At 43.3% G+C, this 120,000-nt stretch overlaps 1 protein-coding gene across 5 annotated transcripts; it reads right to left on the bottom strand.

Moving 5' to 3' along the window:
* Window positions 1–43,624: 43,624 nt before the first annotated feature.
* fgfr3 (fibroblast growth factor receptor 3) lies at window positions 43,625–117,326 on the bottom strand. Of its 5 annotated transcripts, none has more exons than XM_084043999.1 (18): window positions 116,836–117,326; window positions 109,903–110,131; window positions 91,674–91,937; window positions 86,547–86,600; window positions 77,722–77,891; window positions 67,408–67,531; window positions 66,740–66,930; window positions 61,877–62,021; window positions 60,416–60,591; window positions 57,017–57,165; window positions 56,750–56,871; window positions 56,040–56,150; window positions 55,055–55,245; window positions 54,333–54,455; window positions 53,667–53,737; window positions 49,542–49,679; window positions 49,224–49,329; window positions 43,625–48,823 (listed from the first exon to the last, which is right to left on the bottom strand). In XM_084043999.1, the coding sequence occupies exons 2-18, from the start codon at window positions 110,054–110,056 to the stop codon at window positions 48,659–48,661; spliced, it is 2,454 nt and encodes an 817-aa protein (XP_083900125.1). In that variant the 5' UTR covers window positions 110,057–110,131; window positions 116,836–117,326; the 3' UTR covers window positions 43,625–48,658. The 5 variants fall into 5 exon arrangements, with proteins under 5 accessions (XP_083900125.1, XP_083900126.1, XP_083900124.1 ...); XM_084044000.1 differs by lacking the exon at window positions 61,877–62,021 and adding an exon at window positions 63,900–64,044; XM_084043998.1 differs by having other exon boundaries at window positions 57,017–57,162; window positions 86,535–86,600.
* Window positions 117,327–120,000: the final 2,674 nt, after the last annotated feature.

Below are 120,000 nucleotides of genomic sequence, written 5' to 3' on the forward strand. Positions count from 1 at the left end.
TATGCCAGTCTGTAATAGGGCTGGTCAGAGTAACATCTGGCCAGAGGACATGATTTTATTGTTAGGATGTATATTATGGACACTGTAATTCTCTTTGGAATAAAGGCCCACCAAGTGGCATTTCATATATTTCCTGCCTCTGCCTCCTCACTTCGGGTCATGACCGCTCGGTCAATCTAACACTCACCAAAAACTATGCCTAAACCTAAACCTAACCATAAACCTAAACGTTGAAATGCAACATACCTAAAATGTAATTTTTTTGGGGGTCCAGAAACAATGTTAAATGCTTCTGCAACCCAACCCAAAGGCAATTGGGTTGGGTTGGTTTTAGAATAAGGGTTAAAAATCCTCCACGGTGTCTCAGGCTTGGCAGAGACTCCAACCTGAAGGAGTTGCTAATGCAGTGACAGAGACCACAGTCCCCACCTGGCTTCCCTCCCACGAACAAGGCTAATTGTGTTTGTTGTGACGACCAGCCAAGCCATGCACTGTGGAGGATTCAAACTCCTGTCTCAACGGTGGTGGGCAGGAGTAGCTCTACCCCTGCAACCCCTGGGCGCAAACCTATGGTTTTATCAAAACAGCAGCAACTGTGCAATAAATTCAGATTAATTTAAAAAAAGAAAACATTTGCTTAGGCTTTATTAAGGAGAGAAATGACAATTCATCTTGGCAAACTCCTTGCCAACATGAGACATTCAGTTTTCTTTAAGGAATAAGCAGATGTTTTGGTGTTGGTGGGTGGAGACGGAGAGCGGGCAGAGAGAGAGAGAGAGAGAGAGATAGAGAGAGAGAGAGAGAGAGAGAGAGAGAGAGACAGAGAGACAGAGAGACAGAGAGGTGGAGAAAAAAGAAGCGAGAGAGAGAGAGAGAGACAGGGAGAGGTGGAGAAAAAAGAGGCAAAGACAACAGGATGAGTTCAACATCTCATACCACAAAGCACCTGTCAGATAGGCCCACCGGTTGCTAAGCAACACTTTTTCTCTCATTCCCTCCCTCCTCTTCTCTACTTCTCCTTGCACGCTCCCCCTCTATTCTTTTTTTCCCTTTTTTTTCCACACATGCCCCTGAAAAACTAACCTGGTATTCTGCTTAGCAAAGAGGTTTTTATTACCTCTGGGACGATGGTATAGTCTTTCTCCCACGGAACGAGGAATGAGGAACATGGTTAGCGCTGTGTTAGCGCAAATACCTCTTTGGTCGGTACGATGGGGTGTGTGTGGGGTGGTGGGGGTGTAGACAGGTTTAGCACTTTGGATAACTGGGGCTGGGTATGGGAGTTCTCTCTCTGTCTCTCTCTCCATAGAGAAGAACAGCGAGGCGCTAATAGCCATGAGAAATCAGGCATGGAATTATTCAAAAAGCAATTCAGTCCAAACAGTGGGGAAGATAGGGGGACAGGGGTCTTTTCACGGAGTAAGCACCTATTGAAAATACCACAACCTCTGCCCACTATTTCACTCCGTAAAGTGAAATGTTGAAGCAACAGGCTTGAATGGATTGTGGCTGGTTAGCGAGTGATGGATATGATTTTGGGAGAGACATTGTGTGGCTGTGTGCTAACAAACTATTCACCAAAACCCCCCTGTGGGATTCACAGCGATCTATGTATTTATTACTTATCTGTCCGTCTATTCATCCATTAATACACCTACTTATCCATTCATCATACTTCAACAACTCCCCTTTGAACTGCTTCGACCCTACTTTTCCAAGATATTATACATACACTATTACACTATGGGTCCTTTTTATGGGTCACTCTCAGGGTTAAATTAGCACTCAGGATCTTTCCCTGTGCACTCTGTGAGTGTGAGTCAGTGGACCGTTGACAGATTCCAGATGCCAGAGCAACGTCTGTGAGGTGGCGTCTGCTCAGACTGAAGTTTGAGCAGGTGTTTGTGGATATGGGAGCAGTGGGGGGGGGGGGGGGGGGGGGGCGTTCCACATGTGCTAATTGTTCACAGTCAAAGACCTACAGTATGGGAGCCCAGGCCGGACACAGAGGAAAAAAAGACAGGGGGGGAAGAAGACGAAGATGAGGGGGTGAGCGATGGGAGGAAGAGAAGGCTTTGTGAGTGAATTACACAGTTGGCAAAGACAGAGCGTGTGTGTGTGTGTGTGTGTGTGTGTGTGTGTGTGTGTGTGTGTGTGTGTGTGTGTGTGTGTGTGTGTGTGTGTGTGTGTGTGTGTGTGTGTGTGTGTGTGTGTGTGTGTGTGTGTGTGTGTGTGTGGGGGGGGGGGGGGGGGGTATTCTACTGTTACATCTCTTCATTCACCCCAACATCCTCAACACTTTCCTCTTTCAGCCATACTCTCTCCTCTCCTTCCCTCCTTTCTTCTTCTCTCCCTTCTCCACCTTGACTGATGTCCTTTCCTGTGGATTCCAGGATTGAAGTACCAATACTGTGCGAGCAACTTTTTTAAAATTCATTCATTCTTATTTTTTCCTTCAATTTCCTTCAAAATATTAAGTCACACACACACACACACACACACACACACACACACACACACACACACACACACACACACACACACACACACACACACACACACACACACACACACACACACACACACACACACACACACAGACAGACCCAACAGCTAGTCACAAGTCACCTCTGTAATAATTCATGAATCCAGGACCATTATCCATTCTCTGTTGGACTGCTTCAGGACATCTGACAGTAGCCTATGCCTACCTATAGACTAACTACAGTACTTAACAGGCCACACAATGGACCATTAATATGCACGTGTCGGCAGCTTTTGGCTTTTGTAGCTTGGTAAAAGGTGCGAATGGGGCAGCCAATGTATCTATTGTTGTCGGAGGAGCAGTTTTTTTTTCTCGCCTCCGTCTTTCAGCAACTAGCCTGGGCAAGAGCTCGGAGTGGCCCTACGGCCGCTATGCTTCGGGTCCTTTCTCTTTCCTCCATACCTACTAGTTACTCTGTCCTCCTCTCTTCTCTTCTTCTTGTTTGCAGTGTCCATCTCTTCCTTGGTTTCTCCTCCTCATTTGCTTCCCTGCTCTTTTCTCCACCTTTATCCCTTCGCATCCGGCTTCCTTCTCTTCTCTTTTCCTCTTCTCCTTTACCCCTTTTCCTTCCCATCCTCATTGTCTTCTACTCTTCTGTTCTTATTGTGTACCGTCTCATCTTCCTCTTGTCCTCTCCCCCTCTCTTCTCTTCCTCTCCCCCATTGCCTCACTCTACTCCTTCTCTCCTCCTCCTTACCCCCCATGTCCCTTTGTGCTCAATGCCTTGCTCCCCCTACTTCCACCCTCTTGCTCTCCTCTCCTCTTCTCTCCTCTCCTCGCTTGTCCTCTCCTTCCCCCCTCTTCTTTCCTTTTCTCTCCTCTTCCTTTCTCTCTGTGCCGCTGGCCTCCAGGAAGTTCCCTCTGAATGGACACTATTGACCAGCGCCGGCTGAGGCCCTGTTGGGCCCCTCTGTCCCTGTCAAGCTGTTGTCTTGGAGAGGGACACCAGCCGCCAGAACCGGGCCCTCCTCCCGTGCCAGTCCTTTGACAAGGTCCCAGCAGAGGGCTGCTGGACCCTCTTGGGTTTGACCCAAACACAGCCAGACAGGCCAGTGGTGGTGCTTGTTTGGCCGGCCGAGAGGAGGTCAGTGCTGGCTGGCTGGGCGGCTAGCGCTCACTCACTGTGTGCTTCTTGATGAGCGAAAAACAGTGTTGTTTTGATTGGTTTTTAATATAATATGGAAAAACAAAAAGTGTGGGGGGTGGGGTGTTTACTTGCAAAATACTAAATTAACTGAAATCACCTCACAAAAAACATGTGTTTTTTTGTTCTTGTAACTGTTCATAGTTTTTCAACACAGCACCTTCTTAAAGCTGTTTCATGTAACTGTTTTTTAGTGAACAGTGTATTTTGTCTTATCTGTATGGTAGTATGTCGATACAATATGAGACATTTAGATCCTGTGTCTGGTTTAACACACAACCTTTGAAATGAAACGATCTTGTTTCTGGTTTGACATATTTCTTCCCTGAGCAAACAGGCAGGCTCTATTAGCCCAATGGTAAAAAGTGCAGGAGACCGGGGTAGAACAGGAAAGAGTGGCATCCTCTGCCCCTGCCCCCACCAGTCTTTTTTCTGTAAATGTATATTTTCCTACCATTGGTGTCGTTACCGATCTGTACTGTATGTATTGTATGTCTTGTTGATTATTGAGTGAGTACAATGGACCATAATGGAAACAAGGCCCCCATGGCTTTTTGTTATCTTTGTTGCTGAGCTTTTCTTTTTTTTTTTACTGTAATACCGTACTGTTAACAGACATGTCAATCAATCAATCAATCAATCAATCAATCAATCAATCAATCAATCAATCAATCAAAGTTACATAGTGCAGCTTTAAGATGTGTGTGTGACAAAGAGACTTGATTTTCATTCACTATAACAATCTATACATAATGCACTATATTTGATATACACAATGTAACACTAGCGGCCTTAGAGTATCTTTTTGACTAAAAACCAAGGGCAACCTAGAGGTGAGTTGCCCTTGGGCCATGTGGCTCAGCACCAGATGACTCAAGGCTTTCAAATGCAATCAGTCTCATCTTTCTATGATGAATTACATTAAAGATCTAATATATGAAGTTTCATGGCCATTGGCAGAGTTACACACGTAGGCAGCCTCATTACAATCACAAGCGCTTCACGGCTCAATTTAAAAGCAAGCGATTCTGTGACGTAGAATTCCTATCTTTCTATGATGTGATTTAAACAGAAAACTAAAATCAATGTACATTTCATATCAAAAGACTATCTTTTTTAAAGGAGCTATTCGCACATCAGTATAAATTGACCATTCAGGAAGAAAGAACCCGTACCGTACGGTACACTGCTCTTGTTCAGCAGCCTCAAGTTTATTAAACACTGATGTTTCAGTCCCACTGGACCTTCATCAAGAGTTGGTAACAAAAATGTTACCAACATGATCTTAAATATAATACCCCACCCCTTCTGTGTTCACAGGTGTGAGGCAATCAGACTATGGGAGTGTCTCTCACTGATTGACTGAGACCTGTGTATGACTGCATGTACAACACAAAACTGTCTGTCGTACATTGCTGATCCAACAGGCAGCTCTTTCTAAATCACATTTTTCATATTGATCCCACCAAGCAATGCAGACAGAATGGGGTCTTTGTAGTTCAGCAACTGTATGGAAACAGATAGAGAGAGAGAAATGAGGCCTGCGGCTCACAGACAGCCCCCTGGACACACCTGTCACGGCACGCTGAGTAGCGTTTAATCTCTCATACAGTCCATCCATCACACGGTGAGCTGCTCAGTGACAGAAATGGGAGACCCCGGTTTTAGTGAGGAGTGCGTGGAAAAACAGTGTAACGTTCAGGAGCAGAAGAGCTTTGTGATAAGCCCGCTGGCTCATGCATATAAGCCCATGTTTCTGGATGTTCATATTAGAGCTCAGTCCATATGCAACTACTAACCTCAGTTAAGGAAAGAGCAGGGTGAGTGCGCAAGGTGATGAGGAATGTACAGTATGCCAACCCCCACCCCCGGCCGATATCAAAACCACCTCTCTCCCTATTATATTTACACCTGAAAGCCCATTACCTTTTCTCACCGGTTCGTATTTCTTCGCATAGCCCTTCCCCAGTGTTACACAGACACAGGAATGTTTGTTCCATTTACTGTCTGGTCGCTGTGGCTTTGACCCTTCGCAGTTGGTTGTGTGCTGTGATGGTAATCTAGGAATTTAATCGTTTCTTTTCTGCTGTTGTTTACTCTAAAGTCATTCAGGATAAGAGGCTCACCTACATAGCTAGATATTTAAATGTAAGTGTAATACATCCCATATGATGACAAAACCTTGACCAGATAAGGCTCTGCTTTATGTGCGCTGCCTTTGCTTGGTGTGATACACAAAATAGAGGCCAGAGGTGCGCAGCTCCAGGTAAAAAACGCAGAGACAACTAGAAACGTGTGCTCCTCAGAGCACAGGTCTCCGCCAGGGCCCGCAAACTTTGGAAGGCAGTCATTGCCAATTGGATGGGATCTGAAAATTGTGACTGATACAGCATGATCAGATAACCCCAGAGATAATGTGTTAGTTTTGTGTGAGTTTGTGTGAGTTTTGGACAAAATCGGTTAGCAATTAGCATTTTGTGTTTTAAAGAAAGATTTGTGGCATGGTGTGCAAAACGGGCCACTTCCGCAAACCTTGGAAGCCAATCATAGCCAATCAGGATGGAATATGAGAAATGTGACAGATATGTCTTGATCACATGACTATAGAGATAATGTGTACCGATTTGCATGATAGCAAAATCTGTAAGAGCTGTATATTTAAAAAAAAAAGTGTACGTGCTCACAGACACACGGACGGACAAGCATATATAGTCTCGGGCTGTTGGTCAGTTAATAAATAAATAAAAAGGTAATGTACACAATCACATACTCTAAGGCAAAACTTGTCAAAGACATTTCAAGATTCTTAAAAATATAGATCAAGCATTTGTTGGATTTGAAATCAGGACCTTTGCATCATGTTGAGAGGCACGACACAGTGAGCTATTGAACTTGTTAATCATGTGAAGCCAAATGAATTCATGACAAAAAAGCCAGAGGCTTGTTTCCATTGTGCTCAAAACTGCTCCATAAACAATCCAGACAAGCAACAGCACAACAAACAACGATATATATAAAAACAAAAATAAATTCAACGGCATATCTTGATATATTTTGTTTGCATCATTGTTTGTTGTTAGTTAAAAAAGGAGGAAAATAGATTTGTAGCAGGCAGCATGGTAGGTCACTGTGTTAAGATCCAAAGACTGTTGGTTTAAATCCTCCTGCTTCTTTACTGTGAAGCATGTTTTGAAGACTAACGTCCAGAAATTACAGTTAAAAGCACTAAAAGAAACATGTATAAATGTGTGGAGGTGCCGTAGGGCAGCGGATAGTTGGTGGACACCTCTGTGGTCTTTGGCACTGAAAGTCACACGGCGACCAGGGCCACGGGTTCAATTCCCGTCTCTGCAAGCAGGGCGAACAGGGTTGTCCAGCCTCAAGGCACCGAAGCCAATACTCATCAATGTATTCATTACCGTGGTGGAGCAGTGTTGCTCCCTGCTGTTTCCAGACAGTAAACTTGGGCAGTTATGGCAAACAAAAAAACACCCACCTGAACTTTTATGTAGTCTAATCATTAGACTCTATGTGCTGACATTGAGACCATTAGACTCTAATGGTCTCAATGTCAGCACAGAGAGTCAATGTTCCCTGTCCTCCTATATTGTTCAATGTTGGAGTACTTTTGAAATTTCAAGGCTACAATACAAAAGAAAGAGTGAAATGCATTATAAGACATCTGCTGAGGGCCCAAAGCTGCCTTGGTGCAATGGAGTGATGTACTTGCCTCTGCCACAAACAGTTTGTGGGTTCAAGTGCCATGCCATCAAGGTACTGGTGGACCATCAGGGACCCTATGAAAACAACTGACTAATAGTGTAGTGGTCTTATTGTCAAACTCACAGCACAGAGATTCCATGTTCAAATCCCAGTTTTCCTATATAAATTAGTTCAATGCTGGAGTACTTTGACATTTTCAAAATATTTTATTTTGTGCATGTGTAACAGAGTGGTTCACTACCTCAGCCTGATGGCCTGAAAGTCTAATATCTCCCCTGCGTGATAGGGATATCCCTTTGGTTTAGCGGTTAAGATGTTGGCTTTCCACGTGGGAGACACAGGTTCGAATTCCGGGCGTTTGCTGTGACCCGGATCGGTCAAAAGGGGGGTGAGTGTAACAGAGTGGTTCACTATCTCAGCCTGATGGCCTGAAAGTCTAATATCTCCCCTGAGCAATAGGGATATCCCTTTGGTTTAGCGGTTAAGATGTTGGTTTTCCACGTGGGAGACCCGGGGCCTATTACAATTAAATAAGCCTGGATTTAGGTCAAATCCAGGTTTGACAAAGTCTGGTCCGTACAACCTGGTTTATTCCGTTCCATGAACACCAAGCCAGGCTGAAAAGGAGCGACTTTGTCGAGCTAGACCTTGTCAAGTCAGGCTGTGTCAAGCCAGGATGGTAAAGTCAGGCTTCACGTATTCCTATAAAAGACCATGAAAGTCGATAGGCCAAATGTATATCAATTTATGGGTCCTTGGCATGAAAACGTTTTAAAACCACTGTTCTAAATGGCAGTGGTTCACAAACTTTTTAGCTCAAGAGTCTTGAGGCTTGGGTCCTGGCTCCCGGGGAGACATCACTCTTTTGGGTCTTGAGTCAAGACCCCGGCTCCTGGGGAGACATCAAATTTCTCTTTTGACTCTTGAGTCTTGGGACTCAAGACCCAAAAGAGAAATTTTATGTCTCCCCGGGAGCCTGGGGAGACCAAACAAATAATTGGTCTATATGCCATTAGGCTATGACTCATGAGTACTCTGTCTTTGTTGTGTCTTATAGTCCATTTAAAATAATTATGCAATACTACTACTAATAAAATAAACAGTGAAGTACTGCATTCTTGACTCTCACGTGTCAGTTTGAAAACATGTAGGCTACTGTACTACATCATTACATATTTTGATGGGTTTACAATTATTTAATTAACTGAATGTCAGATGCGTGATAGTGATATGCAACTGACTTCTGTCAAGACCCGCCCAGACCCGGAAAAGTCGTGCTGTGATTGACCAGTGGTCACTTTGAGTGACAGTTGGGGCAAACGCAGTCCCCACAACATCATTTACTATTCTGTCCCTATCGGTACATAACTCGAACGGTGCTGAGTCGAATCAGCAGACCATCGGCTGGTCGTCGCGGGCACTCGCGCCTGGAGGCGCTCGGGCGCGACTTCCTCAGCCTCAAGGTCTGCTGATTCGGCGCGCCTCCGTCATGGTCCAAAACTATACTTTATTAGCCCAAAAAAAGTTGTCTGCGGTTGTCGGAACAAGGACTCCGCCCCCCTTTGGGGGCGGAGTCCTTGTTTTCTCGTTTTTGTATTCAGCCAATAGCAGGGCGGCAGGGTGGGGTTTGGTAGAAGTCAGTTGCATATCACTATTACGCATGTCAGATATATGTAGTTAGGTAGTAGCATGTTGTAAATAGTACCACTGTATTCCTCATCCTTGAAAATGTAGGATTAGTCACCAGAATCAAGATCCTAGGTGGTCTAGCACCTGAGTTATTGGTAAAATGACAGCAGGTGGCGGCCATTTTGGAAAATGGCTGCCATAGTTACCACAGGACAAAACTGCGATGGCCCTATAGCCAAAAATGTTCCTTATGGCATGCTCTAACGATGTGCCAAATGTCATGCTTTTATCGTAAAGTGTACGATTTTTGCCCGAAACGGCCGGACTAATATTGTGTTGAGTTTATGGACGGTTAGCTTGGTTTGTTATCGGTTCATGAAATACAGATTGAAAAGTATTACAAAAAAATTACAAACATCACTGAGTTGTTAATTAGGTGTGTAAGCCTATTCCTATTCCCCTTTTTTTTGTTTTGTTTAAAATACGCTTTCTTTTCTCTTTTTATCCCACGATTTTTGTAACCCATTTTTTTCACCCAGTGCCAATTGACTAAGCTGTAATCCTGGGCACTACTCTCCCCCTGCCAGCCTGGGGGAGAGCCCCGAACTGAGCTCAATGAGCTTGTAGAACTGCTATTAAAAAAATATGTATTGAATATGTATATTCTTTTAAAGCGAACATTTGTAACTCAAATCTTTGCTTCTAGGCGGGGGTCCCTGGAACAACATGGTCTCCCCTACGTCCGTGTTCAAATACATATCACTTTGGGGGTCCTTGACATGAAAAAGTTTGAGAACCACTGATATAGCATCATTTTTTAAAACAATTTGTAGACTCCCTCAGAAGCAAAGATTTGAGTTACAAATGTTCGCTTAAAAATATATAAATATATATTCAACGATTTTCACGACAAAAATAGCATATCTACAAGCGCATAGCCAGCCAAGGATATGAAGACTGACAGATGAATTCCCCCAATCACATGACACCCCTCTACTACTTGCCCCGCCCGTTCTCTGTCTCTGCCACATTCTCTGCTGTGAATCCCTATTCCCACAGAACCAACCTGGCAACCTGCACTGCAGGAGAGAGGGACAGAGTCACAGAGCCCAAACAAATTATACTAATCTAAATACATATGGAAGCCACACAAGACAGCACACACACCTTGCCCATCATCTCAGTCTTCCCAGAGGGCTAAGAGTTCCTTTCTGATAACATTGGTGAGTTGCTACAAACTTTTGTTAGCTACTTTAGCAGCTAAGCAGGTGTTTTGTAGTGATACAAGGACAGGACTATTGCTAAAAATGCATTGCTTGATTTGTTTACCTCTTGTTCAGCATAAGGTATATTGAAGGACTTTGAATGAAAGAAATGTATTTCTGCAACAAAGGAATGTGGTGCTATGGATAATAAGAACAAACTAAACCAGAGTTGAGTTTGCTACTCTTTCTGTAAAGTGTGTTGAAAATGAAATGTTTGAATTGTACATTGCAAAGGAAGGTATTTGATATTAGCCTGGTTCCAGACGAATCTGCCTTTGCAAAATTGCATCGCACTTTAGCCCTCGGCAGATTAGGTCTGGCCCCCCTCAATAGAGATTTCATTTCTCTTGGATCTTTTTGTAACCGCCCCTTGGAAAAAAATCTATCGTTGATAGGGACCAGACTAATATCCACGCAGTGTGTCGTGATATTGTCTGGCCACACAAGGCTAATTTGATATGACTGTATTTCATACATTATGGTTAAAAAACACGTCATTATTTCATGTCATTATAAGCACTTGAAAAAGGTTAAAAACAGTGTTTCATGAGTTAAAAAAGAAAAAAGACAAGTTAATTAGAATAAGGGATGATGTCGAAGTCATCTGCCTTAATTCATTGTAAAGTAATTACAGTAATGCTGACTGATCTCAAAGCCATGTTAAAAAGCACTTTCAGTACAGTTTGAATGTTCTATTATTTACATTTGGAGCTTAAGTGAGCTAGTGTTATGATAGCCACCTGTTGTTCTTGCACAAAGTATGGGAAACTAACAGAGTATTTTATTTGTTTTTGTACTGTCTTGCCAGTTCTTACGTTGATCTTTGGATCGTAATCAATTCATGATCATCAGTTCAAGTCTTATATCTTTCGGTGGGGACCGCTGCACACAACTTGATGAAATTGTCTGAAAATTCCAATGCACTGCATGATTCTTTGATGCCTCTTATTCCACATGATGAACAAGAAAGGCAAAATGATTGGTTCTCAAAGGTCAATAAATATAAAGATGGATTCATTAAAGATGTTGATGCCTGGTTCTCAGGAGCCAGAGGACCCCCAAGCCAACCTCAGCTAGAGGCTCATGACAGGCCTACTGAAAGGCCCCAGCAGCAGAAGTAAAAGTAAAGCAAGTAAAAGTCTGGAATTCAAAATGTACTCGAGTTAAAAGTACAGAAGTATTGGCATCAAAATGTACTTAAAGTACCAAAAGTAAAAGTACTCATTTTGCAGAAATGTCCCATTTCAAGTTTTCAAAATGTATAAAAATCTTTTGAAAATAGCAGATCTACAAGCTCACAATGTGTCGCATCGCGATGCATTATGAGCTTGTAGATCGGCTATAACTATTTTCAAAAGATTTTTATGCATTTGAAAACTTGAAAAGGGACATTCTGCATGAGTACTTTTACTTTTGGTACTTTAAGTACATATACTTTGGTACTTTATGCCATTACTTTTTTACTTTTACTCAAGTCAATTTAGAATTCTGGTTTCACTTACGTATTTCTATATTGCAGTATTGATTGTTTTACTTAAGTAAAACATTTGAGTACTTTTTCCACTACTGGTCTATCAGGGGCGTCAATTGGTATAGCAAGGTATGGCATTATTTTCAATCATACATGCAAGCATTAAAAGGATATGCTGCTTGCTATTTTCCAAATGGAATAGTTACAAGACATGTGCTTCATAAAATAAAATCATGAATGTGATCTATGTCTACAGCATTGATTATTATGTTATTAAATTACTGTAAAATAACTACAAATTCAAATTAGAACAAAATGATGGCTTTCACAAGGTATTATATTCTCCACAACACTTGTATTCCCTCTATCTTGACAAATGGTATATTCCCCGGTTCAGTAGGTCAGCACAGGTGCAATGCATTATTGTTAAGATTTTTTTCTAGTCAGTGGCAGACAGTTGTACCACTGTTTGACTAATCATGCCTGTTTCATTAAGTTCATCTTAAGGTAAGACAGCACTTGTCTTTCTTATTTGTTTTGCTTTCTTGTTGTGTGTGTGTCTGTGTGCCATGTACATGCTCATTTTTAAGGCATTATAGGCTTAGGTTACTGCTGGCTTATTCTCTTGAAACTGTTCTGGTCTGTTCATGTGATACTGTTGTGTTTTGTTGTTGCATAGTAGGCTAATGAATAGATTCAGTCAAATCTTTGGGAAAAACAAGAATGACCAAAGTCATAATAAAGCCGCATGCGGCAGGCTTTTTTGGGCCCAATCTTTTCATAGACCTGATTACTTGTTTTTTGGATTGCTTGTTTCTCTCGCCAAACCTGGCAACATTAGCGTCGCAGATTAACGCTGTAATGTTTTTCAACATTTTGTGACACCACACGGGTGTTCCCAACAATAGCTAAGATTGAAGTCAGTGTGAACATGGCCAAATAATAACTTAATAGCCAAACTAGGTCTAATGAAGCACGCTAGCATTTAGGCTAACCCTCCGGCCTGAAGCTCTCTTGTTGTGATTTGTGTTCGTCCATGCTGGCCCCTAATATGGTCTGCTTCCGGGTGGATCAACCTAACTAACAATGAGGATCGTTCTGATTGGTTCCCTTCCCAACTAGTCCCTCAAAAAGAGTAATTCTGATTGGATCTCTTCTCCATTCGTCCCGCCCTAACATTTTCGTCTCGTCTAATTCGTTGACTAACGTGTCCATTACATTTTCGTCTCCCCATTGGCTTAAAAGGGGGGCTTAAAAGGGGGGAAGTGTGATGGACAGCCAGGACAGCCAATGACACTTAGGTGTCACAAAATGTCACTCGGGTGTCGACACTTTTCACTCGGGTGTCGGACTAAGACTAGTGCTGATTATAGAGCCGCGCTAGCGCATGCGGCTAAAAATAAATATATATATATATATATATATATATATCAACATATTTTGACATGGGAGTCCGTGGCCACACACATCATTTTGGGGGTCTTTGACATGAAAAAGTTTGAAAACCACTGATATTATAGCAACAGAAGTTTTTTCTTAGGATTTTTGTTAGGATTTAGAAGACATGTGTAGAATCCCCCAGAAGCAAAGATTTGAGTTAAAAATGTTTGCTTTAAAAATGTATATATTCAAAGATTTACACAAATCTTTCACGATTAAAAAAAGAATAGCAGATCTACACGCTCAGAGCACGGCACTCTGTGCCGCACTATGAGCTTGTAGATCTACGTATATTCTCATGCTGTAGAATATACGTTTGAATATTAATTGATGTATTTATGTTTGTAGTAGAGGGATGAGATGCTGCATTTGAAAAGGCTTATGTTGTCTCAAGCCATTTGTGCACATTGACATGTTACAATGTAGCCTTTGTTTGACATACTATTAACCTATGAGTGTTTGTTGGCCTTTGATATTAATGCTGTCACGTGAGCCTGCCATACATACCTTAGCTTTTGCTGAATTAACACCACTGGTCTATATCAAGGGTTCCCAAACTTTTAAGGCCATAGCCCCCCAAAATAATCCTATTTGAACTGCGGACCTTCACCCTGACAAGCACTTGGAAATTTAGGAATTGAGGCATTACGTTTATTTTGACTCGGTTCCACAGATAAATATTGTGAAAATAGACGATCTATGAGCTTGTAGATCAGCTATTTTCAACATTTTTGCCTTGCCAATGTTTGACAGTTTTTTTTATTATAGTATAGTTGGTTACTTTTTACGCAATAATGGTCTTATTAGTTCATTTTTATTTCTCATTTTAGAGGTATTAAAAAGGTCTTAAAAGTCCTTAAATTGTAACTTTAGAAAATGTGCAGATACCCTGCATAGTACACTTATACTGTATGTTGGGTTGTTTACTGTTGAGTGAGAAAATAATGTTGCAACAATCGTCTGGAGGACCCCCAAAATGTGGGGTTCCTCCCTGGGGGAGACTAGGGTTGGATCTGGAACCGGAGGAACCCGACCCAACATTGAGGAACCAGAGTCGGTTCATCACATTAGGGAGCGTTTCACACTGTCAGAGCTGGTTTGTCTGTTATACAATTACAGTACGTAACCCAGAGAGTATGCAATACTGCATGTATGATTGCATGTTCTGTCCATTAGTCAATTGTAATCCCTTGGTGTGTTATTGGTCACCCCTACACTATTGCTGTGTAATGGTACAGCCCTTTATATTGTTGTAGTGTTTGGCACCCCCTAGTGTCCCTGTGTAATGGTTCAGTCCATGACACAACTTCCGCTCTAGACAGGAAGCAGGAAGGGAAACATGTTTTTTATCCACAAACATTGCTACTGAGAGTTAGATCCCAGTCTATTCAGCCAAAACCAAAGCATTTAAAACCCTTGCTGCCATTTCTGTTGTTGTGCCAGGCAAGCATTGTCTGTAAGTGTGACTCTATTGATTATTAACTCCATAGACCTGTATTAGTTAACTACTTTGTGTGAAGGTGATTTGGGATGTCTTCTTATGCTTAGATTTACACAACCATGTGGGTTAAGTTGTTGTTTGTGTTATTTTTCTTTTGAGAGATTATTGTTTAATGGGATTTGGTACAGTGCCGTGCTGTCTAATTGTGGTTATGACGGATATGTTGTAACTAATTAACTGCACCACAAATGATCTGTGTTTATTAGTATGGACTATAGTAATCTTCCAACTTTATTCTTCTTCTTCTTTCTTTCTAGATAAACTGTATTTTGCCGCGCTACTCCTCCCACAGTTTGTGCCTGAGAGACTGCACAGTATGCTTATTTAGTCTGCCGATCACATAATCACCTCTGTGCAGGGCCGTGTTAATGTCAAAATGCGCCCTAGGCAACGGACAGTTTCTCCCCCCCCCCCCCCCCCCCAGCGCACATGCACGCGCGTGCGCACGAAATTTCGCGGTTATTTCGCGGATTGTGGCCGTTTTTGGGCGTTTCTTTGTTACTTTATTTCGGTTTTAGGGTTAGGGTTAGGTTAGGCTTATGTTATTTAATAAAAAAAAAATAAAATAAAAAAAAACTTTTACTTTTTTTTTTTTTTTTTGGGGGGGCATTTTTTGCCGCCCCCCCCCCCCCCCCCCCCGACAACACATAGGCATGTGCCTACATTGCCTGTGCATAAACACGGCCCTGCCTCTGTGTCCTGTACAGACCACCATCGGAGGCCGGTCTCTTGATGTGGGACCTGAGACGAGGGCGTGGCTGCACGTCATTGAGCTGGACGTCTAACGATGACACACGAAAGAAGAGGACGCCTGAGTATCACTTCTGTTTGTAATCTATGTAATATCTGTTTGTTTATGTTTGTAATATATGTTTCATTTTGTTGATTTGCAGTGACCTTTGGAGTTACATCATGGCGAGGTAACTACACAATCCAAACCGCACACACACACAGGCACACCGGAAAAAGTGGAGTGGATTCCTGGAGCTATCCCCCCCCCCCTCCTCTCTCACACAAACACGGTATACAGCTGGTTGCCTCATTCATTCGTTCGCCACCACGGTAAAGGTCGTGGGGCATTTTTATTTTGTCTTTATTTCATTTTGGTTAACCAAGGTTTCAATACATTTGTGAATAACCTGTTTTGAAGGAACAGTGGGTTGTGAATAGTGACTCTCTGTGAACTGACACTAAACTGCGTGGTATTGGACAAACTGTGGACTGGATTGGGGATTATTTTACAATACAAAGTCAAACTGAGGTTTTTGTAGGTCTGTGTATTTCATTCATTCTGTTGTTTATTGAGTTGAAGGTATTCTTTTGTGGGTAATCAATCCCTGGTTTCAGGTTTTAAGGTTCATTTGGTTATACTAATTGTGCATTTAAATCCTGTGTAAGGTTGGCTTTTAAAAAAGTTTTTTTTTTGTCCAAACTGGACTAAATTCGTGTTAAGCTTTGGCCTAACTGGCACCCCAAACAGTAATATCAAAGCTAAACCGTTACATAAAAAGTGGCACCCCAGATGTTTAAAAGGACCTCAATCTCAAGCAAAAACAACTGAGTTCACAGGTGCAAAACCGGATCATTTTCAACAAACAAAGGAACAAACAAGCAACACTGTGCAAACAAGCTCAGTGGGAAATAACAATTTTATTTATTCAAACGCAATCAAAAAGGGAACATTTGCAATTTCAAAATGGCAAAGTTTGATGGAAACTTGTGGGACTTTGATGAAATAGAAACTCAGCACCCGTGTTGGTGTCAAACCCACCACCCTCAAACAAATCATCACCACCACCACCACCCTCAAACAATGTCAACTCAAGCTAACCAGCCTCAAATACATGAACCGGATGGAAATTCACCTGCAGTAAGTGAAATAAATCAGATCAATGAACCGGATGGAAATTCACCTGCAATAAGTGAAATAAATCAGATCAATGAACCGGATGGACATTCAACTGCAATGAGTGAGCATGAACTGGAAATTGAAACGCCATACTGAAGTTCTGAGGGTTGTAAATACTGCTCTGCCCCTATTGTACACAATTTGGAACACACTCAATCATCAGTAGCAACATGCTTGAAAAATCTGGAGACCATGAATACAGAAATATTAACAATATTAACACTACTTCAGTGGCTGGAACTGCTGTTCAAACCACACTACAAACCAGTTCTCCTGTCATACCACCTACTGCACCATCTGGTAAGGCGCATCAACATCTGCAGTCCACGCTACGCACTGGTGGAGGTACACGTCGGGAGAACGTACAAGGTGAACTGCGAGGAGGATTTATGGGCAAATCTCCCATTAAACTCCAATTAACCACCTTTGGACAGCGTGAGGACACCTCAGATCTATTGCGTTATTTGGAAAAGTGCCGTGACTTTCTCGCCATGCAGCCCCTGTTGGATGAGGAACTCATTGTGACACTCAGGAATGTGTTGCATGGCACTGCCAGAGACTAGTGGGATGTAGTAGGCCAGGAGACCAACACCTGGGCGTGTTGGTCTCTGAGGACTATGAGGACGAATTGGCTGAGAGTTCGAACCGAAAGCCTTAGACATTTTGCCTATATGTACAGGTCTCTGTGCCAACGTTGTCAGCCTCAGATCAGTGAGGAGGACGTCATTAAACTAATTTTAGAGAATGTGAATCCTAAACTCACAAGCCAGCTACAAAGCAGTGGAGTGAACACGGTGGATTGCGTTGGTTCGACTTGGACAACAGCTGGCAAAAGACAGGGAAAATCAGCGTGTTTATGACCAGAGAGTACAGACAACAACACTAAAAACAAGACAGGATAATGCTGTAAAAGTCACAGTCACTGTGAATACAACCACTTCTTCCAAAGCTCCAGCACCGTTCTGTTGGCGTTGCAAGGGCGCACATGCTCCTGCTACACGTCCCCTTGCGGATGATGGAAAGAAAAGTAAGGGATATCAGTCTTTTTCAGGACAAGGTCCCCAGGCTGGTGCCAACACGGTAACTTCTGTGCAATTATTTTCCCCAAAGCTTTCCGCATCTCACCCACTTAAACAAACCTCAAAGCAGCCATCACTCCAATTGATGGTGCCCGTAGCGATAGGACATTGGAAAGGGAGAGCGATTGTGGACACTGGCTCCTCCTTCACACTGCTGAATCGGGGCCTATGGACAGCAATGAAGGAAAGGGGAAAAGGTGACATGACTCCTTGGACTAAGGGTCCCATATACTTGGCCGATGGAGAGCAGAAAACACCAGTGGGTCAGAGTGAAGTGAAGTACAACTTACATGGCAACTTACAATGGACTCAAGCCACTGCTGTAGGTGTTAGCTTTCGCTAGCAGAAGCCTAAACAAAGCGGAGAGAAATTACTCAACCAGCGAACTGGAGTGCCTAGCTGTTGTGTGGTCCGGAAATAATAAAATCTTCCGACTTTATTATTATTTTCTAGATAAACTTTATTTTGACGCGCTACTCCTCCCACAGTTTGGGCCTGACAGACTGCAGTATGCTTATGCAGACTGACGATCACATAATCATCTCTGTGTCCTGTACAGACCACCATCGGAGGCCGGTCTCTTTGATGTGGGACCTAAGACGAGGGCGTGGCTGCACGTCATTGAGCTGGACGACTGATGATGACACACGAAAGAAGGAAGACGCCTGAGTATCACTTCAGTTTTTAATATATTGTAATATATGTATTATCTGTTTGTTTATGTTTTTAATATATGTTTCATTTTGTCTCTGTTGATTTTCAGTGACCTTTCGAGTTACATCATGGCAAGGTAACGACACAATCCAAACCCCTACCAAAGTGTGTATGTGTGCGCGATTTAGTGTTGACTATAGTAGACTATAGATCTTCCGGCTTTCTTCTTCTTTCTTTCAAGATAAAGTTTATTTTGCCGCGCTACTACTCCCACAGTTTTGGCCTGACAGACTGCACAGTATGCTTATGCAGACTGCCTATCACATAATCACCTCTGTGTCCTGTACAGACCACCATCGGAGGCCAGTCTCTTTGATGTGGGACCTGAGACGAGGGAGTGGCTGCACGTCATTAAGCTGGACATCTGATGATGACACACGAAAGAAGGAAGATGCCTGAGTATCACTTCTGTTTTTAATATATTGTAATATATGTATTATCTGTTTGTTTATGTTTTTATTCTTCTTCTTTCTTTCAAGATAAAGTTTATTTTTCCGCACGTCTACTCCCACAGTTTGGGCATGACAGACTGCACAGTATGCTTATGCAGACTGCCTATCACATAATCACCTCTGTGTCCTGTACAGACCACCATCGGAGGCCGGTCTCTTTGATATGGGACCTGAGACGAGGGCGTGGCTGCACGTCATTGGAGCTGGACATCTGATGATGACACATGAAAGAAGAAGACGCCTGAGTATCACTTCTGTTTGTAATGTATTGTAATATCTGTTTGTTTATGTTTGTAATATGTTTAATTTTGTCTCGCTGTTGATTTGCAGTGACCTTCAGATTAATTAAACTGTGTGATGAAGCAAGGGAAAGTCATTCATCATTGGTGGTTTTGCCATGGAGGAAATTGCAAGGCAAAATGCATGGTTTCAACCAAAAATGTATATTCTGGAAGGTTTTGTACAGGATGTACACCTGTGGCTATCAGAGGTGAAACAGCAAACGCATTTCATTGTTCAGAAGGAACTACCAATACATGTCACTGTTGAAAAGGAGCCACAAACACCGGTCACTGCTGAAAGTGAAATGTTGAGTGCTGTACATTCTGATGACATTGGACCCCCTGACAGTATATCAAATGAATCAAAATCCACACACAAATCCACTCCATCAAAATTATCTTCAACTTCATCTGCTCATCATAGCTCAGGCTGAAAAGGCTGCTCTCATGGAACAGGCTGCCTTACACAAAAAATATGAAATTGAAGCATAACAGGAACAACTCAGAATGCAAAAGGAGCAACTGGAAATGGAGACTCAGCTGGCAGCAGCAAATGCAAAGTCCCATGTACTGGAAACCATGGGCCAAGGAACTCATCAAGAGTGTCAAGTGGGACAAACTCAAAGAAAGGAGCTGCTGCTCCAAAGCAAACAACCCCATTCAACCCAAATGCAAATACATACCTACCTGATCAAACTCCACAAAAAGGAAACAATGGAAACCACAAAGCCTCCCTCCCAGCCACAGGTTGTGAGACCAAAACAACCACTTCATGAAAAATCTGCCAAAGCTCATTACATGACTCCTCTAATGCAATACTCTCTCCCCAGGCAAAATGTTCAAACCGAAAATATAATAAATCAAAATGTGCAAACTGAAAATGTACAGCTTCATGGGAAAAAGAATGTTCAAGGTCATGTCACTCACACTACACCCCCTGCAGGTGATATTTGTAATGTGCTACGAAGACAGAATGAAAAAACTGCTTTACTGGTTAAGCAAAATCTGTATTCCACTTTACCACCAAGAGACATTCCAGTTTATGATGGTGACCCATTGCAATATGAAATGTTTATCAGGGCATTTGAGAGAGGAGTGGAGAAAAAGACTGACGATTACAGTGACTGCTTACATTACTTTGAACAATATACAAAAGGCCATCCATACAAGCTCGGATAAACCTGGAGGAACAAGGCATGCAAGCTACAGGAGAGGCATGGACATTGTGCTAAGCTTTCTGACCTTGTACAATTCATAGAGACAGGTAAAAATACTGTCTGACCCACTGTTTGGAAACATCCAAGATGCTAAGCAAACTACAACTGTCAAAAAAACCTCAACCATCATCAAACCAAGAGACACAAGAGACATTCCAAGAAGCAGTTTTGCCACAACAGTAACACCCATAGAAGCAGCAGTGCAGTCAAATGGAGTGGAAAGAAGTGTATTAATCAGCTATCAGAATTATTGTCTTTTCTGCAATAAAAGTGGTCACATTGGAGCGGTGTCCACAGATGAAAGAGAGAAGACACAGAGAGAAGATGGACTACTTAAAGGAAAAGGGAGTCTGTTTTGGCTGTTTGAAAAGAGGACACTTAAGCAGAGACTGCACAAGTCATTTAACCTGTGATACGTGTGAACAAAACCATCCTGATATACTCCACATTGAAGAAACAGAAAAGAAATCAATAGGAAACAATGCTGTCGTCTCACCTCACACATGTGGTCATATTGGGGCCGGTGATGAAACCTCCATCTTCTCCATAGTACCCGTTCAAGTGAAGAGCCACAGGGAGACAGTGTTGCAAACATATGCATTTTTGGACCATGGAAGCACATCCACATTCTGCACTGAAAACTTAATGAGAAGGCTAAACATTACCGGACAAAAAACTAATATTCTTCTCCGCACAATGAACCAAGTGAAGCCTGAGACTAGTCACCATATCTCAGGTTTGGAAATAGCCAAGTTGGACCAAAATGATTTCATACAACTCCCTAATGTGTTCACTCATAAAACCATGCCTGTCTCACAACACAATATTCCAAAAACAACAGGGCTTGTCACCATGGCCTTATTTGAAACACATCAAACTGCAAGAAATAGACTCTGGTGTTGACCTACTGATCGGCAGAAATGCTTCAAAGTTATTGGAACCTTTGGAGGTGGTTAACAGCCAGGCAGATGGACCATATGCTGTGAGGACCCTATTGGGGTGGGTCATCTATGGTCCCTTGATAGGAGACAACAATGTCAGGGATGAGACTGGCTGCACTGCTGCGGCTGTCAATCATATCATATATCCAGAAAAACAATCAGGACTTCAGTGAGAGAACAAGCAAGGAAATGGAAGCCAAGTCAGGGTAGGATGAAAGATGGACTACTGCGTGAAACGGATCTGTTCCGCAAGGTGGCTTGCCTCCCACAAGAAACGTTGGTGGTTATGTCCTCATACCCTTTCGCCATGGTCTGGAACAGCAATATTAAAGGTTACATTTTATTTTTCTTTCAGCTAGTTCCCATCACGGCTGCACCTTCCTCGATCATCACCTGCTTGTCTCTCTTAGCACACCCTAAATTTGCTATTTGTCTTGCGTTTCAGCATCCTTCTCCCTCTGCCGCAGATAAACCATCTCTACCTCACCTCTCGCTTTATCCACCTCTCTTGCTTTATCGTCTAACCTTCTAACCTGGGCTTATACTCAAATGTAGTCATTTCTGTTCTCATCCCTCCATGTTGCTTCTAATGAGAATCGTAGTATTTTCAATCCGGCCGCCTCTAGTTCTTTGCCCTCTACTAACATGACCACTTGCCCGGTGATTTATTGACTATGGTTCACATAATTTATTTTCTGATATTGCACTAACATGTTTGTGGTGTCTTTTTCAGGTCATGTATGCCAGGGATGTGTGGTTGGAGGATGGAAAGGAGACAGAGGGTACAATTCCTAATAATTGGATCGACAGGGGTAAGGGAACCATTAGATGGCCAAATGCCAAACAAACACAACTTACAAGATGAGAAAGGACCCCCAGGAGGACTGGCTGACGTCCCAGTTAGTCAAGATAAAGATGACTTCAGGCAGGTTTTGTTTTTGGATCATTTACTCAATATTTCAAGTACAAATAGTTGAATCAATGTTTACAGTTGTGTTGAGGAGTTAGCCTCAGTAATCTAAAAGGACTGTATATTTCTAGGTGCTGGCGGATATATAACCGCTGTGGAGTGTTCCACAGGCCCGGGAGAATTCCCTTAATCACCTAAGTAGTTATGATGAATGGGCATAGTTTCTAAGTATATTATGAGTATTTGACTCTTTATATTATTATTATTGATTATTACTATTTATTACTATTGAAGCCGCCGAACCCCGACTGTCCGACCGCGTCCTAGTATTTATGGGCAGGATACGATGTCATGCGGTCGTAAGGCTACGTCACACTGGCGTTGTGTCCATATTCGGGACGACCGTCTCGTCGCCATCGTCGTCTTGGTAACAAGTTGAATTGTATAACTTCTAGTTAAAGCTTGTGAATGTGACAACTACAACCTGACCAGCCAAGCAGAGGAGGAAGAGGAGGATGTGGATGTGGTGATAAGAGGGAAGAGGAAACCTGTTAAAAGACAAGATGATGACTGATGTAGAGTTCATATGTTTCTCAAGTAACTTCTAAATATGAAATGTGTTAACAGAAACTGGGCCTCACATTGTAGACCATTCATGTTTTATTTGACGTTTTGGAGCATTATGGGTAACTTTCTTCTATAATCAATTTATAAGTCCAATGTCAAAAATGACAATCAAATGCTTTATTTAATAAGGCTGTCTATTTTAGATATGGATATGTTTATTTTTACTTTATATTGCAGCCGTATAGGTGCCCTCCTTTCCTATCGCACCAAGGAAGTTGCAGTCCAGCCAGGACAACAATGTGTTACTCAATGCTTGTTGAGTATTGATGTCAATTTATGAAATATGATAATGATGTATTGGGTACACACAACATGAAATCAGTTACAAGCTGATTGTTATGTTTCAGACTCTGAAAATCAAGCCCTGGATGGCCTGGTGGATGTCGTGGTGGAGCATGCTGAGGGGTCTTGGCACAGGGAAATGTCTACACACAGTGAGTATGAATCACATTTAAGCAGTCACCTTTTGTTTACAAATCAATATTTGGTATCTAAGAACATTCTTTGTCTTTTCCAGGCTCCCGACATGCAAGTGTAGCACCTCGACAGATGACAGATGACAGATCCAGGGACACGGTCAGGCATGGTGAGTTGTCCAAAAGGCCCCAAGTAATCAAAACCTTTACAATTCAGCAAGTAGTATCGTGCACCCCTAATTGTTACAATATGACATATTTATTATTTCTCATCTAATGTATAGTCATCTGTTTTGGAAAGTTTTAATGCAAAAATATCACTTTGTAATTTCTAAAATGTACTTTTGTTCTTATTACAGGTGCTATGCAGTGACTGAGAGGCCAACATGGGCATTCCCATTGCCAACACAAGGTAAGTTCTGAGCTATTTCAATGAAGACCCCCAAAAAACTGGGGGACACTTAATTTGCAACCCTTCTCTCTTCTGCCCATTCTCTCCTTTCTTCCTTTACTGTTCTCTCTGTCTCTCTGTCTCCTCTCCTATCGGGACACAAAAACTGCTCTTCAATTATATCAGTGTTTTGTATCATTGTAAGGTCGTGTCTATAACATTTCTCTGTGTTAATGTACACTTACTTATTTTTCATCAATCCATAAAAGCTCAAACTTTAAGTGCATCACTAGCCTGTAGCTTTTGCCATAACAGTTTTGTTCACACTGTTTGTATAGGAAGTTTAGATGGAGACTAGGGATGTTAACAATGAATCTATAATCTATAATCGATTGCCGTTAAGAATGTAATTGAGTTTGTCTGTCTGTTTTCTTTCCCCCTCCACAGGCGTGGAAGAGAAGAAACTCAAGTCAAAGAAGGAGAAGATGAAGGAGAGGAGAGTCCGCTGGCTCAATAGTGAGTGTCCATGACGAGGCCTCTTTTAGTCATTCATCACTGTGATGTGTTCAACATATCCATGATGAGGTCTTCATACTCACTCATTCACCACTGTGGTGTGTCCAACATACCCATGCTGTCAGGCAGACATGTTCTCCGTATTTTGTAGATTAATGCCCTACTTCATCACACAAGCACATCCATAAGGCTATTTTCACAACTCTAAAATGTTTTCAAAATAATAATAAAAAAGGAACGGTTTTGGACATTCAAGACAGCAACGATATACTATACCATCCACAAGCTCACACGCTTTGAGCTTGTGGATATTATTGTTTGCCGCATGACACACAGGGCGTATGGCAGAGTATAAATGACTGTAGCCATGAAGCAAAGTTCAGCAATTACCAGTGTTGCCATGTCCGCTTATTATAAGCGACCATGGGCTTCTTTTCCTGTTATGTTGCTCGTAAATATTGGTAGTTGCAGCTTGCGTTTTTTTTTTTGGGCTCGTTTCTTAACACCTGAATCCTCTGTTATGTCATGTCAATGACATAATGGTTGAACATTAAGTGAAAATTAGTAGTATAAAGGGTTTATACCATGTTTTACAATAAATCCTAATCCTACTACATTATTAAATGTAATTTGTTTTTCTTAAGGCTCTTCAGTAACAGTCTGATGGCACAGTTGAACATGAAGGGGGAAAAAGAGAAGACTGCGACTTTCAGCGCAATACAAGGTAAGCCCATATTTCATGACGTAATTGGGTAAAACATGTCCTTCCCTGTTGACATAAAAAAATACAATGCCAACTGTCTACCGTTACCGTTGCTATCATAACATTTTAAATAACTGGTGGTTAGGTGTAGAAGGGAGATGGCTTTGTATTAAACAAGTTGTGGATGTAGTATGTACAAGCATTTTTGCATGTCAATATGGAGACTCACAATCAGTTTTATTGTCACTTCCACAATACACACTAGGCAAACAGGGGAGCAAAATACCATTCTCCACAACTCATGGTGCACATTAAAAAGAGGCAAACATTAAAAAGTAAAGAGCAGACAACATTGGTAAAAAGTGCTGATGCATTCAAAGTGCAATCCATCTTTCAAGATGTTGGTTTTGGGGGCAATATATGGCGAGCATGGGTTCAGGGTTCTGATGGTTTGGGGCAGCTGTTGGATGACCTGCTGGTGCTTCCCCCTGAGCTCTTGAACCTCTTACCAGATGGCAGGAGTTCAATCGAGCTGTGTATTATGTCAGATAGGGACTAGGACAGCATGTTGCCGTTGCACATTTTTTATTGTCTTTTTCTACTATGCAGATGCAGTCATGAAATTCAACCCAGAAGCCACAGAGGACCTCATAAGGCAGCATGCCGCAGACCACCTCAAGCATGCTCCAGCGAGAAGGGGAGGCGGAGGACACACAGCAGGCACTCAGGACTGATTTAACTTGAACTTTCACTGTCCATTGTGGGGGATCTTAGTGTCACAGTATTGTACAGTATTGTGTAATTTGAACTTGTGTTCTGTTCAACGAAGTAGCTCTGGTTGGACCTTACCCTGGCTATTCAGTACAGCACTTGTTTAATATTTTTCAGTTGTTGTGGAACCGGCCCAAGCAAAAAGGGTGTCCCTGCAAAGTAGGCTGTGCTATTATGTTTTATTATTATTTTATTTTCATTCGACTAGTGACGTGGACTTGGACTTGACTTGGACTTAGCCCCCCTCGGACATACCTGTGGACTACACCAGGTACAAATGACTTTTTTGTTGCTCTCCCTCATGGAGCTACTTGCGGATTATACCAGGGTCAGTCCACCCTAGGTGGACACGCGCTGACCTTTTGCACCTTAATCCCATGTATAACGCACTGACTTTTTTGTCTTTTTTTATTGTGCTCTTTTTCTCTAAGCACCTTAACGTCCATAAGTATATCATGCACAGTATACATACATTGCTGCTATGCTCAGGCACCTTAGTTTTTATTATCTCAGGTACTTTATAAATATGTAGATAACTTGTTTGGCCTTCTGTTGTTCTCTTGTTTGTTTGTTTGTTGTTCTCCTTCCCACTTGCCCCCCACCCCTCTTCTTCTTCCCCCCCTCTTCTTTCTATGGAAATTAATGTTGCGATGGGAAGGATGTACAAAAACGAATTTCACCCACTTTTGTACCTTGTAAACCTGTGATGTGACAATAAACGTGATTCTGATTCTGACGTGTAAAAAAAAAAAAGAGAAGTTAACTGTTCTGTTCTGGATCAAGCTTAATCAGCCTTAGTGACTGCTGTGTGTGTTTGTGTGTGTGTGTCCTTCTGTATGACCTTCTGTATTCAGTCTTGAGCTAGACTGCATGGAACAACATTGTGGGAGTTAAGTGGCTGTCCCGCTTCTGTTTTGTCGAAAATAATTCAAAGCTGGCTTGATCTGCTGTTTGTTTGAATACTTAATTAGTCAGAAAGGTAAACGTCATGAGGTACGTTAAGGCTAAAAGGATAACACAAGTCCTGGGGACTTGTTTCCATTGTGGTCCTATGAACTAGATTCCATTTCAGGGGGTCTAGTTCCAGTCCACAAATATTCCACAATCATATGGAATATTTGTGGAATACTGTAATTGTGGAACATTTGTTTGCACAGCTGTGTATTCACAAGAAGAATAAAGAGATAATAAGGAAATAAGTGTGTATTGAATTGTGATTTGTTTGTAAACCTCTGTGTACTGTATTCCCAGTTTTCAGAAGGTGGCATAACCATTTGATCTTGTTCATTTTCCTGTAGCTTTGTTTGATTAGCTTAGCAGCATGTTAACTACTAACTATGTTAAAGCTACAGGAAAATGAACAGGAAATGGGGATTACAGTTATGCACCGAGCCTAGAAGAAGTGTATTGATTGATTGATTAGATGTGTATAATTAGTCTAAATTTTACGTAGAAAAGATGACCACATTTGGACTAGAATAAGCCCTTATGTAGAGGTTTGGACGTTCAGAAGACATCCGACAAAGACGCAATTAAAACTTTAATTCTGCACCCTCCAGGGACCAAAATGGGACGTTCAAAAATGACCTCATTGCACAGTGGGAATAAAATAATATACTGTATATGGGAAAACATCTGTTCCATTCCTGTTGTTCCCTGAAGATAAAGGTCGAGCTCGTTTGCCTGACCCCCAATTGTTATAATTGATCGTTCCTTCCGACCGACCGAGAGGCATACCGGACCGAGGTGGAAGGGCAACACTGCCCTCTAGTGGATACATCCAGTTTGTACATGCACATGTTAACCCAGAGTACAGAAGTCCTGACGTCACTCGTCCGTCCCCTGGGTCGTAAAGTAATTTCCATATGGAGAATAACATTGGGTCATCATAGAATCGTCTCATAAGAATTGTGGTCCAAAAATAAACAAACTGCCTCGGCGATATTGTCAGGGAGGAGCCTCGGCATTGTTTATGATAGTCAGTCACTCATATTTGAAACAGTCCGTTTCTGGCAAATTTAACTAATTCGGCAGAAGTAACATTAGCGTTTTCTCACCGTCAGTTGATGCTTCATATCCATAAGAGTAAAACCGCCGGGGTCATTTGTTTATGTTTGGAACACAGTTCTTATTTGACGCGATATTAAACACGTCTATGGGAATTCAGAACAGGGGGGAAAAGGTTTTAAAGGTTTACGGTTCTAGAGGCTTTACATCTTCTAAAGCTCTAAGGTATTCTCTAAAATTCAAATGGTAGCCGATATGTCCTAAGTAGGCCGAACATTGTAGAGTTGGAACGGAGTTTGTAGCTAAAAGTATGAAGGACTAGTTAGGGGTCAAAAAACAGGCCGAATACGTAGTGACAATAACGTCAGTGTGCTCGCTAAGTATATACTGTTAGGCACATACGTGAAATGTGGCCTCTGCACTTTAACAGCCTCCAATCACTCTAAGATTGCCACACTGTTGACCTGACCTGGAATCGTACCCAACACATCCAGGACTTCTGGTTCACCAGGCAGGCCCACTAACCACTCAGCTATAGCACTCTGATTAACATCATGTCAGAAAATGAAATGAAACAGAGGTCTGACTATACTGAGTCAGAGTCAAGCTTTACAAAATGTAAGTTGTGTAAAAAAAAGTCTCACTATACTAAGTTGTTATTTGTTTGTTTAAGTCAGGCTATACTCTACTCAGTGTCATAAGTTTCCAAAATGTACTAAAGTACAGTGAACGTCTGTGCGGTTTGTCTTCATCACTGAAAATAACGTACATGTAAACAGATATAAAACTGCTGTCATGTGCAGTTGGGGTGAAGAAACACAACCATTTCACTCCTAATAGTACCTATTTGATTTGACATCCTGACTTGCTGCTGTGGCTGAGGCTTGAACCTGTTACCTGCGGCTCACTAGTCAGTGACTCTATCCATTCACCTACAGCTGTTTCCTTGTAATCTGTGGTTCTAAAACTTTTTGTTGTCAACCCCCCAAATTGACATGTATTTGGGCAGTGGACCCCAATGTTAAAAGATGTAGTGTCAGGGCCCCCCATGAAAAAGATTTATATTTATGCTGTAACACATTTTAAAGTTATTTGTCTTGTTTGATGTTCAAGTCAAAGCACCAGGAAGGCTGTACTTGAGAGCCATCTGTTAGCTCAATGGGTTGAGACACAGTATTCATGATCCAGAGGCCATGAGTTCAAATCCCATTGATGTCTTTCCTATGAGTCTTTCCTTTGCAGACTGGCTTCCAGAAGATCAAGTGAAAACCATCAGGAAGGCTGTATTTGTCATCCAACTCTTAGCTCAATGGGTTGAGACGCAGTATACATGATCCAGAGGCCATGAGTTCAAATCCCACTGGTGTCTTTACTGTGATGCTTTCCTTTGCAGACTAACTTCTAGAAAAACAAGTTAAAAGCACCAGGAGACCTGTAACTCTCAGCCAACAGCATAGCTCAACTGGTAGAGCGTCTGTCCAATAACATGACTTGACTTCACTTGAGTGGGTTCGATTCCCACTCGAGTGAAGTTTCCCCGGTATCTTGGGGCAACGGATAAATTGACTGATATCCTTAGTGATGCTTCCCTTTGCAGACTAACTTCCAGAAAACAAGTTAAAAGCACCAAGAAACCTGTAACTCTCAGTCGACAGCATAGCTCAACTGGTAGAGCGTCTGTCCAATAACATGACACTTCACTTGAGTGGGTTCAATTCCCAGTCGAGTCAAGTGTCCCCGGTAACTTGGGGCAACGGATAAATTGACTGATATCCGTAGAATAACTTGTAGGAGTGTGCTGGTTCAAATCCAGTTCAACCCAGGACCGAGCGGTCCTGGGTTCGATTCCCACTAACGTCAAGTCCCCGGTAAATTGGGGCAGCGGATAAATTGACTGATATCCGTAGAATAACTTGTAGGAGTGTCCTGGTTCAAATCCAGTCACCACCTTAGTAACTGAGACCGAATCTGGCCAATTCGGTCTCAGTTACTGAGATAGATAGAGGGTGTGTAGAGTGGGCGGAGTAGAGTAGGGGTAGAGTAAAGAGGGAATGTAGTGGGAGGAGTAGGACTAGGGGGAGGAGTAGAACTAGGGGGAGGAGTAGGACTAGGAGTAGAACTAGAGTAGGGGGAGGAGTAGGGCCCAGAGTAGGGGGAGGAGTAGGGCCCAGAGTAGGGGGAGGAGTAGGGGGAGGAGTAGGGCCGGAGAAGGGGGAGGAGTAGGGGGAGGGCCCAGAATAGGGGGAGGAGTAGGGCCCGAGTAGGAGAAGGGGGAGGGCCCAGAATAGGGGGAGGAGTAGGGCCAGAGTAGGGGGAGGGCCCAGAATAGGGGGAGGAGTAGGGCTCAGAATAGGGGTCGGGGGAGGAGTAGGGCCCAGAGTAGGGGGAGGAGTAGGGCCGGAGTAGGAGAAGGGGGAGGGCCCAGAATAGGGGGAGGAGTAGGTGGGTGGAGTAGAGGCCAGAGTAGGGAGCCAGGCGAGGGATATGGTTTTGGTTTCTCTATGGAGGTGAAATTTTATTAGAGATTTGCAATAAGAGGACAACTAGAGGGAAATAGGAATGTTGGCCTTAACTACCTTCCCTCCCCTACTCCTACTCCGGGACAACTAGAGGGAAATAGGAATGTTGGCCTTAACTACCTTTCCTCCCCTACTCCTACTCCGGGCCCTACTCATCCCCCTACTCCTGGCCTCTATTCCTACTCTGGCCCCTACTCCTCCTACTCGGGCCCTACTCCTCCCCTCCTATTCTGGGCCCTCCCCCTTCTCCTACTCTGGCCCTACTCCTCCCCCTATTCTGGGCCCTCCCCCGGCCCTACTCCTCCCCCTATTCTGGGCCCTCCCCCTTCTCCTACTCGGGCCCTACTCCTCCCCCTATTCTGGGCCCTCCCCCTACTCCTCCCCCTTCTCCGGCCCTACTCCTCCCCCTACTCCTCCCCCTACTCTGGGCCCTACTCCTCCCCCTACTCTGGGCCCTACTCCTCCCCCTACTCTAGTTCTACTCCTAGTCCTACTCCTCCCCCTAGTTCTACTCCTCCCCCTAGTCCTACTCCTCCCACTACATTCCCTCTTTACTCTACCCCTACTCTACTCCGCCCACTCTACACACCCTCTATCTATCTCAGTAACTGAGACCGAATTGGCCAGATTCGGTCTCAGTTACTAAGGTGGTGACTGGATTTGAACCAGGACACTCCTACAAGTTATTCTACGGATATCAGTCAATTTATCCGCTGCCCCAATTTACCGGGGACTTGACGTTAGTGGGAATCGAACCCAGGACCGCTCGGTCCTGGGTTGAACTGGATTTGAACCAGCACACTCCTACAAGTTATTCTACGGATATCAGTCAATTTATCCGTTGCCCCAAGTTACCGGGGACACTTGACTCGACTGGGAATTGAACCCACTCAAGTGAAGTGTCATGTTATTGGACAGACGCTCTACCAGTTGAGCTATGCTGTCGACTGAGAGTTACAGGTTTCTTGGTGCTTTTAACTTGTTTTCTGGAAGTTAGTCTGCAAAGGGAAGCATCACTAAGGATATCAGTCAATTTATCCGTTGCCCCAAGATACCGGGGAAACTTCACTCGAGTGGGAATCGAACCCACTCAAGTGAAGTCAAGTCATGTTATTGGACAGACGCTCTACCAGTTGAGCTATGCTGTTGGTTGAGAGTTACAGGTCTCCTGGTGCTTTTAACTTGTTTTTCTAGAAGTTAGTCTGCAAAGGAAAGCATCACAGTAAAGACACCAGTGGGATTTGAACTCATGGCCTCTGGATCATGTATACTGCGTCTCAACCCATTGAGCTAAGAGTTGGATGACAAATACAGCCTTCCTGATGGTTTTCACTTGATCTTCTGGAAGCCAGTCTGCAAAGGAAAGACTCACAGGAAAGACATCAATGGGATTTGAACTCATGGCCTCTGGATCATGAATACTGTGTCTCAACCCATTGAGCTAACAGATGGCTCTCAAGTACAGCCTTCCTGGTGCTTTGACTTGAACAACAAACAAGACAAATAACTTTAAAATGTGTTACAGCATAAATATAAATCTTTTTCATGGGGGGCCCTGACACTACATCTTTTCACATTGGGGTCCACTGCCCAAATACATGTCAATTTGGGGGGTTGACAACAAAAAGTTTTAGAACCACAGATTACAAGGAAACAGCTGTAGGTGAATGGATAGAGTCACTGACTAGTGAGCCGCAGGTAACAGGTTCAAGCCTCAGCCACAGCAGCAAGTCAGGATGTCAAATCAAATAGGTACTATTAGGAGTGAAATGGTTGTGTTTCTTCACCCCAATTGCACATGACAGCAGTTTTATATCAGTTTACATGTACGTTATTTTCAGTGATGAAGACAAACCGCACAGACGTTCACTGTACTTTAGTACATTTTGTAAACTTATGACTCTGAGTAGAGTATAGCCTGACTTAAACAAACAAATAACAACTTAGTATAGTCAGATTATTTTTTACACAACTTACATTTTGTAATCAAACTACCGAAACGAAAGTTGGTCACCACCGAAACGAAAGTTAAAGTGTGGAGTCCAAAATCGTCCCCCCAAAAACCTGTTAGGAGTACGTTTCAGGCAATTTAGAGTTGATTGGTAGTACTTTGTAGTGACTTTTTTTGGTCCCTAACATTCATCGAGCTCTGGACTTAGTAAATTTATTTTTTCACCATTGTGTCACTACCGAAACGAAAGTTTGTCACTACCGAAACGAAAGTTAAATCCGAAAAAATCACTAAGTGTGGAGGCCAAAATACTCCCCCCAAAAACCTGTTAGGAGTACGTTTCAGGCAATTTAGAGTTGATTGGTTATTTTCGTTTCGGTAAAAGCCCCCGCGCCCACTCCCTGCACCCTCTCTTGAGTGAGTAACCTATCTGACCGACACAGGTCCTCTAGCCATTAGCCCTATTGTGTGGGACCGCGCCAACTAGTCCTGGCCACGCTAGTACCTGTGACCCTGACTTAGTCCACTGCGCCATCAGTAGCCCTGAAATTCAATGCTTTCTGTGTTGGTTTTAAGGGTTTCTGGGTGTGTGGGTTCAAGCCTCACTCACTCCTTACCCTGAACCTCTTCTGTAAAGGAAAGGTTCAGTGCACTTTCTCTTTTGGGCCTAGAGTCCCAAGACTCAAGGCCCAAAAGAGAAATTTTATGTCTCCGCGGGAGTAATTGGTTCGACTCAAGACCCAAAAGAGAAATTTGATGTCTCCCCGGAATCATACGAGGAAGTAAAATGTGTAATAAGCAAGAAAGGAAACATGGCCTTAATAAATGGATCCAGGGAGAAAGCGTGGCAAAGTATTGCCGACAAATTAAATGCACAAGTCGTCCAAAAATATAGACAATTTATATGCAAGTTCATAAATATATAATTCAGTTAGGCTTTAACATGAGGAATGTATAGTGAATATTGGAATTATCGCCTACTAATCTACAATGCGATATCCTATTATATGCGCCATGCATCCAACCAATATGTCTGAGTCTATGCTCAGGAATGTGTCAAAAACAAAAAAATTGAGTGTGTAATTGATAGAAAATAAGTATTTTTTGGGTGAACTATTCTTTTATGTGTCTTGTTCAGGGACATTTTGACACTTTGCTGAGGCCTGTAATCGAACTTGGGATTTATGGCTTGACAGGCAGGCTCTCTAACCATTCAGCTATGGCTACATCATCAGCAGTGATTCTAAGGCAGTTGTACTCTGTAACAGTAAAGGGGAAACCAGCAAAATGAGGAATAATATAATAAAAGACTGTCTTGCTAATAAAGCGTCATGTCTCTCATTTTCTACAATGTATTTGATATTACCTTTATATTATTTAATAAATTATGCATTTCATCCTCTATATATTGTCCAGCTTTTAGGGGTTTATAAACCCCTGACATTATGTCTTGTGCCACGCTGGCATGGAAGATGCAAGTGAAAACGAAATACTTAACTTTGTAGAATTTAGATGGATTGGAAAATGAAAGGTTTGCCTAATGATGGACTTGAACCCCAAACCTTGTGCTAATTAACCACTGACACAGCTCTCCTGCCAGAGAAGCATGAAAGATGTAAGTGAGAAGGAAATACTTAACCTTGTAGAATTGAGATGGATTGGAGAAAGACATTTTTGTCTAATGGGGGTCTTGAACCGCAAACCTTGTGCTTACAAACCACTGACACAGCTCTCCTGCCAGAGAACCATGGAAGATGCAAGTGAGAAGGAAATACTTAACCTTGTAGAATTGAGATGGACTGGAGAATGTCATTTTTGCTTAATGGTGGTCTTGAACCCCAAACCTGGTGTTTACAAACCACTGACAGCTTTCCTGCTACAGGAGCATGGAAGATGCAAGTGACACGTTTGTTTTGCGCGGTAAGCCCCGCCCCGTCCAAGCTGCGGCGTCGACTCGCACTGACGCGCTCCTTTCTCAATCATACTGATTTCTTACTTGTACTAGCATATACACCCAAACACGTCTCCTGACAATTGTCAAGTCTTGGCACAATCCTCCATCTTCTGCAGGGTACGGTGAACTTCCTGTTCACACATATCTGACCATTACGTAGTTAACCTGCTGGAGCAGCATGAGTCCCGTCTTGACGGAACCAGCTAAGGTTCACAGCTCTGTTTCAAATTCCACATCGGTAGCTCTCTCTGTCATTGGCATTCAGTTATGTGCCATTTCTAGTTGAAAAACTGGGTGGGTGGTCATCTTTGTGTGACTATCGCACAACTACTGTAGGGTACACGGTCAAGGAAACATGAAGGAAAGAGAGACTTATTTCACAAAAAAATAAACACAGAAAATTCGTATAAATTGTGGTGTAGATCAAAGGAAGACAGATTTGTTCAAAATATTTCATAAGTAGAATTGTCAGTATGAGAGGGATAGGGCAAGACACTTGGAAAAAGGGAAAGAGTCAGAAAGGCAGAAAGACAGAGGGAGGAATATAAGAGTGTGTAAGAGAGTTTGGAGAGAGCTGTCGTTCCATGTTGTTTACCTTGAACGTGAGATGGAGGACAGCTTTCACATGTGGAACCATTTTCTCTCCCCACCGTAATGACTCCTAATTTCATGGCAAATAAAGTCGACAATGATGCCTTTGAATCTAACCCCATTTGCAGAGCATTGCCAAAAAACTGAAATCACATTCTTTTCCAGTTAAAGTAGCACTCAAATCGAGCCTGTAACTTCCTTATCGCCCCAATTACAAGTGACCTGTGGATACACCCTTCGTCTTTTCTTTCTTGTCTGTGTTTTTGTTTTTCACCTTTTGAAGGCCCTGGCCTTTTACTGCAACATTGGTGCCCGATACCAGCTTTGTTTACATTGTGAATTATTGGATTCATTGTTGGATTTTCTTTTAATACCCTGCTATTGTGTTTGTTGTAATCCAGAGCCTGACTTGCAGGATGTATACAAAATAAGTTTTACATGAAACTGGCAAACAATACCTCAGCTCTATCTACAGCAGGCTACACGTCAAAACATTCACAGGCATACCGTATATGAATGAATACACCCACCATCTACTGTATATGACCAACATTCATCCAGACTGTATCTATGAGAATTCTGTTTATATCTGTGAAGAAAGGAAACATATTCCCCATGCCACTTAATTACCCATGTAGCCAGTGGGCAGCTGCACTTCAAAGATTGAAATGAGATAAGCAAAGGCTTTCTTTACTCCTTATAATCCGGCACAACCACACAGTGTGTATGTATTAATATATTAATATGCAGCTATTCATATACAGGTTCTCTTTTGCCTCCAGCCTGAGTGTGATTTCTGTGTGATAGTGAGTCTCACATTTCAAACAAGTCTTTTTTAAATATTTAGATAGTGATAATGCTGAAGTATGTACACAGTGGGGGTTGTTACTGACTATATTTGCGGTCTAATAGAAGGGTTGATATATACTGTAATTCATACAGAACACACAGTCTTATCATGTTTCTACCCTGGCCTTTCCTTTGCCTTAAGAAATGCATGGCTTATTCTACTGCAGCACTCAGTCTCAGTCTGTATAAAAGGTAATGTAAATGAAATGTTGCATACACAGTAGTATTAGATTGCTGTACATTAGTGGATGTTCTACCTGTAAATGCGCCTTAAGTGTAGGAAGATAAGCTATACGTCTGACTCACATCATAGTGATATTCAGCTGGGTGCCATAAACATGATACTAGGTTATTTAAATAATGATTTAATTATATCTTTCTGACTAAAATGTGCGAATCAGTGACAGCACCCGTTCTAGTGTTTGGCTGTAATGAACTTGAATCATCAGCTCAATATCTACATTGAGATGTAATGGTATGTAGACAGGACAGATACTGTACATTAACAGCTGATGTAACTTAACAATACTGTATTGGGTATTGATGTGTTGTGTGGCTGGAGGAAGGATCATGTAGGCTATTACAGTACTGTCACTGCCAATACCTTTTATCATGAAACAAATAAAACGTATATTTAAAGCACAGTTTGAAGATGTGTTGTAATTTCACAACACACGGTCATATGATCTTTTGTGGACTTCCCCTCAACATGCAGAAGGGAGGATGCCTCCATTGAACGGTCATTGTAAACTCGCCGTGCCCTCCACTCCTGTTTGAATCATCCAGTAGGAGGTTGCTATTAGCTGAAGCCATGACCTCCTAGAAAGACATTTTTTCCTGTATGATCACACATGATGGGGCAGGACGTGTCAGAACAGCTCAGAGATGACTCTCAACGACCCCGGCCTCCCTCGTCACCCCTTTAATCCAGCAATTAGGGAAAAGACTGGGGAGAACGGAACAGATGTTCCTTAAATGGGAATGGATGGAGGCAGGGAGCAGAGGCTGGTCTGACAGTATCCCTGAGCTCTCCACAAAGAAATAAGGAAAGAAAGAAAGACGGACGGACGGACGGACGGACGGACGGACGGACGGACGGACGGACGGACGGACGGACGGACGGACGGATAGTTGGCTAGCATTCAAAGAGTTTATTTGGATATATACTTGGCGTGCCTGAAGGGTGGGCTTTTCCCACATTAATCAATACACTGAATACCAGTAAGTGGGAGGGGTGATCCAAACTTCCCCGTATTCAAGATAAGCCCTTCAGTCCATGCTTAAATGAGATGTGAAAACATTTCTCAATATTTGTTTTGAGATGCCAGGAGTGCCCAGAGGGTGGAGTTTTGCCTCATTAGGCAAGAGAGTGCTGGAAAATGGAAGAACGATCGCAAACTACCCGGAAGACATGCTCTTACTTTAATGGGTCAAAACTGTACATACAAATACTTCCGAGCTATAGCAGATGGGTGTGGTTTGACACACGGGGAACACAGTGAGTTCTTGATGGTTCAGGAAAAGCTTGTTAATCCATCATAATAAGTATAACAATTATAATTTAGCCTACGGTTATACCACGCGACTCCTATCAAAAGTATTTCTGTTAAAGGCCAAATGTGTCTTTAAACTGAGAAACATTTAAGCGTTTAAATTGAATATTAAACGTTTATGATTCAAAGATGTCTATTGTCTACAGTAATCAACAGCCAACTGTTGTACATGAATAGCCACGCTGGGATGTTGAGAGTGTCTAAACGGAAGTATCATGTAAGTATCATGTACTGTAAGTATGATGTTCATTCATCAAGAGAAGGACAGACGGGTGCACACTCTCAGTGAACAGTCTATCTATACAAACAGTTTGCATGCAAGGTGAATTTTCTTAGATTTTTTTAATTTACAGCAACAGCAGTTATGACAAACAGACGCGTTTCGACTACTCAGACTATTCTTTTTAGAAAGTATCATGACAGTATCATGGTCAGTATCATGTCAGTATCATGGTCAGTATCATGGTCAGTATCATGTCAGTATCATGTCAGTATCATGGTCAGTATCATGTCAGTATCATGTCAGTACTTGATAGGATTCGGGATCACTCATTTTAGGTATTCTCTATTCCTTTCACCCCCCCCCACCCCCTCTCTCTCTCTCTCTCTCACACACACACACACACACACACTCAAAGCATTTTTCAATTGATTGCTATAGCGCCACCCTTTGGTCAATGGTTGTGAGTTTCGTGTCTTCGCAGTTTGGCATAGCACTCTACCATATTACCGAGTTTCGTAAAAAAAGAGGTGAAGCCAGAACTGCAAAAAGAGGCAGAAAAAAATAACAAAAACAATAATGGACCACAGCACTATGTGCTTGGCACACGTGTGGTTATAGGTTCCATTCCTACCGGGGCCACCCATTGCTAAAACCAATGTACTGTATGCACTAATGCTTCGCTTTGCATAAAAGCCTGCACTACAAGGCATCTGTTATTACCAGTAGGCGTACTTTACTGTCAGGGGCCCCTATTTTCAAAGCACTCTTGTAAAGCTGTCTACTACTACTAGTATAAAACTGATTTTAGGTTTGGTTTTGAGTAAAAAATACTTCACCTCTTTGAAGTTGTGTGCAGTGGTTTCAAAATGCTGCACCCTACAGTGGGACATCGGGGAACTGAATGTGCTTCTTCTTATCAATCAGATTTCCTGTGTTAAACTGTGGAGCAACAAAGAGCAGATAACGATGAGAGAAGGAACATAATGCAAGTTTAAACACTTAAACACTCTAGACCTGAGTAGGCTCTGTGCTTGGACCATTTTCTTCTCCATCTACACCAAATCTCAAGTAGCTGATCTACAAGCTCACAACACGTTGTTGTGAGCTTGTAGATGTAGATCTGCTATCACAGAAATGTGGATGCTGGGGTTCAAGTGGTTCCTGGAACCAGATCCCTCTGGTCCCATTCACACATCGTCTCTGTCAGGTGGAAACCTCATTAAGTCAAAACTGTTACTTTTCAGGATTCAAATTCAAAAATAGCAAAAGTAGCAGATCTACAAGCTCAAAACGCGTTGCTTCGTGCCACGTTTCGAGCTTGTGGATCTGCTGCTTTTGAAACTTTTGTGTGACGCTGTAGTATGATCAAGTACAGCATTAACTTACAAAAAAAAACACGAAATATGGAGAGAAGAGGGTTCTACCTGACAGCGACACCATTAGTTTAATAATGAAGGATTTCACAAAGACAAAAGAGAAAAACATCTTTCTGTTAGCATGAAATCAGGCAGAATACGACCGCAATGATGTACTGTAACTGAGGGAAAACAGTTTTCAGTTGTGTTGATGGTGTGAGGGTTCTAAGCCCAGCCTGAGGACCTATCTCTTGTGGTCTAAACCCAAAAGGTAAATACATGAAACTGAAAAAAGGGGTTCTAAAGCACAGTAGAGTGTTCTTTAATTCCAATAGAATTCCAAATAGAACCCATGTGGTTGTTTTCATAGAGACAACAAGATAGAAAAGTTAAAATCAAACTCAAGGCTTAATAGGTCTGAAGACAGGTATGAGAGGCCAGCATGATCCATAAACAACAAAATAGGCTTCCACACTGACAAACGACATTGAGGCCCTTTGAATGCAAAAATATAGAATCTTTTGATTAGAAAAAACGCAAAAAGTGACGAGGTTTAAAAAAAGTGATACAGAGAGTGGATGTTTCGGTCCTCAGACCGCCATCAACACTGAATGCAGCTTGCCCATGTTGGCTATAAGTAGGCAGTAGGCCTATCAGAGGTAATCAATGGTAATGAAGCTGATCAAAGGCACAGAGTGCCATCAATCAGCCCATTACCACTGTTGCAAGAAAATGAACACCAAATAGACATACAACCCGTACAATAAACAAACATGGAATAAATCCAATATTGTCACATCACTCTTAAAGAAGAGATACCAATCTTATATATACGTCATCTGTACAACTTTACAACATACAAGTAGAATACATTGCAATGATACAACTTCAGAAGTATTGAAAAGACCAGGTTTTGGTGAATATATGGACATTAGGGGCACAGCTAGTTCCATTAGCACTCAGGATTTTACTATGCAGAACCTAAGAGTGTTCTGATCCCTATAAAGAGGCTTGAATCCTTCTGTCCCGTTTTACTAAAAGTGGTATACAGTCAAATGGGTCCATTTGGCTCAATTTGTACACTCTCTCAGTGTTACATTAACACTGAGGATTTGACTGTGAACTTTGTTATTCCATTTGTCTTAAATTGAACAGCCTATTTAGCTGCCTCTTGTTTTCAAACAACAGCCTCATTCTGTGAATTCAGCTCTACCTAATACCACATACGCACTATACTACATCTCATCCAAATCAATAACCTCAGCCCCCCGTGTCACATGATAATATGGGCTTGCATAAACGGCCAAAAAAGAAAAAAGAAAACCATGGATCAGTAAACCAATCAGTAAACCATGGAGAGTTTCTATTCCTGCTCCAGCATTGCAGCAGCACAGTGGGACCCAGGCTCTCAGTAGAGCCCTGAACATGAGATTGTTTTACACGCACCTGTTCTCAAACTTCACTCCGTTACACGCCTGTCTCTGGGAGAGCGCAGTTAATCGCTGATTTGGCACACTTACAGTGACAACATTCCAAGGTCCAATTTCAGGAACTTATCCTGTGTGTGTGTGTGTGTGTGTGTGTGTGTGTGTGTGTGTGTGTGTGTGTGTGTGTGTGTGTGTGTGTGTGTGTGTGTGTGTGTGTGTGTGTGTGTGTGTGTGTGTGTGTGTGTGTGTGTGTGTGTGTACATATGAGAGAGTGCAAGAGAAATGAGTGAGACTGTGTGTGTGTTACTGTGCATGTATGTGCATTACTGTCCCAAGGCAAGTGTGCGTTCATATTTTCAAGCTTGCACGCAGAGATGCTCTCACGATGCTCATGCTTACACACACACATATAGATTCTCTCTCTTTCTCTCACACACACACACGCACACACACACACACACACACACACACACACACACACACACACACACACACACACACACACACACACACACACACACACACACACACACACACACACACACACACCAGTATCTCTGCCTACAACTGAAACAAGAAATTAACAGAGCAGAGAAAGCTTCCTAATAACAATCGACAGCTCTTTAACCTCAGGCAGCTCTTTTAAACTCAGGCAGCAACTCCTGTCTGGCGTGCCTCCGTGACCCCCCCATTTCCAAGGACCAACCCAAACACCAAAATAAGCTCTCCATCTGAAACCCGTGCAAATATTTGATTGCGACAAGGCTGCCCCATTTTGAAGGCAGTTTCGAAACTAGTAATTATTTTCAGCTCTCGAGAAAAGGCAGACAGTTTGTATATACTGGAACCCATGAAGCCTTGTGGCTTTTGAGTGAATGAGAAACAATTAAAGTGCTCCTTGGCAGTGCATGAATCCAGACGGCGATAAAAATGGCTGAGTTCGTCAGGCGCTCATGGGTTGAGTTTCAGTTTGGTCTGTCTAGATTCATGAGAATCTTCCAGAAAACCTCTGTCTCTCTCTGCTCGGCTTCCATTTTTTCCTGGTCTTCCCTCCTATTTGGAATTCACAAACAGAAACTTCGGTTAATCTATGCCATTTGGCGGATGCTTTTATTCAAATTGCCATTACCGTGCCAGGAGTGTGTATGTTTCTAGTATGGGTGGCCCCCATGAGAACTGAACTCCTAACCTTCAGAGCGTTAGTGCAGTGTTGTACTTATTAAAGCCATGCAGTGAATAGGACCTCTTACCCTGGCAGTGTTCGTGTTATGCTTTACCCACCGAGCAAGACGGAACCACATGTTACACAATATCACTAATAGTGCTCTAAAAGCACGGCTGTAATGATTAAAATGAACATGTTCAAGTGGCCGATTAAAAGCTACCAGTCTGAAAGAAGTGAGCCGCCAACTGCTTGGCATTTACTTACATTTTGCACTTTAGGCGTTCAGCTGAGGCTCTTACGGGTCATTTACGAGTGTTGCCATAAAATCAACTTTGCATTCTAATTCACCCAGTTTTACAGCCAACCAAGGAGTAGCAATATCACCATGATTCTCGAATAATTCCAGAATAATGTAATGATTTTCTTGAACACTGGCATCCCTATTCTGGGAATAGCTGATCTAGATGGTAGATTGGCTATTTTCAGTGAAGTGATTTGGTGTAGAGGTAAAAAACAAGGAGCGGACCTAGTATAGAGCCCTGGAGGATCCCGGTCAACTAAGTATGGTTTAAGTGGTTAAAAAGATCTCCAAAACAACCCAAGCATACAGCTGTTTGAAACTATGCTCTGTAGATAAATCCAATCTTTTGTAAGTCTTTAGTGGCTGGCAAAAAGGTTAAGGTGGGGAGGTGGGGAGGGGGGGGGGTTAAGTGTTGGGTTGGGAGTTTGTCACCACACACACACACACACACACACACACACACACACACACACACACACACACACACACACACACACACACACACACACACACACACACACACCAAGGGTTGATTTAAAGGTCAGAAGGCAGAGTAAGGATAGAGTGCTGGTGGGGGGGGGGGTTCAAGAACGAGGGCCCTGGGGTTAAGGGAGGAGAGAAGGAAAGGGGAGAGGGAGGAGTGCGAGGCATTTGGGGAGGGAAAGAGGAGAGGAGAGAGGGAACGGGTAATAGAGGAAGAGGGGAGGGAAGGCGTTTTTGGAGGAGGAGTGGAAAGCCTCCACCAGGGCAAACACCTCTGAAACAGAAACATCCATTTAGCAGCAAAAACAAGCCCCCCCTCACAAGGGCTCTGTGAATGGACCACTTCAGCCGAGCGAGGAAGTTCCACAGCGGCAGGATGTTCCCTTCAGGACGCACTCGAGACGGGGCCCGGGGCCAATGGCCTGAATACAGACCCCCATCACCCTCCGCCTCCCTCCCTCTCTCTCTCTATCAGCCTCTGTTTCTGTTGCTCTCTCTTTCACTTATTAGTTTGTCTCTGTAGCAATATCAATATCTCTTTCTCAATCTGTCTCCCCGTCTACCTCTTTGTCCATCACTGTCTACCCAAAACCATACCCCAAACTTAAACACACTGAGACTATTATTGCAATGTGAAATGTCAACATGCTGGCATAAAACTATTATATCATGAAACTAGAATAAAATTCAACATCATTCCATACCATCCTATTATATTCTTTATCAGTCTACATACAGAAATATTCTGCATGGTTCTACATACTGTACAGAAATGTTCTGTAACACTACTTGCAAATACATTCTGTATTGCTACATTCAGATAAATTCTGTATTGCTCTATACAGATACATTCTGTCACTCTACATGCAGATACATTCTATCACTCTACATGTAGATAAATTCTGTCACTCTACATGTATACATTGTGTCACTCTACATATAGATACATTCTGTCACTCTACATGTATACATTCTGTATCACTCTACATACAGATAGATTCTGTATACTGTAGCTCTACAGTATACAGATAGATTCTGTATACTGTAGCTCTACAGTAGATACAGATTAATTGTATATCTGTTTCTTTCAGAGTAGCTCTCCATCTCAAGAGCCCTCGCCCTTTCACTTGAATGTATGTGTGTGTGTGTGCATGTTGTGTGAGTGTAGTTGACAAACACACAACCCCAACCCACACCATCCCACTACCACTGGCTTCTATTAAACTTGCATCTTACAAGGAAGGGTTTATGAATCCACTACAGCAAACAAAGAAAAAGGTGAGAGAGAGAGAAATAATTTTCCATGAAAGGCCAATTTGTTTACTGTATGACAGGAATTAACAGGCAGTGGAAGCTGAGATGTATGCAGCCTGTGTTTCCCTGCTGTGATTTAAGAGGAGTAAGAAGGCCTGTGAGCCGCATGTGTACACACTGTGGTATTTGTCATTCATTAAATTAAAACCCCCTATTTGCATGACAGGAATACCAAATTATTCTGCTCTGGATTTTGTTTAACTTCTTTTTTTTCGCAACGGGAGACAAATACACATTTCCCCCCTCTCCAAGTTAGTAGGAATGACAGACATCCTTGACAGGAGATCACTTTTATAACATGTTTATTTGAAAACCTCTTTGACAGCATAGTTTGTCAGGCACAGAGAGAGAATGAGAGAGAGAGAAAGATAGAGATTCTTGTCCCTGTGTGGGATGTTTGCCCAAATGAGTTCTGTTGTGGTGGAATGTTCCAGAGAGACTGAATGAGATCATGAACAGGTACATTGCAACAAACAAGCTTTGAATTACAACAAAACAAATAAAACACTAGACCAAATGGTTAGTTCCACCTTTCTATGTTAAAAGACAAAAAAAAACAGAACAAGAAAACAAACATACAATACAGAGAGGAGAAAAATAAATTACGTGGGCTGTAGAAATGAAGTTGTTGGGGTGGGGAGGGTGACAAACCAAAACTGTTGACACAAACTGGTTTTGTCATTCTGAACTGGTGGTAAAAAGATGTGGAATGCCAAATAAAAACAACAAAAGGGGTCATGAAAATATATTTCTAAAAAATACAAAACAGCCCACACGGCTACAAAACTATTTGTATCACTCAGCAACATAAAAGCGAGAATTTTCAAACTATAAATTAATTTGTAACATCTCATCCGCAGTAGGTTAGAGCTGCATGACCATAATTAACTTAAAAACTTCACGAAGGAGGATTCTGTGATGATGAACCTGAAAAACCAACGATTCCAACCTGGGAAAAAGAGCTTTATCTTTGATATTTCGTTTGAGGCATAGATAATATGTATCTCACTGTTAGGGGCTAACAGACCCCCTTTGTTAAACAAAGACACCAATTCCCAATAATCTTTTCTTTTTCCATTAAATACATTAAAACAAAATAAATAAGTCAGTCAGAGTGGAGACAACAGAATAGGTGTTGATCTGTACTGTACATACAATAGAACACACCTCCTGCCTGGTTAAGGAAACAGGAGCAACTGAACGAGTTTTATTCCAAAAATCAGACATCCATCGTTTGAGGGAAATGAAAACGACAACTAGCTTTACGAAATGAGCATTGACGTGAAAGTGCAAGCAAAATTATGGGTTACTGTTACAACTATGAGTCATTTCTAAGACTTTACTTATGAAATGGTTATGTCTATGGGGTTGGAATCATTTTTTATTTGTAAAACTTAATGGTTTTCTGGTTGCCTTCCCCCCAAAAAAGAATGGATTTATACAGTGTCATTTTGGAAATCAAGCCTTCAGTTCATTCTACCCAAAGAAGGGGACTTAATCTTAACAGAGAAAGAGGCCATCTGTAGCGCTTACAGTATGCTTAATTTATGCTCCATCGTATGATAGATCCACACGACAAAAATAGCCAATCTAAGATAGAATAGCTATTTTTGGCACACAACTCCATCGTATGATTAAGTATAAATCAGGCTTTACACTGGACATAAAATACCAACAAGGGTAGAAAAGAAAAGAAAAGAAAAGAAAATCAAACCACCTCCCCCTGCCAAAAATATGAAGTAAAAGGAGTATTCTACATCTTCTGTCATCATCTGGCTCTTCATGAAGCATGAGGAAAGCAGATAGCTGTGAATAATAACACTCTCGCCATAGGGAAAGCTTTTACCCAGCATGGAAGAATAAATAGAGGAACATTATCAGTTTCATTGGCTCCACCCTGCTGTTATTAAACAAGTGCCTTTTGTCTGTCTGGTTCATAAAAAAAAAAAAACACAAATCTCACACCATATGACCTTCTTTTAGCATTTTAGACAGAACGGCTTGTTATCATCATCATAATTATTTTGTAATTATAAATTCAAAACAAGGTCAAAATTAACAGGCTAATCTCTTTTCTCCTTCCTTCTAAGTTATTCCAGGCACTTGATATGAATGGGGCCAAAACTGGGAGTGAATTATACTCAGAAGAAATATATGACGACTTCGGTGCTAGGCTTGTTGGTATAACTTTACAATGGCATTATTCCACCATCCTAACCAAGTCATAAACCCATAACAATGAAGTATCCAAAGTAATCGTTATTATAACTATAATAATAATTATTGTAAATAAGTCAACTGCCTTTAAAAGTAACGTTTCTACTAGGGTGGAACAAAGCGGTGTAAGAGGAAACATACATTTGAACATTTAGCTATGTACTTGCAGCACTGAACACACCAAGTTGTATACTACATTATATACAGCGTTGCTGCACCCTTGTAAGTACATTATGTATTGGACAGTGTTGTACTGACATTATTTTTGTGTCATTAAACACATTCAAATTACACAAACTGAGAAGAGAATGTAGCCATTGCAAAGTGCTCAGTATAATCCTCAGCGTTAATTTATCCATTTGTAACTCAGTGTACAAATGTAACAAAATGGACGCTCAAGAGTTAAATCAACTCTGAGGATTTTACTGTGTGGTTACCAACTGTTCTTTGTTTCCGTGGATTCCATGCATAGCATGATTCCGTGGAATTCCGTCGAAATCATGCTATGCATCAACGCAACTTGACCAAAACAGACAAACAAAACAGAAAACGTTCCCTTTTGAGACTTTCACTAAACAAAGGCTGTGTAAACATTTCAACCCTTCCACTATTTGGGGTTAGCTGGAGAGAACAGCATAAACTTTTGGGGGAACTGGGAGGTTATTATTTGGCAATCTCATAACCGTTCCCTGCACATATAGCCACCACGCACTTTCAACCAAACCCTCCACCTCTTACATTCTCGCTGGCAGTGCAGTGATTTTGGTTCAGAGATCTCAGAAGACAGGATGAAAGAAGACTATTAAGACTAAAGATTTGGCACTTTTTTTTCCTTCTCCTTGACAAACTAAGCTTAAAAAGAAGTGTTACGGTGGCACATCTCGTAACTTCACATGCACACACATACACGCGCACACACACACACACACACACACACACACACACACACACACACACACACTCACATACTTAATACGTTTCAGAGTCTGCTTTGACAAACTTGAGTTTTTCTTTTCTGCTGTGTGGTCTCTCTATGACACAACAGCATGCCTTCATTTCTTAATATTAACACTATGGAGCAGCGATAACTTCTCAAGCTTCTGGGCAGGTTCTTTAGTAGCACTAAAGTAACACAATGACATACTGTATACTGGTAAAACAGATGCACAATACATTTTTCACTTTAGGCAAAATTGCCAAAGTTGTTAATCAGAATGATTTCGAATATGGCCACAAGTAAAGAGTAAATGCAGTGCTCAAGGACACTTATGACAGGACACGTGACTCTTTTGGGGATTGAACCTACATCACTTAATTTAACTATGAATGCATGCAACACTTTTATAGTCTTAGATTAATTCAATCGGAAACCTTTACAGTAATATACAGTATGCTTATGAATGGGAACGCTAAATTACAGCAGATATTCTTTGATATATTTTCTTTTCAGTATGTCTTTGAGCACTTCAGGGATACTAAAAGGCCTCTCAGGTACATATTGCGAAGCACTGTCAATTTCTTGCCCAGCAAGAGTTACATCGTTGTTAGTTTTTCAAACAAATTGTATCAAATTCAACCAACTGTATACCATTTCACTCAACTGATTTGTTTACAGTTTCAGTTGGAGCTTCAATTCATGTGTAAGTCTCACTTCTGGCATTTGAATCTTGCAATTGCTTTCTGAAAACACTGTTAAGCTAAATTATCTTTGCGTCTGCCATACATTCTTATATTGTTTTCTTTGACTGTAAACAAACTAAAAAGAAAAAGAAAAGAAAAAGATGGATTGAAAACCAGAAAAGTAAGAATCAGCCAGTTGTGAAAAATAAACATTGCAGTTCTATCTTAAAATAAGTTACAAAAAAAGAAATAAAAATCTTTGCTTACAGTACTAAAATCCTAAAACTAGATCTTTCGAACTTAAGAACCACATGTTAAGTCTATAAATATCTTTACAAATATACATAAAACATAAAACCTTTTTTGTAATCACTTATTAAAATGACTAAATGTTTTCATGACAGTGTCTTCCCTAGATTGCAATGCTTTCGGTTCTAAAACAATACTTTAGAAAAATGAGTTTTTTTGTCTTTTAAGTACATAGCTGTGCACAGCAATATGATACATATTTGCATTTATATATTTACAATAAATCATTTTCGTGATACATAGAAAAAAAACGCCTACAAACCTTAATTATTATTACCAAATGGCCCTTAAACCTCACAAGGGATGAGAGCGTTGTTCCATGGTCCCCCCCAAGCTGCTCGCTTAGGAGGACGAAGCATTAAGTTGATTCACTTAAACTCAGGAATAAACACATACCATGTATGTAGCCATGTGTACTCATGTCCATTCTTGAATATTTCTTTATCATCTGTAGAAGGCGAAATGCGGGAACATCTGCCAGAATTGTGAGGAAGTACAGTATGTTTTGAGGAAGGACCAAAAATGTCATCGGAAGAACAAGTCACATTTTCGAACGGATTCTTTCTTTGCTGGTATTTAGTTCAAACAGACTTCCGGGTAGACCATGTACAGTATCTCAGTCTAAGAGGTCCATGCAGAAGAGAAATAAAAACAAAAACAAATGCCCCTGCGTCACGCGACCAGTCACTGACCAATGTCTTTCCTTCCACTCCTCTTACATCACTTCCTGTTTCAGTTCTGGGAGCTTCCCCCAAGTAGGCACGGAATGGTTTGACCCCCACGGATTGTCAATTAAAAAAAAGACTGGCCAAGTACAAAAATAGAATTTCATTTCATTGAAAGGAAGAGACAAACAAACAAACAAACAAAAAATAGACACGGTTCAACAGCAAAAGAAAAAAAAATCCTTCCTTCAATACTTAGGAGTCTCTCAAATAGAAAACGGACACCCTCAATCGTACAGCATTTTCTACCAAAAGTACAAGACCAATTGAAGAACTGAAGCGCTGTGGAAGTATTGCATGTGACAGTTTTTCGTTTGTTTTCCCAACCTCAACGAGGCTGTCAAGACATCACACTGAGAGGTGGTCACAAGTCTCATGGGGGGTGGAGTGGGGCAAGGGACTTAATTGCCCCCTCCCAGTGTGTGTGTGTGTGTGTGTATGTGGGGGCAATTATGTCCTTATCACCCCGTTACTGGGGAGCGGTTTGGGAAGACAGGGCTCGTCAGGCAAAGGGTCATGGGCGAACACAGAGTCGTCACCTGAGGAGCAGGTGCTGTTTGAGTCCTGACAGGTAGGAGAGTACTGCTCGAAGGGAACCGACAGATCCAGGTACTCCTGTCACAGGGAGAGGTCAAATGTTAACTCAGTTGGATTTTAACCACTTTGTAACTTTGTTAAGAAAACTGCTGTACGATAAATGAATAATATCATTTATGTAAGAATGAATTTTAACACACATCATGAAACGTCTTTCAGCATGGTTGAGTAAAAAAAAAACATTTGTGTACTTCTACATTCTGGTTTAGGGGGAACATTTCCAGCGAGGTTTGGCTGAAGATCAGTCATGAGTTGTGTAGCTTACAGCTCAATCAGAAAGTAGAAGCTTTGAGGTATGACTGAGGTATTTCTGAGGAGCAATACCTTTGCCAATATAAGCTTTAGGTTATCAAGTTCAAATCTAAGATCAGCTTAAGTGTCGGGGGATAGGATAGTCCGGCATTGTGGTGAGACTTACATCAGTGGAGGTCATGGACAGAACCCTATCATGGTCTTCTACCAGCTGTCTGAAGGTTGGTCGCTGAGAGGGCACAGCATGCCAACACTCTCTCATTATCATATACCTGGAAATGAAAGGTAAACCCATCAGTTAAAATGGTGGAACCGCTCTACTCGCTGTTCATTTAATGCACTGTGTAGTATGTTTCACAAACGTATTAAAAATGAATGACAATAAACAAACATTTTTATACTAGCTATTGTGCATTTGCTTCACTTGATCATAAAGCACAAAGTAGGACACATGTACGGTACATATAACATGTATGTGACATACAGCTCATGAGTGCAGTTGGCCGGTTTGTCCATCCGATGACCCTCCTTCAGCAGTTTAAAGAGCTCCTCTACAGGGATGCCTGGGTACGGAGAACCTCCCAGGGTGAAGATCTCCCATAGCAGCACTCCATAGGACCACCTACAAGCACACATATGGACAAAGGGTAAAGGTCAGGGGTCACAAAGCTGCATGGGTACAGCACAGTGTACTGTTGTGTGCAGTTGGAGAAACGCACATCAGATCCATGCTCTTACTGATAAAAGACTTTCTTTCTTAGACGAAGAGTAGGCGGTCCAACTCTCACTCTTTGAATCTTTGCTTTTTTTAGACAGGCAGATTAGAACGTTGAGAGGGTGACAGTGTAGTTAATCTGAGTTCCCAGAAGTTCTCGCCAGCTCTCGCGGGGCGAAGGAACTTCTGGGCCAGAGCCCTTGTATTCGTGGGCGGGATGTGACGTCCGCTCAGAATCTGAGCGGACACGCCTCTTACCGGTCTGAGAGCTGTGCAACTCGTCTAAAAAGTCCGACGAGAGGCAAACAGCAGTACACAACAATGGCGGCCGAAATTTCTCAAGGGGAAATTGCTTCCCGTCGATCCTATTTAGATGCAAGACCCACTGCATGTGGATCCCGCCCCCTTTTCTTCATTGGCTGTTGATTTGAATCACAACGCAGTGGCCGCGCCCCTGCTGTCCAAGCTCCGACGCTAACCCTCCCAGACTACAGTGTAGTAGACAGTGGTGGAAAAAGTACTCAAATGTTTTACTTAAGTAAAAGTATCAATACAGTAATGTAGAAGCACTCTGTTACAAGTAAAAGTCCGGAATTGAAAATGTACTTGAGTAAAAGTACAAAGGTATTGGTATCAAAATGTACTTAAAGTATCAAAAGTAAAAATACAACAATGTTTGAAAATAGCAGATCTACAAGCTCACAACGTGTCGCAACGCGTTGTGAGCTTGTAGATCGGCTATTTTCAAATAGCCTAGGTATAAAATAGGGCTAAAGTGGTTGAAGTATGTTTTATATTATAACGTAATCATTTATATCTGCAAAGTAACTAGTAACTAAAGTTTTCAAATAATTGTAGTAGAGTAAAAGTACAATATTTGTCTCTGAGTAGTGGAGTAGAAGTAAAATTGTAAATACTCCAGTAAAGTAAAAGTACCTCAAAATTGTACTTAAGTACAGTACTTGAGTAAATGTACTTAGTTACTTTACACCACTGCTAGTAGAGGAACAAGAGGCGGGACTCAGTCCCTGGCCAGCTGGCCATATCTGTAGCTCTAGAGGTATTAACCAACACAACACCACTGACCAGGCATATTTTGTAGATGCTTTCTTCTAAAGATTATTTTCATAAAACAATCTAAATCTATTAGAACGCCAGAGGTTAATCTCATAATGTACCTACCAGTGCCAAGCTCTTTTTGTTGTTTTTTTGTTTTTTTCATGTCGCCATAGCCCCCGCTAAATCCGTTTAAAATCTGCGTTCATTTGGTTCGACACAAACACGGGATCCGTGAAAAACAAACAGCGAAAACTGCGAATCGATCCGTGCCTCCATTTTGAAGTTACAGGCGAGAACGTTAGACAGGACGATGCGGTGAGGAAAACCACAAGGGAGATAAATCGATTCAAAGCTGATTCCTAGACAGGAAACGGATGCGAGCGAGAAAACCGGAACCGTTTCCGGTCGGCCCCCCGGAACCGGAAGGGCAGAAAAAAAATCCGGAATCTGCACTTGTTCGATTTAACATGGGATTTGCGAGTCGCGTAGATCTACGCGACTGGCACGCTGCGGCTTTAAATCGGTTCGCGTAGATCTACGCGATTGGCAGTCAATGTGTTAATTACACAAACTTATATGCCTGCATCTTTTATTTAACCAGGACAAGTGTAGAAGACAAGAAGCAGAGGACAAAGTGGGGGTGCCATCAAACCGGGGACATTGCGATTATGTGTACAACACGTCTGGTCAGCTACAGTGCACCCATTGTAGACGCTTTCTTAAAGGAGACCCTGAAATAAAGGACCAGTACACCCATAACCACCAAAGCTCAGTTGCCATACAATCTTTTATCCACACTCAAGTACAACCCAACTCCACACACATTTCAGCCCACCTTCCCTGACTGTGTCTGGCAGCAGGCTCACTCAGTAAATGGATAAAACATGAGGGGAGGTAATCACATAATGGGCTGGTCTATTAGCCCAGGCTCCCATTGTTTGGCCATTCGTCCAGTGGCTCTGAATCGGACCCCTCCTTCTCCCGCTGTAGTTCTCAGCAGGGCCCTAATCTAATTATCCACGCTCTGCTCAAACAGCAGCTACCGGGCTGGACAACCAGCCAGGGACAGAAGGTAAAATGAGAGTAAGACACCGAAGTGTAGAGGGAAAGAGTAGAACGAGAGCAAAGAGAGGAAGGCAGGGTAAGAAAGAGACACTGCCTCGTTCTTACCCTGTGCGCGAGAAAGAAGGAGGGGGAGAAACAAGGGAGCCAAAGAGGGAGAGAGAGAGAGATTAAGGGGTAGTGGAGGGGTAGATCTACAGGAAGAAAGATAATAGACAGCAGAAGCCAGGAATAATTGGGCTGACAGTGGACCACTGGACCAGTTACTAACTCATTATCATTACAGTGTGTTGGTCAGGGTCTTCTCCCGGCAAAATGCACCAGTAAACTAACAAGCTGTTAGTACATCCAACACTAGTTATCCCAGGTGAAAATTCACTGTTTATTTACTGTTGAACACGGTTTACTCTAACAGTGTACAAATAAGACCCTGTGTCTGTTTCTACATAGTCAGCTAATTCAAAACAAAAGTCTAATTCATACTTTCATTGCACTGTTTAAAATAGACTTCACTCTCTCTCTCTCATGCATGTGCACTTGCCCATACACTCACCAATTGCCATTTAATGGACAGTGTTCTTCTCACTGCCTGTCACTCACACTGAAACTGTGAGTGTGAGTGTGAGTGTGAGTGTGAGTGTGAGTGTGTGTGTGTGTGTGTGTGTGTGTGTGTGTGTGTGTGTGTGTGTGTATTCATCCAGATGTACGCATGCGTGTGTGAGTGAGAAAGAGTGGACTGGACTACTGTATAAAGACTGACTAAACTGTGTAGTAATCCAGACCTGCTGAAATAACACAACCAGAGAGGACTGATCTTCCTCTCCCGGCCCGTTCCCACTACTACTGTAATCACACAGAGACAGGCCAGTGTTGACAGGGGCCTGTGTTTGACTTGGATGGGGCTGCCAGGGACACAAAGTCTGGCTGCGACTGGGGGATGAGGGGCAAGGGGTAGTAGGGATGTGGGGGTGGAGGGTGAGAAAACCCTTCCGATAAACATTACTAAGGGCATAGATTTAGCCAATAGCTGACCGTTTCAGCGCGTCTTGGGAGTCACACCGTAGAACATTGAGGGAGCAATGTGAGGAGCAAATCATGAAGGAAGGCACAGAGGCTGACCATGCTATTCAGACTGACTGGAGTTGGAAGACTTTGAACCTCTCCTCCCGAGTTCTCCTTTATTCAGCTGATCGTGGCCAAAACACAGGAACAATCAGGGAAGAATCAAAGGTTATACAAAAGGCCAAGCACAAGCCTGTCTTTACCGTCTGGTTTCCTTTGTAAAATGCCAGGAAATCACCCTGAGGGGAATACCTCGTGATAACAGAGAATGGCCCTCCTTATCTCCCCCTACTCCAGGGATGGGTGGATTTACACTGATAAAATAATGCTAAGATGTTGGGGGCCCGCGTGCCGTTTCGGCTGCCCTCTGATGTCATAATGGGAGATTAAGGTACAAACATGGTGCGGAATGCAGTGGATGCTGATATACAATGGGCCCCTGGATTATCAAGCGCGCCCAGATGACAGCGAGCAGAGAACAGAGCTAGTGGCAAGATAATAAGAGAGGACCTGGGGGCCGAAGGGCCCGAGGGAACGCAACAAATCCATATTCACACGCTAGCTACATCTCTACCTTTTGATGCTAACACGCACCGTCGTGATATTTCAACAACCCAAATTCCTTGGGTGTACAGCACATCCAGATGGTTGAAGGGGTGGCATGTGAAAGTGGGGGGTGTGTTCATATGTGTTGGTTCGTGCAAAACTCACACGTCGCTCTGGTGCGTGTAGACCCGGTCGAACAGCGCCTCCGGAGCCATCCATTTCACGGGCAGACGACCCTGGAACAACAGCAGAGGATAACAGAGGCGCTTGGGTCAGCAGAACTATTCTGTACAGCCCAGACACTACTGTCCAACAAAACAAGTGAACGTCCATCCGACCCGGGCCCAGTTCAAAGCCCGGAGGCCCACGCCCTCCCTTTCATACATTTTTCAGGTCTTTAATCGATGCTCTTGCCCAGAGAGGATTACAGTAAGTGAGCATGTAGAGGGTTTGTGCCTTCAGCAAGAGCTTACCATGTGAAATGCAATGATTGCCATAACATTTTAAGTTAGATGATTCTGTATTCCATTTTACACAGGGTAAATGGCACTTGTGATTTCTTGCATTTTACGCACACACATCTTATTCAGAGAGGTCAGTACAGCACCCCTGGAGCTGTTTTGGGGGTTGATGGGCAGTGTAGTTATTATTAGGAAAACACATTAGGAAAAACATAGTAAATCAATATAGCATACTTTCCTAAACGTTTTTCAATATTATTGACTTAACATGATAAACTCCACCCCTCAGGGTAAAAAAAAAATACTGTTATTATTTTTGCTTCATTGCGTTTATGTCGGAAATGGAAATATGCTGCTGAAATAAACTCACATTTGTAGTCTTTTTGTAGTAGTCTATATTGTGCACGTCTCTGGCGAGACCAAAGTCGGCAATCTTCATAACGTTGTCCTCGGTGACCAACACGTTCCTGGCTGCCAGGTCTCTATGGATACACTGTAGAGAGACAAGACACACACGCACGCGCGTTAAAACATGCATCAAACACGGCCCGGGTCATACCATGGAGCTCAGGTGTGTGTATGTTTGCATTAAGAGAGAGAGAGATTGAGAGAGAGTGCGTCTGTGTTATGACCAAGTCCTAATGTGTGATTTGTGAAACATTACGAAAGGAGCCCCCCCCCCCCACATACTAGCACTGATTCCTAAACAATTAACTCACTGAGTGCTGTGCCAGAGATGTTTTCAAAGTAAAAAAAAGTGCTTAGGAAGCGAGATACAGCCCTTTTCAGTTATAAGTTAAACAAGGAGTGGGTGGTGCTGCAAATCTTCAGATAATGATATCTTGGGTTCTGAACATTTTTTTCATTATTATTGTTTTTTTCAAAAACACGTGAAACATGTGATTGGCACGTTGCACCATAGCGGTAAAACATGTGAAACATGTGAATAGCACTCAATGAGTTAACACAATTATTATGCTGGCTTCATATGGAATCCAAATGACTGATATCAGCCATGGTGACTGAGAACTTTAATGCATGTGTATAGTGTGCACTACTCCCTAACATCTCCCCTGTGTGTTCAGCCAGTACCTTCTGTGAGGCCAGGTATTCCATGCCGCGGGCCACCTGGTACGCACAGGACACCAGGTCTTTGAAGGTCAGCTGCTCGTCGGGGATCTTGCAGGTGTCGAAGGAGTAGTCCATGCCCGGTGGCCGCCGCGCCCGGAGGTACTCCCTCAGGTTCCCCTTGGAGGCGTACTCCACCAGCACGTACAGAGGACCTGGAACCATGTCAGTGAGTGGTTTTCATTATCGATTCCTTTTCCGGGGGAACGCATCCGTGTCATTTTATAGATTTCTTTGCACAAATTTTCCAAGATTTTCAAAAACAAAATCTGATCTACAAGCTCATAGTGCACTCCGTGCCTTGTAGAGCTTGTATATCTGCTATTTTCTTTTTATCTGAAAATGACACAGATGCGTTCCCGGTCTTAACGGGTTAACAGTGCAAGTGAGAAATTATTGTAATGCATTTGTCTGTGCATAATAATGTAATAATGTGTCACTCTGTCTGCAAATTTGTTCATCAGAGGATACTGAAAACGCCAAAAACTATTTTGGTCTGAAACACAGCCCTGCAGCTCATCTACACTGTACTGCATGCACACCTCATTATTATAGTGCCAGTAGTAGTAGTGGAATATTGCAGCATTGAATAGAAAAGGGATGTGACATGGAATCACTTAATTTACAGAGGAACCTGTGCACAGTTAGGGATATACTGTACACCGGCAACGTTAAGTGTTTAATATTACACTTTGACTTTCAGTAACTTTACCTTTCATTTTAAGTCATTCTATTCAAATTGTTGGGGGTGGCGAGAGCGCGTGCAGGTCACAGTTTACTTTCAGTGACTTCATCTTTAATTTTTCCCATTTTTCATTTATTCTAAACTGAATACATTAGCATCTCATTTACCCCCAGAACTTAATATTCCTATTTTCAACATGCAGGAGACATGGAAGCTGTCATGCTGCGTTCTGTAATAAATGGGATGTTCTCCAGGTGAGCTCACCATCCTGCGTGCATGCTCCCAGTAGGTTGATGATATTTTTATGTTTCCCTATCATCTTCATCATCTCCATCTCCGACACAAGGTCTGACAGATCTTTATCTGTGGCATCATCTAAGAGGGAGAGATAGAGAAAGATTGAGAGAGACTCAATGAGTTAAAAAATATTTATAAGCTGCTACAAACTATACATGTTTGTCACCAAGTGCTTGACAGGATGACAAAGGGGTATAGATACTAAACAGAAACAAATGAGAACTAACAGCACTTTTTTAGATTAGAGAAAGGGAAATAATGAGAGAGAGAGAGCAAGAGAGAGAGCGAGAGAGAGAGAGATCAGAGAAACAGAAATAGGAGAGAAACCATGCTGAAGGGGACAAAGGGATGGAAGGAGGGGAACAGAGAGAAAGTAGTCTCATGTGGCCAGCCCTCCAATCTAGCGGCCCTGCCCACTTCTATCCACTTTTCGCTTCAACATTCCCCAGGCTTTCTTTCTCAGAAAGCAAGCCTGGGAGCCGAGGTTAGAGAGAAAGAAAGAAAGAGAGAGAGAGAGCGAGAGCGAGAGATATCCACAACAACAATATCAATGCCACTGCCTCCATCAGGAAATCACCTGACTTTTGCAGTTGAAGTTGTCAAGATCATGTCGTATTATTTCCCAGAGCATGCTTACAATACCCAGAATACCCACTAAAATCAGTATAATCACAAACCTTTCAGCATTTTCACAGCAACATCCAGCGGCTTGTTGGGTTTCTCCTTGTCGATGCCGATGGCTTCGGCCATCACCACCTGACCAAAACAGCCTTCCCCCAGAGGCTTACCCAGGGTCAGTCTGAAACAAAAGGAATACAGGACATTCTGTATATTGTGTTTTGTGTAAAGGTTACATTAGGATCTGGTTAAGCATATAATAAAGCAGTTATTTCTTATTGTTAATGTTAACAAATGTCCATATTTATTTGAGATGTTTTTTTTACCTGCTTCTGGAGAACTCCCATTTGGGGTCAGAGGGCAGTTCCAGCTCAAGTACGTTGGCCAGCATTGGTCCGTCGCTGGATGACAGGCGGGCAATCCTGACCAATGGGGTGTTGGAGTTCATGGAGGAGTTGGAATCCAGAGACACCTGCTTGGGTACAAAAAGAGAAAGGTTGTTATAGTTTCTGAAAAGGGAGAGTTGGTAGTGTCTACAAGGAGATCACAGACAGAGACAGCGTGAGACAGAGAGAGACAGACAGAGACGGGGGGCACGCTATGAAAATGCCCTGTCTTAACAAACCATCCAGCCGTGACTTGAATCTTGAAAAAGTTTAAATAAAATGCTGAGGGTGATTTTCTCTTTAACCTGATCCAAGATCTGCGCTGGAATCAAGTGAAGGTCTCTCAGAACAATACTTCAACAAGTCATGATGTAAACATCATGTTCTCGCACATCATTGAAAATGTTTCTCTTCCCTTATGGAAACAAGAGGATTTTATTGCTGGACAAAAAGAAAGCAACAAGAAAGAAAAGAAAAGAAAAAATAAACCACTCGGCAGATGGCCGAGTTGTTAAGGGGCAGTATATATACAGTATACAGTATAGGCTCTGATGCAGCCTGACAGCAGGTTCGATTCCCGGGCCCAGTGAACCTTTGCTGTGTGTCAATCCCTGACTCTCTCTCTGTTTCCGGTCAGTCTCCACTGTACGAAATAAAGAAAGAAAAGCCCCAAAAATACCAAAAAGAAAAAAAGAAAGCAAAGCACCATAACGCACACATTTTAATAATCATTATGGGAGCAAGATACATCGGACATGACGCCAGCACTAAATAACCTGTCGCTGTCCCCGCAGGGTACTACAGACACTTTGAAAAAAACTGTCTGCCTGCCGACACCTTACAGATGGCTAGCCAGCCTTTGGTGGCTGGAGGGGGACAGGAAGAGAAGAGCAAGATGCAGGGCGGTAACAAAGACAAATGAAGGGTGAGGGGGTGATGCTGCAGTTGGTGGCAGACCACTAAACAGGTGGATGGACTTCTCTATCCATCAGCTGAACTCCCATTTCCTGAAAGCCAGAGCCGTGTTGCTGCCACTCCGCCTGCAGGCTCTGCAACTCCATCACCATTCATCTGACTCGTCCAGGGGCAGATGGGTCTTTTATTGATGAATGTGTTTATGTCATAGACCTGCCAAGGTGTGTGTATCTGTTTGTGTGTCCATCCACAGTGCTCATTTATCTCTGGAAGAGCATGTGTGTGAGGGGAGCTCGTCTCTCTCTTGGAAGAAACATGTCCACAGTCCACCTACCAAGACATCCCCCTTCGACACCTCCTCCTCATCAGCTCCTCAGCAGGAGAGAAAGTGAAAAAGAGGGAAGGGAGGGTGGGGGCGGAATGAAAACTCAACGAAGAAAAGGGTTGTGAAACAAAGCAAATCACCACGGCCGTCGAACCCGACTGACAATTTGAGAGGAATGAGAGTAATATCAGATGGGGCATACCACAAGATTTTCTAGGAGATTTACCCTGAGTTATGAAAAAGGACAAAGACAACCGGGAGATTAGTGTTGCGAAAAATGAAGGAAAGATCCCTCTCGCGCACGCTCGCACACACACTATAAGGTCCCTCTTGAACTGACTGCCATAAAAGCCCACAGCATAAAGATGGAAAAGATTCTCATGTTTGCAAGCAAAGAGTTTTGAGAGATGTGAGATGTCTTGAAAAAACAAGTTTCTTCTTTATACAAACACTCCCTGACACAAAAGAAAAACTCAGAAAAACATGAAAGAGGAACACATGGCAGGTTTTTTTAAGGCTCTATTATAAGACCTTTTCCTGCTGAGAGAATACAGACTCGCCTGTATTCTTGAACTACAGAGCGCTGGATTCCAAGTAACAATCTTTTCTAAAAATGGGGACGCATATATATCATTTCAGAGGGAAAGCCTTTAATTATGAAGCTGGAGCGGTGGAACATGTGCTCGTGCAAACACACACACACACACACAACACCCCCGCTCCCTCTCTCTCACACATATGTAAACACACACATACACACACACAGAGCGATGGCGTGCTGTGTACAGTATACAGAATGTGTCTCAGCATTAGAAGGGTGGGACTCTGTGAGAGTCAAGATTTACATTTCCTCGCGCACCGTGTCACGCACCAGAAATGGTAGATCGACAAGCACACAATGTGTCCCATCTCGAACACTTTGTGTGTTTGTAGATCTGCTATTTTTGGCGCAAGACGCTGTCATACGGCGGAGTATAATCCGGGGCTTGAAAGGCCACTTCACTGGGAGACGCAGCTGCTGCGTTTTAAGATTTTTCCCAAAACAGTTGAGGAGTGCAAGTGTGTGTGTGTGTTGTATGCGCGTGCATGCATGTGTTTCCGTATGCGTGTGCATGTATGCAAGTGCACGCACAAGGGTGTGTGTATGTACACGTGTGTGTGTGTGTGTGTGTGTGTGTGTGTGTGTGTGTGTGTTAGATGAGAGTGAAATCTAACACTGGTACTGACAGTCGTTGGGAGGGCATAAATATCCCCTCGGCTGAATCCGCTCCAAGATAAATGTGAACACATGTCACGGAGGACTGAGGCCTTCCAGCCTCCGCGCTACGCTACATCACCAACAGAAACACAAGAGCTACATATGCCCACATGCAGATCTCATATAAAGATCGATGCAGCACCTGCTCGCGTCTTATATCGTCACTGTCGAGTGGAAACCTTGTATGTCCAAAACTGTTGTCAGGAAATGGGAAAAATAATTTGTGCCTATTCGGCTATTTTTAAGTTATTGAGCTTGTTGTGAGCTTGTAGATTGGCTATTTTCGCTACCTTTGTGTGACACACTTGTATGACGAATTAATACAAAAAAATAAAATTAAAAGGTGAAATATGGAGATACAAGGTTTCTGCCCTACAGCAACGATATGCAGTGTGGTACACTGTAAAATCCAGAGTATTAATTGTACTCTGAGTGTACAAATGGAATCCTTGCATTTCCTTTTGGTTGAATTTTACTGTCTAGTGGGAAATACCAGTTGAAGATGGATCGCAGTGGCAAAAGTAATAAAGAGGGTCTTGAATTCAAAGACAATTTACCCTGCTCCTGCTCTATGCGCCACACGATATCATGGGTAACGCGGTCCAAAATTCACAATGGAAAAAAGATCAACTTTGTCTAAATGTGATTCAGCACAATTTGCAGATGACGCCCTAATATCACAGTCCTTGTGGAAAGAATGTAATTGCTAATCCTAAACTGCAGTCTAGAGGGTTTCACTCTTTGCTGAAGACAGGAAGCGAGGGGACGAAAAGGGAGAGAGAGAGAGAGAGAGAGAGAGAGATTATTTGATGATGCAAATCTTGTATCTACTTTCTGTTACCTGTCTCTTGAGAGGGAACTTGGAGAGCTTCTGTACAGGCGGCGTGGGCAGCGTCTTCTGCTTGGTCATGCCCATGCGGCAGAGGACAATGATGACCACGGTGAGGATGAAGAGCACGCAGCCTGTCACGTAGATCAGGATGTCTGCATAGTCGTCCTCCTTGTCTAGATCCACAGCTATGGGGAGGAAGGGAGGTGCACAAACACAAATGCAAGCCACTGCTTAGTAAATAAAGACATTTGGTCTGTTTTGTCTACATAACTAATGCTGTGCGACTTAATACGACAAAGTTGCTTTCCGAAAATGGTCGATCTAGAAGCTCACATCGCATCGCGGATGGGGCGCGTTCTGACCTTCTAGATCGGCTATTTCCGGGGTGGGACTTGGTCGCAGGACAGCACAAATTAATACAATTTGTCATTATCCCACATTGTATTGCAGCAACACTTCTAACAACACTTCTATTTTGTTTTATCTATGTGATAATTACCCTCGGAAATTCGTAAACAAACAGATCATTCTTAATTAAACCCATAAAACATGGCTTTGCTCAGTAGCACATTTCAACCCAGTGGATTTTGGGAGTTCTCCAGCCGCTGGTGCGAACCGTCCTAATGAATCAACATCGATAAATCATTTGTTCGTTTGGGTAAAAAATATAAATAAATCAACGCTCAATGAACTTGCCTCCCAAACTACAATGGTCCCATTTGGGTTGTCGGCGACAAGGCAAGAGTAGAAAAAGATGGTGTAACTGTCATCTATTCCTGAATCTTCAGGCAGGTAATTGCACCTGTGATGTACCGCTCCCCTGGGAGGTAATTACTGTGTTGTACACGGAGCCCAGAAATGTCTTTAAATTGCTTTGTAGCCTGGGGACACCACAACAGATGATTTAGAAAATAAATAATAAAAATGAAAGAAGGAAGAAGGAAACGAGCGCGTGTTCCTCACAGAGGTTTATGCATGTCTATTCTCCCGTTGAGACAAGGGCAATGAGATGGATGTAATGCAGTTTACACGTGTTAACAAGTAGACGTTGTGTGTGCGGTACGGTGATTACAAAGCAGGTGGTGTGCGAGTACGAAGTTGATTATTGTGCTACTGAGTAAAGCATGACATCAGCAAAAGAAATATTACATTCATCATATTCATATACTACAGGTGTAGGCATTATAAAAGCCCCACTTTTACTGCATACAGTGCATGCTGCAGATAGCACAGTACTGCATTACTGCTGCAGCACCACAGGAATTGTTTGGAAAATTCCAAATCCGTTCACTCTTTAGCTGACAGAATGTGCAAGATGCTAGTGTCAGATGAGGCTAATTTGAGCTTAGATGCAGGAAGTGGGGACTTTTTTTAATGGCTGCCACTGTAAGCAATCAGCATTGAAGGAACACAAAAAACACACCAAGACCAGAAACCCATGAAGAGGGGAAGTAACACCAGAAAATATACCTGGCAACACCGTGAGCCAAGCAGAGTGGTGAGTATAGCCGATAGAGTTCCCCGCTAGACAAGTATACTCTCCTGCATCCTCAAAAGACACATTGGCTAAGAAGAGAATCTCTAGCTCCTTATCCGTAGCGTTTATACCGGTTGTCTGCAGAGGATGAGGGTAAAAGGAAAAACAGAGAGAGGAGAGAGAAGGGGAGATTTCATGAACCCAAAGCTCCTTAGGAGGAAATGCCAGCACCAAACAAACACACCCTGGAGGGAGGAAAAAGACAGAGAGACATCCAGAGGATGAGGCGTTGGAGTAGGCAGGCTGGAGGAGGGTTTTAGAGGAGGAAGAGGGGCTTCTTCTCCCCCTCGTCTGGTGCCACAGCAACGGTCCTATCACCACCACCTGGAAACAACAGGCACCCAAGCAACACAGCACCCCCCACCCACTTTTAGCTGTGAAAGCATAGAAGCATAAAAAACAAACAATCACAAAGTAACTCAGCTGTCTAACTTCACGTTTTCAAGTTTCAATTTGACTTGGAAAGGCAGACAATGCTACAATTTCACTGCATCACAAAAGCACCCTTACTAATTCAAACTTAAGCCTGATTTATACTAAAAATAGCGTCTCTACAAGCGCCTGTGACGTGTTGTGAGCCTGTAGATTGTCTACTTTCGGTGCGTGACACCTGCACGCAACCAAGTACAAATCAGGCATAGCTCAGCTGTGAGGTGCAAGCTCGACTTTGACGTGACTTATTGACTTGCCGATGCAGCTAGATTACCTGAGAGCTCAAATTGAATCAATGAGATGCTTTGACAATACACCTGGCACAGCAAGCGGTCTCCCTCACCAATTTCCCCCACACCGAACTTCAGATTAATGAAGTTGGTGATGCAGACTGCAGCGCTGAGGTGGGCTCATCTGTATAGAAGAGCATTACCCACCACAACAGCTGCGGCTACGGCCTTTTGACTAATAGTCAACTATATGGAGCAATGACCAGCGGGGAGTCGGTTTCAAACTTGGTGTCTGATGTGGTGTGATGGAGGGTAGAGGGGTGTGTGTGTGTGTGTGTGTGTGTGTGTGTGTGTGTGTGTGTGTGTGTGTGTGTGTGTGTGTGTGTGCAGCCATTAGAATCTTGTTCCCAGGGCCTTAGTAATGAACAGTGACATCCAGGCAGAGTCATGAATCAAAGAGCCGTGCTCTGCTGCACGCTTTCATATAAAAGAACATTAATACAACTGAAGGATGCACTCTCAGAGAAATCAATAAGGGTCTTTGACTCTACGTGTGTGTGTGTGTGTGTGTGTGTGTGTGTGTGTGTGTGTGTGTGTGTGTGTGTGTGTGTGTGTGTGTGTGTGTGTGTGTGTGTGTGTGTGTGTGTGTGTGTGCGCGCGCGCGCGCTGAAGGGGACAGGGGGGGCAAACAAAAAACGGGTATTTGAAGTTGTATAGAGGTCCTAGCTGTAATTAGGGCTGTGATATTGTGTTTTGTTATTGATCGGGACAGAAGATGAAGCAGAACGTGGCGGCTTTAAATGGATGAGAGTGTGGGCCAATCTTTTATACCTCAGCTCCTTGTAGAGGAAACCCACAGGGAACTTGTCTCTCATCATTAACCCGCCTACAAACCACGAGAGAAGAACTGCGGCACACTGACTTACAACTTGCAATTAAAACATTTTCTGTCAAAACATTTTGGTCACACAACTACGAATTTTCAATAAAATGTTTTAGGTAAGAGCGTAGCAAAATTCAGAGTGTTAATTTAACCCTGAAAGTGTACAAATGCCCCCGTAACTGTGTGAGGGAGGCATTTTTTCCCCCGACTACACACACCGACAACACTGTTCAGGTGTTCAAAAGAGCTTAGTACTTAAAGATCCTATTAGCCAACAAGACAGCCAGCTCATCAGACCCGCACCCAGGAGACCAACACTGAGCCAAGAAACACCACAGGAATCTTATTATAGCTGCTGGAAGGCCCGGTACAAAAGCAAAGGGCTTTTGTTTCGGGCTGCAGGAGTTTTACCTGGTTTGTGTATCTTAAGCCAGAAAGCGTTTTCCGACTTGCCTACAAAGTTAGAGGCCCGACACCAGTATTTCCCGGCATCTCTCTGTGTCACGTTGGACAGTGCTAGTTTATCATGGGCCTCTGTGCTCTCACTCACAAGACTCTGTAAGGAGGAACAGTGAAATGCACAGTAAGGCAGCATCTATTGGTACAGGTACACTGTAAGATGTAAGTGTTAACTCTGCAAGTGTACAAATTTAACATTTGTAGATTTCGTACACTCTCAAGAGTTATAAATTGATAAATGAATACTGAGGATTTCACTTTTTGGGTTAATTACATTACAGTTTTTCAGCTCTGCAAAAAATATGAGATATTGCATTCACATAGGTCACATATGCATGATGCAACAAAATAGCTTTGAACTTGAGCATCAACACAACATAAATGTCAGACACATTGCACATGCACAGTATAATTATAATATATATATTGGTAGATTAAACACAATACTTGCTGTGAAAAATGCTGTGAGAAGACATACACACACATTCTACATATGCTCACAGAAACAACTCTCGCTATTAGAAGATTAAAGCCATTAGTAAGTCAGTCCTGCAAAAGCACATACAGTGAAAACACACCCTGCCATACATTGCATACACAGTAAAGAGTGTATCATCTACCAGTGTCTGTTGTTAGATTAGAGGCTTTCCAAAAACACACACAAACACACACACACACACACACACACACACACACATACACACACACACACACACACACACACACACACACACACACACACACACACACACACACACACACAGTCAAAGTGAGAGAAAAGCACACACATACAGTATAGCTGATAAATAATTAAATAGGCAAATCACATAAGGAGAAAACATATCATGTTTTATGGTCGCTTAATTAGAAATCTCTGGCTCGTCTCCAGGCGTCTCTTGAAGCCAGACGTGAGATCTAGGCCCCCCACTCAGGGTGCGTCAATCATAACTAAGTCTTTTCCATTCATCAAAAAAAGGCCTATTCAGACGTTTGGTAAAAACATCCTCTGTGACATTCTCCACTCCCCCAGTCTCCCTGCTCTCCCTTACATTCCCCTCTCACACGCACTCATGCAAGACACATATACTGTACATCCCACACACACACACAGTACATGTACTGTACATTGAAAACACACACACACACACACACACAGAACAAAAACTTCAGATAAAATGCATAAACACACACATTTGCCTGCGTGCGCATGCGCGCCGCACACAGACACACTTAGCTCCTATATGCCACACACGAGATGTCACATAGCAGTCAGAATGAACTGTGGTGGGGCAGAGAGAATATAAAAAAACAGCACATGTGCAGATTCCAGATCCCAGTAAATACTGTTTCAATTATGTGGTAGTCTGAAATAGAGTGTGGAGCCGTGGTCTGGGCACCCGACGCTCCCCCCCTCTCTCCCTCTCTCTCGCTTGTCTCTTTCTTTCTGTCGCCTGTCTCCCTTTCTGTCTTACTTTCTGCCTCTTCCTCCGTTTCATCTCCCGTCTCTCTCTCTCTCTCGCTGCCTGTCTTCCTCCCTCTCCGCTTGCATCTGTCTTCCTTGTCTCTTTCTGTCTCTGTCTCCTACCCTCACTCTCTACAGCTCCATCTTGCCATCTTTCTCTATTTTACTCTCTATTCATCTCTCTCCATCTGTCTCTCACCTATTTCTCTGTCCATCTCCCTCCCACTCGTTCTTGTCATTCACTCCCTCCATCTCTCTCTCCCTCTCTCTCTCCATCTCTCTCTCCCTGCTGACTTTGCCCTTCCCTGTGTTCCCCCACTCATTTTTTCCGTCATAGCTGTTTTTGGGCGCCTCTTCTCCTCGTTTCTCTCTTTCTCTCTCTCACTCCTCCCCCACAAACCACGCGACGCAGCACATCTGACGGAGAATGACTGCGAGCCCGGTGGTTAACAGCGCCCGTCTCTCTCTCTCTCCCTATATGCCGCCACCACAGCAGTTAACTTAGTCCAAACCAGATGTTTGTTTTATTCCTTCACGAGAGAGAGAGAGAGAGAGAGAGAGAGCAAAAAAAGAAGAAGATTGAGAGACTAAATGAGAAAGTGAGACCTTCTTGATTTTTTTTTGCAATGGGAGTCTTCTTCTGTAGCCTCAAATAAAAAGTGGCGTTTTGTTTCTTTCTTTCTGCTTTCCTCTCTTTTAACACATCTCTCTCTTGGGTTAGGGTGGTGTCCCCTGAGAGGAATGCTTTCTACTCATTCCTTCACTCATGGGTTTAGTCTACAACATCAACGTGGCCTCTGGGGGGAGAGCACAAGACCTACGTAGCAATCTGGAGTGTTAGTTAATCCTAAACCAACCCTCTCTCTCTCTCTCTCTCTCTCTCTCTCTCTCTCTCTTTTTAAAGGAGCGAACCTCTCATTCTAAGACTATGTGATATCTGTCCCATTGACATGTCAAATTCTATTCTCAAGGAGAGACCCACCCAAGAAAGGCGCTTCAAGGTTGAACTCTGTGACCCTTATACTCTCAAAGATCAACTATTACTACTGCTATTTAAGTTAAATCCTTCACAGCTCATTCAAACGTTAAAGGTTCTTCAAGACCTTGCCATGTTTTTCAAGGCCATTTTACACCTCAATTCACCAATCTTTGATATTTTTAGCTGATCGTCGCTAAACTCTAAAATTTAAGGCGACACATGGGAAACTTCAGGTTGGGTTAAGCCCTGACACAGTAATGCCTGATTTATACTTACACAACACCTGTGTGTAACCAAGTATAAATCAGGCTAAAGAAAGCAGTGGGCATCCCTGTGGAACCTCAGACCCACCTTAAGGATGTTGACGTAGGGCACGCCGTCTGGGCCGTAGCGACTGCCATTCACCTCAATGTGTTTGAGCCACTGGATGTGAGGCTGAGCGTCACTGTACACCTTACAGTGGAACTCCACGTCGCTGCCCAACACTACCGTCTGATTGGCCGGCAGGCCGGCCTGGAGGATGGGCCTGTGAGGGGAGCGCTCTGATTGGAGGAGAGCGCGGATTGGGGGAAGGAAGCAGGAGAAGGGGTAGCCTAGATTAGCGTATGGTCATGTACTGTAGTTATGTGGATTAATGAAATGTAACAGAACATTCGAAATACTAAATTTGATTAGATTCAAATGCTTAACACTACGTCCCTGCCAAGAATATGTAGTCACAAGAACTATTTGCAAGTTGATACTGTAGTTGTTCCTGGCATAGTAGTTCAAAGAACAAAATGGAGAGAGGCAGCGAGATCACTAACTTGCCTTCTGGCATAACATCCAAAATTAAGATCAAATCTTTGGAAAAGTCGTTGGCAAAAACACACCCACTCCATTTTGACAATTAAACGCATAATGTGCCCATGTTTGACCATTCTGCTCCAGTCTTGATCGATTGCAAACATCTCTTAACGTTTGTTCAATTATAATGCTGAACTTACTGATGTGTTGTGTGTTTATATCATGGTCCTTACCCAGAACATCCAGCTGGTAGGTGTGGGTGATAGTCCCATACTTGTTCTGCACCACACATGTGTAGTTCCCCCTGTCTGAAGGAACAGCGCTCTCCATCACAAGACTCCACTGCTGGTGTCTCAACTGGGGGAGAATGGAGGAGAAAGGCAGGGGGAGAAGAGAGAGAGAGAGAAGCAGGAGGAGGGAGAGTAAAGAAGAGAACAGAGACGAGAGGAGAAGAAAAGAGAAGGTATGGGATGGAAGTGTTGAGTGAGAGAAAAGAGAGGGAAGGGGGAGAGAGACAGAATTAGATTACTGTTACCAATTTGCTTCAGTGAATAACCCACATTGAAAACAGAACACGACAAACTCGACATCAGAACAATCAATTAGCCTAAATAAAACAAGACCCGAAAGAATCAGACTTAAAAAGGAGGTTACGTGCTCTTCCTCAAAAGTGTTTTCTCTGGCCTGGCTGGCTGCACTATTAAATTCTTAGAGTTCATTTATCCATTTCCAACTCCAGGAGTGCACAAAATGCAACCAACATGGACCCTTTTAGGTCCTTTTAGGCCGTCGACCCAAACACAAGTAACGAGAGAGGGCTTCACTTCTCATGGCAAAAATCTCAACCAGGTGCGAGTTGTCATGTGTTAAGAGCAGACAAATACCGACATGACAGTATCACTTGTGGATGAGAATAGAGTCCTTCGCCACGCATCACCAGACACCAGAGTCTCCACGGGCCGAGGGAGGAGAACATCTCAGCAGTTAAGTGGAAACACGAAACCCACTGCCTGCCACCGTACTACCTGCTGTGGTGAGAAGAGCTCTACGCAGCTGAACTCTGCAGAGAAAGGTCAGTCTTTGCTAAAGAGAGAGAGAGAGAGGATGGGCCCAGGTGATGTCAGCAAGGCATTTCGGTGTTGGTGGAACACTTAACATCACCTGCGTAGGAAAACGTGCCGACTAAGAGATGCGTGTGTGTGTGTGTGTGTGTGTGTGTGTGTGTGTGTGTACATACACGTATGTGTCAAGTAAAGTCTTTTCACAAACGTTTAACCCTGCGTGTTTCAGATCAGCAACCAGTCATTCATATAATGTATGTCATTGTGGGGAAAGACGAACGTGCACGCTCTGCCCCCTCCCCCGTTTCTCTCTCTCTCTCCTATGTCTTACTCTCTGTAACTCTCCCTCTACTTGGAGGCATGTGTGGAAAATAGTGTAACAGGGTAAATATTATGCCTGTGTGTGCTTTTTTTGCTGTTGCATGGTAACACAGACCAGGCTGCTCAGCGCTGGCAAATGAGTTTTTGAGAGTGTGTGTGTGAGTGTGCATGCTCGTAACCGCCTGGCTCCACCCAGTCTACCCCTGTCTCTCTCTCTCCCTCTCCCACTCTCCCACTCTCTCTCTCTCCCTCCCTCTCCCTCTCTCTCTCTCTCTCTCTCTGTCGCTCTCCCTCCGTAACCCCCCGCACACAGAGTCAAACTGAAGTCAATGGCTGCTCTCATGAGCAGATGAGTGATGCCTTGTGCTGTGGTTAAGTGCTGTGAGGGAACCGAATCCAAAAGACGTGGTGCTGAGGAGGAAAAAACCCGACTGAACTATGAAGGCTGTGATTAGCGAAAGTCAAACAACCACCAATACAGAAAAAGACCTTACTGCTTCAGAAAAGTATGTCGTTTAGCTTTCATTATCTGGCAGCTTTTCATGTAAAAACTGAAAACTACCACTCTTCACTAGTATCTGGTCAAATTATTATAAATTGTTATAATAAAGTCTGATACCACTTGTACCATGTTATGTCATAAAGTACAACAGCTCAGCTTAGTTTTGACTCACAGTCAAAACTAAACTAAACTTTCATTTAGACAGATGCTAGGTTCATTGTTTACCTGGCATCCTACAGTTTCAATGTACATACAGTACTGTTATTTGGATCGCATGTTGTTTAGACAGATGCTAGGTTCATCTAGGTTCATTGTTTACCCGTTTCTAGTTTCTAGTTACACTGTTCTCTCTGCATTCGATTCATGTGATTATTTCGTTCTGGATAAGAGCGTCAGTTAAATGCCTAAATTGCAAATTGTCATGAGTAGAGGCGTGAGTGAGAGTCATTGTGATATTTAATATTGGTTTTATTCATGATATAGTTTTAAGCAGGTAAACGTACCAGCTGCAATTATATGTACAATATTAGTTTCATTGGTTAAACGTACAGTATTAATTCCCTCAGTACAGTCTGAACTCAGGATGTGGAAGGGATCAGGTTTAGTGTGTTTAGTTGTGTTTATTTCTTACTCCAACGAGAGCCACTATCAAAAACACACGACATCATAGACGTAGACGCTCAGATTGCTGGCTAAGCTTCACGCATCAGCTTTTAAACGGAGCTCATCTGCCAGATTAGATTGTATTGTTTTTTATAAGCCTCAGGTCTACACAGTAAAATCCTCAGTGTTAATTTACCCATTTGTAGAGTTACATTTTATTGTTAAGGCTTCTCTGACAAGTTGTTTTTTTTATTCTTATTTTGAGACCATGCCACTTGCCTTCATGTCCACGTTGCACTGACTAACCCCGGCTGAACCCACAGCATTAGTGGTCCAATGTGATAATCCCATCCAGTCCAATCACGCCAGATTCCAAACAGAATTAAATTATTAAGGAGCTTACTGTGGAGTCATACCAGGCTTTAAAGGTTTTAAGGCTTTTGGCCGCAGGAGCTCCATGAAGGACCACTAGCCATGGGAATGTCCAGGAGGAGATTTACGCTGCTAGAAATGTCTGGGTGAATGTGGTCAATTAAAGCTGTGTTTAGTGTTAGCGGGGGAAGACAGTCAAATATCCTCAGTTGTTACTTTATCCATTTATAATGTGTCCAAATGTAGCCAAATGGACCTTTATGGGTCGATTTGGACACTTTCAGAGTTAAACACACGGTGTGTTTCATGAAGGCTCTAGTGGGATTAGAACATAGGCCAATTCCAGAGTCGAATCGAGAACTTAACTGCAACAGGCATTGCTTTAAGAATTAAGAAATGTTTAAGATAATGCCACTTTGTCTCAATGAAGTTCTCAATAAAGGTCTAAACTACATTAAGAATTTTGTTAAACTGAAACCTGACCCAACATTTTTTAAATTGTAATATATCAACTTGCTCGTCCCTCAAAAACACAGCTGTGCTGCTCCCTTTCTGATATCCGTTTAGAAAATCAGCTTTTAAACCATTCAACACTATTCTGCATTCAGCTTTTAAACCATTCAACACTATTCTGCATTCAACTTTTAAACCAGTCCACATTATGCTGCATAACATGCTAACCTTGACCCTTTTTGTAGCTTGTAGGTGTTACAAAACAAACACAGGAAGCCATGTGGATCTCCATGGCTAAATAAGTTGAAGCACTTATTGCTAGAGTGCAGAATTTGTTAACATAGACCTTTTTTTCAGCAGCGTGTAGGAGTATAGTCACACAGAAACACAGGAAGCCTTGCTGCTCCCTTTATGGTCCCAGGCCTCAGTCTTCACCTCGCAAAATAGCCCTGTCAGAACCGACGGGGCCAGTTACCAGAATTTATGACTATGTCAGAGCGGCCCAGTGGCTTGGATCGCTGCTACCATCTAATTTGACCCGCAGAGAGAGTGAGAGAGAGAGAGAGACAAGAGAAAGAGAGAAAGAGAGAGAGAAAGAGACAAAGAGAGAGATGAACAGAGGCAGGGAACGAGAGGTAAGGAGGGAGAAAGAGAGGGAGCGATGCCCAGAGAGACAGAGAGAAAGAGGAAGCTGATAAAAAAAGGCCCTGTGGGCTGACCATTAAAGCAACTGCTCCACAAAGTTTGTTGTTTAGTCTGTCATTTCCCACTTTGGCTTTGCAGGCCAATTGTGTCAACAGAGAAAGTGATGATATAAAACCTGGGGTATGATTGTTCACAGGAAAAACATGACAGGCTGAAATGCATAGGAAATTAAAGACATGGGAGGTTGTGTCTTTTGATAGCCACAGTCTATTTAGGTTAGACACAGGGGAGGAAAGTTATGACTGTGCTACTTCTAAAATTAATCAGACTCCAGAAATAATCTTGCAAGGTATCCGCTATATGGTGGCTCACGATTGGCGCTGTTGTTTAAATCAGCACAAAAAAAGGATTTAAAAAGCTTAAAATCTTAAAAAGTAACAGTCTGGTGCCAGTTTTAAGAGGTTTGCCTTGGAAGCATGTCAAAATACGGATTAGAAAAACTTGTTTCCAAGCTCAAACTTGCTGATCAACAGAGCGTTCCAACCAGCAGGCACAGAGCGTTCCAACCAGCAGGCCCTCGGACGGGAGAAAACGAGGCGCACAATAATTACATTGTCAACTTTTGTCTCACTTTTGCCGCCAGAGTTTAGCATGTCCACAATAAAACCCCTTCCGCCATATGGCACCAACACACAACAGCGCTGGCTCTGGCTGTCAAGGATTCAGAGGGCTCAATAGGCCGGCGACACGCCCATCCCTCTCCTCCTCCCGCTGATGGCTCAATAGAGAGTTGAACTCTGACCTTTAGGCTCTGCCGCTCAATAATGGAATAGGCTCCATGGCCCGGCGTTGATGTCCGAGACGTCTCCCACATCCCTGCTGGAATGTCATTTGCTTCTTTTCTCTCTTTTCCTTTACAAATTAGCAATCATACTATTCATCCAGTCGTATGTATAATCAACAAGTGTGTTTTGTCTCAATTAATTTTAATTAGACGTATTATGGGGCCTGAGGGGGTAGAACTGAGTTTCAAAACGTCATCCAGTGTTTATGGTGTGACAAAATTTGTGAAGATGAATATTAATTTAAATTCAGTGCGTGGTACTGGTAACATGTATCCCTTCTGTCTCTTCTATATTGACAAGGTTTCTTTGGTATTTCCAAATGTCTGATGTTCTGATTGTTTCTGAAGATAAATAGATTTCAACCTATATCGTCTGTATGAAAGCTAGTGTAGTGATCTTCCTTACACTGATAAGACTCAACGACAAACGGTCTTTTGAACAAAGCAGTATTGAGTCAAAACTAATGATGATCCTTTTATGAGCTATTGCAACAGTTTTAATCAAATAAAACAGGAAAAGAAACAAGTGAACTGTTATGCATTTCAATGTATTTTCTTCATAAAAAGTAGCATGACTGAACAGGACTTGTTATAGATTGGACTGACATGAGGGAACATGATGTATTGTCAGCCTATTCAGTCAAATACAAAGGAGTTTCTTTTCAGACAAGTAATGAGTGTTAATGTTCTTTAACACTGTACTTTCCACACTTCTGAGCACTTTACTAAATGACAGACTGGCTAGACTACAGGTACACAATCTCTACCGCACTGATCTGCACATATCAGACAGTCACTCAGCCAGGAAGTCAGGTATATGAACTATGAAGCCATGAAAGTGTGCATGCATGTGGACAAACATACTGTACGCAACATATGTAAATACACCCTATGCATTTAGCAATTTTAGCATACAGTGATAGCATATGGGACGGGGGTCTCGCACCTTTTACAGAGAAGACTAGAATAAAATCATCTTGTCAGATCAGATGTAAGAAAGTCGAAGTGTGCACACTACCAGCCCCCCCCCCCCACACACACACACACACACAGTTCCTCAGATAAGTGACAAGATCATCTTCTCACACGTCAAACCTCTAAAGACGACACTCAGTCACATCTATTCATCTGAAATTAACTACGGCTGTCAGTCTAAAAATGATCTTGTCATTCAACGGCACTTTTCAATATGTACGCCTGCAGGAGACAGGAGACAGGAGGGGAGGGTCCTGCACCTTGTGGGCTCTGCTGGAGGAATAGAGACTTTAGAAGGCCATTGTCAGCCTGTCAGGGCACAGGACGGTTCCTCCCCTCCCTAACCCCACTAGATGAACTCATCACAGCCATCTCATAGGGGGAGATGGGGTGATGGGGGAAGGGTTGTGTGATGGTCTACAGGAGGCTGTGACACAAGAGGCTGGGTATAGCACCAACTTATGACCCCAGAAACGTATTAACACACACACACACACACACACACACACACACACACACACACACACACACACACACACACACACACACACACACACACACACACACACACACACACACACACACACACACACACACACACACACACACACACACACACACACACACACACACACACGCTAGTTCATGTCATAGATAGAAGATCCATCTTGACGAGTCATTTAGCATGATTATCAAAATGGTATGCATTTCCTTTTCATTCTGTTTCTAGTGACATTACCTTGAAGTGTAGTCAGTGTACTACATTATTCTACTGGGGACGGGTCATTGAGAAGTCTTTACTATGTCAGAAACACTGTCAAACTACATGAGAAGCAAGGAAAAATCATAATACACCCCAAAGCCTTTAGACAAACACTACCCAATACAACTTACTCAATTCAAGATTAAACCACTTGTTAACATCAACATTATTTGCGGCCGGGGGGGGGGGGGGGGGGGGGGTTGGATGGGCACTGGGTCCAGCGGCTGACCCTGACCGACCCTGGACCGAGGGGCCATGGTGTCATAGGCCAAAACCAGCACACCCACCCCCATTCTGTTCAACACATAGAAGTCTAGGTCTATAGAAGGTCACCTCTTTCTTCACCTCTGCCAAGGCCAACAGGGGCTTCATGGTGAATGGCTAATGGGGACATTTGAAATGGACGAGGGGGTGGGCAGGTGGCAGTAATCATGTGGGGGTGAATAATGCAGGGAGCAACAACTTAATAAGAGCTTGATCACTGCCAAACATCTCTATCAGGGCAGGAATAATGTTTTTGTCCAAGTACATTGGATGTTTGTAACTACATATAATAATTTTCAGGGTAGAGTACATTATTAGACAACGCACAAAGTACAATCAGTTCAACCCAAGTCTATAACATATAACAGACTTTGTGACGAATCGTAATGACAGTTTTATAGATAGACATGTAAGCTGTTAAGTTTGTCATCTCTTTCTTCCGCTGTGCCGTTTTTTTTAAGTGCTTAGATAAATTAATCCGTACATTATAAAGAAAACAAATTCTGCGATCACACTAGCAGCTACAAAGCGACAGGCTACAAGAAATGTTCAATTAAAATCAGCGACATGAAGCTGCTGATGCCCGACACTTGCCGTTGAATGACGGGCTGCGTGACGGGTTGAGATGGGTTAAACTTTTTTTCAGCATGCCAATGACGCAGTGAAGTGTCAATCAAATGTATGTTTTTGTTTCACCATTTCCACTCTGCATCGCTTTCCCTACAATTCCTGCTCTGTTCTATAAATGGAAGAAAAACTAATTCTTGGCCCTAGCCAGTTCCCTGTGCTATTTAACCCTACCCTTTTCATTTACACGTTCTAGCTTGAGCAACACTTCAACAGCGACACTGCAGCAATGTAGCTGGTCACGCTTAGTTGTTTTGTACCTTTTGTCGCCACTAGTGTGAATGCAGACTACGGCCAAGCTAATAAAGCCTCAATTAAGACCAAAACGTCTCTAGTCTATGGACATAATTGGTAGGCTAGTCATTGGTGAAACACCTTTCCACATTGTGGGGTTGGTGAGAAAGAGATAAGGCAAACTGGTGAACAGACGCAAAAACAGCTAAAAGCTTTGACAAGTCAATCTAGGTTTAATTTGTCTGTAACGCAGCACAGAAAATCTTTATCAGTGGTCGATCTTCATGCACGCTAAAACCGCTAAAAGCTACTGTCAGGGAGACACTCCAGTCCTGCTTGCTGTGTTTGGAGTGCTGGTGACAGGTGTGTGTGTGTGTGTGTGTGTGTGTGTGTGTGTGTGTGTGTGTGTGTGTGTGTGTGTGAGTGAGATTCTGTGTGTGCCTCTCGGGGTTATGTGTGCATGAGTATGCATGGGTATGTGTGTTTGAGTGTCTTCATGTGTGTACTGTATATTGCATGTGTATGTGTGTGGTGGTATGTGTCTGGTGTGCGTATTATGTGAATATGTGTGTGTGTCTATATACTGTATATATAGTCTGTGCGTATGTTACATGTCCTCTGTGGATACCTGTGCTTCTCTATGCATATACGTATTTATATGTGAGACTGTGTGTGGTATGTGCATTTCATGCGCGTATGTTGCGCGTGTATATGTGTGTGTATGTGTGAGCACATAGGAACAGAGGGGAGAGTGGGGACAGAGGGAGGTGGACAACTGGTACTGCTCTGCTGGGAGCAGATGTTGGAGATCTCTCTAAGCTGTTAATAGCTCCAGTATCTCATTACATTTAACTCTTCAAAGTCCAGATCTCACATGGGAGAATGGCACCACACAATGCCACCTCACTGCTGGCTTGGGTTTTGACGTTTTCAGGCCCGTCTTCATTTAGTTTCGCAATGCTTGAATTTGCTTGCTGATGCCATCTAAACCAGATTGAATTGAGGCTATGTAGAGCTTGTTAGCTTCAGGTGTTAGCAACATGCTCTCTTCGTTAATCCCTTGGTTTATTTCTTTACCTCGTTTGTCCGGGTTTGTATTATTCTTTTTCTTCTTAGAACTTCCGCTCATTATCAAAAATCTTTGGTTCTTCTTCTTTTTTTTCCTTTGAGTTTTTTGCTGAGTTTAATGAGTTGGCTTAAGGGAGCTCACAACTCGTGCGACCATTCTGCTCACCGTCCTACCCGGAAGTCCGGGTTTTGAATACGACTTATTCCATGTTATTGTAATATTGGATTTCAGGCTGTAATATTTCATAACTGACTCTGTATGGGAGACACAGGAGGAAGGCTCTGGAGGGATTCTGCCCTTGGGCAGCAGGGGTACTGTACATGCTGCTCCAAATTGGTTGGGGTCTTAACTATAAGGCCATCTCTGGGTGGATTTCTGCTGGAAACTCTCTGCTAGAATTTCTGTAATTGTAACCCTCCATTACAAATAGCCCCAGTTAAAAGCCCAGTCTTGCAAGAGCAGAAAAAGCCCCACTAGTTGCCTAACTACTGTCTTGATTTATGTTTGTTTTGAGCTGAAGCTCAGCGCGCAGTTTACAGCTGTTTGAATTTCTATGTTCTTGTAATACTACATTACACAGGATAACAGCACCGCTCGTCAAAATGCCACCAGGTCTATGCCAAAGTAAGTTTTAAATCTATTTCAAAGCAAAACATGAGTTTGCATTTGTTTGAATTTCTGTGCTTTTATTGCAATACTGGGATGACTGATTTAAAACGGATCAGGGCAAGTGAGAGCGATGTTAAAGTAAACTGAATCGAGCTAAATCAGTGCCTACTAGCTTGGGTTAAGTTTTCAAAGCAAAACCCAGTTTGCGATTGCTTGAATTTCTATGTAATTGAAATACACATACTGCACTACAGATATTTGGGCTGGCTGTGCTATAGTCAGGGCCAAAGAATGCATACTAAAGTAAACTGAAGAGTGTTATACAAGCCTATTTCAAAGCATGGCACAGTTTGCAACTGTTTGAATTTCTCTTATTTTTTGCAGTGCTGGAATTAGACATTTAATGCTACATGGCCAGTGAAGGCACACAAAAGTAAACCGCTATTGATATAAGTAACTTTCATACTAGCATGGTTTAAGTTTGTTTTAAAGCAAAACACAGTTCACCGCTGTTTGAGTTTCCGCGCTATTGCAGTTCTGAGATTGGTAATGCTTCTGATCAAGGGACACAAAAGTAAACCAACCACTGTTAAATAAGTGACATCATTCCAAATAAAAGTCCAGTGTTTGGAGTGAATCTGACGACCCAACTGGTTACAACAGCTGTTTGCTGCACTGAGCTTCAGTCAGCTCCCCTCCCTGCCACACATGTCATCTGTCAGTATACAACACAGCAGCACCTTAAACCTCCTGGGCGTAAGTGGCAGGGACTAATTCAAGCTGTAGAGTGTTACAACACTAGACATCATTTTCAATTTCATCCCAGGAACATTTGCTGTACAAACATTATTTTGTACAGTTTTGTCATCATACAGTTACAACAATCTCTGGGCGCTGTCTTTAACTCACTCGATTCCTACTTTGTTGCGCGCGGTGTCGTGCACCGAAAATAGCAGATCTACTAACTCACAACGCATTGTGCTGCAACACATGGTGAGACTGTACATCTGTGAGTGGCGGTGCTTTGCCACGGTGGCCAGGGGCACAGCAGTATGTCCCATTGTGTGCTGAAAAGCTTTGTTCATTTTCCCAGCAGAACTGGGTGAACTGATCCAAAGACCTTCTCCTTCCTGTCTGTCCACTTTGCTGTCCAATAAACCAGAGAAAGCTGACATGAAATAATAGCAGATGAAAAAAAGGCTTACCTTGATGCCTCCCATCCTCTGCTCTCCTTTAAACTCCTTGCCATTCTTTAACCAGTGGATTGTGGGTGTGGGGTTTCCGGCCGCGGCACAGCGGAATTTCACTGTGTTGGCGGCTGGTATGGCCAGCAGCTTCTTGTCCATCCTGTCAGGACGGGTCCAGTATGGAGCTTCTGTTGGCGACAGACAGACGTAGGGGAACCATGTCAGTCGCGTTGGAATATTGTAATATTGTCCATGTGTACATAAATGTCTACAACATTTATAAGTTCAGTGCAAGAGAGAACACCTGGAAAAACTGGACATCACATCAGAGTCTGTGACATCACATCTCATACCAAAAGCGCAATAGGATTCCATTTACATTTGAAGCATATGGTGTTTGGTGAATGCTTTTATCCAAAGAGCAGTACTGTGAGTGTATACATTTGTAGCATGGGTGGCCTGCGTCATCACCATGTGCTACTCATTGAGATACACAGGACATGAATAAGCACTTTAGCTCATGCTCATATCCAGAGCGACTTGCGGTGACAGAGCAGGTAGGGGGTTCATTGTCTGAAGGCTAATTCATACTTTACCCTTTCAACAAGTGTGGAATGACGTATTTTCAACTGAAAATAATTAAAATACTTGTCAAAAAGGGTCAAACATTAAAGCATGAATTGGCCTTTTACGCAACGACACCTCAACAGGGATACAGCAGCCTCCACAACCGCCAGGCAACCCTACCTCCCTGAGAGAAGCGTCCAAGACACTAAAACTGTGTAAACACTGTTTGACAGACACTGAAACGACCTAAAACTGTTGCCTGAAGGAGTTTTTAAGGAGCAAACAATGGCCATCATTTTCAGCCCCAATAATAACAATACAAGAGTCCATTAGTGTCTGCAATCCCCAAAGTTTGGAGGGTGTCAGGGCAGATTTATTGAGCTGTATTGAGAAGGAGCCAGGTCACAATGAGGGAGACTATTGGTCCTGTATAGCGGTGGTGCAGGGCAGAGACGGACCATTGTTCTGGCTGTGTGGGTGTGGAGGGTGAGAGCAGCGAGGCATAGCTTGCTCTCTCACTCTTTACGGGTATGTGTTTGTGAGAGAGAGAAAGACGATGTGTGTGTGTGTGTGTGTGTGTGTGTGTGTGTGTGTGTGTGTGTGTGTGTGTGTGTGTGTGTGTGTGTGTGTGTGTGTCCAAGGACAAAGGCAGGGGGAGGTGGCTGACCGGTCATCAGATGTCTCTCTTACTTTCTAAATACAGACGGAGAGGAGCTAATTACCATCTCAATGTGTGTGTGTGTGTGTGTGTGTGTGTGTGTGTGTGTGTGTGTGTGTGTGTGTGTGTGTGTGTGTGTGTGTGTGTGTGTGTGTGTGTGTGTGTGTGTGTGTGTGTGTGTGAGTGTGTGTGTGTGTGTGTGTGAGAGAGAGAGAGAATGAGAGCGACCAGGGTTATTGTATTCAGAAAGAGTTCTCAGCATTTGTTTTAATCGACGTTATAAATCACTAGACTCACTAGACTGGTCTGAATTTCAAATGAGTCACTGTGATTGTTTAAGCTGTGTGTGAAGAAAGATAAATCAATAGAATATATGGTATGGTATGTGTGTACAGCAAGTGTGCACACATGCCTGTATGTGTACTGGTTTGTAATTACTACTGGTAATACTGGTTAGAGATGATTGAAGCTGGTAATACTAGATTATTGTAACTACAATTAGATTGTTGTCTCCACCAGGCCGAAAGGCATGGCCGAGACTATGTTTTGCACACTGTCCGTCCGTCCGTCAACAGCTAATCTCCGGCACCGTTTGCTCGATCGCACGCACGCTCCCTGGATGACAGAGCAAAACCTCTGGCCCAAATTTTTCACATCTGCCTTTTATAGTGCCACCACGAGGCCGACTATGTTAAAAAAATATATATATATATATATATATATATATATATTACTCCTTCAGATTTGATCAACATTTCACACAAATCGGTACACATGATCTCTATAATCATGTGATCAAGACGGATCCGTTTGATTTTTCATATTCCATCCTGATTGGCAAATTCCGTAAATTGCTGGCCCACAATAACCTACTACTGGTAATACTGGTTAGATTTGGCTAACTGCCCCCCCCCCCCCTTCTCTCTCTCTCTTTTGGTCTCCCTTTTTTCATTTTTCCATTTATGAATCCTTCTTTTTCCTATGTGTGTACCATTGCTACTACACCTCAGCAGAACCACCAGAGAGAGGCGTGTGTCAGAATAGGTTGGGGTTAGGGTTAGGGTTGTGGTTGGGATGATGGCTGACGTGAACAGATTCACACTCTGACACACATTTCTCTGGCTGTCGCCATCAGCCTCACATAGTGTAATTATAACCAGACCCACAGAGAGCGAGAGAGAGAACATAACACTCTCTGTGAAACACATAGACTCATCTTCTAAAAAGCAAGCAAACAAAATGTTACTTCACTCCTTTGAACTCCCCTGAGTTTGTTTGTTTGTGGTTGCACACCCTGTGTGTGTGTGTGTGTGTGTGTGTGTGTGTGTGTGTGTGTGTGTGTGTGTGTGTGTGTGTGTGTGTGTGTGTGTGCTCTCTCATGTGTCAATGTCTATGCTCACTCAGTGTACATTTATGTGGTCTCTCTTTAGCTGTGTGTGTGTGTGTGTGTGTGTGTGTGTGTGTGTGTGTGTGTGTGTGTGTGTGTGTGTGTGTGTGTGTGTGTGTGTGTGTGTGTGTGTGTGTGTGTGTGTGTGTGTGTGTGTGTGTTCTAATGGAACAGCTGAAGAATAACTCTGTTCCAAGCTTGAATCAGCGTCTCCCCAGTTTGCAAAGACAAACAAGCTCTAGGCGCACACACGCACAAACAAAGTGCTGACACCTTAAAAGGGTAATAACGGGTAGATATTTCTACTCTTCTTTTATTCCTCCACTCTCTATGTTCTGTCTCTCTTTACCCTCATCCACCCTCTCTCTCTCCCTCTTCTTCCCTCTCTATCTCTGTATATTCGGAGCGACATGGCACACAGCACGAGACAAACCTCTGAGGAGTCTGAGCACATTGTTTTCTTGGCACAAAATACATACACACACACACATACGCACGCACGCAGCAGACATTCAACACAGTCTCTCCCTATGTGTGGTCTCCATTCCTCTCTTCCACCTTCTCTCCCTCCTCCTCAGCTGGGGTTTTAAAAGGCCTTCCTACTGGTGATGACTGGATTGCCATTACGATGGTTTTGAGAAGAACCCAAAATAGACATTCCTCCTTCAGGGAAACAGAACTATGTGGGAGCCATTCGCTCCACAGAGCAGCAGTGTATTAACGCTATATGATATAGACATTGGAAAGAGACTGTGGTGGTTTCACTGGCTCCGTATTGCATTTCACTTTGACGTTACAATTTAAGCGAAGGCTAAATAAACACACTACAAGATATAAATGTTATATAAATAGTGAGAAATAAGGGCATGTTTTTATTACTTCATTTTGTGTTCAGAACTTACATGCAACTTTACTTATTTCACCACGTTTCTTTCCAATAAATAAAATACCTGGTTTATGCAGCTGTCCAGTATTTTAGTACTATAATTTATCCACTTATGCCCTATTTTATACTTTGTCTTTTGACTGTGTAACGTGAAATCAGCGGAAATAGCCCATCTACCAGCTCCCGACACAGCTTGTAGATCTGCTATTTTCACTTTTTTCTTTTATTGTGAAACATTGTGAACATTTTCACCTATAATGACATGGCCAAAGTGGGATCGCCAGGTTTAAAGTTAATGTCCTGAGTGTAGATCAGGTGCTCATTAACAAGCATTCAGCACTATCTGGATGACCATGTCTTTACAGTAAACCTCTCTGGCCACACACACACAGTAGTCAACTCTTGAGCTAAATGGTTGGATGGTATTTCCTCAGTGGAAGAAGGGCATAGAGGGGTGGAAGGGGGTTACCGCGGGGTGGAGGATCAGTGCAGATACCCCCCATGGGGAGCAGGAACTGTAGATAACCCTCCCCTCCCGGGATAGACTCACTAACAGTCATCATAGTAGAAGATGGAATGCCATCAGCAGATACTAGTGCACGATAGTTATGTGTGTTCTCTGAGCTATGCACGCTACACTGTAGCTTATCCTGTTCCAACTGTAGGAGTTATCTAAGGGTGAGGCAAAATGCAGCAAGGGAGGTTAAAAATAAGCGACTGTATTTCGGGCTGCTTTGTTTGTTTGGTTTATGTCCGATAACAAACCAGAGCGAGCGACCATCGGGAGTGTGAGTGCCGCAGGGATTTTGTGTCCCGGCGGGCAGACCGACTTGGAGAGGTCGGTCAAGAAATTATGGATCGTTCACAAGACAGAAACTTTCAGGCCATACAAACACTCTCATAGGTATGCTGAACACATACGTACATATACACAGACACCAAAAAGGCACTACAGCATGAAGACCAAACCGGTGTTAATTTAACACACAGGATTTTGTTGTGTAAATGTTATGTATGTATGTATGTATGTATGTATGTATGTATGTATGTATGTATGTATGTATGTATGTATGTATGTATGTATATATGTAGGCATGCATGTATGTACTGTATGTACAGTATGTATAGTATGTACACCCATAGGCACTGATTTGGATATCTAACAGTGTGTGTTGCCAGTTATAGAAGCATGACTGTTGAGTTTATATCAGACAAACTTAAACTGCTGCAGCAATTAACTGGCACAAGACTCGCTGTTCTGCAACACCATAGCGTGGAGCGCTGCAGACATGAATGTGTGTGTGTCTGGGAGGGTGGGGAGAAGGTAATTGTGTAATTTGCCCTTGCTGACGCCTGCAAGCAGGCAGGCAGATTTCTCCAGAGATTACACTACAGGTTTTGAAGGTTGGTTGCCCCTGGAGGGCTTTCGCACCGGGGACCCAAATGCAAGCACAGGAGGAGGTTTAATGGGTGTTTAGCGTGAATGGAAGCAGCATAATGTAGGAATAAACGGATATATTTTAAAGCACAACTCTGCAGAAGCTGTCTCTCTTAACCAACTAAAATGTTCAGATTTCAGCTGAAAAGAGAGAATAAAACTTGACCGTTCCAACAGTAAAAGTTTGAATGGGTTATCATTGTTAGCTTTCAATAAAGACAAAGTATTAAAAGCATTGATGGAGAAGTATGCAGAAGTGTTTAAGGTTTGTGCAAATTATAAACAATAAATACTGTAAAAGCAATCAATCTCTCCTCAATCTACTTTGTAACAAAACTTTCTTTGTAACTCCTGAGTGGAATACTGACCAAGTAATGGCGTTTTCCAAAAATGGCCAAACGTTTTCTTGTTTGTTTTGATTTTCCAAAAAAGTGGTGAAGGTCAAAGTATAGCAGCAGTTCATCGGGCATGCAGCAAGAAGTGAGACTTATACCATGACTATTCATAAAAGAAAATGATTCAAAGAAAAACATTTGAGAAGTTCTAGAAATTAAGGCTAATTGGTCTGAAATGCAATTAGTTCTCCCTGAGTTAGCGCCTTAGTTTGTAGATAGCCACTAAACTGAGTGGAGGAGCATGTCTACAAAGTATGGGACTTTTACAGTGGCTCCATCTGTAGCTTAGCCCAGTGTCCAGCCCTCTCTTCCCCTGCCAGGGTAAACAGGGCCCTGCATAGCTCAGGAGCACAGCACAAGCACAGATTAGCCTCTGTTAACATTCCAGATGCCTCCTTTTCACTTGATACAAGCTTAGCTGAGTGTGTATGCCTGCAGGCTGCAATAAGTTTCCGTCTTAACAAGTGGTTACATGGTTACTGAAGCTTGGTTTTGTAGATCAGATGAAAAAACAACAACCTACTGATGTGATGACATGGGATATATCTGCAAAAAATGTATAGCCCTTTGGGATAAATAAAAGTTGTCTGAATCCGCTGTTGTTTTCTTGAGCTTTCAGTGAAATTAGAAATTGTACAATTTTGTTGAAACCAATGATGGTATCTTTAAAGTATATTAAAAAAAAAGAATTGAAGAAACAAAGACAGAAATCAGAATTAAAAAAACAGACACTGGTGGTCCCATGTCAGCCTAACAACATCCGTGTTTCACATCATCTTAGGAAGGGCCAGACTTGTGTCCCCCATGTAATTTCCCAGAGGGGCCTGGGAAAGACAGCTGATGGACGACTGGTGTTTTGCAGAAGCATGAGATCATGGCAGCAGCACTCAGCCTGTCTGTCTGACAGTGTGCGTATAACTGCCTGTCTGTCCATCTGGCCACCTCATAGTGTGTTGGTCTGAATGTCTGTCTGTCAGTCCACCTGAGTGACTATCTGGCAAATGTATGCCAATGTATGCTTCGTCGCACAGCACTGATCAGTTATTTTTGTCTGTAGTGCCATAATGTATTAATTGGGCTCCAGTCTCTCTTCCTCAGTTTTCTTGTCTGTCCGTGTCCCCTGAGACAGGACAACTCCTACTATGAGCATCATTAAACCTGCTCTCTGCAGTGACAGCCCTGTGCAACTCCACTGTACTCATCAAATTTTGTTTTCTTTCTCACCTGTGTTTTTTCACTCTCTACATGTCTTCTCCACTTCCGTCCACCTGATTGGTACTTTTTTTTGTCAACCACTGCTGTGTCTCACTGTCAATCAGTAACTATTTCTGTCTGTCGTTCTAGTAGTATTTCATCTTTTACCCCCTCTCCCTCTCTCTCTCTCATCTTTTTGTCTCCGTTTACCTACTTATCTCGCTCTCTCTCTGCACCTGATTTCATCATTCTTAAAATTCAATTCTCCCTGTCTATTCTCTCTGCCAACCCCCCTCTCTGACTAAGTCACGTCAAACCTCATTTCCCCTCTCTCTCTCTCTCTCTCTCAATGTCTCCGTTAACGTTCTCCATTATTTCCATCTCCCTGCGAAGGGTTTCCCCTACAAGTGACCGAGCCATCTACTCATCCAGCAGTGTCTCATCACATGGGCCATTCTCCCCCGTTCAGCTGGCTAATTAGTGCTGGCTTAGCCCACATTAAGCTCCGATACGGGGTTTAACGTTTCTGGCCTAATCCCTCTCCTTTTGGCCAGGAAATAGGAGCCTGCTCATCATGTCATGAGGTAGACTTACATCCAGAGATTAACTCGAGCTGGCTGTGGCTATTTACCGGCATTCTGAGTTTCTCTTTCGGGGTAAAAAAAAAAGAAATCCTCTTTAAGTTGGTTGCCGCTCCACCCCTGCACATAGAATACACCCTTGTGCTTTCACTCGAAATAAAGACACACATTGAGACGTGTTCATGTTTGTAAGGTACTAAGTTGACGGTCGCCCGAGCGACTTAACAATGAGTGCTACAGTGGAGCTTAAATTCCAAGCTCGCAGACTGTACAAGCAACCAAGGAGCAAGGACGGACAACAGACAAAGCCAGAACTGCCAGGAAATAGGTGGAACGAATATTCCTGTGACCAAAGAATAATCATGTATGACCAAGAGGTCCGAGGGTTTAGGGAGAAAAGATATCTGGGATTTTTTTGTGCTTGATTTAGGAGTGAACACTGACGGAAGTAGACGATAAAGAACAAGAGTTAAGGCTTGCTCTGTGCCCAAGAGTGTAGTTGTGCCATCAGACTATCTATTGTTGTCTTTACTACAACATTGAAACCAACAGCTCATCAACAGTCATCAATGCATGATGGATCCATTTTTGCACAGTTAAACCAACATTCCGGAATTTTACAGCGTAGGTTACCCATCTTTCTATCTCCAACTCTTTCCGTCTATCACTGTGTCTGTTTCTCTTCTACCTCAATGAAGTCTGACAACAAAAGGCAAAGCAGAGTGCATCTGCATAGGAGAGCACTCTTGCCTCTCACCCCCTGTCGTTTTCTCCTTTTCCTCTCCAGTGTCTCGCTCTCTGTATACATGTCCTTTTGTCTCAATCTCTCCCCTTCCCCTTCTCTCTGTCTACACTCTTCTCCGAGTTGTCTTTCTCTCCAGTGACTTTAGTTGACAGATCAGGGTTTGTAAGGTGTTGAGCCTCAGCAGCAGCAGTATTCTCTCTGTCTGTCTGTCTCTCTCTCTCTCCTCTTTGTTCACCTGCTCCTGAACTCTGCATGACTCGGAATGCCAAAAAACCTCACGTCAGTGCCGGCAGCACCGGGGTGTAACCTCACCTTCACAACTACAGTGTATTTTATCTGTGCCACTCTGTGATTTATTTTATTCTTTCCTTGTGCTCTGGAGATGAGTGTTTTTTTTTTGTTTTTGTCGCAGTAGGAGAGGAGAAAAAGGTGGAAAAAGAGCCTAGGGGCTGACCCTGTGTACCAGCATGCACCGGCATGATGCATGTATTGCAACATAATCCCAACATTGTGGGTTCGATTCTGTCCTGTGACCGATGTGTTTGACAGGATGTATGCCCTGTATTCTATAGCACTGGTTCTCACTGTGTGGTCCAGGGACCCCCAGGGGTCCTATAGGAGTTAAATTATAGACAGTTAGGAACCAAATGGACCCTTATCGGTATCCGAGGGGATATAGACAACTTTTATTTATCCCAAAGGGATATTCATTTTTGCAGATATGTCCCATATATTATCAGTATGTTGTATATATGAGAGTATAAATGTACACTCGCACAGTGTACATTTACACCAACACTGAGGATTTCACAGTGTAGACTGAAATGGGGGTCTGTGGCCTAATGCATAGCCAACTGGGGATCCTTGAAATTAAAAAGGTTGAGAATCACTGTTCCATGGGCTCTGGAGCCAAGGAATGTCACACACTCACAGACACAGGGTGAATGATAGAAAAAAAACTATGAAATGGAAAAACACACCATTTCCATTACCTGCATCTTCTGGATCTTCGTCATAGTCTTCATCATCTCCAGAGGACAAAGAATCTGGAAAGACAGAAGAGCAAAGACACTATACATTTATTTTGGATAACTTAACAAATATTACATTACATGAACTCCATCACTATATATTATTATCATTACTTATATATCATTTTTTTAAATACAAATTGGATAGCTGTAAAAAAAAACGTGATTGTGTCACTGGAAGCCCCAGTTACCCGCTATCCTTAAATCCTTGTTTGCCAACACGATAACAAGATGATAATTTATTATTTTGTAAAGCATCGAAATATGGGTTTAATTTGTCAATGAAATATTTTCCATCGAACTCTGGAAAACATGTTTTAAAAACATGTTAATTCACCCGACTACTTGAACTCTGTAACCCATCTGATAACAGCTCAAATACAGCTTCAGAGACTTTATCAAACCACAGATTTTTATGCAAGAACGAGAGAGAGAGAGAGAGAGAGAGAGAAAACATCGACAGGAATTCTGCACACGCCCGCTGCCTGTTGGGAGATGAAATGGTGTGTGTAACACCAACAAGTAGTACACTGTAAAATCCTGATTGTTAATTTAACTCAGAGTTGACAAATGTACACTGAGGATTTCACTGTGTATGTATGCACTTGGACACACACACACACACACACACACACACACACACACACACACAAAACATGCAAATGCACACCACACACACACACACATTTTAAAATTGACTGTGGCCATTGAATAAGTCATGAATGAGTCCACAGTTCTGTGTAGCGTAGCGGCTCTGTCAGATTGCTAACCAAACATTTCCACAGACATTACAAATGAGTGGGCTATTAGCACTGCTATGGGTGCGACACGCTTGTGTGACTGCAGGCATATGTGGACACACACACTATACACATGAGTAAACTAAAGCCATACGCACTTCCAAACCCACACACACAGACACACAAATACATGCATGCATGCACGCACGCACAGGAACCACCATGGTAGTTATTTGTTTGGTATGCTTGGATGACTGTGTGTATTTGCATGTACCCAGTACCCACCCACTTATCTGAACATACTGCGCACACACACACACACACACACACACACACACACACACACACACACACACACACACACACACACACGCGATATTGCTAACGACTGGTGCCGCAGTTCTGGATCAATGTGCATATACAGATGCACACACATCCATCCAACCAACCACCCACACACCTGTAGTGTATAAACATTCAGCAACTGTTAGCATGACACATTTGCTTTAATGCATGCACAAATACAGTATACAACACCCACACACACATAAACAAACATGCCCACTCAAACACATGCATACACAAATCCACAGTTGCTTCCACTTGGATCAGGGTGTCTTCTTAATTATTAATCTTTTCTGTTTGGATTCACACTCACACATTTTTACACGGAGGCCTTGGTAATTATTTTCAATCTGACCTCAAGAGTCTCTGGTTCACTTCCACTGGTGGACTTAATGAGCTCCAGATGTTCACTCACTAAGCCTCAAACTCCTGACAAGGATTTTTTAAATTTTTTTTTATGATTGTTTGCATCAATTGATGCCACACTCCAACAGTACTGGTGTTAAGTTAAAGCTATTCCTTTAAACTGGAGCCTAGCACCTTTAGTTGTGTCTCTATCACTTAACACCTCAAGTAGCACTGGTGTTGCTTCAACTCTTGTCTAGAACGTTTGATGCATGCTATAATTGGATGTTGCACTCCAACTGTATTAGGACTGTTGTTGAGTTCATTTAATTGTGAGGGTCCATTTTTACGCTGGATTATTCTGCATACTCGATTGTTAATATCTTTGCATAATCTGTACAAGTACTGCTATGGATGCGTTCATGGATGAGCTTCTACCAGCGCAATACACATGTTAGATTTGAAGAGTTCCATAATGAACCATTTAAAATAGTTTTCATAATAACAACTGGCCTGAAAATCAATCATGTTCTGTGTTCTTTGTAGTGGTAAAGTTCATGTGTGTGTGTTTTCTTTTATTACTGTGTTATATATTTCAAGTAGCAAGATCTTTTTTTATTTTATTCCAAATATAGGCCATCAAGTATTGTAATTATTCACCTCATCTAAACAATGATTTAAGACAAAAGGGAGGAGAAAGTTCCCTAAATTTAAAAAACAAATATACACGCATAAATGTCTCGTCAACATGTGGAGTTTAACTTCGTACTTGTCAAAAGAAGACGGACGTTCAACCCATTAATCCCATGCAGCACATATCTTCCTTTACCCTCCTACATTACAAAGTCCTTCGCTCCTAATGCGTACAATACGGGTTGGCTTCTCCTCTGATGCCTGGACTCCATCCAGGTGTTAAATCTGATACGGCTGCTAAATATCTGACACCTTACTCAAATATTTGAGGAAAAACATAATACGCCGCGTGTGTATTTAAGACAGAGCTGAGGTCCTGTGTGTGGAACTGGGTGGAAGAGGTGAGAACAGAACAGGATATTGCAACCACACACTGTAGAAGGAGCTATCTCAACAAGTTAAGCCTGATTTATACTTCGTTGCGTGCCAAAAATAGCGTTGCATCGCGCCGCGTTGTGAGCTTGTAGATCGGATATTTTCGCAAAAGTATAAAGCATTATTCCGCCTTTTACAGACAAGCCCCATTTATCTTCTCAAGGAAAGTGAAATATACAGTATCTGATGGCAGGGATAAGATACTGTATTTCTGTTCTCCTGCTTACTGTGCGGCTTCTCCTATGTTACTGTGTTACATGGGTGGATCACATTTGAGATATTGGTCACCCCATTCATGGAAAATCCTCCAAAATTTTGATCTGTGACCACCTCCCCCTCTTGACAGACCAAAGACGCAATACAAGATTCCATGACTTGTATGGGCATCATCTTTCAGAGAACACACACAGGATTTAAGCACTGATTAAACAGACATTTATTATAGCGCAGCAGGTGGGGTGTGTGTGTGTGTGTGTGTGTGTGTGTGTGTGTGTGTGTGTGTGTGTGTGTGTGTGTGTGTGTGTGTGCATGATTATGCTCCCGGTGTCTCTGTCCAATATGCTGGGTCCAGTAGGAGATCAGAACATGCCTGGAAAAGACCATTTACTCCCAGGCACACAGCCAGACACACACGTGTGTGTGTGTGTGTGTGTGTGTGTGTGTGTGTGTGTGTGTGTGTGCTCTCGTGGGGTGGGGGGGAGGGGGGTGCATGTGTGAGAGAGAGCAAACTCTCTCATTTCTTGCCACCCCATCTGTTTTCAATGATGAAGCGTTTTGAGGCTAATTGCTTTCTAATTAGTTGTCAATAACGCTCTCAGCTGGTGACCAGGAGCTTTACGGGAAGGGGGCGGTGGGGGTGGTCAGGGTTGGGGGACGACTTTTAAGCTACTGCTCACATTGCTCTATGACTCTGACCCCCCCCCCCACACACCCCAAACCACCTCCTCCAACATTCCTACAACAGATCTGTTTGCATCAGACACACGTTTAAGATATGATTTAGTCTCCGTACGATAATGAATTCACATAGCATATGCATGGTTTGTGTGTGAACTCTACTGGTGGAGTGATAGGTGGTGGAAGTCCATGCCGGCAAGAGTGGAGCACAGATTGTGTGTGTGTGTGTGTGTGTGTGTGTGTGTGTGTGTGTGTGTGTGTGTGTGTGTGTGTGTGTGTGTGTGTGTGTGTGTGTGTGTGTGTGTGTGTGTGTGTGTGTGTGTGTCTACTTGGCAGGCAGTTAGCAGCAGCAGTTGAAATGTTGGTGGAGAGACTAGGGAGCAGACCTGTGAAGCCTTTTCCTCTCTGGCAAAACAACAACACAAGGCCAGTAGAACCTGGACCGCAGTGAAGTCAAACAGAGCAGCAGTAGAAACATAAAAAAGGCCTTTCCCATCTCTGTTTTCATGTAAACTGTAATGGAGTCTGGACGAATGACACTGTGTCGAGGGGGTGCATTCCTCCTTTCCGACATGTCGCCTTTCCGACGTTGACGAACCCTATACCTAACCCTAACCCTAACCTGAACCGCACGCGGAAGCCACTAGTCGGAGTGGTGAGATGTCGGAATGGAAGGAGCACCCCGTGTCGAGGCATGGCTGTTTCTGCTTAGTGGCAGGAACTACTCTGATTCATGACCGACTGATTAACTGACTAATTAACTGTCTGTCTGTCTGTCTGTAAGGCAGGGGGCTTTGTCTTTTTTTAATACTTTAAAGTGTAATAAAACAAACTCTACTTAAAAAATGATGATGCCATTTTATAAAACAAAAGCTCTGCTTAAATCATCTTTGGAGTGATTATAATTATTTTGTTTCTTTACCACAGTAATACAAACAGAGGAATTTTGTAACCTTTATGGGCCATTTTTGCTACCAATTCCTTCTTATCTCTGTTCTCTCCAACAGTCATCACTCTACAGCCATTGTCACTCTGAGATGCACAGCGTGAAGAGGGAGAGATGAACAGAGCCAGCATGTATTTAAATGAAGAGGAGAGCCGTGAAAAAGACTGAAAGAGCGATATAAATGGTGGAGGGTGTGTTGATAGAGGGAATTGGACACGAAGAGATACACTGAGTGGAAACCATCAGAGAGAGAGAGAGAGAGAGAGAAAGAGAAAGAGAAAGAGAGCGAGAGAGAGAGAGAGAGAGAGAGAGAGAGAGAGAAAGAGAACATGACAGGGAGAGTGAGACAGACACAGTGAGAGAAGAAAAGACAGGCAGAGAGAGAGAGAGACAGACAGAAGGACACAGACAGAAGGACACAGACAGCTGGAAAACAGGAATGAGTTCAATTCGCTTATTTCTAACCTGATGGAAATAGTGAAAGAGAATCAATATTCTGTTTCTCTCATGTGTCATCTCTCAGTTGAGAGAGAGAAGATAAAAGAGAAAAAGAGAACAAATGGAGGGGTTAAGCTAAGGACAAGGCTGCAAAGGAACAAGTTGAAAACTTAGACTGAAGCAACAGGGCATGCAGGCAATACATTTAACGGTACAACTTATACCTTTAAATCTAAAACCTTGGGTTAAACATAAAAAAGCTATGAGGAATTAATGAATGATAAGCAACTAAAGCGTCTCATGTCTTACCTGTCACTTTGATGGTGTAGTTGCTTAGCAATGTGTTGCCATGGGTAAGTCGGCAGGAATAGACACCAGAGTCCTCATATGACACGTTGATGATGCGCAGCACCCTCTGGCGCAGGCGCGTTCGGTTGTTAGGCACCAGCCCGGCACCATCTTTGAACCAGAGGATGGACTGGCCAGGGTCCCCCCGGTCACATGACATTTCCAGGGTGTCTCCCACGCCCAGGACATAGTCCTCCAGGAAGGCTGCTTCGCTGGACACAGAGTCTATGGAATGAGAGAGAGGATATACAAGATGGAAGATCAGAATTGGTGGTTTTTGTGATGATTTGGGTGTTCAACTTACTATATCAAATAATGAATAATAACAATTAATATGTAATCAATTTATAAAGAAATATGGTTCAGTCATCCACTGGAAAGGCATTGAAATAAATATGGTTTCCATCAATTCCATCAAGAAGAACACAGAAGTCACCCCCCCCCCCCCCCCGACTCCTCTCCATCCCTCTCTTCCTCTCCTCTCCTCTGTCAAAAAGCAACTCATTTACTCCAGGAGGAGTGTGCCAGCTTAGTTAGAGTCAGGGAAACATCAACATGTTTACTGGCTGCCTGGATGAGGATGCTTGCCCACACTGGACCATGGAGGATGGAGAGAGATAGAAAGAGGTGTGGCAGAGAGAGTGCGAGAGAGAGAGAGACTTCCTTCCTCTCTCCATCTGAGGTCTCTTCCAGACTTCAATTATACATCACCATGAAGGAGATTATGGTGAGACACACACAATCCTGTGAGAATTCAAATGAATTGCTCAGGCAGCAGTTCAATATTTCACACACACACACACACACACACACACACACACACACACACACACACACACACACACACACACACACACACACACACACACACACACACACACACACCCCCCTTAGGAGAGCCTGCCCTGAATAGGCCGTGTTCAAAGTGTGATTTATGGCGGAGAAGCCGCCCAGCGTTGACCCAGCAGAAGGCCAGTTACAGCAGCTCACAGACGAACATCCATCCTCAACACTTCTCTCTCTCCACGCTACACCACCGCAGACAGCCTCTCGCTGAGATCAGGAAATTGGAGCTGAGAGGAAAGGTTGAGGAAAAACCAAAAAAGCTCACACGCAGCCAGACTCCCGCAGTCGAGACAATCTTCACGGGGAATGCATAATACAGCCTATGAATTATAGATATGGCTTGCATTTGGATGTGAGGCAGGCAGGCTGCTCCTGTGGACCAACATTTAAAGTATGTGGGCCCCAACGTAGTAGATGCATTCACGCAATCATTGCATTCGCAGACAGATACCCATAGAGTAGCTCTTTGCACTGTCAGCGATCCATTTAAAGTTGGCTGTTAGCAAATCTTCCTATTACTAATATAATGCACACCGCACTGTATGCTGTATGATTTAGGGTCAACACAGCGAGAATTGATGCACATACAATACTGACCACTGCAAAGCATTATATGGCCATATTATACAGTTTGATATTAAATTAACAGTCAGGGTAAAACAGTATTTGATTGTACCCTTTGACTGAATTCAACAACCAAAATCAGTCTATTCTAGAAACAATACTGTACATTCACCAAAACCCTTTAACTTCTGACAGCTGAAAGAGTAGCAAAACTACACTGTTCCAACCCGTTCCCCTTGGGGATGGACCAAAAGTGTTGCAATAAATCAGCGAGCATGCAAAAAAGTAGAAGAAATCAGACTTGTACAATGGTTACATCTGTATGCATGTAAGAAACAAGCCATGCTGCATCGCTGCAGCCATTGAGAGCAGCCGAATGAAAAATTACATGCCTCAGCCCCTTTCATCCCAGCGCAACACCCCAGACTTAAAAGAATAGATGAGGTGTGCGTCAATTCCTCCCTGTCTCATTAAGCATGTTAAGAAAATGCAGACAAAGTCAATAAAGAGCTAAAGATGGTTGTACGTCTCTCGGCGCGGCTACCCCCCCCCCCCATTTGACAGTGATATTTACTGCCCTGTTTCTTTTTTCATATAAATGGTTCCATTCAGGACAGGAAAACCGCTCAGGAGAGACGGAGAGGGGCGTAAATTCAAGCACAGGCCCCCCCTCCCTCGTGTGAGTTACTGCCTCTTACCATAGTGTGTATCTTTGGGCCCTTGTGAATAGGGAAGGGAGAAAATAGGTCTTAGAATATCTTAAGGTCTTAAACATGGGACATTGGAGTTTATGGGGGAGATATAGTAATCTCCGGGGGCTCGTAGCTCAGCTCAGCTTTATGGACTCCAACACGCTCCTTATTCTGCCCCCTCCCACTATTGGCTACCTTGAATGAACAGTAGCATTGAGTCTGGACTTGAGCCATCTACATTTCTGCTTCAATATCAGTGGCAAGTTACAGGAATTGGCCTCTGTTGCATCGTTGCAGAGACATATTAGAGTTTCACTAAATACTGACACACTGTACTGACAACATGCAGGACCTCACCTACAATGAGTGGCATGGGACAATGCAGAGACATATTGAAAACTAATGTAGTGACTTGACAGCATAGTGACGTGGTAGTGGGACAGCTGCACGTCAAATATAGTGTACATTTACGCTGTACATGCACAGTACACACACCAATTCCCACATTCAGCATTCACGTCACAAATACTGTAATATGTTCTCTGGTTAGTGAAGGCAAATGTAAATGATCAAAGAGCACGAGGACACTGTGACTGGTTGATTAATTGCCTCCGTTTGGAACGGGGGCAATGTGTTTGTGTCATTTTAGCGGCAACACATTTGCTTTGATCCTGGGGAAAACGGATAGCGGGACTCGCGTGTATAGCAGTGCTCTCTGGTTCGGTTGTTTACAACGCTAGGGGCTGGCAAACGCAACGTAACAAAAAAAAAAACATCACACAACAAAGATACATTCCTCCTTGTGTAAAAAGGAAATGCAGCATTTCTGAGGTGTACGGACTAAATGAACACAGTGAATAGAGTCCAGATCTTCACCCAGATCATCAATGACAAATATCCTCTTCTGCTACAGAATCCCAGGACTTTGAAATGGAGATTTAGGATGTAAAAAGAAATGAAAGAGAAAAAAATATATATTAAAAAAAAGATCAAATACCTGATTTGAATAAAAAATAAATTTGGTTGGAAAGGCTCCGCACGGGCAACTGATAACGTATCTATAGCTTTGTTCTTCTGGTATGGACCAGGTTGTAAGAGAACGATGCATCACTTCCCTGTGTGGTAACAGCCTATTCCTTGAGTGAAACATGCTATTCCAATGCATTCATCGCCACACTTTGTGATACAGTGTTTGTTGCTTGAGGTCTTCTGAATGTGTCGTCAGCCTGTGTTCATGTCAGTGGAGGAATGTTCGTCATGGCCATTACACCACAGTTTCCACACTGATGGTTCTTCTCACTCCATTCTGGTGACATCCATCCAGCCTGGCATCCTCATCTAGACACTTCCTGCTGTTATCTTGTCCGGCCTGGCATGTGCAGGCTGGCTGGCGGGGGGGGGGGCACACTCTGTCCGGAACCTCCGGCCAGCTGGAAGCAATGTGCTATATGTACTGTGTGTGGGTGTGCGCTACTGTGGTGTGTACGCATGTTTGTGTACATGCGCGTGGGTACAGAACACTTTTATACATTTGCCTGCACGCAAGTGCTGCATACGTACTGTACCTGCGACTACATGTATACATACATACATACTGTACATACATACATACAGTACACTCTTATACACTCCCACACACACACACACAACACACACACGTGCATGCAGGGGCCCCGACAGTGCAGGATCAGCGGTCACTCCATAAATCAGGGGGGGCCCTTGCCCTCCTTAGCCTCTCAGCTCAATATCATAACAACTAGCCCTTCAGAATGGCATAATGTCTCTCTTTTAGATACTGGTGGTGTGCTGTCCGTTAGCGCTGCTGGCAGACTGCATCTTTTCTGTGCGTCTGAAGAGGTTTATTTATCCTCTACAAACTCCTCCAGGGGCCCGCAGGCAGGCAGCCTGTAGCCCCCGGGGGATGAAAGGGCCTCTTTATGTGGCCAGGGCTTTTCCATGCCCCTCTCTCCCTCTCCCTCACTGTTGGTGTGTGTGTCCATGTTTCTGTCTGAATCTATGTCCCCTCTTATGTTCTGGTTCTCTGTCATTTCTATCCATCTTTCTCTGACTGTCTTTTTAATGCTCACTATTTTTCTCCTTCAATCCCAGTGTCAACTTTTTTGTCCACACTTCTCTCTCTCTTTCTTTTTCTCTCTCTCTCTCTCTCTCTCTCGGCTCTCTCCCTCTCTGAGTGGGATGCTTATAGGAACAGGAAGAGGGGGTGAAACCAGACGAGGGAGTTAGCTGTCGCCACGGTTACAGTCGTGTAAGGTCAGCAAGGGAGGGGGAACATGGCTGCTATTTTGCGCTCTGTTGCACTGAGGCGGCATCAAGTCTCGTGTGTGTGTGTGTGTGTGTGTGTGTGTGTGTGTGTGTGTGTGTGTGTGTGTGTGTGTGTGTGTGTGTGTGTGTGTGTGTGTGTGTGTGTGTGTGTCTTTGCTTAGAGAAGTGATTCATAACGGTTTCCCCACTTGTTGAATAACTGTTGAAACTACAACTGGCTTTGTTTACATTGTGGTTTACTGGATTGAACATAATTCCTTTAGTATTTGTGAACACTAGAGATACACAGACCTGACACTTGGATCAGGAAAAAACAACAACAACTCAAATCCTAATTTCACAGCAACTTGTCAAACTCACGAAGAACACACTTCAAAATGACCAAGATTTAAATGGCCAAATATATTCCTGATGGTTATCTTTAAAATGCCAAGTAGGGAGAGTGGTTTTGAACTTCAGATGTGTGTGTAAGCATGCAAACAGTGGCACTAGTGTGCTTGTGGGTTGAGCCATTCGTGTGTCGGCTCTGGAGGGGAGCAAGGCACACATGTGCATGCGCACACACACACACACACACACACACACACCTCCAAAATTGCTTGTGTCTTCAATGCTATCACATATCTACCTCCAAAAACAGTTTTACAAGTGGTGCGTCCTTTATGCTTTGACGTTCTCTGTTGATTTATTGCAGTGATCGAGAACAACGCCTTGTTGTTCGCCATCACAGCCTGTTTTGCATGTAGCCACCTCCACACAGGTTAAAACAGGCAGGCTACACAGCAAAATACAGAGTTTTTATTGAACTCTTACGAGCAGTGCTTCCTTAACGTTTTAATTTCAAGGACCCCCAGTTTGACATGCATTAGAGAAGGCCATGGACTTTTTTTATCTCTGGGTTCCTATAGTACAGTCAAATCCTCAGTGTTAATTTAACTGGGAGAGTTACAGAACCTTAAGTGCCCAATTGGTTCCTAACCATCAATCATTTAGCTGGGGACCCCCTAGAACCCACTCAAGGACACCTGGGGGTCCCCACACCCAAAATTGAGAACCACATTCTTAAGACTCTCAGAACTTAATTAAAACTCCGGAGTGGTCAGAACGCCCAACCTCTACGGCCACGGTACTTTTATTGAGTCTAGTGGAAGAGGGGAGTGACGCATAACGTTTTAAAGCCATATCTCCATCTAAAACGGTGTTTCAAAGTGATGTCTTCCAGATGGTGCGGGGAGGCATTTGTCTTCATCAAGCTCTTTTTTTCTGACCCCCCTATCCGCCCCCCCCCCTTCCTCCGCCTCCTTACAGTGAGCTAATAATACAACAGTGCCATGTTTCCAACAGCTGTACAGTGAGGTAGCCTCAAATAAAACGGTCGCAAACAATTGGGCGGCAAATAGACCCCTTTTTTACTGCAGGTAATTAGTTGTTTGTTCCATCTACGGAGAAATCTCCACTTGTGGTCTTTGAACTTGGACAGACCCAATACTTTCCACGTTTGGGGCGATTGCATCGTTCCTGTTTGATTGGCAGACAAGTGTTTGCGTGAGGTTGACTGCGAGTACGGTATGCGTGTTAAGTGTGTTTGTGCATGTGTGTGTGTGTGGGGGGGGGGGGGGGGCACACACAAGGCTACAAATAAAAACAGGGTCACACATTATTTCTATAGCAAAAAGGGGAGACCTACAGAGACATGAACGCAGAGACAGTAAGACATATGGATGCAGAGACAGAAATAGAAAGAATGAATGGAAACTCCGCTCTCCAAAACACAGTCACAGAGAGAGAGAGAGAGACGCATAGACAGTGAAAAAGAGACAGACTGAAACAGAGACACTGTGAAAGAGAGACAAACAGAAACGGATGGAGAATGAATGGATGACTTGAAGCCTTTCCATTCAAACAGTGAAAGTGAAACGCCTCCAGAGCCCCAGAGTGAGTGAGACAGTCATAGTGAACCTCCTGGTCCTCCTGGCAGCAGTGTGTCCAACACGGGGAGGACAGCGTGTCCCGCCGACCTCCAGGCCATTCTTTTACTCCCGTTTCCTCCGCTCGCTGCCAACCCCGACCGTTTGGCATGCACTGCCCACCCTCCACACCACCCCAGCCCCACAGAACCAGCGTCACATGACCTTCACACACACACACACACTCACACACACACACACACACACACACACACACACACACACACACACACAAGAGTGCATTTCTCTTCCTCTCCTATTTCTCAGCTTAATGACCATTGTAAATCCCAAACCCCACGCTCCTCTTGGAACAGACTCTCCCTCTCTCCCTCTCTTTCTCCTTTTACACCTTTTTGGGGGGGGGTAACGTGCAGAAAAAAAGTACCCTCCCCTAATCTCTGTTTAATATGGTTTGGCCGGATGTAAATACCTCAGGACAATGATGTTAATCTGAGCTGGCCTGACAACCTCACACCGACCACTAACAGGCTGCCAAGAGAGAGAGAGAGACAAAAAGAGAGACAGCGAGACAGAGAGAGAGAGAGAGTGAGAGAAGGAGGAGGAGGGTGAGGAAAGAGGAGGAGGGATAATTCGGCAGAGATCAGAGGAGTGGGTGGGGTGGATTCCAGCCTGTTGGATGTTATTCTTCATCTTAGTTGAGCCGTGCTCTGTCAAAAGCGAACCCCAAAATTTGTTAAAGATATACACTGCCTCACTAAACATCCCGCCCAGACACACACACAAACAAACACACACACACACACACACACACCCGACAAACACATACATTACCCATGTAATAAACACAGACAGACACACAGACAGACAGACACAAACACTTCCCCCTCCCTCCCAACAAAATGCACACATACTCTCTCATACACACACACACAAATACCCCCCCACCCCGAACGCCTGGCCCGTGCGCTTGACTGCGCTAACGAGCATCGGAAGCTACTGTACGTCCAGCGCGTCTTGGCAGCGCCCAATCGCCTTCACTCCATTCACACTCCCCTCATCTCCACCAGCCTCCTCCACCCCTCCATCCTCAGCCCTCAGAACAAGAGGCTGGGGGTTTCGTTGGTGGTTGGTAATTGTCATTCCAAAGACAGACTGGCCTAGTTTCAATTCAGGACTCATAGTGTGTGTGTGTGTGTGTGTGTGTGTGTGTGTGTGTGTGTGTGTGTGTGTGTGTGTGTGTGTGTGTGTGTGTGTGTGTGTGTGTGTGTGTGTGTAGGCCATGCCTCACAAAAGAACCCAAGATGTCTCTCTCACGCAACGTGTGATGGGTTCTATACAACATAATCATGGCATCAACCACAAAATAACACAACACGAGAGGAACCAATCAGATTACAAGCTACAGCTGCTGTTTTGGGGGTCCCTGAATATGGCGTATCAAAGCATCTTGTTTGCATGGGACTAAATGCTTCCATTTTCTCCCTCTTGTTTTAAGAAGAGAACAAGGGCTGTGAGATGTATCAAGTCTGTCAGAGTGGATGTACTGTTCCCGGGTAACGTCACAATATATCAACTTGACGATGACTTGAGGGACCGGACAAAACAAAGAGCAGGAAATCATTTGGCGACACCAGAAATGATTGCAAATGAATGGTACATTGTCTTTCAAACAAGAAGGCTCATTTATACTTTGTCGCTTTAAACGTTTTGCTGAACAAAAATTATGTATTTTTAAATGAAAGAAGTGTTGAACCAACCACTTGTTGAATAGGGCCGTGTGATAAAGTATAAATGATGTTAAAGTTATTATGATGCTACAACTCCAACAATTCTGGAGCAGGAGCGGAGCAGGAGCGATCTAGAAGTGCTTCAAGTAGAGAAAAAAAGGCATCTTCGGGATAGCAACATTAGTACAGCAATACACCACTTACATTTCTAATAAATACAGACCCTAGATCTCTAGCATATTCCAAACAATTCCTCTTGGGGGTGGAGCATGACAGCAGAATAGCAGTACATGTGTAGACCCACATTCTGCAGATAATCCAGACAGACTTCAGGACACAGAGCAACTGATGGAACCCATCTCTGAACACTGTGTGACACTGCATGGGGGGGAGAGTGATTGAAACATTACCATGTGACCTCTCCTGACCCCACTGTGACCCCTGCCCCCCACCACCAAACCCCTGTGATGGTTGGTGACCTCCCTCCACTGTCCTGCACTGATAGGACGGTGGCAGATACAGGGAGGAGGATGTGGGGGTTGGACAAAGACATCAAAGTCAAGGAATATGGACAATGTTAAGACACACTCAGCAGAATGTCTCTTTATATTGTCCATACTGTCTGTGTGATAGTCTAGTAGTCTAGCAGCTATTGGACTATCACAGACAGAGATGCAGACAGGCACATGTGGACAGCTTCAAAGGCTTCTGTATGTATGCGTGCACCTATGCAGACTGTCAACTGCATAGGTGGAAGCATATATAAATCCACACTGTTATACAAATGTATTGAAATGAACCCATAAGGGTCCATTCGGTTACATTTGTACAGTTATAAATGAATACATTAAAGCTTAAAAGTTTTACTGTGTGCACAGCTGCACGCCCACACACACACACAGTTTAAGTGATGAATACATTTCGCAACCTTAAGACTTATGCAATACCACACCCAACGTCAAATAATCCAATGAAAGTATTTAATGCTGAGATGGGTTTTCCTTAATTACTGAAAAGCTGTTCAAATAATAAAAACACTTAATCTGACCACAGTGGGTATATCTTAAAATGTTAAAGCTTTAAACTTGAAAAACTCGAGCTTACAAGAACAATCTTCAAGAAAAACAAACAAAACTATAACATAGGAACGTGGAGAACTACAGAAGTATCTGGTTTGGTTTTGGATGAGTGGGACATAAAAGCAGTAGTTTACTGCTGTGTTTATGGTTGTGTTTATTAGCATGGAGGGCCCGCGTGGGCCCCATCTCTCGGTCCGCTTGTTACCTCTCCATGTGGAGCCACTGAGCTCCTGAGCCATGTGCTTCTCATCACCACCACGGAACCCCAGGAAACACTTCCTGAAACGTCCGGTCCCAGCGGCCCACTGCCCTGAAACAGGAGCTTTTTTTCCTTTTTTGATAGTGATTAAAGCTATAATCTGGAGCCTATTCTAATGAATACAATTTTATTTTCTATGTTATTTTATAGATCTGTATGTCAAAGTATGTTAATACACTAAGTTTAGTGTAAACACAACTGCAGTGGTTGGAGGGGTCTCCCTGGTCTTCTATGGTAGGTATATAATCATGATGTCCAGGGTTTGCTTGTCAACTGTCTCCAGTTAATCAGAAATACCTTAGAAATGAAACACGTGAGGAGAATCTTTTTTAAAAATACACTTTTTAAAAGATTTTTTAAAACAGAAGAATTTCTCTGTTCAGACTCTGTGGTAGTAAACGGCAGATCAACAGCAGCAGATCAATCACAATGCAGCAATGAGGAGAAAATTGTTGCAGAAGGAAAATATGTCCTCAATTACCAGATACAACTCGAACTCAAAAATAACATTTCACGGGGGAATTTCTGTAAATTCTGACTTTTGTTCTTTCCTTTCTTTTTTTCCCAGCCAACCAAGCCAAGTATTGAGTCAGCTCCTCTGTCAAACAACCTCACCTCTGCCTTTGTGTTTTCAGTCAGACTGCTGCGTACGGCCGCCAACATCCTGCTACTCTCCTCCTTCCAAGGAGAAATAGCACTTCTATTACACTCTACACATCAGGGACCAAAAGTCATGCACTGAGGTCAGCTTTGTGCCAAGGGCCTTAGTCAGGTTCTGCACTTGTGTAGCGATCATGTAGTGTAGGCACATGCTACTGTAGGTCTGTCAACAGTCTTTGTGTCTGACTAGATCCTGTTATTTCCTTAGAGTATTATTGTATAAGTGTGGACAGGGTTCAGTTTGCTGGGAGGGAATCCATATCTTGGTTTTTGATACCCCCCCTCTAGTCATTCAGTTTAATCGCTGAAGGGGATATGTTTTAACCCTGCTTAGGAAATGTAGACTGATGTTTAATATTTATATCAATATCAGTTTAATAAAAAAATTATGTCAACCACACGAACCCTGTTGTTTTTATTCGTAAAAATATATATATTCATAAAAAAATATATACACTTTTTCTTTTGCTGATCTACAGCTCTGTACATCGGCTTCATTCGCTATTTTTTAAATAGCCGAAAAACATCCAATCTAAACCCTGAGTGTGGACATGGTGTGGGAGGGTGATATACTGTATATGAGTACGTAACACTGAGTCCTGTCCAGACGATCTCATAGCAACCTGGGCAGGACTAAACTATTGAATGTTGAATATACTTTCAAGAAACCTGACGTTGCAAAACAGTATCTGACTCAGTCTGACACACACACACACACACACGTGCGCACAGGGACACAGTTACCGCCGTCTGTCGTCTCTTTCTCTTCTTTTCCATAGAGAGGAAAAAAAGAGCATTCCATTACGGCCTGCAGGAGTTACACACGTTTATTATTTTAACTCTCCTGGCAAAATAACATTGGTGTGTGTCTGGAGGGAGAGGAGAGAGAAAGATGGAAGCCAAGTTTGGTTTTAATATTAGAAGTGTCAGGCCCTCAGCCCCCCGACACCCCACAGCCCCCCCAACACCGGGAATTGTGGGGGATTTAAACAGAAGCACATGTAGGGGCGCAAGTGGGGCAGGGCCGGGCCCCTGGCTTTCTAAACACAACACAGACACACACACGCACACATACATACAAACACACACATACTTTGATGGATCCAGCCCTGCACTCTGGTTGGCCTGACGGCCTGAGTGGAATATTAACAGAGCTGATTAAGAGAGAAGGAGAGATGAGAAGGAGAGAGGGGGGGGGGGGGACATTGAGGGAACAGATGTCTCGGTGTGAACACTGCCCATTGATTTGATTAGAAAGTGAGAGAGAGAGAGAGTGAGAGAGAGAGAGAGAGAGAGAGGAAGGTGATGCTGTTGATTGGCGCTCCAACTGAGGAGCACAGAAGGAAGAGGAGAAGTGGGCACACACACTAACTAAAGGCGTGTTTACAGTATGTGTCTATGTGTGCGCACTGTAGACATCACAGGGAGAGAAGCATGTGACGTGTTCAGGGAGATGGATGGACGGGTCTCCACTCGTCCATCCAACACTGAGATAAACGAGAGATAGGGAGAGAGATAGCGAGAGAAAGAGCAGAGAGAGGAGGGAGGGAAAGTGCAGAGAGAGTGAGAGAGCGGAATGGAAGGTGAGGTGATGAGATGATAGTTGATGCAATGACTGTAATTATATAAAACTACATTATTACAGAAACTATGAATTAAGACAGTATGCATGAGTGTGTGTGCGGGCGTGTGTAGAGGTGTGAGGGTGATGAAAGAGAAGGGGGACAGTGAGAGAATCAAGGGGCCTGCAGTACCACAACGGGAGTCACATCTCTAATGTGTGTGTGTGTGTGTGTGTGTGTGTGTGTGTGTGTGTGTGTGTGTGTGTGTGTGTGTGTGTGTGTGTGTGTGTGTGTGTGTGTGTGTGTGTGTGTGTGTGTGTGTGTGTGTGTACATATACACAACCTGCCATCTGTTCACTTCTGCCAGCCACACACAGAGAGACATACACACACATTTCCAATGGGCTTGGCTCAAAACTGAGACAGCCACACACACACACACGTTTATACATGCAGGAGGATGGTGTGTATATTTGCAACATCCATCCATGAAAACAATTCAATCAAAAATCAAACCACACACTGCAAGAGCGAGAGAGAAAGAAAGATTGAACAAAAAACGCAATAAAATAGAAAGGGGCACTCCGTGGGGGCAAATCTCCGCAAGGAGGCATGCCCCAACTTTCTGACACAGTAACATGAAATGGTGTCTCTCTGATTCTCTTTCTCTGTCTGTGTCTTGTACCTGGTGTCTCTACATGGTGTCCGATGTGTGTCGTGCGCATCATACGGACGAGCGGTATGTTGTTAATGAGGCGTGGGCTTTAGCTGAACAGTGTGTCTCTCCCATGCATGCATCGTTGGTACAAGAGCTGCACTGTATCTCTGTCTGTGTGCCTGCGTCATAGGTGCTTTGCACAGACAGATTTAGTGATATGTATAAACGTGACCAATGAAACAACATTGCAAAATATATATTTACATATTATCAATGAGGCAATATTTTCACGGCTTCAGCCAAAGGGAGGTGTGAAATAGCATAGTGTGTTATCCCATACGCCAGATAGACAAGACAACTTATAGTATGGAGGGATGATGGGTCTGAGCTGAGGTTATGAATAATAACCGTCATTGATAAGTATTTGGGAACTGAGTTCTTAGGCATACTGCCTACTGGCAGCATGCACAAGAAATGTTGACGCTGATCAGTCTAGCAGTTTGAGAGATTTGCCGTGGACACACACACCACAGACAACCACTCAGGGGTGAAAACACGATCTCTGGTCCTGCCTTTGGCCTGGCAGAGATAATGACAAGCAAGTGGTGACGCAGACGAAAAAGGACAGACAGAGAGAGAAAAAGAGACAGAGACAGACCACTGGCATCTGTTACCAGTGGTGAATGGTGATGGAATGGAGGCGCAACCTTTCAGTAATAAAAGACACCATGTCTCTCTCCACACAGAGCAAATATTTTGTCAGGTTCAACTGCAGAAGATCCGGCTTAAAGTACACCCAGCCACCCACACACACACACACACACACACACACACACACACACACACACACACACACACACACACACACACACAGTCGTACGAAAGGTCTCCCCTCTCTTGATACAAGGAGTCTCTTTGTTCCTCTGCTTGTCGGTCTTATCTGTTAACTATCTCAACAATTTCCTTAAGGGGAGCAGTTGTAATTAAAACCCAGCCGTATGTCAATGCTGCTGTCAGCCAACCAGCTGCACAGCGCACATACACAGGTGTGACGTGTGTGTGTGTGTGTGTGTGTGTGTGTGTGTGTGTGTGTGTGTGTGTGTGTGTGTGTGTGTGTGTGTGTGTGTGTGTGTGTGTGTGTGTGTGTGTGTGTGTGTGTGTGTGTGTGTGTGTGTGTGTGTGTGTGTGTGAGAGAAAGAGTGGGAGAGAGAACTTGTGGATCTGTGTGTAAGGTTTGTGAAACAGACAGAGAGCGGGAAATTGGATGTGTTTATACACGACTGAAAAAGTGTGTGTTGAACCACAGTATTTGAGTGTTGAGCAATTCAGGATCTAATTTATGGAGTTAAATAAAGCATTTAAAGTGTGCATATGTATGAGTGTGTGCCTATGTCTAAATCTTAATGTGTGTGCATGTGCCAGCGACCCAGGCATTTTGTGAAATAGATAAGTGTAGTTACTCCCCTTTTACATGTGAACATCAGAAATGATTAGTTTGACTCAGAACAAATGAGAGACGGAGACAGAGAGAGAGACAGACAGACAGAGGGTGAGGGAGAGATGCAGAGATGGAGAGACAGATGCCGAGAGAGAATGAGAGGAGAGAGAGAGATAAAGCAAAATCGGGAGAGAGACCGCAGAGAGAGCCGTGCCGTGCACGGCACACGCACCCTCTGTTTTCATCCATTATTCACAGTATGACATGCAGAGTGCGTTTCAAACAGCATTAATGAGGTGCAGTCATATTCTCACACACACCCCTATTACCTGGGACCAGGGGTTTAATGGCTGACACACCCTGAGGCCAGCATCACTGTGCCCGATTGATGTACTGAGACCTTATCAAATTGTTCACATTTCATTATAGACGATCTACAAGCTCTACACCACATCATGTTTAAGACGCATTGTGAGCTTGTAGATCAGCTATTTGGACAGATCGACACCGTCGTACAACAGAGTATATGTATCAGGCTTTAATTCTACAATTCTACATTCTACTACAACGTCTCCCTTTCTTTACCGTCTGTCGCAGAGAAGGGATCCTTGGAGGAAATCTGGTCTTTTGTGACTTTTCTGAAGGCGGCGTGTGAAATGATTGTACTGTGCTGTTCTCAGATATAACTTTCTGGCTTTTGACTGCTACTCTGTAAAGAGCTGTTGAGTGAAGCTAGCTGACTGCTTCCTTTGTGTTCTGATGAACTGACGGCACACAGCCTTAAGGAGGGTATATACAATACGAACACCAGCTAGCTCTACAGAGCGCAAGCTAGCTCTTCTTCAAAATACACTGGCAAGGGGATGTGTGTGTGTGTGTGTGTGTGTGTGTGTGTGTGTGTGTGTGTGTGTGTGTGTGTGTGTGTGTGTGTGTGTGTGTGTGTGTGTGTGTGTGTGTGTGTGTGTGTGTGTGTGTGTGTGCACGCGCGTGCGTGCAAGCGCGCGCGCAAGCGAACGTGCACGTAAGGGCTGTAAATGTCAGCAGGGGTTGCTTGGGTCGTTAGGATGGCTGTTAAAAACACGTCGTGTGCAGATTTACGCTCAGATGCTACAATCCACTCCACCACCTCACCGCCACGATTTACTGCTAAACTCACACCTCTGCTGATGACATGCACACACTGCACACCACACACATTTGCAATACTCTCTTCACTAGTGACAGTGGTGTGAGACATTCTTGTCTCTCTGTCATTTGTCACCCCAGCCATGTGTCCTTTCATTTCAGACCATCATCTCTCCTCTCATCTTTTCCCAGCTTCTCTGTCATAATCCACGTTAAGTCTTAACATACTGCAGTACACACACAAACAGCACTTTGCCGTGTACACACACTTTCCCAAAGCTCAAACCCATACAGATGCATGTACAGCTAAATCCTCTGTGATAATTTAACTCTGAGACGGTCAAACCTTGTCTGTGTGTGGACACACAGTACATACAATAGCTACAGTGAGAGTGCTGAATTTATAGGTCTGCTGGTTCACAGAGGAGCCACATATTTCATGCGAGAGCTCAGCAGGGCATTACAGGGGGATTCCTGTGGTCCGTCCTTTGGGACACGGACACAGAACACACACACACACACACGGACATTCACACAAATGAATGCACTTGGCAAAGCAAAGCACACACACAGTCACACATTCGTATACAAAGACATAGTACACTCACACGCATGGACACAGATTTACAAACACACACATAGCCCTCAACCCCAAACACCCCACGCCCACTAAAAGACAAAAAATACCATCCCCCACCCCACACAACACAAACACACAGCCTCCCACTGTGTCCCAGTCCTGGGTTCGTTGGGTGACAAGTTCACAGCACAGTGCCACCGCTCTGTGGAGGGCTGAGGGGAAAACTATGCCATCTGCTAATAAAACGACAAGTCATTTTGTCCCCACCGTGATTCCATCTGTGGATACAGAGAGACCTCAGCTGGGGGGCCAGGGTCATGGTGGGGGGCTACATGGACGCAGCAACCGAGTCAACTTTCTATAAATCACTTAAAGTTATACTTGGCTCACAAACACAAACATTTCGAAGCACAAAGATACTTTGCTTGACGATACACATCTCGTACATATGCGAGTACAATACACCTGTGATGTTAAAAAAAAAAAAAAATCACATCTGTATAGTATGCTCTCTCTCGCATCACACATTAATGGTTCCTGACAGAGAAACACCCACAAGGAAAAATATCACAATATAAACTATACATTTACGCTAGCGTGAGGACAGTTTGTGGTGTAGCTGTGTAATTCCAAGGTGAACCCCTACCTGCTGTGCTCACTCACTGCAAGTCACTCTGGTTGAACAGGCAGATGAGACCCGCTAGCTGATAGTAGCTACTACTTCACCTCTACAGCAGTCTGCGCGTCTACACCCAATGTATCCTCCGTCGTACAACGGTGTCCCCTGCCGAAAACAGCTGATCTACAACATAACGCGTTGCAGTGAGCTTAGACTGCCGCAGCTTGCAGATTGACGCACAACTAAGTATAAATAAGGATTCAGGTTTAGGTCTCAGCGCAGTCATGTGATCTGAACCCTATTTTCAGGAGTTCTGTCTAACTCTGCCAAGAACAATATCTGAGGGGAAAACACTTTCACGCTGAGAAGCTTCCATGTTGTCAGCAGACCATCATCTCTTTAACATCAGCAGATCCATCATAATGTAAAGTTGTGACATGTATTAGTTATCAGAGACAATGCCCTCCTTAAGAGTTATTTGCTGTATGTGGCTGCTTCTTAACAGAAGGTAGCCTACAATAGGTACAAGCAGCACTGGTAGCTGAAATGCTGAAAGGTAAATGGGCAACACTAGAAAACTATGGCCTACACTGGAACTCCCAGTAGTTTTACACTTTCAAGGTTTAATGAGCTTTCACAATTTACACTATGTACACTACAGCAACAACAAACAAACAAACAAATAAACAAACAAAAAGTCATTCAATCTCAATCAGTTTACCAGGATAAATAAAAGCTTATAAAACAGTGTCTCTTGAAACATTACATCATGGAAAGGCTGGAGAGGATTTGGAGTCGAAGATGATGAGTGATGTTTACACACAGGTAGAGGGCAGTCAGTGTGGTGTGAGCTCAGCGATCAAGGAGACGGACAGCTCTGACGCACGACCGCGCTCTCTCACTCTCTCAAACACATACACGCTCGCACACACACCCTATACTGGGCATGGGGACATCTTTCCTTGCATAAGACAATTGGGTCGTCTCCAAAAGGCACCAGGCTCCTCGTCTTTCTTAATGCATGTTGCGTAGTGTGTCAAAGCCTCGTTTAAATAAAATTCGCTCATAGGATAAAAAAAGAAGAAGAAAGAATTAAGGGGAAAAATAAGCGCCTCCTCTTGGCCAGTGCCTCAGAAACAGATTACTGTGCTGTGTTAGTGTCTTTTTTGCGCAATATGGGGAGATTAAAGGAAACACAGCCAACGTTTACTTTGGATTGATCAACAGCGTATTTCTCTGTCTTGGGAACAAAGGATGGGAGAGAATCGCGCTAAGCTCAGCACGAAACAAAAGCAAGACTCCAATTAAATCGCCCGCGCAAAACATGACACACATGGACGGGCAAACATGCACACATACACAGTTGCATACATAAACAAAAAATGCCATTTGAAGTGGTGAATTTGAGTGCGTCTCCACGTATGAGAAATGAAGCAAGGAGAACAATAGAAGAGAACAACAATACAAGTTAAACATTCCCTGGTGTCTTTTGTTGCTTTTCAGACAAAATCATTTCACTTTGCTCTTTCTTTTCCTTGTGGTTTTTGACTGAGCGAGTGCATCACCAAACCAAAACGAGGCTGGTCCCTTCTGTGTTGTGTCTTGGTCTGTGGTGTTGTTAAAGACATGTCCAATCGATTTAACATCCTGTAAGTTTGTTTTTCCCTCCCTCCAGTAAACAGTAAATGGTAAATGGTGCATTTATATTGTCCCTTTATCCCAAACACTTTACAATGTTCATTACATTCATACCGATGGCAGAGGCAACCATACAAGGTACCACCCTACTCATCAAGGAGCCGTTAGGGGGTTGTGTGTGTTGCTGACACTAAACCAGGGGGAGCCGGATAACCTTCCAATTCCCACTCTACCTCCTGACCCATTGCAGCCCCCGACAGTGAAACAATGAGGGAGGGCTGGTGCACAAATAAGTGGCCGGTGGTTTAAAGAGTAAAAGTGTTAGTGTGCATAAAAAGGGCATTCTGGCTATGTGATATTGCACCATATCCTATTACGTCATATTGGATCGACTGTACTGTATCATGTCCCCCTGTGTGTGCGAGTAATGGTGGGTAACCTGAATGTTCTACGAGACAAGTAACAAGTGTTCCCGATTTCATCTTGTACAGTATCATTGTCACGCATTACACAGTATGGCATCTTGTCCTACCTGTGGGCTGAGCGGTGGGCAGGCGGGCCGGAGCAGCGGAGAGAGGGAGGAGGAGGAAAGATAGCCAGACACAGCACCAGAGGGCCGTCATTCCTCCAGACGACAAGGCGAGACGCAGAGCAGCGAGGCCCGACTCCGACTCAGACGACATCATGTGCGTGCATGCTGTCTCAACACGACAGTGGCCTCCGTCACCGCGAGAAACAAGCCAAGGACTCCCCTCGCCCTCCTGGAAAACATAACATACAGAGGGAGGAAGGTCAATGGAATCATGAGTTTGAATGGCAGAAGAGTACAGCCTGATTTATACTTGTTGCGCGCCGGTGACGTGCATCAGAAATAGAAGATCTACAAGCTCCAAATACGTCCCGCTGCAAAGCATTGTGAGCTTGTAGATCAGCTATTTCCAGTGCGCGACACAATGCACCCCCCAAGTATACATCGGGCATAGGAGTGCTTTGAAACGTGACCGTTGGTTTTAAGATCCTGGCTCGTTTTAGCTGAAATAACAGAGAGGAAGACAACGAGTAATCAGACCAAATAATCAACGTGTCACTTCTTATTTGCAGAGCATGTCGTGCATGACAGGCAGTTGTGCCAATTGCTTCCACAATAAACAGTAAAACCAGAAGTCAGTCCTGAAAACCAAAATAAATGATGTGAGAAAAGATTACTGATGAAGGTAAAAGATAAAAAAAGAAATGACCACAAACTTGTTTATAGAAAGTGAAGCCACGTTTGGGTCCATGTGTACACTACTAGAACTAGACTAAATTTGGTCCAAATAAGAACATTCCATACAGATCTTGGGGATTGTGGGGAAAATCCCACATCATAGGGTTTCTCAGAAGCTTTCTCAGAGCCCTGTAATCATGATCATAACTGCACTGGGGCAATCATACAGTACTAGTGCAGCAATAGCAGACTGGAACAGCAATAACTGGCGCCCAATTAGCTCAGAAATCTCACAGTGTACGTCCATTCTGCAAGCTTCATTAATCAAACAATTAACTGCTCTCTGCGTGAGCGAGTCAAGCATGTCCACAGTAGATGCCTCTCCAAGAAACACTACGACCCCATCATACATAGAGCACAAAAAACACATTAGACCCGGCTTAATAACTGAACAGGCTGTCAGTCTTTTCACAGGAGGCTTTTCTGCTTGAGAGGATCTTGTGCATGGTTTAGCAACCGACTGACACGCACTTGCTTATCTTTCTGCAGGGCAAAGAATGCTGAAGTCTACAGTATCAGTTGCCCAATGCGGCCGGCTGGCTCAGGGAGGAGGCGGCACGGAACATGACGGCAGCAAGTCAGTGTGTGATGGTGGAGTGCCATGTTCACTGTTTGCTTAAGCAGGAGAAGTTGGAATGCGCGGAGGGGAGCAGAGCTATGAGAGAAAGGTGCCCAGAAAAGCAAAGAGCTCCATGCCGCAAAACCCCCCACATGCACACACACACACACACACACACTGCTGTTAGCTTAAACTTTAGCGACTATGTCCTTCTATAGAATAGCCTTGGCTCTCAGACATATATGCAGACACGTAAAGAGAGATGTACACACACCCACATAGCATTAACATGCATGCACGTACACGCAAGGGCACACACCCACACTATGCACAGCACACACACTTTTGACACGCAGAGTTTAAGAGTGGGCTTTGGTTGCGCACAGAGAGGTGTATTGTACACACATGCACTCCAGAGAGAGGCTGTGTTGTCTTTAGTCTTAGCAGTACTGTTTTTCTTTCCTCTGAGGATCTGTGACCCACTCCTTGCTCAGCACATAGTGGAGGCCAGGCAGAGGCCGGGCCCCGGCTTCGCTAGGCTCTGTTTGCACATTATCACTCCTATACAGAAAACACACTGGGCCACGGCTACAGAGACATACCTATAAATAAAGAAATAAAGAAATAAATATACATACATACACACACTGACAGATAGAGATATTTATACACACGGGGAACGGGTGAAGACTGTTGAAAATAGCGGTGATTGATGTGAAAACACACGCACATCCACAAAACACAGGCTGGAGACACGGCTTGAGAGAGTTTCAAAGACAGGCGTAGATGGATGCAATGATGGAGGGCACTCGCACAGAGTATATATATACACAGACATGAAGTTAAACTGCATACACAGTGAATGCACATTGTACAGACACAAAAACGTCATGCATTCACACACACACACACACACACACACACACACACACACACACACACACACACACACACACACACACACACACACACACAGTCCTAAGTTAAATACTGCCACCACACCTCTTCATACTGTGTCACATCCTTTTATGTTCACTACAGAGACCTCCTTTCCTCCCACGCTCCTGTCTTTACCCCTCTCCTCCCCTCTCCCTCTCTCATCTCCCTCTTCTCTCCTTCCTCCCTCCCCTCCCTCCCTCTCTCGCCCCATCTCCTGCCTCCTACAACACATGACGTCCACTTTGTTTACACAGCTCGATAAGGGCCTCCGCTCTCCAGGAGAGGAGGTAAGCTGATTGCGAGGCCCTCTCCAGTTTGGTGTGAGACAGGGCAAGAGACGCCCGTTTTCTCGGGCAGGTACACAGATGTAGCCATTGTTTCCAAGTCCCACCTTTTTTAGCAGTAAAATATCCTGAGTGTTCATTTAACCCTGAAAAGGGTGACCCTTAGTGGTCACACACGGTTGGCTGAGCTAACTCTAAGCTTTTGCCCCCCCCCCCACACACACACACACAAAGAGGAATTGTTAGGAGAAAAATACAAAACAATTTAGCTTTCTTTCCAGCCACACCATGTCCTAATTCCACTGTATGATCTGGCCTGAACTGGGGATCCTGTATGTAATGTGTTGTAAGGATGCTGTAACACTGTCTTAGTAGCACTGTAATGATAATGCTGTGTTAGTACTTTTATGGACTTCCTGGCATGTGATACAACAATTTGTGTCACATTATACAACAACAACTTATCCATATTTAAGTGAACGCTGAGGATGTTAAAGTGTGCACAGTTTAATACACTGAAGGTCACTGTTAAAGTAAGTAAGTAACTGTGCATATATGAGCCCATCACTTCATGAGTTGACAAAAGGCTATCAGAGCTTCCATGTGCCAGCTCTAGAGTAAAATTCGGAGTGTGCATTTAACTCTGAGTGTGCAAAATGGGTCAGTTTTTACCCTCTCAGAGAGTAAATTAACACTCAGGATGTGGAGGCCTAATGCCTGTCCGGACAAGCAGCCTGTCTGAATTGAACTGTTGTTACAACAGGCTTTGACATCAAGTGGAGGTGGAGAGAACAATCAATGCTTTTGATTGACTGCTGAGCTATAGTGTCTGCTTTGGCATACAGTTTAGACAAAGTCAGAACAAAATAAGGTCAATCCGTGTTAATTTGATGATCTACATGCATACAAATGAGGACGTTTGTTTCCAAACTGACACATCTACTTTGTGAAAAATCTACACACAAAATAACTGAATTATTGAGTAAAAATAAAAACACGTTGATCAAGTTGAGTAACTTCACCACTATTCTTTAAAAAAAAATGTCTCACTAGTAACTACCAGGTAAAGGAAACATGGAGATGCTAACTTGGTGATCTAAAAGCTGCTGCTGGTGTGAATATGAAGGTCAGACAGAGCCCAAAGTTCAAACCACCTCCTGTATTTTCAAATTAACATTTTAACAGATGAAAAAAATAAAAATAAAATTCACATGCACACCTTCTCTCTAGCCCGATTTCATCATATGATGGTGTATAAATTAAGTCTCTCTCTATAGGCTACATCTCTTCCCTAAACCTGGTTAATAAAACATGGCCATTAATCATGCAGAACTATTTTGATATTGCAATAGCTTGGAGCAACAAAGCGCTTTAAGTGAGGAGTACACATTTCTGTCATTCTGCTCCCTCAGCGAGGATCAGTGCACAAGCGGTCACATGCTAGTCCCACCTTGTATCAAAGAACCCTGAACCCCTCAGACAGAGAATGTCAGTAATCTTCAATAATTAAGCTACTGTATCAGTGACGGGGCCTTCATTTACTTTTTTTTTGGGGGGGGGGGTGGCATAAGAGCACAAGCTCAAACAGCAGACAGCTCAAGCCCTGGGCTATATGGCCAGCGGTGGGAACTGGGAGAGAGAGAGGTTGACATGTATCTCTCTCTCTGACATGAGGCAGAGTGCTCTTCCTTGAGCACTCTGCAACGTAATGTTCACCCAGTCACTGTGACATCCCTTACGTTTCTGTTCTTCACTCAGTCTGCTTTTCCTCTCTCTGTCTATCATCTCTCTCGTACCTTTTCTCTCTCCCCCTTTCTTATGTCTCACTCTCATGCCCATCTCCCATTTCATTTCATGTTCCCTTTCTCTCCCTCCCCACATATATAGGGAGGACATCTTTTTTCATGTCTCTCTTCTCCACTCTCTATCACATTACCACTCTTTGAACGCAGTCACACGGCTTCGCTTTTGAGTCAAGCTGATATTGATCAGCGGTCAGCGGCGTGGTCGTGCTGTAGAGAGACCCACTTCACACCACTTCAGTCTGACGTTGACAGAGAGTAGGTTACCTCTCACCTAGTGACACCTAGCCTACAGTACGACTGTCACTGCAAGGACACAGCCACAGCACTGTCACTTTGATTGGGTGTTTTTTTGTTTTGTTTGCATGTCACCTGCACAGCAAAATATAAAGTTTTACCTGGACCTTTAACCACTTAAACCCCATATGGTTGACAGGAGTCCCTCAGGGCTCTGTACTAGTGTATATTTCGTTTTCCGTTACAGTGGGGAAGAATTTAGCTGAAAATAGCAGATCGACAAGCTCACAACAAGTCGTGAGCTTGTCGATCTGCTATTTTCTGGGAAAGCCTTCCCCACAATAAGAATGCTGGGGTTTGGTTAAAGGTTAATTTTTACACTCTCTCTACCGCTGATTTTTTTTTTTTGCTGTGTCTCCAGTCTGTCCCAGTAAAAAGCCTAATAAACATCCAATAAACGCAAACCTGATGCGTCTGCCTTCTGTCATGAAACACAAGGAGCACATTATGATATAGGCTGTAGGCTCGATGACTTATTGAGGCTTGGTTATACATATAATGCCATTGTGCAACAATACCATTGCAAGTTGGAACTAATTCAGAAAGTCAGTTGAGGTTATTTAATCAAACGAAATGGAAGGGAAAGGCGTGAAAACGAGTTGGTGGAGACTCAACGGTCTCACGACAGCAGTCCAATGAACAGAGGCAATAATCATTTTAAACCTGCGGCCACTGACTGAAAACACAGTCAACGGGGATGCATAGGCCAATTTCTCGGCTCAATAGATACAATTAGCCTGTTTTGAAGCATTAAACCCAACTATTATCGTCCCACGCTTGTATCTGACTCCGAAATATTATAGACTGGCTTTGTGTTTTCACTTGAAAATCGGTTATTTTCGTTATGTTCGTTTGTAATGATGCGAAGTATTCACTAATGTGTCTGAAATTCCCACATCTCATTTGCGGGCCCCTTTTATTCTTATGGTAGGTACTAATAGCCTAAATCACACAATTTTCTCGACATTTCAACGGCTAGACTGACATGCAGAATGGAGCTGACAGTGTCCAAAAAACTATCATCTGAAAGCCATAAAACAATGTGGGGCTTCGTTTGAAGCCAGTGCTGTACTGGCGGCGGGGGGACCACTGAGGACCACCGCACAGTTCAGAGCGCATCCAATTCATTCAAACGAAAGAAAGGGGGGAACAATCTGCTTTTTCTGGATACAAGACTGAGAAATGACAGCGGCAGAGAGCGCGTGGTTCTTTGAAATAGAACGCAATCCATAAACCGGCTCCAGATCCAGAATAGGCCTTGGATCAAGACTACCATAGATTTATTTTATCGATTTTGACATTTTTATATCGTAGATACGAAAGTAAAAGTCAGACTCGATCAAATACATCTATGATAGTCTTGATCCATGGCTAGAATAGGAAAGACGTCACTGTTGCAGAGAAGTGTCTAGCAGCCTATGTTACAGTTTAATTGTACACTTGGTACAATTAAGTCCATTTCATAATTAATATTCTACTTGAGAAGGAAATCATAAACTTCTTGTTGGCTTTGATCGCTTAATTTACACAAATCGAACATTACATTGGGTAGCATTATAAACGTACTCATCTATGAGTCGAGAGACGTCATTTGGTGTAGGTAGGCTATATTCAGTGATAAACCTAGCCTTGGAACAATCTATCATCGATCTATCATAGATGTATTTAATCGAGTCTATATTAAATACATCTATGATAGTCTTGATCCAAGGCTATGATAAACCCACAGAGTCGCCAATAAAAAACACAACAAACACGCACCGGTTGCATTGCAGCCCAGCGGTCGGGACGCACCGACTGCGCGCACACACACACACACACACACACACACACACACACACACACACACACACACACACACACACACACACACACACACACACACACACACACACACACACACACACACACACACACACACACACACACACACAGTTGACAGACGGGGTCTCTTCTCTGCAACACCTGCCCAGTGTGTCCAGTGTTACGGACGGATCGCCGCGCTGAACAGGAGACGTGTCTGTCTACTCGTTCATTCTATGAGCTACTAAAGGTTACTTAGCGCTGACAGCAATATCTACAAGCTCGCAACGCCAGGCGTTGTGAGCTTGTAGATCTGCTGACAGCCAGACTGATCTGCCACCCAAAACTACTGTCTGTCGAACCTGTCCAACTTACTTCTACGAGGAAGTGAATGTATGTTACGGACAGCGGCGCACAGTGTATAGATGGATTTAGTTTCTTATTTAATAGGATATAATTATAGCCGCATCATAATAATAATAATCATGGCTATGAAATGTGAAAATGTTCTTACCAAATGTATCCCGTTGTAAACACCAAAATATGGGGATTTTTCGATGATCGCCACGCATTCAGAAAAACAAATGTTTTACTCTCCAGTGAACTTGGGAAAAAACAAAACTAACGTTAAATCCGTCCACAACAAGTGTTCAGGGGTAGTTCAGCACCAAATCCCTGCAAGTTGCCACTGTAGTGAAGAGTCCTCGGGGTAGAGAGTAGAGACACCGCGCTGCTCCGAGACAACAACTTCTTCACCCAAAATACAGTCCTAACTGAGCTCCGATCACTGGAGTAAAAACGTCCAACTGCCAGAATGACTCCAAATTATTTAATTCTATCCACCAATAATTGTCCGGGGTTCGGGTTTCTGTTCTTTTCTTTTTCGGGTGAGAGAGAGAGAGAGAGCCTTTTCAAACGCGCCAGGCAGCTCCGCTCCTCTCCTTGCTGTGTGTGTGACTGTGTTTGTTGTCTCGGCACAGAGAGCAGCAGCCTCGTACTGTTGGCTTGCGATGGTTGGCTGCATGTGAAGTACACGTTATGTCCCCCACGCAAACGAACACACACACGCACGCACACACACACTCCCTAACTAGCTGGCTGGTTGGTTGATTGGTGCGCACTGACGATGCGTCTGACTGGTGCGTCCTCTCCGGGGTTTGCTCCTCTGACAATGTGCAGCTACGGGGCAGTCGGGTAAAAAAAAAAAAGGAAAAGCAGCAAAGGGAGATCAGATTTCCCCGCGCCGCCTGCCTACCCCGCAGTGGTGGAAAAAGTACTCAAATGTTTTACTAAAGTATCAATACTGTAGATATACTCTGTTTAACTTAAAAGTCCGGAATTAAAAAATGAATTGAGTAAAAGTACAAAAGTATTGGTATCAAAATGTACTTAAAGTAACAAAAGTTGAAAGTAGGCCTACTCATTATGCAGAATGTCCCATTTCTACAATCTACAAGCTCACAATGCGTTGGTGAGCTTGTAGATCGGCTATTTTCAAATGGCCGAAATGTATATGGTTGAAGTGGGCACTGTATGTTTTATAATAATAATCAAAATCTACATCATCTAAGTAACTAGTAACAAAAGTTTTCAAATAAATTGTAGTTAAGTAAAAAGCACAATATTTGAAATACTGAAAAGTTGAAATACTCCCGTAAAGTAAAAGAATACCTCAAAATTGTAATTAAGTACATTACTTGAGTAAATGTAATTAGTAACTTTACACCACTGCTACCCCGCACAGGGCTGCAAGTGGCTGAAATTCAACAGGCGCCTCCCACAGGCACCGCGCCGTCACACAAATCCAATCAATCCAACTCATAGCTGCTGCGTCTTCCAAAGTAATTTATATTACATTTGGCGTCGAGAGGGTGTTGAATTATGGCGCATTAAAAAGAAATACACAAAATAAGATTACTCGACCTGCAGCTGTTTTTAGCTACACCAGTTTTGGGATGCTATTTCAGTACTCAGCAAAGCAAAGTATTGCTTATACCACTTGGCTTATGTAGTCTACCATTATAGTTTCATAACCGTCTGGTATATAGATGAAAACTATGAACTGAAGGGTCCACAAGAATGGTCGAGTTCCTAAATGTTAGGCTTCAAAATACATAGACTTTTTATGGAAGCTGTCTGAGTAGCTAAATAAAACAAGTGCAGTTGGGTGTAATAATGACAGCATGGCCTACTGTAGGCCTACTGCTGTCCCCTCTTTTTATTTCATCCATCACTGTCTACATACACAGCTAGCCAATCAGACACATTTCTACCATACAATGAAAGATGTCCCACAGATGCAGGTGCATTCCATTTGAATGTAAGATGATGTTCTGTTCAGTTCAACAAATAAAAGGATGACAAAATAAAATAAAAAATAAACATGTTGAAACAGTTTACAACAAAACAAACCTTTTCGCAAAACATATACCACATATATTTATCCAACACATTCCTGTAGCCTACAATATTCCATATACCATTCCAATACTGTCAATCAGTAACCAGCCTTACCAACATCACCATTTGACCGGCAATTTATGAAGTGTGCCACAGTGTATTCAACAGTCAGTAAATTACCCTTAACCACACCATTTAGCCCACCATATACTGTAGCCTTTGGGCTAATTAGCTGCCGTCAAGCTGGAGGTGATAGCACCCTGAGCTGCTTCAAACAACACGCCAATTAGTGTCATCTCTTAAAACGGTGTGTTTTGAGAGGGGCCAACTTTATGATGCCATAAAGCAAAATGTCCCTGTATGCTGTGATTGGGCTTGCTGGTTGTGGTGCTGGAAATGATGGCTGAATCCATCTGTGTTTGTCAAGGAGAGGTGTGCTGTAAAGCTCTGATTTGTGACAAGATCTCTCAACGCGTCATAAATTAAGACAAAGAGGGGGAAAGTCAAATGATGTGAATGTGGTGAGTGGTTACATTTAGGTACTGTAGGTAGAGGTGGGTATACAGTGGGTTGAGAGAGAGACTGGTAGGTAGAGTGAGTTAGATAGTAGGTAGGCTGAGAGGGAGGTAGATAAATAGACACAAATACCCATCTAGACTGAGACAAAGAGAGACCAACAGAGACAAGAAAATAAGGAAAAAGAAGAGAGAGAGATTGTGGAAACCCGAGAAGATGGAGAGCCAAACACTGCATGACTAATGTTCTATCTGTAAACAAAAAGAGCTCCAAAACTCCAAACACTTACACCACAAAGCCCTTTAAAAGAAAGCCAAATGAAAGAACAACAAACTCCTTCTAATTAAAACAAGTCAAGACGAGGGCAGACAGATGATGAAGCTCCGGGCTCACCGACCACTGACCCCCACACTGCAGCGACAGTGTTCTTGTGAGAAAGGTTGCCGATTAGGTCGTGGGCGGCGGTGGGAGCGAGCCACACTGCTCGGGAATAAAAGCCAGCGGGTCGGTGAGATGGGGTCATACAGATGGTGAGAACAGTCAGAGGGACAGTTTAGAACACTGATTGGCAAACTGACCAAATGACCTCTCACTCACACCGTCCCCTCCTCCGCACCCATGTCTCAGCCCTCAGCACTCCACAACTGTTGATGACGTTGGTCGGAAAACACACACACACACACACACACACACACACACACACACACACACACACACACACACACACACACACACACACACACACACACACACACACACACAC

Source organism: Gymnoscopelus microlampas (genome assembly GCF_963454915.1).
Source record: "Gymnoscopelus microlampas genome assembly, chromosome: 20".
Classification (NCBI taxonomy): domain Eukaryota; kingdom Metazoa; phylum Chordata; class Actinopteri; order Myctophiformes; family Myctophidae; genus Gymnoscopelus; species Gymnoscopelus microlampas.

What these genes read in the sequence shown, in the direction of transcription:
- fgfr3 (XM_084043996.1), bottom strand. Translation starts at nt 110,056, where the DNA reads ATGATGTCGTCTGAGTCGGAGTCGGGCCTCGCTGCTCTGCGTCTCGCC. An exon ending in CTACACCATCAAAGTGACAG is followed by an intron (nt 86,601 to 91,673) that starts GTAAGACATGAG and finishes CTGTCTTTCCAG; the next exon opens with ATTCTTTGTCCTCTGGAGAT. An exon ending in AGATGCAGGTAATGGAAATG is followed by an intron (nt 77,892 to 86,534) that starts GTGTGTTTTTCC and finishes TGTCGCCAACAG; the next exon opens with AAGCTCCATACTGGACCCGT.